Source organism: Schistocerca americana, chromosome 5 (assembly GCF_021461395.2).
Source record: "Schistocerca americana isolate TAMUIC-IGC-003095 chromosome 5, iqSchAmer2.1, whole genome shotgun sequence".
Lineage (NCBI taxonomy): Eukaryota > Metazoa > Arthropoda > Insecta > Orthoptera > Acrididae > Schistocerca > Schistocerca americana.
The window spans coordinates 336,871,892-337,016,070 of NC_060123.1; positions in this window are offsets into that span (position 1 = coordinate 336,871,892).

Below are 144,179 nucleotides of genomic sequence, written 5' to 3' on the forward strand. Positions count from 1 at the left end.
GTGTGTGATGTCCTTAGGTTAGTTAGGTTTAAGTAGTTCTAAGTTCTAGGGGACTTATGACCACAGCAGTTGAGTCCCATAGTGCTCAGAGCCATTTGAACCATTTTTTGATGGACTCAAGACAATTCCCAATATACCGAGACAGCTGCAGCCTACACCGAATTTTGGATGAGTGAAATATGGTATATCTTAAATTCTGATTATGTATTTCTGTATCTGATCCTATGTTTTTATATAAACGTAATTATTTTGAATTATGTACTTGGATTTTTTCAGTTGATATATATATATATATATATATATATATATATATATATATATATATATATATATATATATAATGGTATAGTTCATACACGAATGAATAAACAAAATCCTAAAATTCAGTGAGTTGTAAGCCTTTTCTCCATGGTAGCCGTCGGCTCATCGGAAATCGGTGATAACATTTCCAACGTAATGGTGTCATTCCAAATTTCTGAAGAGGAGAGTTGGCCGAGATATATTTATGACAACTGTGCTGTCGTACAGGTTCTGATACCCGCATTTGAGCTATACACACAGTCAGATCAGCGAAATACTAGGAAACGCTGTTTAACTTGAGTCATAAATTAACTACGAAGTTTCCGCTTAAGTCAATTTGTAATTCGACTTAGATCGTTCAGTCCTTTCGAATCAACAGCTTATCTCCTGTTACGACTGCATAGTTTGCATTTTTATGGTAGAAGTAACCAAGGGAAGTGCTCCTAGTACGAATCCCCAACGCGTCCGTAATAAGAGGCATCGACTGACGTGTTGGCTGTTAAACACGAATTTACCGGCGACGATGCACGGCAAAGAAGCCAGCTTTCTTGAGACCTGGAGGCCTGGCAGGAGGAAAACCAGCCGTCGCCGCCCTCGCAAGGTCACTAACTGGCGCTTCCGGCTCTCCGCTTACCGCCTGCCCTGCTGTACCAGGCCCCCATCACTGACGTAGGCCCGTATTACACTGTGAAACATTGCGAGATATCTTTTATACTTATTTATTCATTTATTTAGCTTATATCACTACACGTGAAATATAATCAAAAATACAACAACAAACAAGACATGAACACAAATGATACGTTAAAAAATGGTTCAAATGGCTCTAAGCACTATGAGACTCATCATCTGAGGTCATCAGTCCCCTAGACTTAGAACTACTTAAACCTGAGGACATCACACGCATCCATGCCCCAGGCAGGATTCGAACTTGCGACCGTAGCAGCAGCGCGGTTCCGGACTGAAGCGCCTAGAACCGCTCGACCACAGCGGCCGGCTCTCAGTTTACACTCCTCGACGAAGTGCCCCCAGCTCTGTTTCGTTGCTCCACAGTCACTGGATTGCTTACCCCATTTGTGCAGGCTGCATGCACACACTACAAAGTCCTGTTCGGATGTGATCTTCATTCTTCCACTCATTCGGTCGGAGTTTAAAGGTCTTCGGTCTCTGTAGAGGGGCAACAAGATCTCGCCCTTGATGGAGCATTCGTGGTCCATGTTTCACCCCATTCGCTGTCAATAGTGAAGTTGCTATCACCAAGCTGCTGCTCTAATTGGGAGGGGGGGGGGGGGGTGGATTTCTTTATTTTCGAACGTTTCTTCAAGAGAGCTTCTTAACAGAGGAGGAGCTCTGTGGCTGAGTGTTGGAAGCCGCTATAATGGAGTAGTTCTTCTGCTCCCAGAGAGTTTTTCAAAATATATACTGACGGCTCCAGCACTACAGCTAATGGCAGAGTGGGCTGCGCGATCCAGTGTCCAACCACAGGGTACAAGGAATTCATTTCGCTTCGCAATGGAACTTAGTTTTTGCTCAGAAGCCACGGCTATACTTGTAGCTTTACATCACTTGCAGAAACCCATAGTACAAAACATTTTGATTCTAACGGATTGTGGAAGGTTACTGCAAAATATCCGGACACCTGCCCTTCTCAACTAACCTACTAGTAATGGATATCATGAAAGCCACCAAAGGAAACGAAAATCACAAGAAGAAGGTAAAATTTATGTGGATCAAGATACACGCTCACATTAAACATAACGATATAGTCGATGATTTAGCGAAGACCTCCTCTCAAATCGGCACATTAAAAAACGTCTTATTTCCGTTGTCACACCTGAAGACTACTTTATGTAGAAGAACAAGCCGTCATGGGAAGATAATTATCAATTACCAATACGTAGTAAAGTGAAGTATTATAGACAAACATTCGCTCGAAGCTGTGGTTTATAATTGATTTATAAGTTCTGTAATTCACAAGAGATTTAATCATTGATCATTCCCCAGCCCTCTTCACCGAATATACGTCGAAGTAATCCGTAGTGTGAATGTGCTGCAGTAACACTAGGAGATATTAGTCACATCTTTTTGCGAACGTAAATTGTTTGCAAACCAGCAAACTGATTTCATACAACAATTAATCACATGTTATTAAGCATTACCAATCAATATAGCAGCTCTCCTTCACCAAAGTAACGTATTAATTTTAAAAATAATTACGAACTTTTAAAACAAATTTAATCTTACCCTGTAACATTCTCGAAAATTCCAGAATACTCAGAAACGGCTGCAAGGTCTTAAGGTGAAAGGTAATAATAATAATAATAATAGCACCGTGTTTGGTTTGTGCGCCCACACATATCTCCTTATCGTCGACACTACGTTAAACTCTAAGGTTCCTTCGCGTTTTTTGGAAGATATCAGTTTCGTTTGCTTGTTCCCAACCTGCGAGACAGTCTAATAAATGACGCAATCAAGATTTCAGGGACACATAATTTAATCAACAAGGACAGACGAATCCGATTTAAGTAAAGCAGCGGACCCTGCGCTCACTTTGCTTGCGTCTAATCGGAAATCAGATCTGCCAGTTACGGGAAACGCCTGGGAGCAGACTAACAACAAAACAGAACTGTCGGCCAGGTAAACAACTGATGCGGCCCAGGGCAACAAGATTTGAACGTCCATAACACGCCTACAGTTACATCACTGACTATGAACGAAGACAGAGGATACAAATTTGACAGTGCACTCCTCTGTTGTGGAAGAGAATCTAGAAGAAGAGAAATCAAATGAAGATTCCACCTAACAAGAAACTAAAGACGCGACGACTGCTAAAAATTCAGGCAGGTTTGCCTCAGTATCCAGGCTAAGACTGGCATCGTAAAAAAATTTCTCACATGAGACCAGGAATAAAATGAAATTAAGAAGCAATCAACTCACTTTTAGGTGGAACGAACAAAATAAGCAAAACAATTTTTTCGTCTAATCATCGCATAAGGCGTGGACACCGGGAGTAGATTCGAAAGTTTGAAGATAAATTCCATGTAAAAATTTTTATTTCACATTCTGATATCCCCACGGTTTCCAAAATTAATTTCTGTGTTCGGTTGTGATTAGAAAATATTCGCTGCGACGGTGGCCCGTCGCCATACTGTTTATTCTTTCTGCCCCTGATTCCAAGAGTTTTCCGGTGTGTGAACGATGCTTATGGGTCGCCCGAGTCTTAAATTTAGAGCAGGCTTCTGCCATGTCCCCCGGTGTCCTGTGGCTCCTAGCTGTATGAAGGCAAACCTTTCGATTGACTTCTTGAGATCAGAGCTCAATTTTTGTGTCCGTGTTTGCTTGGAGCAAACACAATTTTTCTTCTTTTTCACTCGTACAAGTCTCAGTGAAGTTTCACCATAATCAATGGATTAATTTTATTTTTGTTGAATAACAGTTAAATTTTTCATGATAATATATACAGTTTTGGGACTGTGGTGATACATTCAAAATATTTTAACAATATATGAGTTTCAACAACTCATACTGTTTTTCTTGTAGCTATCTATCAACTAGTAATACGTCCTCACAACCAACAAGTAGAAACATTTACGAAAATAATTACAGTAACCTACCAAACAAACGTTAAGAGGTGATAAACAAAGTTGTGTTGATAGCAAACAGTAAATTATAATTAATAGCAATAGGACAACGTTAACATCCGATACGAGCTACGTACTACAAAGAAATACGTATTAGTTGCAGATGTCACATTGTACCGAAATATTAGCTACACTGCAAACGACAGAGAGCTAGATAACCAACGGAATGTATCCTTATGTTACTTATGTTCTTAAAAAGTTTTGAATGTAATGACCACACTCCCAGAACTGTATGCATTAGCAAGCAATTTTAACCTGTTACTCGACAGAAATTGAAATGAACGCATTCATTTTTCTGAAGTTCATCGAAACATGTATGAGTGAAAAATTTAAAAAAAATATGCCTGCTCAAGGCAGAATCCTCTTCTAAGATTTAAGATTTAAAAGCAGCAACCAGCCACAAATATGTTTTTTGGAAGTTTGATTAAATCAAACGATGATTTATAAACTTTTTTAAACTGCTGTCTCGCGAGAGAGGAATGTGAACCAGACCAGGATCGAATCCGCGAAAATACACAAAGAGTTAAAACACGACCGTACACAGAGCAAAGTTTGTACAATTCCACACAGATATCGAGATGTGATTGGTTGGTTGATTTGGTGGAGGGGACCGAACAGTGAGGTCGTCGGTCCCATCGGATTAGGGAAGGACGGAGAAGAAAGTCGGCCGTGCCCTTTCAAAGGAAACATCCTGGCATTTGCCTGAAGCGATTTAGGGAAATCACGGAAAACCTAAATCAGGATGGCCGAACGCGGATTTGAACCATCGTCCTCCCAAATGCGAGCCCATTGTGCTAACCACCTCGCCGCCTCGCTCGGTAAAACGAGAATCCTTTCCCTTTAACATATTGTTTCGATTGACGCTATTAGACGGTTTGCAGTTCAGTATCGCTGGTCATTTACTGACCTCACGAAGACAATGACTTGCAAAATTTTCCACTTGAGAAAAATTAGAGTTGGTCGTCGTGAACTGAACCTGCGATGTATGAGTCAGCAACCAGAAGCGCTAATGACTAGCCCACGAGCTGATAATCAGTCTAGAGATTAAAACGATACTCCGCATTAATTTTGTCTGCCATGGCACATGATAACGTGGCTTGTGCAGATTGGGGAGTCCCGAACTGATTTCTTAAGCCCGTTTTACACGAGCGACTTTCTCGTCAAAATCGACTACTCACAGTGCGTGCATCTTTTATGCTTTAGTGTAAATCAGCGACCAGCCACGTCGCGAATGTGTCCATGACGTCAGTGATCTACAGATTGTACCGAGTGTGAAGTTCTTAATTTCTAGGTATACTGCACACTGCGCATGCGCAGGAACACCGGACTATAGGAGCGCCTGCTAACATCGGAAGTTAACCTATTCTGGTAGAGCTCAATCCGATTATAGAAATGGATTTTGTGCTTTCGTGTCTCCTTAATCTTTACTGTGTTGTTTACTTTGTTTTCGTGGCACATTCAAAAATTACGCAAGGTCCTGACATTTTTTTCTGGTAGTGTTGTCTAATAACATAGACGAAATATTTCAAACCTAAAAGGTATTTACGCAATGCAGAGAAAAGGCCTACACTATGCAGAAATAAGAATGCAAATAGATCAAGTGTTTTCATGAAAATGATTTCAACCGTGAAAAGTCAGAGTTATTTGACGAGAAAAATAATTTTCGCTGTTGCGTGGCACTTGGTAGGAAAACGCGGTATGAAGGATAAAGAACAAGACGCTATTTACTGCATGCTGCATATTGTTTGATGTGTTCACACTTGACAAGTATAAATTTTCTAGATCCAGTAAATGTGTACCGGTATATTCTGAAATGTTTGGATGGCAGTTTTCCTTTTCTTTCAGTTGTCAAGGGTGTAAAGAATTTATCACCACGCGAATTTTGACAAGAATTTCCACTGTGAACTCTGCTCTGGACATTGATAAACTATATTATGATCGCGAGTTCCAGTATTTTGCCACTATATTTCCATTTTTTCGTTAAAAAAGATGCCAATCCGCACAGGAAACAGCTCTCACAACATACAATTTTGGCGTTGATATGTGAACGAAAATGACAACACCAAACAGACTAGACTCAGTACAGGAATAAAACGCAAGAGGCGCTGCGGTAGACTCACTTATCTGGGTAGCCAATTGAGACAAGAAAGTCTATCGTATAAAAGGGGTTTTACGCCAGATCCATAGCGCAAGCAGAGATATCCGGCAGCTGAGGAGGCCGGCGGCTGCACGTAGCCTTGTAGCGAAGGAACGGAGCGGCGTGGGGGCTGGCTGCCGTTCCGGTTGGCAAGGCCGCGCAGCGCTGGAGAGTAGCGGCTGGGGGGAGGGGGGAGGTAGGGACTCGTTCTCACGCGCGGCGTCCCGCGCCGGAAGCGGCGCTGTGCGATGCGCGCGCCGGTGGCCGCGCCGCGCTGGTATGCCGGCCGGCCGCTGTAAACACCGACACGTCACGCCGCCAACAGCACGTGCGGCAGCTACTGCCACCGCATGGCCGCAAAACAAGTGATTTACATCGCGATAGCACTTTTTTGTTCGTGTCAAAAGCGGAACGTCACACTTGCGGCCACGTCCAGAAGCCGCGCGAGCAAATTACGCGACGCACTGCGTGCATTTAATCTGAAACGTTTGCTCGAGGACCCGGATGTTGCGGTATAAAATCACACTAAATATGGGCCAGCAGCCTCTCTATGACCCGCGAGGCAGGATTAGTTAAACTTCAAAATCAATAATTAAATGTTTTGTAGCTAACTACAAGGGTTGGAACTTTAGTAGTGGCAACTATTTATTTACAACTCGTACAGAATAGATACTTCTTTCACAGTTTTACTGACCTTCAAAGTAGTCACCAGCATTGTGTAAAACACGTCGCCGCGATGTGGAAGTCATAGGGTACTTTCAACAGTGCCAGTTGTGTTGACAGTTCGAGCGGCGTGGTCCATTGCTCGACGAATTTGTAGCAGTTCTGAAGCGAATGCCGTGAAGTGTGTCCTTCAGTTCAGAAATCGAGTTGAACTTACGAGGGCTTAAGTCAGGGGATTGCAGTAGGTGGTACAGCACTTAGCAGCCACATGAGTCAAACAAATCAGTAACAACTGGCACTGTACGTGCTTGAGCATTGTCCTGCAAAATGATGGTCAGGTCCTGCAGAAAGTGTCATCACTTCTGTCTCTAAGCTGTTCATTTCTGGAACACAACCTACGACCAGATTAGAGACAGAAGAGCTACACCGACGGGGAGGAGAATTACTCATCTCTGTATGATTACTGTGGCCATAAACTAACTGAGCTGTAAGATAATGCTACTTATTGAAGTTGGACATGTCTTTCAAAATACGATGAAAAATGAAAGAATAACAGAATTTGGTACATACCTTCGGCAATCTTTAGAATCTTTCCGGGTTATTCTTTCCAAAGGTACCTAAGTGAGTATATTTATACTCTAGAATAAACAAGAAAAGAGGATGTATAATCATACTGTTAAACAGAACTACTGAAAGCGGCTCTCATCTGTTGAGAATGTAGAACATTTGTCTTCCTGTGGTATCACCATCATCATCATTTAAGACTGATTATGCCTTTCAGCGTTAAGTCTGGAGCATAGCCCCCCTTATAAAATTCCTCCATGGTCCCCTATTCAGTGCTAACATTGGTGCCTCTTCTGATGTTAAACCTATTACTTCAAAATCATTCTTAACCGAATCCAGGTACCTTCTCCTTGGTCTGCCCCGACTCCTCCTACCCTCTACTGCTGAACCCATGAGTCTCTTGGGTAACCTTGCTTCTCCCATCCGTGTAACATGACCCCACCATCTAAGCCTGTTCGCCCTGACTGCTACATCTATAGAGTTCATTCCCAGATTTTCTTTGATTTCCTCATTGTGGACACCCTCTTGCTATTGTTGCCATCTATTGGTACCTGCAATCATCCTAGCTACTTTTATATCCGTAACCTCAACCTTGTTGATAAGGTTACCTGAATCCACCCAGCTTTCGCTCCCATACAACAAAGTTGGTCTAAAGATTGAACGGTGCACAGATAACTTAGTCTTGGTACTGACTTCCTTCTTGCAGAAGAGAGTAGATCGTAGCTGAGCGCTCACTGCATTAGCTTTGCTACACCTCGCTTCCAGTTCTTTCACTATGTTGCCATCCTGTGAGAATATGCATCCTAAGTACTTGAAACCGTCCACCTGTTCTAACTTTGTTCCTCCTATTTGGCACTCAGTCCGTTTATATCTCTTTCTCACGGACATTACTTTCGTTTTGGAGATGCTAATCTTCATACCATAGTTCTTACATTTCTGATCTAGCTCTGAAATATTACTTTGCAAACTTTCAATCGAATCTGCCATCACAACTAAGTCATCCGCATATACAAGACAGCTTATTTTGTGTTCACATATCTTAAACTCATCCAGCCAGTCTACTGTTTTCAACATATGATCCATAAATAATATGAACAACAGTGGAGACAGGTTGCAGCCTTGTCTTACCCCTGAAACTACTCTGAACCATGAACTCAATTTACCGCCAACTCTAACTGCTGCCTGACTATCCACGTAAAGACCTTTAATTGCTTGCAAAAGTTTGCCTCCTATTCCATAATCTCGTAGAACAGACAATAACTTCCTCCTAGGAACCCGGTCATATGCCTTTTCTAGATCTATAAAGCATAGATACAATTCCCTGTTCCACTCATAACACTTCTCCATTATTTGCCGTAAGCTAAAGATCTGGTCCTGACAACCTCTAAGAGGCCTAAACCCACACTGATTTTCATCCAATTGGTCCTCAACTAATACCCGCACTTTCCTTTCAACAATAGCTAAGAAGATTTTACCCACAACGCTGATTAAAGGGATACCTCTGTAGTTGTTACAATCTTTTCTGTTTCCATGTTTAAAGAGTGGTGTGATTATTGCTTTTGTCCAGTCTGATGGAACCTGTCCCGACTCCCAGGCCATTTCAGTTATCCTGTGTAGCCATTTAAGACCTGACATTCCACTATATTTGATGAGTTCCGACTTAATTTCATCCACCCCAGCTGCTTTATTGCACTGCAATCTATTGACCATTTTCTCCACTTCCTCAAATGTGATCCTATTTCCATCATCATTCCTATCCCATTGTACATCGAAATCTGAAATATTACTGATCGTATTTTCAGCTACATTGAGCAACTCTTCAAAATATTCCCTCCATCTGCCCAAGGAATCCACAGGATTCACCAGCAGTTTTCCTGACCTGTCCGTAATACTTGTCATTTCCTTCTTACCTCCCTTTCGAAGATTGCTAATTACACTCCAGAATGGTTTTCCAGCAACTTGACCCATAGTCTGCAACCTGTTTCCAAAGTCTTCCCAAGATTTCTTCTTGGATGCTGCAATTATCTGTTTGGCTTTGTTTCTTTCTTCAACATAACTTCCTATGGTAGTTAATGAATTTTACTAATTAGTAATGTCTTGGCCAGGTTTTCTTGCTTTTTATCTTGTTGTACAGTCGTTTCATGTAAACGGGGGAAAAATAATAATCGTGTGGCATTGAGGGCCGGGAGGCCCCATCCGGGAAATTTCGGCCGCCGGGTACAAGTCTTATTTCAGGTGACGCCACATTGGGCGACATGCGCGTCGGTCATGATGTGGACAACACAACACCAAGTCAACGCGGGGAGAATATCTCCAACTGGGTCGCAATCGAACCCGGGCCCGCTGCATGGTAGGCAAACACATCACCATTCAGCTAAGCAGGCGGACATGTAAACAGAGTCCAATCAACAAATCAGTAGTTCTGATATCCTATTTGGTGGAGCTAAGGACGCTGCCCCCGAACAGTCGTCTGCCGTGGCTCCCTAGAAGCGCAGACTTTCCGAGTCGGCGCCGTCTGATTTCGAGTGCGAATGGCGCTTTCTCCTAAACAGCGCGAGGTTCCCATCCCACCACATCTGGATAGCTCCAGCGAAAGCTCGCCTCCTTTGACCGAAGATCTTTCACTTCTAGCGCAGCGTTGCTACTGATGGCCAAGTGCAGCAGTGCTCAGAAGAACTCAGCATGACAGCATCAAGCACTTGCTGTTTCTGTCCTCTTCTGGAATGAAATAAAATTTTAAAAAATGTGACAATTTCGGTATAACATTGGTTTTCTTGCTGAACTGGACTAATACATACTGAGGTGACAAAAGTCAGGAGATACCTCCTAATGTCGTGTCGGACCTCCTTTTGCCTGGCGCAGTGCAATAGCTCGACGTGCTTGTACTCAACAAAAGTTGGAAGCGCTGCACAAATACTGACCCATGCTGCCTCTATTGCCGTCCATAATTGCGAAAGTGCTGCCGGTGCAGGAATTTGTGCACGAATTGACCTCTCGATTACGTCCCACAAATCTACGATAAGATTTATCTCGGGCGAAGTGGATAGCCAAATCACTCTCTCGACTTCTCCAGAATCTCATACGGTTGTGGCCTGGTGACGTGTGGTAACGTGAAGCCCATGAATGGCTGCAAATGGTCTCCAAATGGCCGAACATAACCATTTCCAATCAATAATCGGTTCAGTGGGACCAGAAGACCCAGTCCATTCCATGTAAACACAGCTCACACCATTATGGAGCCACCACCACCACCTTGCACGGTGCCTTGTTGGGAACTTGGATCCATGGCTCGTGAGGTCCGTGCCACCCTCGAACCCTACCATCAGCTCTTACCAACTGAAATCGGGACTCATCTGATCACGTCACAGTGTTCTAGTCGTGTAGGCTCCAGCCGATATGGTCACGAGGTCAGGGGGGATGCTACACGCAATGTTGTCTGCTGCCGTAGCCCATTACCACCAAATTTCGTCGCACTGTCCTAACGGGTACGTTCGTCGTACGTCCCACATTGATTTCTGCTGTTATTTCAAGCAATGTTGCTCATCTGTTAGCACTAACAACGCTACGCAAACGCCGCTGCTCTCGGTCGTTAAGTGAAAGCCAGCGGCCGCTGTGCTGTCTATAGTGAAGGGTAACGCCTGAAATTTGGTGTTGTCGGCACACTCTTGACAGTGTGCATCTCAGAATACTGCATTACATATCGATTCCCGAAATGAATGTCCCATGCGTCTAGCTCCAACTATCATTCCGCTTTCAAAACTTTTAATTTTCGTCGTGCGGCCGTAATCACGACGGAAATCTTTTCACATAAATCACTCGAGTGAAAACTGCAGCTCCGCCCATTCACTGCCTCTGTATACCTTGTGTACGCGATACTACTGTCATCTGTATATGTGCACATCGCTATCACTTAACTTTTGTCAGTTAAATGTATTCCTCTGCCACCATTACTGCAGTAAAGTGCATGCGGAACGTTGTATTCCTTGTATTATGTTCACTGATGAGTCAACATATATTCGCAATCAGTATCACGCGAAGTTCTCACATGTGGGCAGATGGAAATCTGCACACTAACCTGGAACAAATTTTCAAGGATGTTTCTCAGTGAACGTGTGGTGCGGTATACTGCTGATCAACTCATCCGTCCAGTTGTTCTACGGAACAGCCTTACTGGAGTACAGTACCTTTATTTCCTTTAAAATGTGTTACGAGATACTTGGCTGGCATTCCTTTGACAACATTTAATATTTCTAAAATTTAAAGAATTTATAAAATTTCTGAAAATATCGTGGAGAGACCGCTGCAAGAGACATTACAAACAACACGCCGTACGTACTTTCAGCAAGACTGGCCACCGTGTTATTCATACAGTTGAACGTCGGATACGGTTAAGAGAAGGACATGTGTTCATTTGAAGCTTTTTGTTCAGAATCGCCAATACTATAAGCCCTCAAAGCATGTACCTTTTCTCCTGATTCACCCTGTATTCGGCCTTGTTCTGTAGCACTACGTTTCAAAAGATTCTATCCTCTTCTTGCATGAACTGTTTGTCCACGATTCATTTTCCTATAATGCTACACTGCAAATAAATTCCTTCAGAGAAGACCTCATACTACACAAATTTATATTCGATCTTAACAAATTTCTCTTTTAGAAACGCATTTCTTGCTGCTGTCAGTCTGAATTTTATATCCATTTTCAGCCCTCCATTGTATTGAAGTTACAATTAAGAATACGCCTATGGCATATACGCTGGCTCACACGGATTCCTACTTGCTGAGCACAGGAACTTCACAGCTTGCACAAATATGAAAGTCCAAACATCCGCTTCTAAATCCATCATAGGGCTTTACCTGACGGTTCTCTCTCGTTTCGCGTCTACTGCGTGTAGAAAACTGATAAGTATCATTATGGTTCCCATTCCAAGTTGAACTGTCGGTGCAGCTATAACCGGCTTGGCAAGCCAGTTTGTAAGTCGGAAGAACGCAAGCGCCGTATCCACTGGAGGACTGTTGTGTTGAAACAAGCCTTCGAGTTGAGGACAGCTTTACTTAAGCCGTCCCCATAATTTTGGGTAGCGTTACATGCAACTGTCGCCTTCGTAACTCTCCAACAGTTGGCAGCATTAGTAGGTGGCAGGTACTGGTTTGTTCCGTAGCCTATACTCTACATCTCCAGTTGGCGGGAAGCCTTAGCATTGAACGATTGTATGGATACAGTGTAAAGTATGGAACCCTGCGCAGACGGTCGGTCAATGCGATTTAAGCAACGTGCAGTCATTGAATTCTTGACAGCAGAAGGTGTCACTCCAAAGGAGATTCATGAGAGAATGAAAGCAGTTTATGGTGGCTGTGTGAGTACTGAAATTAAACGAGATCCACTGAAAATGACGTGTGAGTGTCGACATTTGTTGGAGTAAACAATGAAGAAGGAAATTTTCGTGTTTTGAAGAAGGAGGATTCATAAAAATACAAATTTAATTCGTAGGCACGGAGAAACAGAGACGGTATCAGCTAACCCCAGCAAGATGACAGGGGTAAAGTTCAAGGAGGTAGCCTGCTGCTGAGGATGCTGCTGGAGGCGCAACAATGGCGGCCACGCCCAGCTTTTACGGAAGGAAAGTGCAGAAGAAAGTCGGGCCGAGCCAAGTAGGGCGGGAAAGTGGACGCCGCGGCGACGGCGAGCGGGTCTCCCGGATGCCTGCCCGCTGCCGCCCGCCCGTCTCCGTCTGTCTGCCGGCCGGGCCGCGGATCGCACCCGCTGACAGGCAACTCGGCGTAAGGTCCGCGCACGGCGGCCTGCTGATCCAGTTATGACTCAGCATGCCGCGAGGTCGAGATGATCCACACTGTGTCCGACTGCTGATCTCCTGGTCCACTTCAGATAGTCGCCCATGGTGCCTACGCAACACAAAATCGAAATGCGTCAACAATGATCATACATACATGTAATTCGTCATCTAAACAACGAGAATTAACAAGGCATACAAGAAGATATATGAAATGTTATACACAGTGTCTACCACAGTTAATAATGAAAACTGACAAGGGTGATAGAATAAGATAATACACCGTCCAGTCACATTAATGCCGCCTATGTTTGACATCAACGTGGACTAACCACTCACAGACGGCAGGTAGCAGCACCAGTAGTGGATGGTGTGTAAAGTGCGTCCGCGTCCGGGGGACGGGGGGACGGGGGGGGGGGGGGGGGGGGGGAACAAACACTTGCGGAACAGTGCAGTCGTCGTCGTAATGCGGAAACGGAGCGATGTATTTGATGTCCAAAAGGGCATATTAGAGTTGTGAAACCACTGCTGCCTACTACAGATTACCATTAGTAAGCGTACACCACAGTATTTTTCCTATTGGCCTTGGTCAGTTATGGTCATAACCGCGTTACTCGTATGTTACGTGTGTTGCATACCTATTGGATGGTACCACATTTCAACTGCTTTGCTTGCATTTGTGACAGCGTCTTACTAGATTCCCCTTGAAACCGGAAGCGTCCCCGACAGAACCGCACAGCTCGACTCTGCGGCCGGAGTGAACGAGCGAGTGAGCGACGACTCGGGATGCAGGTAGGCTACGACGTAGTGAGCAGGTAGTTTTCCGATAACCCGGATGCCAATTATACAGATTTCTGCTTGGTACAAATTTCACTGAGAGCACTTTTCGTATATCCAAACAACCATGCCAAATCCATTAATAATCATGACGACCCTGTGTCGATCTGGGGCGAACGCACACGAAAAAGAAATTTAAAGAAAGAGTGTTCCGAAACATGGAAAGACTGTCGGATCATTTTATTACTATTTCCGTAAACATCTAGATCAACAACAATGTCTCGAGTCACCTGTTCAACTTTTGGTACAATAACACCTTCAGAATGGTTTAAATGGCTCTAAGCACTATGGGACTTAACATCTGAGGTCATCAGTCCCATAGACGTAGAACTACTTAAACCTAACTAACCTAAGGACATGACACACATCCGTGCCCGAGAAAGGATTCGACCCTGCGACCGTAGCAGCCGCTTGGTTCCGGACTGAAGCGCCTAGAACCGATCGACCACAGCGGCCGGCCCACCTTCAGAAAATGCTCTTCACAAAATGTCTGCTGAATTTCTGTATGGTCGTACTTTCGTCAGAGACGAATTTAATGAAGGTCGGCCAAATTCAGTCTGTGGTGTTACACCTCTCCTGCCCACTGCTTCCACTAACACATGGCACCCAATGAAGGTGATGCCATACCGTGCGGCCACGGAAGCATGTGACGATTCTACTTGCACGCGTGAATCAAGCTGTCACATAAACGTGGAGATGTAGATCAACAGGAACGGCAGTATCACAATCCTAACTATGGGAAAGAGTCAAAACTCGACCCCGTAACTGAGATAAATTCTGCACTCCAGATTAGCAAGGTAGCATAAAACGAATATTAAACACTGAAAATGGGAGGATAGAGTGTTCAATATCAAGCACGAGAAGTCAGTATCAAACTCACAGGGTACGAGCATCTGTTGGAATCAAAGTTGCAAAATTGCAATGAATGAAACCCCCTATAAGGCTGGGACGAGCGAGAGAGAAGTGCTAGAGATGAGGAGCACCAGTGGAGAATGGTTGTGCGTTACCTAGTTTGTAGACCGTAGCATCTCGCGATGTTTTGCTGGCAGCGGCTTTCAGTATTCCACGAGGTCCTCTGTGCTGTAACAGCTCCGACAGCGATCTACAGCTGTTACATCAGTCGGAGATCGACCCCCTACTCGCAGCACTCACGCCCGTGGTGCAGCGATTTGCAAGTAGTCACCGCAAGCGGCGCTCTTGGAAGAAGCCACATTCTCAGAGTACGCGTCGCGTCAGCAGGTGGCCACCGGCTGTCGATAACTCACTGTGCTGCCGCAGTTCGGAGTGACAGTTCCCTCCTGTGAACGATTGCATGGAACATTCACTTCGCATGCCGATATCTATTAATTGGCTTCGACTTCGGACTTTGTACGTCTTCTTTTTCCGGCCAGCTGCATTCTGTTTGTGTCACGCAAAACTTACATATGTTTATATCTCTACTGTGTCTCTGTATTCTGCCCAATAAATTGTGTTCATAATTGCAGACTTTATCACTCTGTGATGTAACCGGACGCTACGTGTTGACCGCTCCAGAACACTGACTGGTTGAGTGACAATTTTGGGTCCCATTTAAAAACTCGGTCGCAGAGCCGTACCCACAAAAAGATATGTGTCTTACCAGCGAGTGCAGAGGGAACTCTCCCAAATCTTTTAGATTGCCATTACCTAGCTGATCCTAAGAAGGTGGCGAGCTTCTGTCACCGCCATCTCGGTGATCACCAATAATTACGACTTAATAAGTATTGCCTTAAAATTAAAACTGCCCAAAACTACTACTGTATAGAGGGAATAGTGTTAAGTACTGCCTGTCTCTCTCTCGTCTCAGAGACACACAGAAAATCGGGATGCAAAGTTTTACTTTAACACGTTTTTTATTTTGTCTGTTCCGTACAAATTTTACAATTAATTTTCAACTAACTACCCGATGAGCCAGAAACTTGAAACTCTGAATATAGCTCTGAAGTGGATGACAATGCGATGTTAACTCGCTTTCGCATTTGGTGCGTCGTGGAGGGTTCTTTGTTTTCCTGCCTCTCTGTCCGTCCGGTACAAATTTTTGCATTTGATTTCAAACTAACTCCCCAATGAGCCAGAAACTTGAAACTCTGAACATAGCTCTTAACTGGATGACAATGCAATATTAACTCGCTTTCGTGCCTGGTGTGCAGCGAAGAGTACTTTGTGTACTTCTGCTGTTCCCCCCTCGTCCTGAACCAGTCGCGAATATTTCGCTGTTAAAAACGATTGCTGGTAACCCTCCGTATAAGCTCGAAACTGCCTAACTTTTACGTTCATGATCTTTTCACGATATGTCCATAGGGGCAAGCTATACATTAGTTAGCTCAAGTGAAGAAAAACTGAAATAAACATGAAATTTACCAACAAAAACTAAAAGAGCGTAAGCTATCACCAATAAAACTGGGGACTAAGGAAAAAGGTATTGCAATTCACTGTCTAGCATTTGCGAATGATTTTGCCATTCTTTCTGAAAAACTAACAAACGTAGATATACAAATCAATTTCTTATAAGAAATACCTAACAAAGCAGGTTTAAGAATTTCTGTAGAAAACACAAAATTTATGACAAACTTAAAAAATCCTCCAGAAATTTTAGTAACAGATACTGGACATATAAAGAGGGTTAATAAATTTAAATATTTGGGAGAAATGAATCAAGAGAATGATTGCCGTAAGAAAGTGCTCAAAAAATTCAGTCGAGGGTATGCTAAATCGGTATATGACACAGTAACAGGAGACGTGTTCCAAGGTGAACACGTGAACCTACAGAGAAGCGCTACCTTTAAAACCGACACCCACGCCCTGGTGACTGAACCTCAGCGTTCAGAGGCTGTCTAACTAACCTGAATTCGCAGAGGCAGGCCACGCCTCCCAGCAGATGTGTAGCTGTTGTCCCCGTGGACCCAACTGAGCTGCCGGCCAGGGTGGCCGAGCGGTTCTGGGCGCTACAGTCTGGAACCACGCGACCACTACGGTCGCAGGTTCGAATCCCGCCTCGGGCATGAATGTGTGTGATGTTCTTAGGTTAGTTAGGTTTATGTAATTCTAAGTTCTATGGGACTGATGACCTCAGAAATTAAGTCCCATAGTGCTCAGAGCCATTTGAAGCAACTGAGCTGGAATGACTGCTAACCCTCAGCGTAAATTCTGACCTGTTACACAGCGACAGATCTGCGCAATGTTAGAGATTCTGGCAGCTCAGAAAACTTCCATGGACGTCGTAAATATAGTGCGTTCGGAAATCTGCATTACAAAGTTGTAGGACTTGTACAAGGGAGTGAGTACCGTTTCCGTTCTACGACGGTTTCAATTCAGATGTGTTACGCGTCCACATCTTCTGAGGGAAAGAGATAAATCCCGGAGCTACTAACCCTGGTATGCGATAGGGTAGACAAGATGATGTGTACGACGTCAGACGGTCGTCTGTTGTCACTTACCGTCCGGCTTACTGCGAAACCTCTTCGATGCCCTTGCGTCTCCGATACAGTAAGCATGGTTCGGTACACGTTTTCGGAGTAGCAGACATGATTCTTGTGAATGGCGAAGCTCGAGGTAGCGGATGAGCTGCTAGTCGGTTGTATCACGAACGTTTTGCGCAACTTAGCACACCATCGCACCGGCTTTCTTCCCAAGTTACGCACCGGGCCCGAGAAACAGGTGCCTTCACCGTTATGAGGCACGACTGCGGTGCTCCATGGCAACGCCTCATTCCAGAATTTGAAGAAGGTGTTGTCCATCGCATTTAGGAGAACCAATCAACGACTAATCGAACAATTGCGCGTGTAACGGATGTTTGTTGCAGTGTCGTCTGGGACGTTCTGCGTTAGCATCAATTACATATGTACCACTTACAAATGGTAAACCCTATGGGCACAGCCGATTTCTCACAACGCGTTGCCTACAGCACGTGGTTCTGCAACGCTACATCGACGCACCGCTGTTTCCACGTCGAGTTCTGTTCACAGCTGAATGCAAATTCACAAGGGGTTGTGTTCTGAACTCGCAAACAGCCATGTTTGGGCAGACGAAAACCCTAGTGTCACGCATGTTCAAAGACTTCAGCACCGGTTAGGTATTAACGTGTGGGCAGGCATTCTGGACGAACTGCTTCCGCTCAAGCTAACTGGTCCTGCATTCTTGAGTTTCTACAAAACGTATTGGACCCGTTCTTGGAAGCTGTGCCACTGAATGTCCATCAGGAAATGTGGTTTCAGCAAGCTGGTGCATCACCCCACATCTCACGTGCGGTTCGGTGACATTCCAACAGACGATGTGGTGAAAGATGGCAAAGCCGTGGCCGGCCGCTGTGGCCGAGCGGTTCTAGGCGCTTCAGTCTGAAACCGCGTGACCGCTACGGTCGCAGGTTCGAATCCTGCCTCGGGCATGGAGGTGTGTGATGTCCTTAGGTTAGTTAGGTTTAAGTAGTTGTAAGTCTAGGGGACTGATGACCACAGATGTTAAGTCCCATAGTGCTCAGAGCCATTTGATCCATTTGGCTAAGCCGTGGTGGTCCACGCTGGTGGCAAACACGATCGCCGGATTTAAATCCTACTGATTCTTCTAGTCGAGTTCGTATGCAAAGTTTAATTTGCGAGACTCCTGTAAAGACAGAGAAAGATCTGCTGCCACGAGTTCTGGCCGCTGCAATAGAAACTGAAGAGACACCAGGTGGGATGGAGAGTTTGTACCAGAACATGCTTCGTAGGTACGTCTGTAACAACGTTGGTGGTCGCCACATCCAGTCGCTGTTGTAATGCATCAGTATTATTCTGTACGTATAGTATATTGGCATTTCTAGTCTTAGAGAAAGTTTTTGACAAGGTTGACTAGAATACTCTCTTTCAAATTCTGAAGGTGGCAAATGTAAAACATAGGGACCGAAAGGCTATTTACAATTTGTACAGACACCAAATGGCAGTTATACGAGTCGAGGGGCATGAAAGGGAAGCAGCGACTGAGAAGGGAGTCGTTGTCATTCAATTTGTATATTGAGCAAGCAGTAAAGGAAAAAAAAAGAAAAATTTGGACTAGGAATTAAAATCCATGGAGAAGGAATAACAACTTCGAGGTTTGCCGATGACATTATAAGTCTGTCAGAGACTGCAAATGACCTGGAAGAGCAGCTGAACGGAATGACAGTATCTTGAAAGGAGTATGTAAGATGAACATGAACAAAAGCAAAACGAAGATATTAGAATGCAGTCGAATTAAATCGGGTCATGCTGAGGGAATTAGATTAGGAAATGAGACACTTAAACTAGTAAACGAGTTTTGCTATTTGGGGAGCAAAATTACTGATGATGGTCGAAGTAGAGAGGATATAAAATGTAGACTGACAATGGCAAGGAAAGCGTTTCTGAAGAAGAGAAATTTGTTAATATCGAGTATTTGAATGGAGTGTAGCCATGTATGGAAGTGAAACATGGACAATAAAAAGTGTAGACAAGAAGAAAATATAAGCTTTCTAAGTGAGGTGCTACAGAAGAATGCTGAAGATTAGATGGGTAGATCACGTAACTAATGAAGAGGTTCTGAATAGAATTGGGGAGAAGAGGAATTTGTGGCACAACTTGACTAGAAGAAGGGATCGGTTGGTAGGACACGTCCTGAGGCATCAAGGGATCACCAATTTAGTACTGGAGGAAACCGTGGAGGGTAAAAATAATCGTAGATGGAAATCAAGAGATGAATAAACTAAGCATATTCAGAAGGATGTTGCAGTAGTTATGCGCAGATGAAGAAGCTTGCACAGGATAGAGTTGCATGGAGAGTTGCATCAAACCAGTCTCTGGACTGAAGACCACAACAACAGCAGTTGTATACTGGGATCTTTTTTGTTTTAGATGATTTAAACTCGTAATGTTTAAATGTTAATGCAAACGAATGTGCCTAGGTAATAAATGGATGTTTCGTTGTTTCCTCTCGAATTGTTACCTAATGACTATTGCGTCACGCCTAATTCGTCAAGCAGAAGTGAAACATCTGAACTGAAAGCGTCGTAGAACGGAAACGGTAGGTTTCCGGACACGAGTTCAGAATATGATGTAATCACTGGCCTCTACAAGTCCTAGAAATCTGTAAAGGGAATTTTCGAACACGCTGTACTGACAAACTCTTAAGCCTCGCTGACGCCACAGAGAGTGAACTAAGGTGAACGAACATACGCATACGATTTGCCTGCGCTCGCTCCCATTCGTCTGAACCTTTGAAAAAGCGTGTACATGGTAAGTAACGAAAGAGATGAGCATAGCGTGCGAAACCTAGCGACGCTGTCTTTGTTTCCTTTTTCGATAAATGCCGTCGCAACACTAGTTACAACCCCGAGGCAACCCTGTAATATTCACATAGGAGTATTTTACATTGTGAATGCTCTATTTTTGACGAAGCGAACAAAATGCCGTAGTAAAAGCAGAATGCAGGTGCCTGAATCTGTACGTATGCGTGAAACGCATCAAGGTAGTGACTTAACATTCCATTTCAGGTCAAGGTTACGTTAGCGTTATTGCCAAACTTTGCACATATGTCGGATGGCACTTTTTACTGGCTTCTTATTACAGATTGGAAGGAGATGTAAAACCAGCGACATAACTTGAAGAAAAACTAGAGACATTTATCTTAGTAACTGCTTCGCATTTCAGTAGCTGCTTGATCTTAAATATCCACCGATGTATGCAGTGACATATGCAAAGCACTTCAAGGATTTTATTTAAGTGTTTATAAGGAAGATAAAGCCAATAAAGTAGGGTTCATAAAATGTGAACTTGACAGACTATCATTTCATAGGCCTGAGCATCTCATTTCGTGGCCGCACCTGTGTTCTCGATAGGTGGCTATTGCGTCTGTCAGAGCCAGTGTCGCAAGTAAGGAAGTGTTCTCCAGACTGGAGGTGATAAGCTGGTCTTTCCCTAATCTTCCTGAATGGCCTTTTATCAGGAGAAAGAAACGTCCAATCAAAATGTTTACATTCTGCTCCTGCTTTCGATGAGCTGAAAGAGTAAATGTCAAATAATTCCGTGTAATGTTTTGGGATGTCGCGAAATCGAAGAGCTTACCGACTGCCTGTGTGGGGTGTAGTGGTCGTGTGTCATCTGTGCCGGAGGTGAAGTTTTTGTTGTGTATTCCTAAAATAGCTGGGGAAGTGGCAACCAAACGACTATTCGCGTTGGTGTATACAATCTATGAGACTGCAGAGTACTAACAGCTTTTCGGAAAAAACATCACTCGCACAACTGCAAGGGCAGATAATACCGAAACCTATCGCACAATCAACTTAACAGCTCATGCATCGAAGCTGCTGCCAGTAACATATAAAAAATTAATGAATTACTGTGCTGATAAGCTAAGCTCGTCGTCACTATTATTTCTCAGTTTACTTTGGAGCCTAGTGTTACGTTTTTCACACGCCATAATTATCACGTATTTCACACGATAACACAGAAAAGCACAATTTGAAGAGCAAAATAAGAAAACACATTAACATAGCACTGAAAATAATATCTACTTAATTGCAAGGGCAGCTGTGAAATACTTGGTGCAAATCTACATGCATGCCACAACTGTTTTACTGTACAGCAATGAAAGACTGCAACTACAAAGGAAATTCTCTCTATAATTACGTGCTAGCAATAAACAATAGCTACACTAATTACACAAACTACAAGAAAAAATCAGAAGATTCCAGTGAGGTATCCTCGGCTAAGGGTCGACATATGAAACGTCCCCTTAGAAAAATTTATGAAATACTATGCTGGTTAACCCCTTACGTTATTTGAACGTACTCAGACATTTCGCTCTTTACTTATTCTGATCAACACTGAACTGACACACAATATTTTAAGCGCAACGCAATCTCACTTTCAAAAATCCCTACAAAAGAATGGCCCTGACTAACATTAACCTATACCTTTCACAAATCACTTACCTCACAAAAATCTTCGTTACTCGAAGTACTGCAATACAGCGAGCGCCACTACTGCCAGCTAAATAAAAGATTCAAACTACTGAAGGCACTAACTACTGATAGGCATAGTTAGCAAATGAAAGATTTTGCTAGAGAATAAACAATGTATTTACCTTAATAGTGTTCAAAGGTCATAATATATAGCAGTTCATGACATCCAGTCTTACAAATTTACTGTCTCTGATGGACACACGTCCAGACCATCCGCTCTCAAAACTCGGCCATCTCTCTCCCCACATTCACCACTGCTGGCGGCTCACCTCCAACTGCGCAACGCTACGCGCTGTTAACAGCCAACTGCCCAACACTACAATAGCGACTATTCCAACAATGCCACCCAGCCACAGACTGCACACAGCACAGCCAGTGATTTTAATACAGAGCGCTAAGTGGCGTTACCAATAAAAAACCTAAACAGCCTACTTACAAGAAGAATGGAAAAGAAAACTGGAGTAGGCTATAGCAAAGGACGGGTATTATATAATATATGCAAAAAAACAGAAGAAACAATAAAACTGGGAGACCAAGAACGAAGTGCTCAGATTAAAAAGAGTGTAAGGGAGGGATGTAGTCTTACTCCTCTACCGTTTACTGTGTGCATCGCAGAAGCAATGAGAGAAATAAAAGAAAGGTTCAAGAGTGGAACAAGAAGCAAAACACCCCACCACAGACGAACTAAGGAAGACATCAAAGGCAGATTAGCACAGGTAAAAGGGGGCAGTCCTGGCCATGAGAAGTTTACTGGTATTAAACATAGCCTTTAATTTGTCAAAGAAATTTCTGAGAATGTACCTTTGGAACACAGCATTGTATAGTAGTGAATCATGGGCAGTAGATAAACCGGAACAGAAGAGAATCGAAGCATTTAAGATGTAGTGCCACAGTAGAATTTTGAAAATTAGGTGGACTGCTAAATTAAGGAATGACGACGTTCTCCGCAGAATCGTCGAAGAAAGAAAGTAACATATGGAAAACACTGACAAGATGAAGGGACAGGTTGGTAGGATATGTACTAGGTTGGTGTATAAATTCGTAGCGTTTTTTGCGTAAGTTTAATAACAGAGCCTTCACTCATCAGTAATGTGTTCTCCCTCATTACAAGCGATAGTCACCCAACGATGGGGTAACTTTTCGATTCCGCGACTGTAGAAATCACGTGGTTTTGAGGCAAAGGACTCGTCGAGGCATGTTCGGAACGCATTTACATCCGGAAAGGAAGTTCTTTGATGGTTGTTCGATAGAGAACGGAAGAGATGAAAACCTGAGGGCGCAAGGTCAGATGAATAAGGTGGCTACGGAATGACTTCTCAACCCAACTGCAGACAGCATTTTTTGTCAGTATAGCTGAAGGCGGGCGGGCGTTATCGTGAAGCAGCGTCAATTCAGGCAGTCTTCCTGACCGTTGTTCTTGGATTGCGTCCGCAAGACGTCTCAGCTTTTGACAATAAATGTCAGCAGTAATGGTTATACCTCGGGGAAGCAATTCGTAGTACACCACTTTGTCACTGTTCCACAAGAGGCATAACATTATCTTTTGTGAGTGCGCGCAGGTCTTCGTATGGGGAGCTGCTGCTTTATTTGGGCGCAACCGCTTCTTACTTTTCCTTATGTTAGCATAAAGACACCATTTCTCGTCGATACTAACGATACAGGGTAGGGATGGTCAGTGTAATTTGCGAGCCAGTTGATGACGAGCTACGAGAGATGCACACACGGCCACACGCTACTTTTTGTGATTTTGGCTTGGATCATACAGTACCCAAAACCCGATTTTTGAATCTTCCCCATTCCATGCAAATGGCGCTCAGTGGTGAAATGATTACAGTTCATCACATTTGCCAGTTCTCAAGTACAATGATGTGGCTCATTGTGCACTAATGCCTTTAAACGATCTTCATCAAACTCCGAAGGTCGTCTTGAACGTGGAGAGTCACTAATGTCAAAACGTTCCTCCTTAACAAGGGAAAATCATTTTCTTGCCGTGATGTGTCCAATGGCATTATCCCCATACACGGCGCAAATGTTTCTGACTGCCTCCGCTGCTGTCATCCCTCTATTTAACTCAAACAGAAGAATATGTCGCAAATTTTCCGATTTCTCCACTTGGCACTCTATTTTCTAGCGTCCACAGCTCCACTCACTATCTCCAAATGACAACATGTAAATTAAAATAGCTGTAGTGAAGTGCAAATAAAAAAATAAAATGGATAAAAAAACGCATAGCAACCGGAATACCAACATGCAAGCCAAAAACGCTACGAAGTTATGCACCACCCTAATATTAAGGGATGAGGGAATAACATCCGTGGTACTGGAGGGAACTGCAGGGGGTAAAAACTGTGGGGGGAAGAAAGATTGGAACGCATCCAGCAAACAATGATGGGCGTAGAGTGCATTTGCTACGCTGAAGTGAAAAGGTTAGCGCAAGAGAGAAATTCGTTGCAGGCCGCAGCAAACCAATCAGGGGGCTGATTAAAAAAATAAAAAAAAAAAAATAAAAATAAAAAAAACACTGAAGTCAGAGTCGGAGCAGGTGATTCTAAGATATCAAGATATTCATCAAACGATCTTCATCAAACTACGAATGTCGTCTTGAACGTGGAGTCACTAATGTCAAAGCGTTCCTCCTTAACACGGGAAGTTACTCAGTGCAGTACGAAATACGGAAAGAATCCGACGTGCGTTCCCTGGCGGGAGCGCGGAATTCTGTTTGGGCACTTCCTTGTTTTTGAGCGTGGACTTGTTCGGTATGAAGAGGGGCCTCAGAGCAGAGCGTGCAGCCATTATCTGGCTGGAGGTGGTGCGGGATGGAAGTGACAGGTAAATTCATGGCAATATATTTGTTCCCGTGTAAACTGAAGAGTGATGTTTTTGTGTGATTCATTCCCTATTGACCTTGAACTGTATTCCTGTTATGTTGTTGTGGTGATTATCAGCGGGAATTGCTAGGAATCAGTTGGACGCAGTGTAGCGGTGAACACACCCCACTGAGTGGTCGGATATCGTGATCCTTCCCGAAACTGGTTCGTCAGTTACAGGGCTTTTATTATTGACAATGGAGTAGTGAGAAGTTTAAGCCAGTCTGGCGGTCATAGCGAGACTGGTGTGGTTTATCTAGAGTGATTGCTAGTGTGGAAAAGCAGACAATTAATTCGTGTGTGGCAAAAAACGTTTCGAATTAAGTCTGTGGTGCACCACCTCACGTAATTTGTCTCGCGCGCTGCACACATCGAAGACTGCGTAGATGCTGGTCTCGGCTGCGACTGTGACTTGGTGCGAGGCTACGAGAGCTCCGAGGAACGGACGGAACGAACGTTTCAGTGTTTGCTAGAGAGCACTTAAGTCTAATCGTGGGATTTTTTTTTGTTTATTCGGTCATTACATCAAACATCTCTAAAATAAGTGACACATCAGCCATGCAATTAAAGCTTCCGTGAACGTAAACAATGAGAAATGAGAATAAGATCTTCCGCGCGTTTTTAACATTAATCACCTTAACAGATAGGCCAACATATTCTTTTCTGTTTACTTTCAACGAAATTTTATTGTGCTGTTACTTTTTCACCAAAAGAAATTCGAAACTTTTGATTATTCGCTTCCTTCCCGCCCGGTGGGAGCATCCAACGAATTTATCGTATTTCTCAAGTTGGGTCATTGAGTGATTTGACAATTTTCTACTAACGATGTTTGTTTTCCTTCGGCATTTGTGCTGTGAAGCTCTTCTGTCCCACAAGCAGCTGTTATATTTATATTCTTCTATCAGCTTCGTTTATAAGGACACGGTGATCGATATACATGCCAGCAAACTACTTAACAGTAGGCAGTAGCTGGCGATCTTAGCTTCTACAACTCTCTGCAGCGCCAGCCTTTTTCCGCTGGCTGGGCATTGGCGTATTGCGTCTAGAATTCAAGTTAGCAAATTAGTAACGAGCTGACAACGATGGTAGTGGAGTGTTTTAGAGTACATGGATTTTTTAAATTGTCAGTTTCTTGAATGTGAATGAGTGCGATACAATTAGGTATGTTTTCTGTGTTTGGAAATTGAATAAACTAAATTTAAGAACATTATCTTTTATTTCATCAGAGCCTTTCCAGCTTTTATGATAAATTTTGCCGTGTCGTATTTACAAGAAGCACCTTAATTTTTAAACAGTTTAAAAAAATAACATTTTTACCAATTTTATTATTAGAGTGCTAAGACAGACTAAAAAAATGAATAGTTTATAAAGCCAAAATGATCTTTAAATCACTGAAAATCCACATCTGAACTTACTTCTTTCACACCACCTATAGAAGTTGATCCTGTAACAAGATTTACATGTTCTTTCTATTCTTTTTCAGTCTCATGAGACTTAACGATTTTTGCTCCTAACGAAGTGATGGGATTGACTGGCTGCCGCTATTGCCGTCTTTAGTGCTTATCGTACAGTCAATGCAGAATCCCTCTTCACTTAAATTTAAACGAAGTCCAATGCCAGTTTTCAAAAGTAAATATTCACAGTTGTGCATCACTTCGTTAGAGTAGCGACGACGAACACGGTAATGCATTGCAACTGCTTCCAGCTATGTCAGATAACATTGTCTTTCCACGACACACGCATAGCCAATAGAATTGCTCTCCCGCATTAATTTCTCGAGCTTTAAAACATCGAATTACTGAAAATCCAATTACCATATTAATCGGGTGCGCTATTATAACGGTTTAGCCCTACCACTAGCCAACACCTTGTTCACTGGCCATTTCACTTACATACTCATCGGCGGCGCTGTACTTTCAAAATCCTCGCAACGGCCGCTCCACAGCAATTTAACCGCCGCTCGGCCCTGTGTTTACGTCGACGGGAGCCCTTACTTGCTGATCGCTGCCCGCCGCTGCCCCACGAAATACAGCGTGCTCTCGCTCCAGTCTTACCAGTTCCAACTCATGTTGCCAAGGTGCACTGAGATCAAAATGCATATGACGATCACAGAATTCGATGTCACACATATTTCCATTGGCTCCATTATAATATTGTCCCAGATACCAATCGCTGGACAGATAACAGGCGTCTTCTCAAAACCGAATGTGTGATCCTCCGTTAAGCTGCGCTAAGTCAATGCCGATTTACTCTCCGGACCTTACGTTGCGTATGTGTTCAGAGCAACAGACGATTACTGTGTGCCCGTCCGACGTAAGATTTGACCTATTCGTAAGGTATGCGATAGACCACTGATGTACGAGGCCCAAGGCTATCTTTCGCGATGCTCAAAATATTTCTAATTTCTGCAGGAAGTCGGATGACAGCTTTTATTCCTTTCATGTTTACCGCTCGTCCGAATTTTTCGGCGGCTACTCAATTGTATCGAATGAATTCAGTTATCTGGCCTTTCTTCGTAATTGTCTCTATATGCCGACACCCTATGTGCCTTCTTTACATATTCCCTTCTATTGTAGGTGAAAACATAGTTCTCTTCCAGACGTTCCAGCACCATCAATAGGATTTCCTCGTCAGGTATAACGATTTAAATGCCATTCGCCACCGATAATTATTGAGGGTTATTTTACTGAAGGTATGTACACCCATTTAAAGGTGGAGATAAAAGATCTTTGACAGTCACTCCAACGAAACGCTTTGATCTGCTATTGGACGGTGGAGGACGAAATTCGTCTGATTACACCAATATTTTGACTCTCCGAAAAATGACAACCATAATCGAGAAAACCTTAATCAAAAACAGTAACAGAGAGAAATCAGGGATTATTTCCTGGAAGTGAACGGAAAGCAATGTGTAATTTTCCAAATAAGTTAGTTTCCGACGAGGAAAGAATAACTTACGCAGTGAGCTTTCAAATATTGCTGGTAGCACGTCTTGTAAATGTAGTGAGTAGCAGTTTCCCGTAAAAAAAATGTGTATTTTCAGCTATCTGTGCTTTTCGGTTATCTTTGCGCTTTCGGATCTATATTAACCCAGATAAGTGAGAGTTTGCCTCTACGCAGAGGCAAGAAAGAGTGGTATAATTACTTAAAAACTGGGCATCGTCCATTAAGTAGAAACTTCTATCTGTCTAAGATTCTCTTCTGCTATAAATCGTAAATTCTATATTACGAGTAAAAAAATGAAAATTATGTCCAATTTTTGCCAGAAAAAAGCAATAAATATCTTTATTTGCAGACAACGTCTTGCAATGTGTAAAGGAAGGAAAAGAACTGGCGGCAATAACCAAAAAAGATAAACCCTTAGAAATTCCTATTTCATTCATTCGCTCACGGACTGATCATAGATTTTCCAGTTAACGCCATTTGCCGGCTAACCTGACACTCGAAAGCCGGAGGAAGAAAATAGTTTCGTTCTACAAACAGGCACAGAGACACTGTGCTTATCTCCATACGATGGACAGATCGTCACCAAAAGCGGCGCTCGCCCTCGCTCCATGAGACCCTGGTTAGGAATTTGCAACTGAATCCAGAAAAGTGGCGCAAAGTCTAATGATTAGGAACTTCAGGTCACCTCCTCTCACCATCTCGTTGAAAATGACAAATTTTGGTACCACTGGGATTCGAATCAGCGACCCTAGAATCGAACGCTATCGCAGTAGCATACATTTCGAACTTGGCTACGAATGCGAGTAGTGATTACTAACGAAACGAAACAATTAAAAAAAAGTAGTGTCTAGCCATTGGCCATAATATGACTACGCTTTTGCCCCGGGAAGATATTCACTAGTTTCAAGTCGTTAAGAAAAGAGCATCAGAGAACATCGCATAATCGTGGTATGTCGAAACAATACGCCACTCACGGCATTCCATAGGTGTTCAGGTTCTGTAGTAGGTCTTCGTTAGAATTATTCTGAGACCCAGCCATTCGGTAAGCAACACAGTTCTGGGTAAAGTAAAACTACGAAAGATTATTTAACTTACACCATAATATTTAAGCCATGCTTGCTGCTGATTGCTGCTTAAATTATAAACGTTTTAATTTGTGCTACAGCCACGCCTCTCAGCATGCCAATTTTTGACAAGATAGCATTACGAAAGTGATATTTTATAGGTAGACACAGTCATGTTTTTGGCACTACTGTGCAAAAATACGATAAGGCCACAAGCCCTAGAGAGCTGAGGATGATGCCAGCAGTTACGGGAAAGTCAAGTAACGATAATTCAGATCCGAGGGAACAGGAAAAGAGACCTAAAAAAAACCACACAGAACAAAAGAAATTCCAATCCAAAAATGTGTGGAAGAAGAGCTGCAGAACATAACTTCAGCATAACGCGGGGGACAGCAAATCTCCCCTCCCCTCTCTCCTGGTGACATTGCATACAGCCCGAAAGCAAGTAAAGTCGGTGGAAACGCTATAGCATGGGGGCTTCCCATCTGACTGTAAGCGACAGAAGCGTGCTGTTCGACCAACCATTCGTACTGGTAGATATGCAGTAGGAGAATGGCTTACAAGCGTTGTTTTCTATGGTATTTACCGTGTTATTTTAACCTTTTCTAACCAAAGCATAAAGAAAAATAATTTTTTTTTTTCCATTTGGGCATTGTAAACTTTCTAAAGGTGGCCTACATATGCCGTGGATTTTCTTTCCCAAAATCTGTTCATATTCAAAAATAATTTTTCGAAATGGGACTAGTAAGTCCCATCAGGCATGTAGATACGAGCATTGTTAATCATACTTCTACCTTAAATGCGAATGGCTTCGATTACTATGTACCGTCACTCTTGCTGATATTAAATGAAACAAAAGTTTTCTGTTGCCAATCACTATTGATTTATGGGGATTAATATGGCATTTATGTGTTACGTCACTTTGGGCTGATCTTTGGCACTGTCTAGTGGAGAAAAAAATACTTTTTCAGTACATAGCTCATAGTTTCGTGGAGGGCGTTGACTGAAAGGGCGAACAAAAATATAAATGTGAAAGTAAAATTAAAAGTACCTTCAATGGTCACAGGTTTGTTTGGTAACGAAAATTCAGGGAGAAGAAATAAAAATGTTATGGTATGATGATGACAGAGTGTACAAAATAGTCGGAAGAGCATTTGAATAGAATTGCTGTTGTCTTGAAAAAAGGTGTAAGAAGAAAATCAAGAAAAGTAAGACAACGGTAATGGAATGTAACAGAATCAGACGATGCTGAAAGAATCAGATTAGGAAATGAAACACTAAATGTAGCTGAGTTCTGCTGTTTGGCCAACAGAGTAACTTATGATGTCTTGAGTAGAGACGATGTAAAGTGTAGGCTGGCAACAGCAAGAAAAGATTTTCCAGAAAAGAAGAGTTTATTAGCTTCTAATATATATTCAAGTGTTAGAAGGTCTTTTCTGAAGGTATTTGTCCGGAGTGTAGCCTTGTAGAGAAGTGAAGCGTGCAGGATTAACAGAAGAGAATAGAAGGTTTGTAATGTTCTGCTACAGAAGAATGCTCAATATTAAATGGGTAGGTTGAATAAATAATGAGAATATACTGAATTGAGTTGAGGAAAAAGATGATCTTGTGACGTTGATAGCCGGGAGGCCCCGTCCGGGGAAGTTCGGCCGCCGGGTGCGAGTCTTGTTCAGGTGACGCCACGTTGGGCAACTTGCGCCAGGATGAGGGCAACACAACACCCGGGCGCGCTGTATGGCAGGCAAGCACGTTACCTCTCAGCTAAGCAGGCAGACTCGAAGTGAGGAAATAAGAAATTTGTCACAACTAGATTAAAATATGGGATTGGATGATAAGAGACATCATGTGGCATCAAGGAGTAGTTAGATTTGTTATGGAGAAATGGAGAGAAGTGTGTGTGGGGCGGGGGGGGGGGGGGGGTCTAAACTGTAGAGTGAGACCTAGGCATGAATACAGTACGCAGGTCCAAATGGATTTAGATCGCAGTAGTTATTCAGACATGAAGTTGCGGATGATACAATGGAGAGCTGCATCAAATCAGTCTTCGGAATAAGACCCAACAACACAGCCATAGTTTGCACACCATTGTTCACAATCGTCATGCTTAGAGAAATATAATTGTGAGTGGACACATCGATTTTGTTTTGTGTAAACCCATGATGTGAAAGTTTACTGCTAACAGTTCTTAAGTTAATAGCGTGAGGCATGCACTTCTCAAATTTTTGGGTGTGTTCTTTTCAAAGTATATAATTTTCTGGAATTCATCTTCTTCAACGTTATTCTCAAGCAATGTACCAATTGTTGTTGTTGTTGTCGTCAGTCCTGAGACGGGTTTGATGCAGCTCTCCATGCTACTCTATCCTGTGCAAGCTTCTTAATCTCCCAGTACTTACTGCAACCTACATCCTTCTGAATCTGCTTAGTGTGGTCATCTGTTGGTCTCCCTCTACGATTTTTACCCTCCACGCTGCCCTCCAATGCTAAATTTGTGATCCCTTGATGCCTCAGAACATGTCCTACCAACCGGTCACTTCTTCTTGTCAAGTTGTGCCACAAACTTTGTAACGTCCCCTTTGAACAATTATACAGGACTGTGCTTAAACTGACACACAATATTTTGTTAGCGCAACGCAATCTGACTTTCAAAATTCCCTACAAAAGAATGGCCCTGACTAACATTAAACAATACCTTTCACAAGTCACTTACCTCACAAAAATCTTCGCTACTCAAGCTACTGCAATACAGCGAGCGCCACTACTGCCAGCTAAATAAAAGATTCAAACTATGGAAGGCACTAACTACTGATAGGGATAGTTAGCAAATGAAAGATATTAATAGAGAACAAACAATGTATTTACCTTGATATCATCATATATAAATATAGCAGTTCATGACAAATTTCAAAACTCCGCCATCTCTCTCCCCACATCCACCACTGCTGGCGGCTCACCTCCAACTGCCCACCGCTACGCGCTGTTCACAGCCAGCTGCCTAACACTACAATGGCGAGTATTACAACAATGCAAAGCAGCCACGGACTGCACACAGCACAGCCAGTGATTTTCATACAGAGGTGGCGTTACCAATAAAAAAACCTAAACAGCCTACTTACAACTTCTCTTCTCCCCAATTCTATTCAGTACCTCCTCATTAGTTACGTGATCTACCCATCTAATCTTCAGCATTCTTCTGTAGCACCACATTTCGAAAGCTTCTATTCTCTTCTGGTCCAAACTATTTATTCCGTTCAGCTGCTCTTAAAAGTCCTTTGCTGTCTCTGACAGAATTACAATGTCATCGGCGAACCTCAACATTTTTATTTCTTCTCCATGGACTTTAATACCTACTCCGAATTTTCTTTCGTTTCCTTTACTGCTTGCTCAATATACAGATTGAATAACATCGGGGAGAGGCTACAACCCTGTCTCACTCTCTTCCCAACCGCTGCTTCCCTTTCATGCCCCTCGACTCTTAGAACTGCCATCTGGTTTCTGTACAAATTGTAAATAGCCTTTCGCTCCCTGTATTTTACCCCTGCCACCTTTCGAATTTGAAAGTAATAATGTACCAATAAGTGATACAAACAAATTATTAATATTTCATCAAAGTACCTGATATGTACGCTATATGAACAAAAGTATCCGAACACCACTACATGCCACTGGAGGTGTACCAGCCAGTACAAAAGGAGGCGGGGAGTATTGCGTTGTCAATAGAGAAGCACTAATAGCTGAACTGAGCGATCAGGTAAGCTCAGTGGCGTCGAAAGTGGACAGGTCAGTGAATGTCACCTGAGTAACAGATTCATCAGCTACATTTTAACCCGTCTAAGGCTGCACATGTCGACGATTCGTATGCGATAGTGAAGTGGAAACGCAAAGGAATGACCGCAGTAAACAAAGACCTGGCAGACCTCATTGTTGACCGACAAGGACCGCCGAGCACTGAGGATGGTGGTTGTCGCATGGAATCAGCGGAGTGAATCACCCGTGAGTTTGGAGCTACCGGCAGTCTATCTAGAACAATGACTATGTGTAGAGTGTTACAAAGAATGGGGTACGGTGGTCGAGCAGCTTCTCATGAGCCATACGTTCGTGTAGTCGGTGCTAAGCCATGCATAAGATCGGTATAAAGAGCGAAGCCACTGGACACTGGATGGCTGGAAACAATTGTTTGGGAATGGTGAATCACGCTACACACTGTGGCAATCCGAAGTCAGGGTTCAGGTTGGCGAATGCCTGGAGAACGTTAGGCTGCCAAGATGTTAGTATCAGCAGTGAGGAACGGAAGAGTTAGTCTTATGTTTTGGGAGTGTTAAGGATATGAACACGGCTTACAGCATTCTGTACTGCGTACAGTAGAGGAACAGTTCGGAAACGATCAGTAATTGTATCAGCATAACACTGCAGTCTTTCACAAAGCAGCATCTATTGCGGCAATGGTTTGTGGAGGACAACATTCCTGAAACTAGACTTGCCTGCACAGAGACCTGCCCTGTAATCAATCGAATACCCTTAGGGTGAGCTATAACGTCGACTTCATTCGGAAACCTAACGTTCAACATCTCTAAAACAGCCACGAGCACAGAAACCGAATCGGATGCTATATACACACAGGAAGTGAAGACGAGATAAACATACAAACACAGCAAAAGTAAACGAAGGTTCTACAACATTAATCGAATCATTCTGAAAATTTAACTCTCTGTGTAGATGTTTGTTATACCATTTAATAGTATGTAACACTGTCTGAAGATATGACATTTCTTCTCCGTTCGCTGTTTCAGGTGTGACTGACTCGAAGTTTTACCGAGGCATAGCACCTGATGCAGCTGACTATGACGTTTTAAATCAACTCTCGATCTCCACTGTTACTTTAAGCTCGGAAACACATTATAACCTAACTAATGAATACATTCAATTAACTACTACCACGGTCAACACAGCATATGTAACAGATGTAACCATACACAAAGAAGGTATAAAGAGAAGAACTGTCATATCATATCTAAGTCAAACTGCCATTAAGCCAGATTACCATTTCTTGTTTCTTACATTAAATACTCCTTTAATTTCAATTCAAAATACTTCCACAACCTATTATATATCTTATTTATTATCATTATCTAAGTTAGCAACAAGTTTAAACAAAATTGTGTGTATGCATTTGTGTTTCTTAAACAGTGAAGATCCAAAGAAACTATTGTTGTTGTTGTTGTGGTCTTCAGTCCTGAGACTGGTTTGATGCAGCTCTCCATGCTACTCTATCCTGTGCAAGCTTCTTCATCTCCCAGTATCTACTGCAACCAACATCCTTCTGAATCTGCTTAGTGTATTGATCTCTTGGTCTCCCTCTACGATTTTTACCCTCCACGCTGCCCTCCAATGCTAAATTTGTGATCCCTTGATGCCTCAAAACATGTCCGACCAACCGAGCCCTTCTTCTAGTCAAGTTGTGCCACAAACTTCTCTTCTCCCCAATCCTATTCAATACCTCCTCATTAGTTACGTGATCTACCCACCTTATCTTTAGCATTCTTCTGTAACACCACATTTCGAAAGCTGCTATTCTCTTCTTGTCCAAACTGGTTATCGTCCATGTTTCACTTCCATACATGGCTACACTCCATACAAATACTTTCAGAAACGACTTCCTGACACTTAAATCTATACTCGATGTTAACAAATTTCTCTTCTTCACAAACGATTTCCTTGCCATTGCCAGTCTACATTTTATATCCTGTCTACTTCGACCATCATCAGTTATTTTACTCCCTAAATAGCAAAACTCCTTTACTACTTTAAGTGTCTCATTTCCTAATCTAACCCCTCAGCATCACCCGATTTAATTCGACTACATTCCATTATCCTCGTTTTGCTTTTGTTGATGTTCATCTTATATCCTCCTTTCAAGACACTGTACGTTACGTTCAACTGCTCTTCCAAGTCCTTTGCTGTCTCTGACAGAATTACAATGTCATCGGCTAACCTCAAAGTTTTTACTTCTTCTCCATGAATTTTAATACCTACTCCGAATTTTTCTTTTGTTTCCTTTACTGCTTGCTCAATATACAGATTGAATAACATCAGGGAGAGGCTACAACCCTGTCTCACTCCTTTCCCAACCACTCCTTCCCTTTCATGCCCCTCGACTCTTAGAACTGCCATCTGGTTTCTGTACAAATTGTAAATAGCCTTTCGCTCCCTGTATTTTACCCCTGCCACCTTCAGAATTTGAAAGAGAGTATTCCAGTTAACGTTGTCAAAAGCTTTCTCTAAGTCTACAAATGCTAGAAACGTAGGTTTGCCTTTTCTTAATCTTTCTTCTAAGATAAGTCGTAAGGTTAGTATTGCCTCACGTGTTCCAACATTTCTACGGAATCCAAACTGATCTTCCCCAAGGTCCGCTTCTACCAGTTTTTCCATTCGTCTGTAAAGAATTCGCGTTAGTATCTTGCAGCTGTGACTTATTAAACTGATAGTTCGGTAATTTTCACATCTCTCAACACCTGCTTTCTTTGGGATTGGAATTATTATATTCTTCTTGAAGTCTGTGGGTAATATCGTGTAGGGCCCCCGCGAGCACGCAGAAGTGCCGCAACACCGCATGGCATGGAGTCGACTAATGTCTGAAGTAGTGCTGGAGGCAACTGACACCATGAATCCTGCAGGCCTATCCACAAATCCGTAAGAGTACGACGGGGTGCAAATCTCTTGTGAACAGCACGTTGCAAGGCATCCCAGATATGCTAATAATGTTCATATGGGGAGTCTGGTGGCCAGCGGAAGTGTTTAAAATCAGAAGAGTATTCCTGGAGCCACTCTGTAGAAATTCTGGACGTGTGGATTGTCACATTGTCCAGCTGGAATCGCCCAAGTCCGTCGGAATGCACAATGGACATGAATGGATGTAGGTGGTCAAACAGGATGCTTACGTAGGTGTCACCTTTCAAGAATCGTATCTAGACGTACCAGGGGTCCCATATCATTCGAGCTGCACATGCCTTACATCATTACAGAGCATCCACCAGCTTGAACACTCCCCTGCTGACATGCAGGGTCAATGGATTCATGATGCTGTCTCCATATCCTTACACGTCCATCCGCTCGATACAGTTTGAAACGAGATTCGTCCGACGAGGCAACATGTTTCCAGCCATCAACAATCCAATGTCGGCGTTGACGGGCACAGGCGAGGCGTAAAGCTGTCTCTCGTGCAGTCATCAAGGGTATACGAATGGCCTTCGGCTATCGATGATGTTTCGTTGAATGGTTCGCACACTGACACTTGTTGATGGCCCACCATTGAACTCTGCAACAATCCAGGGAGTGTTGCACTTCCGTCACGTTGAACGATTCTCTTCAGTCGTCGTTGGTCCCGTTCTTGCAGGATATTTTTCCGGCCGCAGCGATGACGGAGATTTGATATTTCTCCGGCTTCCTGATATTCACGGCACACTCATGAAATAGTCGAACGCGAAAATTCCCACTTCATCGCTACCTCGGAGATGCTACGTCCCATCGCTCGTGCACCAACTGTAACACGACGTTCAAACTCACTTAGATATTGATAACCTGCCATTGTAGCAGCAGTAACCCATCTAATAACTGCTCCATACACTTGTCTTATATAGGCGTTGCCGACCGCAGCGCCGTATTCTGCCTGTTTACATGACTCTGTATTTGAATACGCATACCTATACCAGTTTCCTTGGCGCTTCGGCGTATATACTTATATTTGTGGTGGACTTTATTCCAGAGACTGGTCTGATACAGCCCTCCATGCTACTCTATGCTATGCAAGCTTCTTCATCTCCAAGCACCTACTGCAACCTACAACTTTCTGAATCTGCTTACTGTATTCATCTCTTGGTTTCCCTCTACGATTTTTACCCACCACGCTGCTCTCCAGTACTAAATTAGTGACCTCTTGATAACTCAGAACATGCCCTACCAACCGATTCCTTCTTCTAGTCACGTTGTGCCAAAAATTCCTCTTCTCCCCAATTCTATTCAGTACCTCCTCAGTAGCTACGTGATCTACCCATCTAATCTTCAGCATTCTTCTGTAGCACCACATTTCTAAATCTTCTGTTCTCGTCTTGTCTAAACTATTTATAGTCCACGTTTCACTTCCAAACATGGGTACACCCCACACAAATTCTTTCAGAAAAGATTTCCTGACGCTTAAATCTATACTCGATGTTAACAAATTTCTCTTCTTCAGAAACGCTTTCCTTGCCATTGCCAGTCTACATTTTATATCCTCTCTACTTCGACCATTATCAGTTATTTTGTTCCCCTAATAGCAAAACTCATCTACTACTTTAAGTGTCTCATTTCCTAATCTAATTCCCTCAGCATCAACCGACTTAATTTGACTACATTCCATTATCCTCGTTTTGCTTTCGTTGATGTTCATATTATAGCTTCCTTTTAAGATAGTGTCCATTCCGTTCAACTGCTCTTCCCGGTCCTTTGCTGTCTCTGACAGACTTACAATGTCATCGGCAAACCTCGAAGTTTTTATTCCTTCTCCATGTATTTTAATTCCTACTCCAAATTTTTCTTTTGTTTCCTTTACTACTTGCTCAATATACAGATTAAATAACATCGGAGGTAGGCTACAACCCTGTCTCACTCCCTTTCCAACCACTGCTTCCCTTTCATGCCCCTCGACTCTTATGACTGCCATCTGATTTCTATACAAATTGTAAATAGCCTTTCGCTCCCTGCATTTTATCCCTACCACCTTCAGAATTTGAAAGAGAGTATTCCAGTCAACATTGTCAAAAGCTTTCTCTAAGTCTACAAATGCTAGAAACGTAGGTTTGTCTTTCCTTAATCTATGTTCTAAGATAAGTCAGTATTGCCTCACGTGTTCCAACGTTTCTACGGAATCGAAGCTGATCTTCCCCAAGGTCGGCTTCTATCAGTTTTTCCATTCGTCTGCAAAGAATTCGTGTTAGTATTTTCCAGCCGTGATTTATTAAAGTGATAGTTCGGTAATTTTCACACCTGTCAGAATCTGCATTCTTTGGGACTGGAATTATTATATTCTTCTTGAAGTCTAAGGGAATTTCGCCTGTTTCATGCATATTGCTCACCAGATGGTTGGGTTTTGTGATGGCTGGCTCTCCCAAGACCATCAGTAGTTCTAATGGAGTGCTGTCTACTCCCGGGGCCTTGTTTCGACTCAGGTATTTCAGTTCTCTGTCAAACTCTTCACGCAGTATCATATCTCCCATTTCATCTTCATCTACATCCTCTTCCATTTCTATAATATTGTCCTAAAGTACATCCCCCTTGTATAGACCCTTTATATTGAAACTTCCCCTTTGAACAATTATACAAGACTGTGCTTAACCTGACACACAATATTTTTTAGCGCAACGCAATCTGACTTTCAAAAAATCCCTACGAAAGAATGGCCCTGACTAACATTAACCTATACGTTTCACAAATCACTTACCTCACAAAAATCTTCGCTACTCAAGCTACTGCAATACAGCGAGCGCCACTACTGCCAGCTAAATAAAAGATTCAAACTACTGAAGGCACTAACTACTGATAGGGATAGTTAGCAAATGAAAGATATTAATAGAGAACAAACAATGTATTTACCTTGATATCATCATATATAAATATAGCAGTTCATGACAAATTTCAAAACTCCGCCATCTCTCTCCCCACATCCACCACTGCTGGCGGCTCATCTCCAACTGCGCAACGCTACGCGCTGTTCACATCCAGCTGCCGCTGCCCAACACTACAATGGCAGACAACAATGCAAACTAGCCACAGACTGCACACAGCACAGCCAGTGATTTTCATACAGAGGTGGCGTTACCAATAAAAAACCTAAACAGCCTACTTACATAGCCCCCATGCTCCCCACAAAAAATTTTACAAATTGGTTTTGGGCAGTGGCCAATAATGATTTGATAAAAAAATTTTATAATTACAATAACATAGATATCAAATGCACACACTTATTGATACATTGTTGGTCAAAAGCTAAAATTTTCTCACAGTCCATAAAGACAGTCCTGATCATTCTTCACAGTAAAACTGCCGTTTCTTTTCTCAATGTCTGAGCAGTAAAAGACAATGCACACGGAAGTAGAGGATTTCCATGCAGTCTTGAAGAAGTAGTGTTGTCCTTCCAACGGAAAGACAGTGCTGACTCTTGACATGCAGACAGGTAATGGGCCACAACAGAGCAAACCCACAGCAAAGTCAATCGAAGTTTGGAAGAGTATTGGTAGGTAGGTCATCACAGAGTAGACCCACTGGTCCTGGTAGAGATTACGGTATTGGTGGGCCACCAGAGGTGCAGACCCACTGCAGTCCTTGTAGAAATAATGGTATTGATGGATCATCAAAGATGTAGACCCACTGTAGTCCTTGTAGAGATAATGGTACTGGTGGGTCATCAAAGATGCAGACCCACTGTAGTCCTTGTAGAGACGCCAGCAGCCATCTGCTGCGACTGTGCAGGTGCACAATCACCATCGAAGAGTCTTGCGGACAATATAGCAAGTCCATAAACCACCACTTGTGCAATCGCAAAATTTTTGAAATTGTCCTTCGAACCAGCAATGCTGTTTTCCAGTCCCTTGCTGAATTATTAACACACGTGCAAACACTAACAGTCCCTACTTCTCACATATTGTCCATATACTATGATCTACCGAAACGTGTGCAGTGAAATGGAACTGACAAGTTACTTAGTTTGATAAACTGGTGTCAATTACAATTTTATAACATGAGAATACAATAACAAAGGTACAGAATACATCATTAAAAACATAACAATACAGATAACATTTGTAGTACAGGCTTTATAAAAGAATCGAACTAACATATACATCAGTGGAATTATGACATGAGTACATACATAAAAGGTCACAATAACTTTTGAAACATCAACTTCACACATGAGCATTAAACAGAACAGAACTAATAATGTCTAACATCTTTACAAAGTAAATAACATATTATTAATGCCAATTATATTTGAGGATAACAGTATTCCTCATCAGAGTGAATGTAGCTTAATACTAGAAAAATTCTACAATTCTTATCAGATAAACATAAAGACAGGAAAAACACAAATACACAAGGGTACACAAACATATAGAGGGATGACACAAAAAGAAAGGACAGGGTTTGTTTTACTGCAGTATTTTGCATGGAGATCTCCCTTTGTTCATCATTATTCCCAATTGTACTATCTAAGCCTGCTGTCTGTATTCTGTTTACATCCTCTTTCAAAATAGTTTTTCTCCACTGCACAATACTCATTTTGGTCCAAATCTTTTTCATATAACTTCTCAATGCATTTTTTTCCTATTGTCCATAGTCAGTTTCTTATATAGTCTACCCCCTCTTAAGCTAACTTAAATCTACTGAGCTCAGATGCTAAACTAAGGGACGAGGCAATGCAGCATCACATAAAACACTTAATATAAACAGCAATAAAAAAAACGCAGATTTGCGAAGCAAGCAGCATTAAGAAATTAGCAAAGCAATTGTAATATTACAACTAATCTAAGGCAATGTGCAGCAAACAATAAAAATAAATCATTAGTAAAACTGGCTTAACAGAATAATGTAAAGTAAAATTGAATAACACTATGCCTGGCAAACAGCAGCAACTTATACTTAAACATGACATAGCTCAAGCAGAAAAAATATTAGAGTAAAAACAACAATGCAGATAAGGGAAATGTATATTCACATCTTAATGTCTATGTAATTAAAGTGGTGCACCACAAGAAGTTATTCTACCAAAAAGTTACCAAGTACTTGAAAAGAAAATTATAGATGCAGTTACTGTTATTAGTCCCTTCTTATTGTTCTCTCCATTCCAAGAGCTCCTTTTTCGAAGAATGTGGATCAGAAAATAATTATTTAATAAATCTGTTGACAGAAAGTGTTCACATTAGCAGATGCATTTAAGTTTATTTTATAAAACCAATGCTGCAACACAGCTGGAAACCAGATATTAAACAAAATGAGCAATCTCTTAACTACAAAGACAATAGATGTAAAATGTTTCTGATCATTTCATTAGGCATTTTAGTAAATATCATAAATTACGAGCTCCACAGTATGCTTTCAACAAGGAAATGTCAATAGCGAGGACAATGGCCTCCCCTTTCTTTTTTTCTACCTGTGCTTCTGATGAGGCACTCACTAATGACTTGTTCTCCCGGCGTCTGACACAGCTGCGTGCCCACGACGCATTACATGCAGGTGGTCACTTAACTTTCTTACGGAAATATTTACGACAGCAGTTTTCGCTACAGTGACAGTCTCATATAAAAATTTCACAGGTCGAAAATTTACGTTACAAATGTGTAGAAACAAAATCCTGTAAATATAACAGCGTTCAAAAATTTTTCGCCAGCATTGTGATACATTCACGCATATACACACATTTCATAACTCTTAAAGTACGATTCTTGGTTTCCAACAACCTGTTTCACAAGTCAAGAGTCCCTAACTTCTATTCATTATTCATATACATATAAACACGTAATCACATTCCTCATATATGGTAGCATAATCTTATTGACATAAACATACCTCAACAGCATAATACACACCGTCGTCGTAAAAATAACATCATAACACCTCAATCAAATCTCAAAAACGTCGTAGCTTTCTGCGATAGTGTCAAAACCTAAAAAAATTCTCTGCTCATTTCAATAGTGTCATCTACCTCAAACGTACTTTAAAATCATGCTCCCTTACCAAATATATCATTCAAAGCTCTCATAGTATCACAATGGTTCCGAAAAAATATGAACAGTTCACAAAGTATAGACAAAATACAATTTCATAAGTGTGAAGTTACCAAACTGTGTAATTACGTAAACATCTGTCACTGATGTAGTAAAAAAAAGTTTATCTCTCAGTTAAATGATCAGATAGCTGTGTAATTTATGTTTCAGAGAAATATGGTACCGATGTGTAAAGTTGTATAAGCAAATACCATATTAGCTAGGGTTCCTTGTGCTTGCCAAACACATGGTACACAAAGTAAGCATGTACCCCCCTGAGGATTAATGTAATTACACCCTCAGGTGTTACAGATTACAGCAATGGAATGAAATGTATCACGGAAAACTTTCTTTGCAATTCAAAAATCTTTAAAAATAAATGTTTTAAGTACAAAATTAATCACTGAAATGCGTGTCCTGTAGCGCTAAATGTGCATCTCTGTGGAAGTGTCGTAGTTATTTTCCTCCGAAAGCTAAGTTCTGCAGAAGCCAATGTACTTACCTCATGATAAACAAAAGTGAAATGCTTTGCGTAGAGATATCTTAGTTATTACGCTTATTGTTGTGATGATGAAAGTACTGTGCTGTAACGTATTGTTGTGCTATGAAAAGGCTGTCTCCTTGTAGCTATACCACAAAAGTTACTAATAAAACATGTTTTGCTTTCCAGAAGAATTCAGAAAAACTGTGCAGATATAAAACAGATACACCACAAAAGCAACATTGTAAATTGTCACTCATTAGTAGCGTCGTGATAAAAATCGTGTAGCTGTCACATAAGCTAACCACTGTGTCATCTGGTATCTCGCAGAAAGTACTTTAAATCCAGAATGTATTTTCAAGTAAACCAAAATGTTGCATTAAAATCTCATTAGCAGTACCAGTATATGTTTTAAGTATGTGAGCCTTATGGTCGTTACGTAAACGTGCAACTAACAAGCAAGAATGTACACACACAATAACACTGTGTCGTCTGTTCACAATAACAATGCATTCGTAATTTCTGTTTAAATATGTTCTCTTGGTTCTTGACTGGATATTTAACTTCAAACATTGTTGCATGGTAACAGATTCTAAGTCTGACAAAGCATATTAGCAATGTAAGTGAAAAGTTTTATGGCAATGACAAAGTTAAAAAGCAGATTATCTTTCAATAAACGGTTTTACATGTGAAATCTGGTGTAAACCTTTACTCTTCATAGTACTCAGAGTTTGAACTTGAATGCAATTATCATGCGGTATACGTCGGTAAAGAATACTGGAATTTTTCTCAAGGTTAGCGTCTGTGTTATTTTTCTCTGAGCCAGCCGGCGAACGTGGCTGCCTGCGGTGCAAGTCATTGTCTGTCCCTTTGTTGGCGCTCGTCGTTATTGGGATTAGGAGACCTAACTTCTACAAATTCGCCTTGCCAAGAGTCCCGCCAGTTCTGATGCAGTTCAGGTCTATCGTTACGATCATATCGTCTGTCGTCATGTCGGTAGATTCCATAGTTTCTTTCTTGTCGGTCACGTGGTGGAGAATTTCTCCCTGAGTCGTAACTGCGCGCTGGACCGTTGCGTCTAAAGTTATTCTGTCTCCCTTGATAATAATTGTTTTGGTTCCCATATTGTCTGTTTCTCTGATTGTCTCTGTGATAGTCATTACTGCTGAGAGGTGATCTTTCCCTGTAATTATTACTACTCTGCCAACGGTTGTCATACGGGTGGTGTCTGTTTTGGTCACGATTTGTGTTGTGAGAATAGCCTTGTCGCGTCCAGTTATTATCGAGGAATTGTGACAGATGTGACCTGTAATTGTTGTGTTCCTGTTTCCGCATTCCGCGATTCTCAGTGTCAATTTCCAATTCTTGTAACAGTCCCTGAAAAGCCTCAATGTCTTCTTTGCAACGTCCTGCTAAAATAATATGTCGTAAATGTTCAGGCAATTTGAGTAAGCAAATGCGGATGAGTTCTGAGGGGCTGTATGGGTTTCAAAGATACTGATTCTTATGCAACATGTCTTCATAATATTTCATAAGACTGGAAAATTCAGATTGTTCGAAACGTTTCATCATTATGATGCTATGTTTTACTCGGTCTTGTGTGGCTTGAGACCAATATGCTGAGAGGAAGGCATGGTAATACTCTCGTTCACTGTGGCAATCGTGAATGACCGATCGCATTCTTACAGCTGGTTCATTCTCCAAGTAGCCACACATAAATTCTAATCTGTGTTCTATTGACCAGTTGGGTGGAAAACAATGAGAGAATTGATGGAGCCACGCTTGTGGATGAATGTCGTTGGCAGAATTCTTAAATGTTTTGAATTTATGTGTAGTAATGAACAGCTTATAGTCAAAGTCATCGTGTCGGCGAGTCGCATATCGGTCATTGTTAGGTCGTGTCGGCCGTTCCATCTCAAAATTCGGTCCACCTTGCCAATTCCTTTCATAATTACCGAAATGCCCTGTGTTATTATTTTGTGGCTTTTCCGTATTTCTAAGTTCCTCTTCCCGTGTTGGAGCGCGAGTGTCCTCTGAAATATGTAATTCTTGTATCACCTGCGTCAACTGATCTTGTACTTCCCGGATTTCTCTTTTGTACTGTGTATTGATTTGATTTTGATTTTGTTTGAATCTACTGTTTCCTTTAAGTTTTCCATAGTTTTTGCAAGTTGCATAACCGAATCGGTAGATGCAACTGAGTCAATTTTAGCCCACAAGGTCTCATGATTTTCATGAACAATGGTTTGCAGTTCTTTTATGGCTGCTTCGTGATTCTGTAATGCATTTTCATGCCACGAAAAAATAGGTTGAAAATGCTCACAAATTTGTGTTTTTACGTCATTACAGACTTTTTGACATTTCGATTCAATGTTATGTAACTCAGTAGTTAAATCTTCACGTGTTTGTTCAAGCGTGGTGTGAAGATTTTGTTCCATTGCGTCTAACTGTTGCTGTGTTTGTCTCTGGTGTTGTTCCATTGTGTCTAACTTTTGAAGATTTTGTTCCACTGTGTCTAACTTTTGCTGTGTTTGTCTCTGATTTTGTTCCATTGTGTCTAACTTTTCAAGCTTTTGTCCCATTTGTTGCATTAATTGTAATAACAATGCACTGGTGTCTGAAACATGTTCCTCAGTGCTTTTCGGCAGTGAATTTGCACCGGCAACATTCACATTTTGACAAGCGGAAAATGTGTCTTGACTCATTTGAGAAAACGGTGAGGACGCAAAACCTGAATCTACAGTATTTGCAAAATTGTGTCCTGTCATTTCGGATTCCTGAGGCGAGCTGTTGCCGACCGATCGATCGATAATGCTTCCCTCTTCACTAATTGTTTCACAGTCCACGTCATTGTTTGCCACCCGCTCCATTTCCCTATGCACAATTACCAAATTACTACTTTGAACATCAGTTAATTCATTACTCGGTGGCGCTAACACACTGCTTTCATTTTCACTGTCATTTCTCAGTTTACTTTGGAGCCTAGTATTACGTTCTTCACACGCCATTATTGTCACAGTATTTCACACGAACACAGAAAAACACAATTTGAAGATCAAAAATAAGAGAACACATTAACATAGCACTGAAAATAATATCTAGTTAATTGCAGCTGCGAAATACTTGGTGCAAATCTACATGCATGCCACAACTGTTTTACTGTGCAACAATGAAAAACCACAACTACCAAGGAGATGCTCTCTACAATTACGCAATAGCAATAAACAAAATCTACACTAATTACACAAACTACAAGAAAAAAATCACAAGATTTTAGTGAGGTATCCTCGGCTAAGGGTCGACATATGAAACGTCCCCTTTTGAACAATTATACAAGACTGTGCTTAACCTGACACACAATATTTTTTAGCGCAACGCAATCTGACTTTCAAAAAATCCCTACGAAAGAATGGCCCTGACTAACATTAACCTATACGTTTCACAAATCACTTACCTCACAAAAATCTTCGCTACTCAAGCTACTGCAATACAGCGAGCGCCACTACTGCCAGCTAAATAAAAGATTCAAACTACTGAAGGCACTAACTACTGATAGGGATAGTTAGCAAATGAAAGATATTAATAGAGAACAAACAATGTATTTACCTTGATATCATCATATATAAATATAGCAGTTCATGACAAATTTCAAAACTCCGCCATCTCTCTCCCCACATCCACCACTGCTGGCGGCTCATCTCCAACTGCGCAACGCTACGCGCTGTTCACATCCAGCTGCCGCTGCCCAACACTACAATGGCAGACAACAATGCAAACTAGCCACAGACTGCACACAGCACAGCCAGTGATTTTCATACAGAGGTGGCGTTACCAATAAAAAACCTAAACAGCCTACTTACAATATACTCCTTCCACCTTTCTGCTTTCCCTTCTTTGCTTAGAACTGGTTTTCCATCTGAGCTCTTGATATTCATACAAGTGGATCTCTTTTCTCCAAAGGTCTCTTTAGTTTTCCTGTAGGCAGTATCTATCTTACCCCAAGTGCTATATGCCTCTACATACTTACATTTGTCCTCTAGCCATACATGCTTAGCCATTTTGCACTTCCTGTCGCTCTCGTTTTTGAGACATTTGTATTCCTTTTAGCTTGCTTCATTTACTGCATTTTTATATTTTCTCCTTCCATCAATTAAATTCAGTATATCTTCTGTTACCAAAGGATTTCTACTAGCCTTGTCATTTTACCTACTTGATCCTCTGCTGCCTTCACTATTTCATCTCTCATAGCTACCCGTTCTTCTTCTACTGTATTTCTTTCCCCCATTCTTGTCAATCGTTCCCTAATGCTCTCTCTGAAACTCTCTACAATCTCTGGTTCTTTCAGTTTATCCAGGTCCCATCTCCTTAAATTCCCACCTTTTTGCAGTTTCTTCATTTTTAATTTGTAAACTTTTTAACAAAAAATGTCTTAGTAAAAAAACTGAATTTGTATGATACAACGTGTACAATCATACAATGTACAACCTGATGTATAATAACAGACAGCGGGTCTTTACTTGAGAAATAAATAAATAAAAAGAAATAAGTCACCAACTTCTTTGGTTTCGGCTCCCGAGGAAGAATGGGCTGCCATTCCTCTACAGACATTCAGACACCTCACTGAACGTGTCCCCAGCAGAGTTCAAGCCATCATAATGACGAAGAGTCGACAGACTCCGTATTAACGCTCAATCATAGGTCTCCAGTACTTTTATCTAATAGCGTATTTTATGGTAATTTAACAATTTATTATTGTAGCAAACGTTTTGCATATTTTATTGTCATTAAATCGTAAACAATGTGTGCCACGTTGAAACAGGAGGTGAGGGCAAGTTATATTTTGGGTGAGATGTGTTAGGAGACGGAAACAATAATAACATTAAAAACATATAAATATTGTATTTATCCACCGACATCGGACAAGTAACTTTCAATTATAATGTCTCCCGTGTACGAGAATATACGTAATGGATGTACGAGTGCAGGCTGTAGGCACATGGTTGACGACATATGGAAGTTTTGGTCGGACCATGAAGTGTTCTCGGAGATCCTAATTGTAAGACAACCGCTCCTGATAAGCGGGAATCCACGTTCGAGTCCCAGTCCGGCACAAATTTCGGAACTAAGTCCTGGATCTGCTGCCCCTGTGTCTGGCGATCGAAGTGGTGGATAGTGAAGTAACACTTCTTCCGTAGTCGAGCATTCCCGACGTTCACATAGCTGCAAAACGTGTTCGAGCAGTCTCGACGTTCAGATGTGCGCAACGATTTTTAAATTCCTTTTTAAAAAAATACTTTTATCTTCTTTTCTTGAACAATTTTCTGTCAGATTTTTCTCTCTCTCCCTCTCTCTCTCTCGCTCTTCTTATTCTGATTCTCACTCAAAATCTTATGGAGTAGAAGTATGATTTCAGTTTGTGTTTACATTTCTGGGTAGGTGGTCAAAGACTTTAATGGCTTAATACCCTACTCCTTTTTGTGTCACTCTGATGCTGAGTGATGCATAGTGTCAACGGTTTCTCCTTCTTGTGTCAAATTTATGAGTGTAAGTGTTGTTTTAGAACTGCATTTGATTGTTGACAGTGAACGTCATAAACTGAGAGTTGACGAAAGTCGGGGGATACCTCCTAATATCATGTCCGATCTCCTTTAGCGCAGCAAGTCGATGTGGTATGTATTCAACAAAACGTTGTAAGTACCCTGCAGAAATATTGTGCCTTGTTACCTCAATAGGCATCCGTAATTGCCAAAATGTTGCTGGTGCAGGATTTTGTGAACGAACCAGCCTCTCGATTACGTCCCATAAATATTCGATGGGATTCATGCTGGGCGATCTTGTTGGCCAAATCATTCGCTCGAACTATCCAGAATGTTCTCCAAACCAATCACGAAAAACTGTGGCCCACTGACATGACACACTGTCATCCATAAAAATTCCATTGTTGTTTGGGAACATGAAGTCGATGAAAGGCTGCAAGTGGTCCGCAAGTAACTGAACATTACCATTTCCAGTCAATTATCGGCTCTGTTGGACCAGAGGGCCCAGTCCATTCCATTTAAACTCAGTCTACAACACATGAAGCCTGTACCAGCTTGCACAGTGCCTTTTTGACTACTTGGGTCCATGGGTTCGTGGGGCTACACCACACCCGAACCCTACCATCAGCTCTTACCAACTGAAATCGGATCTCATCTGACCAGGCCACGGTTTGGCCATCGTCTAGGGTCCAACCGCGCTGCAGGCGACGTCGTGCTGTTCGCAAAGGCACTCGCTGTCATAGCCCATTAATGGCAAATTTCGTCGCAATGTCCTAACGGGTACGTCCCACATTGATTTCTGCAGCTATGTCACGCAGTGTTGCTTGTCTGTTAGCACTGAAAATTCAAACACCACTGCTCACGGTCGGTAAGTGAAGGACGTCGGCCATTGTGTTGTCCGTGGAGAGAAGTAATGCCTGAAATGTGGTATTCTCGGCATATTCTTGACACTGTGGACTCGGAGTATTGAAATTCCTAACGATTTCCGAAATGGAATGCCCCGTATGTCTAGCTCCAGTTACCAATTCGCATTTTTTTTTTTTTTTTTTTTTTTTTTTGGTCATCAGTGTACTGACTGGTTTGATGCGGCCCGCCACGAATTCCTTTCCTGTGCTAACCTCTTCATCTCAGAGTAGCACTTGCAACCTACGTCCTCAATTATTTGCTCGACGTATTCCAATCTCTGTCTTCCTCTACAGTTTTTGCCCTCTACAGCTCCCTTTAGTACCATGGAAGTCATTCCCTCATGTCTTAGCAGATGTCCTATCATCCTGTCCCTTCTCCTTATCAGTGTTTTCCACATATTCCTTTCCTCTCCGTTTCTGCGTAGAACCTCCTCATTCCTTACCTTATCAGTCCACCTAATTTTCAACATTCGTCTATAGCACCACATCTCAAATGCTTCGATTCTCTTCTGTTCCGGTTTTTCCACAGTCCATGTTTCACTACCATACAATGCTGTACTCCAGACGTACACCCTCAGAAATTTCTTCCTCAAATTAAGGCCGGTATTTGATATTAGTAGACTTCTCTTGGCCAGAAATGCCTTTTTTGCCATAGCGAGTCTGCTTTTGATGTCCCCCTTGCTCCATCCGTCATTGGTTATTTTACTGCCTAGGTAGCAGAATTCCTTAACTTCATTGACTTTCGTGACCATCAATCCTGATGTTAAGTTTCTCGCTGTTCTCATTTCTACTACTTCTCATTACCTTCGTCTTTCTCCGATTTACTCTCAAACCATACTGTGTACTCATTAGACTGTTCATTCCGTTCAGCAGATCATTTAATTCTTCTTCACTTTCACTCAGGATAGCAATGTCATCAGCGAATCGTATCATTGATATCCTTTCACCTTGTATTTTAATTCCACTCCTGAACCTTTCTTTTATTTCCATCATTGCTTCCTCGATGTACAGATTGAAGAGTAGGGGCGAAAGGCTACAGCCTTGTCTTACACCCTTCTTTATACGAGCACTTCGTTCTTGATCGTCCACTCTTATTATTCCCTCTTGGTTGTTGTACATATTGTATATGACCCGTCTCTCCCTATAGCTTACCCCTACTTTTTTCAGAATCTCGAACAGCTTGCACCATTTTATATTGTCGAACGCTTTTTCCAAGTTGACAAATCCTATGAAAGTGTCTTGATTTTTCTTTAGCCTTACTTCCATTATGAGCCGTAACGTCAGAATTGCCTCTCTCGTCCCTTTACTTTTCCTAAAGCCAAACTGATCGTCACCTAGCGCATTCTCAATTTTCTTTTCCATTCTTCTGTATATTATTCTTGTAAGCAGCTTCGATGCGTGAGCTGTTAAGCTGATTCTGCGATAATTCTCGCACTTGTCAGCTCTTGCCGTCTTCGGAATTGTGTGGATGATGCTTTTCCGAAAGTCAGATGGTATATCGCCAGACTCATTTATTCTACACACCAACGTGAATAGTCGTTTTGTTGCCACTTCCCCCAATGATTTTAGAAATTCTGATGGAATGTTATCTATCCCTTCTGCCTTATTTGACCGTAAGTCCTCCAAAGCTCTTTTAAATTCCGATTCTAATACTGGATCTCCTATCTCTTCTAAATCGACTCCTGTTTCTTCTTCTATCACATCAGACAAATCTTCACCCTCATAGAGGCTTTCAATGTATTCTTTCCACCTATCTGCTATCTCCTCTGCATTTAACAGTGGAATTCCCGTTGCACTCTTAATGTTACCACCGTTGCTTTTAATGTCACCAAAGGTTGTTTTGATTTTCCTGTACGCTGAGTCTGTCCTTCCGACAATCATATCTTTTTCGATGTCTTCACATTTTTCCTGCAGCCATTTCGTCTTAGCTTCCCTGCACTTCCTATTTATTTCATTCCTCAGCGACTTGTATTTCATATTCCCGATTTTCCCGGAACATTCGCATACAGAGTCTTTAATACTCGTCGTGCGCCCATAATCACATCGGAAACCACTTCAGATGAATCACCAGAGTACAAATGACAGCTCTGTCAATACACTGTCCTGTGATACCTTGTGTACGCTATACTTCCTCCATCTGTGTATGTGCATGTGACTATGGATGACTTTCGTCACCTCATTGTAGTGTCCTGTGTAGTTGTGAGTGCACTTACATAGGACTAAGTGCATTCGAACGCGGTCACATTGCTGTGCTCATGTAGTGGGTGCTTCCGAAACCAAGGCGACCCAAGTATTTCTTGTTTCAAGAGGCACCCTGTCGAAGATCTACACGACACACAGGTAAAGCGAAAAAAAAAAAAATGACCATGACGGACTGTCAGAAATTGAAGAGGATTGTGAAAAAAAAAGCAAGGGGAAGATAGCAGCAAAAGCCACTGCATAACTGAATGTCTCACTCTCGAGCCCTTTCAGCACCAAAACAACTCCACGGGAGTTCCATAAGCAGATAAGTAAACACACCGCAGCGCGAGATAGAATTCCAAAACCAGTCATTAGTGATGCAAATACCCATAACAGGCAAACGTGGTGCCGAAGCTATAAGACGTGGACTATGTAACAATGGAAGAAAGTCGTTTGTTCGAATGAGACTTGTTTCAGACTGTTTCGAACTTCTGGCCAAATTTATTTCCCAAGAGTGGAACATGGCGCGAGTTCGGTGATGACTTGGGTAGTCGTATCATGGTATTCCATGGGCTCCATGGTTACTCCACAAGATCGCATTACTGCCAACGATTATGTGTCCACTTTGGTTGATAAGGTCCAGCCCATGGAACAATGTTTGTTCCCCAATGGTCATGTTGTGATCCATGATGACGGGCCCCTGCTTTCACAACTCTCATCATCCAGGACTGGTTTTGTGAGCAAGAGAATGAGTTGTCGTATCTCCCCTAGTTACAATTACCAGGTCTCAGTATTTTAGCGTCGTTGTCGTGTACTTTGGAAGAGAATGGCGCGTCGTCGTTACCCACCTCCATCACCTTTCCTGAACGTGATAGTATTTTATAGGAAGAATGGTATAAGACCCTCTTGAAAACCACACAGGACCTGTATTTACCCTTTCCGAGGCGACTGGAAGCTGTTTCGAATTACAAAGATTTTTCTATACCGTTTTGGGCGTGGTAATGTGCTGTGTTTTCATATTTCTATCTACCCCCCCCCCCCCCCCCGTACGTCATACCTGAAGAAGTTTTCGGACTCCGTGCCTTGCCAAATTGCAACCGTATCAAGGATAGAGGCAGTGTTCCTCGGCGTTAGCATTGCTTCTCCTTTTTCTCGTGGTTACATAACAAGAAACAGAGCGGACCCTCTATCGATCCCTGCGGTGCACCTGTAGTAGTCATTTCCTGTTGAGTATGCTGTTTCGTTGTGTACGTTTTCTGGGTTTGTTAAAGGGACACCTTACTCGAGCAGGTTATGATCTCGGCTGATGCTGTTAGTAGGTAGCTCTAGCTAGCTGTCAGCTGCCGAAGAGGCCGGTGGCGGTGCGAAGGCGACGCGCACGTGCACCTCAGAAATAGCCGGCCACAGCGGCACGGCGCGCCTGCGGGGCGAGGCTGCGGCGTTGCCATGCGGCGCCGCCAGGCGGGGAAAGTCTGCGGCCTCGCTCCGGAAATCGCGCTGCCCGATGTGGCGCGAGGATCTCCGTCGCGCCTGCACTGCCTATCTCGTCCCGCCCTCCGCGCGCGCATCGTAATAACAGCAACAACACACTACAGCTTAGAAAGAGAGCAGCGAAATACCTTCGCGACGCGTAAAGTTCACGGTGTGGCTCTAATAGGGCGTTGACACCGTATAATTTTGTTTATGCAAAGTTGGTACATGTTGCGCAATGGCGTATGTCAGGTGTCAACTTCATCTGCGGACAGTGATTTCAAATGGTTCAAATGGCTCTGAGCACAATGCGACTTCTGAGGTCATCAGTCGCCTAGAACTTAGAACTAATTAAACCTAACTAACCTAAGGACACCACACACATCCATGCCCGAGGCAGGATTCGAACCTGCGACCGTAGCGGTAACGCCGTTCCAGACTGAAGCGCCTTTAACCGCACGGCCACACCGGCCGGCAGTGATTTCAGTACTGCCTGGATGTAGCCCTCTGATCGCAGAGCACGGAACTGCGACGTGCCTGCAAATTCTTGTCGTCTGCTTAGTCCGCTATGTTTAAAATAAGGCAACAAAATTTTCACAGGTCTGTACATGGTAAAGAATTTTTTATTTATTTCCGGCTGTGAGCTTTATATCAATATGCGAGATACAGACTACGTGCGAGCAGAATCGAAAAGTATTTTGCTTTTGTGTTGTGACATTTGGTGGCAACCATTTTTTAATTAGTGTGTCACGCGCAAACAGGAAGACGGCGTAATATTCTTGATCATAAATAAAGTGTGAAAGTTTTGTTTTTCCGTTTATACACTCCTGGAAATGGAAAAAAGAACACATTGACACCGGTGTGTCAGACCCACCATACTTGCTCTGGACACTGCGAGAGGGCTGTACAAGCAATGATCACACGCACGGCACAGCGGACACACCAGGAACCGCGGTGTTGGCCGTCGAATGGCGCTAGCTGCGCAGCATTTGTGCACCGCCGCCGTCAGTGTCAGCCAGTTTGCCGTGGCATACGGAGCTCCATCGCAGTCTTTAACACTGGTAGCATGCCGCGACAGCGTGGACGTGAACCGTATGTGCAGTTGACGGACTTTGAGCGAGGGCGTATAGTGGGCATGCGGGAGGCCGGGTGGACGTACCACCGAATTGCTCAACACGTGGGGCGTGAGGTCTCCACAGTACATCGATGTTGTCGCCAGTGGTCGGCGGAAGGTGCACGTGCCCGTCGACCTGGGACCGGACCGCAGCGACGCACGGATGCACGCCAAGACCGTAGGATCCTACGCAGTGCCGTAGGGGACTGCACCGCCACTTCCCAGCAAATTAGGGACACTGTTGCTCCTGGGGTATCGGCGAGGACCATTCGCAACCGTCTCCATGAAGCTGGGCTACGGTCCCGCACACCATTAGGCCGTCTTCCGCTCACGCCCCAACATCGTGCAGCCCGCCTCCAGTGGTGTCGCGACAGGCGTGAATGGAGGGACGAATGGAGACGTGTCGTCTTCAGCGATGAGAGTCGCTTCTGCCTTGGTGCCAATGATGGTCGTATGCGTGTTTGGCGCCGTGCAGGTGAGCGCCACAATCAGGACTGCATCCGACCGAGGCACACAGGGCCAACACCCGGCATCATGGTGTGGGGAGCGATCTCCTACACTGGCCGTACACCACTGGTGATCGTCGAGGGGACACTGAATAGTGCACGGTACATCCAAACCGTCATCGAACCCATCGTTCTACCATTCCTAGACCGGCAAGGGAACTTGCTGTTCCAACAGGACAATGCACGTCCGCATGTATCCCGTGCCACCCAACGTGCTCTAGAAGGTGTAAGTCAACTACCCTGGCCAGCAAGATCTCCGGATCTGTCCCCCATTGAGCATGTTTGGGACTGGATGAAGCGTCGTCTCACGCGGTCTGCGCGTCCAGCACGAACGCTGGTCCAACTGAGGCGCCAGGTGGAAATGGCATGGCAAGCCGTTCCACAGGACTACATCCAGCATCTCTACGATCGTCTCCATGGGAGAATAGCAGCCTGCATTGCTGCGGAAGGTGGATATACACTGTACTAGTGGCGACATTGTGCATGCTCTGTTGCCTGTGTCTATGTGCCTGTAGTTCTGTCAGTGTGATCATGTGATGTATCTGACCCCACGAATGTGTCAATAAAGTTTCCCCTTCCTGGGACAATGAATTCACGGTGTTCTTATTTCAATTTCCAGGAGTGTAGTTCAAATGGTTCAAATGGCTCTGAACACTATGGGACTTAACTTCTGAGGTCATCAGTCCCCTAGAACTTAGAACTACTTAAATCTAACTAACCTAAGGACACCATATACATCCATGCCCGAGGCAGGATTCGAACCTGCGACCGTAGCGGTCACGCGGTTCCAAACTGAAGCGCTTAGAACCGCACGGCCACACTGGCCGGCTCTGTTTATAGAATCAGCTGCATACCATCCAACGAACTTGCCGATGACATGATGTTCGCTGAGTAAAAACGGCAACAGAAAAAAAGCGCACAGAAAATATATCGCAAACAGCAACAATAATTCTCAAAACATGCTGTAACATACAATAAATAAGATTTAAAAAACCACTGATGATGGTGATATTTGTCACCGAAACTAGTTTGGGAAAATAAACAAATAAACGAATAACAAGGTGTTTTTGCATCAAGGCGGACTTAATTTATGATATTGTCGTTTTTGGCCAATTAATCATCAGCGGAAATTCATCAAAAGTTGCAAAGAATTTAAAAGAGTCGGGTCCTTCATTTACGACTACAGTAAGTTTTAAAAAATGAACAGCTTGTAACGTGGCCGATGGTTTGCTATCTCAATTATCCTTCTTAATCAAATTGGACTTCCCAACGTAGTGTTATAATAAAAATGCTGCAATCACACACAGTTGTGGAATCTTATTTTTGCCTGCTTGCAGAATTTTGGCACGGGAATTCCAAAAAAGAGAAAAGCTGTTTATTGTTGACATGAGAAACGAAGGCTGTTGTTCTAATATCTTTTCCCACCGCAAAGCCTAATAAAATTGAAAAATATACTCACATCAACGGCGCCCGTACACGGTGGAAAACGGGGAGGAGGGGGGTTGGGGGATCGTGGGGCACGCTCCCCCTAGCTCTTAGGGAAAGGAAAGAAGCTAATGTAGTCAGATGTTTTTCTTTCAAGAAAATGACTGACAACTCAGTATTACGTAGGTCTGTAACAGGGTTAGAATTGGTACTTTTTTTGGCTACCTGTAAGTCACCTGTCATCTACCGAAATATTAAAAATATTCGGTACCCCCTGGTTTTGCCCCCCCCCCCCCTAAAAAAACTATCGTACGGCCGCCCTTGAATCACATAGCAAGTTATTATAAAAATCATATTGCATTCTTGCAACCATGCATTCAGTCCATATTTCTAATCATGCATAAGCAACGCTGCTACTACCCCGATATATAGTAACATATACTGTGCAGCGAACGAAATCTACTGTTTTACTGCAATGGCTGAAAGACTTTCGTGAAGCGAAGTTACACGACTGTAAGTCTTATAATAAGAGGTAGTAGGATAAAGGAAAACGAGTTCGTTTCACTGTATTTTAATGAATTTATGTTGAAAGATGTATGGTAATAATCACTGAGAACCTGCACTTTACAACAAATTTGCTGATGAATCTATCTGGTTCGATGCATTGTTGATGTGGACGTCGCGTTATTTCCGTGACACTTTCTAAACTCCTCTTATAGGACAATAAATTTAATATTCTCTCCATAATACAGCGCGATCGCATTCTTGACTAGCCATGATTTGGTGATTTCCTTTCAGGTATCATTGCATCCCAAGCACCCGCATGCCAACACACTGCCGGCCAGACACAGAAAGACTACAACTCGACTCTTTTACAGTAAATGGAGTCTTTGCCTAACCAGTGCAGTTCTCTTTGAGATGTAATAAAAATGTTTACACACTTCTGTTTTTCTCACTATACACAGTCTACTGTTTCTGTATTGTTTAACTTTATATAAAATGCACCACCAAAAGTATAAAACTTCAAGTTACAATTTTCTTCAGAAATGTAAAGGGAACTTACATACCAACATTTCCCAATGTCACTGTCAAGTGGTACTATCTGTCAGTTTTACAACACGTAGGCGTATATGTTGAAATACTTCATATAACTTACGTAAAATTTGGTAGATGAAAGGAAGAAGAAGATGATATATATTACTGCATGGAACGAACGCGTATTTTAAATGGGTATTAATGTGCCATTACAAGCTGAATTCAAATTCGGCGCTACCTTTTTTTATGATCCACCGCGTGAAGTGTGTTCCACAATTGAAACCACGTGTAGAACGTGTTGTGTTTGACACTGTACAGCCGACGAGAAAAGCTGTATGAACAGTATTTGAGAAGGAAGGGTTCATGATATTTTTCGTGAAGAATGAACTGTGACAAAGCATTTGTTTATAGCTGACCGAAAGCGGATCGAAAACGAATTTCCCCGCAGTGGTTTGGCCGCTAAAGAGATTCAGGTGTTTATTTGCGTCTGTTTGTTACTGCCATGAGTCTGCTTCCAAAAGTTATCACCAGAAATGAAACATCAAACAAAACAGTGAGTCGAAGCCCGTGGCTCTAACCAAACAAAAGGCGAAGTTCTTGTCTTGTGATGGAAAGGAAACCACCATTCAGCTCTGGAGTGCATGAAGCTTTCTTCTTATTGGTTACCTTGCGGAGAGTAAGACAAAAACTGTCAAGTGCTAAGAAAATCAGGATGACAAAAATACACGAGAAGAGACCTCGATTACAAAATAAATAAAAAAAGGAGAATCCAGCTGTTCACTAAAGTGATTCTGGAATGGGAAAACTGCAGTAAGTGAAATGATAAATGTTTAAGCTCAAAAGAAAATGATTCTCATATAAAAACACGTTTTTCGCATGAGAGCGAGGACACGTTTTTACGATATGTTTCCGCATAAGGCAATCAATTCCTGGCGCCTTATACATGGCTCACGTAAATACCTCACTATTTCGAAACAGTATCCAAACTCTCTTTTGTCAATTTATGTATTGCAGATTGCAAAGTGTACAGAGCCCCAATTCAAGCAAAATTCGCAAGGCAGGTTGGATACTGTTAGGAAAATCCAAAGCCATAATGAATGGAAAGAATTAGGTTCATGAGGACGACAGTATAATAAATGCCGGCCTAGGGCCAACGTCTTCTGGCGTTCTACAACTAAGTGAATTACATCGTACCCAAATAATGAATCAGGCTTTGATAGAATGGTGAAGAACTATACCTTCATAGTTCAATAAACAATCTCTCCGCGTAATTCGTATCCTTTACCAACAGCTACAGAGTACTGCTTATAGTAACGAAATTCTGCCATGATTTTCGGTACTTCTATTGACATAGTACCATTCAAAGTATTATCTTCCAGAGAACTGAAAGATTTCTGTGAGTGCACAACAACATTTACAAAAATGGTTCAAATGGCTCTGAGCACTATGGGACTTAACTTCTGAGGTCATCAGTCCCCTAGAACTTAGAACTACTTACACCTAACTAACCTAAGGACATCACACACATCCATGCCCGAGGCAGGATTCGAACCTGCGACCGTAGCGGTCGCTCGGTTCCAGACTGTAGCGCCTAGAATCGCTCGGCCACTTCCGCCGGCCAACATTTACATCCGCAGGTTACCAGTAAAACAGTTTGAAGCTGTTTCCTTACTTTGAAGTGTGAGGGATAAATGAAAGCCATCTCTGGACGAATATGAATGTTAATCACGTTGTTGTGTGTAAGTAGTATCTGTGACTTTTTAGTTTAACTATAACAGGAGGAACACAAGAATCTGCTTCAGCCACAGTCTTTTCTTTTTAATGGACCAACATGCATGCTGCAGCCCGTGATCAATCTTCTAATAATAGCAAAGGTACACAAGCCCTTTCATTCGCTTCACCATAATATGACCTGTAATTGATAGGTTTTTGCTGTCATGGTCTTCACTCCGAAGACTGGTTTTGTGGTACCACGCATCGATGCCACCCCCCCCCCTCTCCACCAGGTGTCGTGAAGGTGATAGTAACGGAACTGCAAGCGCCCGTCTGACGCTGACAGCGATCGCGCGGGATCTGGCAGGTCCAACGGTGGACGCACACATCGCCACGCCTCCAGCGGGTTTGGACTACGATCGCCCTCGTTGGAACCTCTTCGCTACTTCGTGCTTACTTTAGGGAGCTTCATCCTTGTGGACGCTGAGAGATGGACTTTAATTCTTGCTGCATTATTTCTGATGAATCTTTGTACGCTTGGAGAAATACAAGTTAAGTAAACCTATTTACAGTGGTGTCTTGTTCGCTAATTATTTCTGCTCAAGTCCAGTTTCCCTATGAAGACAGTTGCTGCACCAGTCTGTTGCCCACCTCTCATTACCATTGTGTACCAAGTCGTACACAACACATTTGGTGCAGATCTCCACGCTACTCTACTCTGCACATTCTCCTACATGTCTGCACAACTGATACAATCTACACCCCTTTGAACCTGCTTACTGTTACAGTGGTGGAAACCGAAGTATTGGTAGCACTAAAAGACTTGGATGATTTATATACTACGAAACGTGCTGTGGAGCATTAAAAAATTGAAATAAAATAACTGTTTTCGTCTTCTTGTCATCCGTCACTGACTGACGAATCCTGAAAGTGACTGTTTTACTCGTCATGTTGTAATCCACTAGGTGTATGAGCCGTGGCGCGGCTTGCGCCAGTGTTCTCGCACTTATAATGGTTCAAATGGCTCTGAGCCATTTATAGGGTCACCATCTTTGCCTTCCGCGGTTCAGGCCGGTGGCCGGGTGGTTAACGGGGAGACAAAAGGGACAGCGGAGTGGATATTCGGAGGGTCGGAGGTGGCTTGTTGACGTTTACGGTGAGGCCTGTGGTATGACGCTTGTACGCTATGGGCAGGGTCAGAGAGAGATCCCGGCAGTGACTTGATGGGACCTCGGCTTTGGTATCGTGGTGGTGCACTGTTGTGTTTTGGGGCTTTTCCGCTGCGAGGCCACGTATAGGTTCTTGTTACTGGCCATTGAAATTGAGATGTGTCTATGGCGTGACTGAGGAAATGTGTGATGCTCGCCGCTGTTGCATGTGAAAACGCTTCGTCTACCTTGTGTCTGAGCAGGAAATTATGTGAAGTAAATAGCTGATACCACGGCGACGTCTTGCTCTCACGCGTTGTTGAATATATTTCGGAATTACTGAATGGTGAAGATATCCAACGTGTAAAGCAAATGAAGCCATTTGCGCCATACTAAGGTACTGTTTTCTTCTGCTTAAATCTGTGTCAGTTATATGTGCATTTATATGCCCTTCTTTAGTTCCAGACGTTATAGAGGTGTGTAAACAGAGAGCTATGTGGAAAGGGATGTAAAGTTGAAACCCTTCCAATAAGTGAATACCCTCGAACTCTGTCTTATTAAAGGTGCCTTTCGATACTAACACCTACCTTGGGTAATAAGTGTTATTCGGAGGTTGTCATGGTACTGTAAGTAATTATTATACACAAAATTGTTTATTCTGATTATACTAAATTGGAGATGTAAGGTTGGTTGTGTGCCGCTTTAAATTACTATTGTCTCCTCTGTGTGGCAGCTTAGCAATGTCAGTGGCTTCAATCATTATTCCTGTCATACTTCGAGTTTTGTATTCGCGGATTTGCTTAAGCTGACACTGTTGAGTTGTAAGACCTATAAACAGGCAAGTCAAACTGAGCGTTCTATGAGCTCAAGACGATATTCTATTACGTGGTGCCTTAGTTGTTATAGGCTAGAAGTATTTTACGTGTTATTAATATTCTGCTGTTTGCTTTGTCTAAAGAGGAGCTAGTTCTGTGAAGTAGTCGTTTATATTTTATTAGTGCGTTACGCGTTGTGCCGTTTCATGTTAATTGTTTTTAAGAAGCTACAAATGACTCTGTGTATGTTGCTGGTAGCTGAAACTGACGTGTTCACAGGGGTCGCGTCCTGACGGGGTTGATAGTGGCCCTTTTTAGCACATCCGGCTATCCTTCAGTACTTTTGTCTCGCTTATGTCGTTACTACGTTTGTCGAGTGGAATTAGGGCTTATTGTAATCACCTTGTCAGGGCGCGAACCTTCATGGATGTAGTCGTATTCTCATCTGTAAAGATTGGTAGTGTTATTCATTTGTTCTCGTCAAATGAATGATATTTATCTTGTGATATTTAATGCCAGTAATATGTAAGTGTTAGCGAGGTCCGAATTGGGACTTTGTATTCTCCTCTTGTGGAAACAAATTAAAGTGATTTTATTCCTTTTTTAAGTAGCCTTTAGATGTGTACATTTTGTCTACATGTTTGGTGGTTTTATGACTTCCACGTTAATTAAAATTACAATAAAGGTAAATTTGGCAACGGAGGGTTTCGTGTATTTATTAGCTGCTAAGTGGATCCTAAGTTAAGTGCAGGTACCCTACCAGTGTATTTGTGAACACGGATGAAGTGAAATATCGATAGCTGAGAGGAATGCATTCCGCTGACAGTGGAGCTGCTACCCTGGTTGTAAATGTTGCTGCAACAGAAGCGGCGTAAATTTGTACGCTAGCGTTTCCTACTGCTCGTGTCGGCAGTCGTTCGTGGAATCAGTGAGCTATAAAACTTCCGCGCGGGCCCGCCGCTCCCGTGGCACGTGCTTCTCGGAACAGGCCGCTGCGCGCGCGGAGTGTCTAGCGTCAAGGCGCCGTGTTTATTTGACGCCCGCGTTTGGCGACCTTCTCGGAACTGGTAACAAGGCTCTATTCACTTGTTGGTTACAGCTCCCACCATTAAAAGTTTTAAAGGCAGCGAACGAGCTGCTAGTGGAGCATAACAATTCCGCCTTAATAATGTCCTTCTGCCAGCGAGCAGAATATGCCGAGGCGTATCTCCTGTACTGGATGGGGAAAAACCAATTTCGGTCTTCTGCGAACAGCAACCAATGAATCACGCTGCGTGCACACCGCGAGCAAACATCGTGTCTTCCCAATACTGAGGAAGGAAAAGGGTCCACGGGTTCCCGGGTACAAAAGCTGGTCTTGTGGGCAGTCGTGCATTTTTGTTGCATACACGTTTTCTAACAGACATACCTTACACTGAGATTATTATGAAAAGAGAAGTGAGGTGGTCGTTACTCGCCTTAGGTACAGAATAACTCTCATGCATTTTTATCGTTACACAACGTCTCATTTATCTAATGCATGCTTTTATCCATGAATAGCTGTCTCAAATTCATACTCCGTTACTGCTATTCCTCTATGAAAGTATCTATTTGTGACATGATCGCTGTTTTAACAAAATAACCTCAGCTCCACCATACATTTATTTATAATTCCGCACACAAACAATTTACCATGCCGTCTACATCTACATGTCGCACCCCAGCAAGAACAGTGACAGCTAAAAAACGAGCTACGCGAGACAAATGGACTTAAAGAATTCTATAAAACTTACACTAAAATAGTGTAAGTGTCCTTTAAATTTTAAGTACTTAATTTTGCCAGTAAATTCCATTATAGCCTTTGCAACAATGGTATGGACATTTAGTTCTGTTCTCATCGAATGCGGAGTGTTATCAGGTAATTATTAATTAATTCTTTTAGGTGTGTCACTCTTCTTGATTTTCTGAAAACTTTTTTTTGTTATGACTTTCCATGTAATACTTTGGCCACTTTTCCTAGGCAAATTTTGTACTTAAGTTAAAATAAAAAAGAAAAACAAATTGAAATTGTTGTATCTGAAAAATACAAAATGCAGAATTATAATTTATGAAAATTAACACAATTTAGTAAGGAACATCGAATAGGTAAAATTTAAGGAACACTATTTACGAAAACACAGAATCACAAATACTCCTCACCGAGAAAAGGGATTCAGTATGAACTTTCTTTGCAGCAGAAATCTCTTTATCTTCTACGCTGCAACGCACGAAATTTTGAAGTATTTACAACAGCTGTTATCGTCAAAAACAGTGTCTGTCATCATCATGTAACATACAGACACTGTATAAACACAGACATTGCAGTAATCAGTTATGTTAAAAATCACATTCAACCCACCTTATACACGAAAAGCTTCACAACTCAGAATGTGCCGCTCTTCTTGAAGGCCCGGTGCACACCTGCCATTACCAACACTGAAATGACACTGTTCTTGTAGTCGCATATCACGAAGTAGCCTGCAACAAAATTGACACAACTACCCTTAATTGGACGAATTACGAGACAGAGATGTGACGTTTTTCGTGCACCTTGGGGCACTTCACACGTATTTTCCAGTGAAAAAAAAAACTAAAAATTGCCCTTTTTTAACGTGTGTCACTTTGGCTGCCGGGGTGCGATATACACTTCCCAAGCCACTGTACAGTTAGTATGGCAGTATTTTCGTATGGAACTGTCAGCCCTATTACAGTCCTAGCAGCGTGTGTCTCAGTTCGCTCGACGACTGTTTTCATGCCGACTTCGTAAACACTCCAAATGTTGCAATTTCCTTTACAGGTGATCCGCACTTTTCGAGGGCACGACCCACAATACAGGGAAATTTTGGAATGGTGTCTAATGGATGAGCACAGTTACCTTACACATATTTGAGCACAATTACTTTACTCATATTTATTTATGTCACTGTATAGTACAGAGTGCGCCACCTACGATACGTGAGCTCCCCCTCGGTGCACGCATTCCTGTCGCCTGATAGGATCTTAGTGCATGGCTCGACCAAAAAATTTCAATGAGAATCCTGGAGATTTCCTCTCGTATTCTTGCTTGAAGTTCTTTGGTTGGTGTAGCAGGGGTCGAGAAACAGAAACAGCGCTCATAAGGTTTCCTCCGCCCCCCCCCCCCCCCCCCCCGCTCACCACAGAAAAAAACTGAAAAAAAAACGCGTTGTTAGGTCAGGCGAACTTGGAAGGTACTCATTGTCACCGTGCCCTGGAACGACACGGTTACCAAACAATCGTCCCACAGCTCCCATCGATATCCGTGCCGTATGTGTCGTTGCTCCGCCATATTGAAACCAACTGTTGGGAGGTAAATGGGACAGTTCATGGGCAACAAAACTTTCTATTACGGCAACATGCCGTCGGACGTAAAGTTGGTTGCGAATCCGTCGTCATCTTCAAAAAAACAAGGGCCTATAGCGCCACTCGATGACAACGGCGCACCAAACAGCAACCTCGCTGCTGCACATTGGACGCTCGTGTAGCCGACGTGGACTTTGCAGAGACCACTAGCCAAAATTCTGTCTGTTGACAAAACCATTGAGGTGCAAGTGAGCTTCATGCCACAGCCACAGGCTATTAATTAAACTGTCGTTGTTGTGAACTTCTGCTCACATGCGTTCAGCATATTGTCTACGCATTAGCAAATTGTAAGGTTGAAGTTACTAAACGATCTGCAGCTTGTACGGATGGAATTTTAAATCCAGTTTCAGTATTCACTGAATACTTTTATGATGCAGCTGTAGAGACTCTGCGTGATGTCGAACAGAGTACAGTGGGCTTCTTACGAAAGGATTTCGCACTGCCTCGATATTGTCTCCCGCATGAGCTGTGCGAGGCCTCCCTGCAAATTACTTCTTCAGTGCAGAATCCGTTGCTTCAGAATTGTGGATTCAGGTTCTGAGTGCTTGCGCTGAGGGACGACCATGCCGCCCGATGTTGAAATGACGCCGAAATTCTCGACACGTGGCCTCCACAATTCCATTCTTGTAATAGGCTTTTACCGAAAAGGCACTCTGCAAGCCGTTCCATTGCTCCGTGTTTTCTGTTTACTAACAGGCAAGACAGTGCGAGCAGAATTCTTATGTCATTTGGCGCCACCTACCTCGCAGCGTTGGCGCAATATGTTTAAAAAGTTCCCATTCTTTTGGGTCACCCTATATAATTCTTCCATTCGGCTTCCATATTTGTAGAGGGCTGCCATTCTTAACGCTAATCCAAATTTTTGTTCAAGTCTTTCTGCGCTTCCTTAATATCGTCCACCGATGACATTTGCCTGAAAACATCTACGTTTTATTTATGTTATCTGTTTATGGCATAATCAGCGGGAAATCTTATTGCGCTTTCCTGGGGCACACTCAATGGTACTTTCGTTTCTTTTTATCGTTCGCCGTCCAGCATAGCATTCTGGGATCTTTTAGATAGTTATCAAGACAGTTACATATGCCATACGGGCGTACCGTGATTTCAGTCTCTGCAGGTTTCCGCAGATTGCATTTAAGAAAACGTCAAAGCGTTTTCTTCTATAACTCAAGTAATATCTGTCCCAAACAAAAATTAACATTCGACCAAGGCTCTTGTCCATCTGTAAAGCAAATAGTTATTTCTCCTTCCAGTCATTGCAGTCCTTTTCTTTTCCAGCAACGTCCCATGTCATGACTTTTTTGGTTCACTGTAATTTATACTGTAGCATTGTTCTATGCAGCGAAGACACGAGAATTTTTGTTCGACTCGCTATTTCATGCATTAATCAGCGTTAGGGAAGAACGCACAGTAACCTCATCTTTATCATACTTTCCTTTTCGCTCTAGACTGGTTTCAAATTTTTCACCTCCAATTTCGGAAGGTGAAAAATTAGACTGACAGAAAATAAAACAAATGAAAGCTTTGAGGATTGCTCTCGTAACTCAAAGCCTCTTGTAGTCGGCGTGGCTGCAAAATCCATAGCAAAATATATTGCATGCACAGAATGCGCGTTTGTTTACTAAAGTAATGTGTGAGTAACAAAAAGCAAACATTAGGTTATCATTTGCTTTATGTAATGTTTGGATGTATCAAGCAGGATCTATTAGGTACTTAAAACGTATGCTGACAGAAAACGGAAGCGGTCTGAAGAAAATAAGAATATCCATGCGTTATTTATTTACAGTATACCAATCGCATGAAGTAAATCAAAAACACAAGAAAAAAAACAAGTCGTAAATACAGATGAATCATTAAAATAACAAGCAGTTGTTATACGCTAATATCCAGTCTCCTTATCTATTCAAGACTAATGTTGTAGCCAAAAAAGTCGTTTGCATCACAAAGGTAGCCACTGTATTTACACTCTTCTGCAATGTGCCGGATGGACTGGTTCGATGCCCAGCAATCACTATTTGGGCTGGAATATTTAACACATTTGTGCATGTTGTACACACAGACTCTTTCTTCTGTTTAGATGCGAAAATGTCAGCTGAAAATAGAAGGATCCAGCAGATTAAAAGGTGAGATTCTCTCCAACGCCTTGAGGCAAAAGAATGTGGGCATTGCTGTTATTTAAGGATCTCATTTCTAAGGGTAAAAAAGCTTTTGATAAGGAGAAAGCTTCGCTGACAGCAAAACGGATTTTGATGCGATTAACAGAGTCGACAGGTGTTTCATCTGGAGTGTAGTAATGTATGGCTGAGAGTCATGGGTGCTCTAAAGAAAAGTTTTGATATGTGGTTGTGGAGAAAACGCTAATAGTGAAATGGACTGGTCGAATGACGGCTTAAGTATTGAAGGAGAAGAAAGAAATATAGTGGAATTTATAAGAATGGGGAAACCATCTTCACTGGCACATGTAAATCGAAGAAATTGCCTGCATGAAGAGTCACTGAAGGGAATATTGTACAGTAGGATAGGAAAGTGAGGAAGAGGACTGGGAATACTGGGTAATATTAACAAATCTGGATAAGAGCGAGTAGGACTGGTACTCCATGGGTTCCTTACAAACTCAATTATGTATATAGATCGTTCATACTGCCGGGAATCGAGAAACTCGAAAATTTTTGCATGTTATCTATATCGACACCGCCAAGATATTGGTTCTGGAAACTCGAAGACTTCCCATTATACAAAAAATATTTTTGTCGTGGTTTTTTTCTTTTAGTTATGCTGTGAAACCTTGATTCTTACCAAATTTCATAATTCTAGATCAACGGAAAGTATTTGCATTTGCTGCGCCGCCAAGACTAGTGACGTTGGTATGTGAGATAAATTTCATCTTGATACGTCTACCCGTCTCTGAGAAAAAGGGGTCTTAACAGACGGACGGGCAGGCGGACAGATAACAATGACAAAAATTTTTTCGTGTGATATAATTACAGATTAACGATTTTAAGTTTTTTTCTTGTAGTTGTACTATGAAACCTTGCTTCTTGCCGAATGTCATGATTCTAGGTCAACGGGGTTATGGGTTATGGGTTTTGATGAGTTGAGTTTGTGAGTATCAAAATACGTGGCATAAATGGCCGTGTATTTTGATTGCACTGACTTCAGTTTTTTATGCTGCCAAGAGACAGCTGACTTTCTATGCGACATAATTTCAGCTTGATACATCTGTCCGTTCCTGAGAAAAGGGATTGTTAACAGTCAAACAGAGAGGCAGACTACAATGTGATCCTGTAAGAATTCCGCTCTTAACGATGGAACCACGAAACCCTAAAAAGGACAGAGGTAACCCGCAAATTGAAGTACACGACAGATGAAAGTCGACAGCGTAGGGATTGTTAGCAGTCAGACAGAGGGGCAGACTACAATGTGATCCTGTAAGAATTCCGCTCTTAACGATGAAACCACGGAACCCTAAAAAGGACAGAGGTAACCCGCAAATTGAAGTACACGACAGATGGAAGTCGGCAGCGTCATGTGGATACCTGCCGTAAGACGGATATACCATGGAAAATAATACGGAGTCGAATAAGAAAACGTGTGAAAACGGTCAACTGTAATAAATTTCGAAACACAGATAGTGACTGCCTACTGTAAGCCCTTCCTGAGCAGTACGTCCCACTTAGCGCTTTGACATTCCATTATAGAGAAAACTAGTGCTTCATCGCACAGTCAACAGGCTGTTCGAGTGATCCGTGGGGCACCAATGCAGGTGTAACTGTGAAAGCGCATTCGCTTCACCCTAGGCCAAGCGGGAGAGCACGGGTTGACAGCACAGTGGTACACAGTTTGGCGGGGAAGTTTTCCCGCGCGCGCGCGCAGTGCGCACACCTGCGCCGTGACGTCACGTGCGCGCTGACTCAGCCGCGCCTGCAGCTTGCCCAGCTGTGCAGCTGCCTGAGGCGGGCCGCGTGCATCGCCCTGCCCTACCCTGCCGTGCCCAGCCTGCACTTTCTCGCAGTCACGTGAGGCGCCAGTGTTGGCAGCGGCGGTCGCGCTGGAAGTCGCTCAGTGTTTACACGAGCTCCCGGGATCACCCTGCGCCTGTATATGTACGTGTGAATTCACTCTCAGCAGACCATCCTACGTTGTGGACCAGGCTAGTTACGACGGAAAGGAAAAAGAGCTTATGTCACATGCTCCAACAGTAACTTTTAAATATTTTATTTATGCCATGACGAGTTTCTGGTTTTCGCCCATCTTGAATTTGCGTAATACATCGGCATCTTCATCACTCTACCCTGACCAGATTATGATTCAAAAGCCCTTAACTCACTAGGTGTGGCCTCTCAGGCCGCGCGAAAATTTCCAAACTCGTTCTTCAACGTCATTTCTGCCGGAATGCTTCTATATCCCCCTTCCCTCCTTAAATCATCAACCCTACAATGTTTTGTTGTCAGTTGCATTAGCGCCTTCTTTGTTTATTGTTGTCATATGTTATTGACGTATATGGTGATCTATACCGAGTCTGGTAAACTATGTACCTGTTTCCTTCAGTACAGTACAAAATGTGCTCGCAGGAACGAGTGAGTTTTAACGATGAAACTATCTGTCAGCCGGCAGCTGTGGACGAGCGGTTCTAGGCGCTTCAGTCCGGAACCGCGCTGCTGCTGCGGTCGCAGGTTCGAATCCTGCCTCGGACATGGCTGTGTGTGATGTCCTTAGGTTAGTTAGGTTTATGTAATTCTAAGTCTAGGGGACTGATGACCTCAGATGTTAAGTCGCACAGTGCTCAGAGCCATTTGAACCATTTGAAAGTATCTGTCAGTGGATGGAGGAAGATGTCAGAGATATAGAGCAGGAAAAGACGACGATTTTACAACAGCCTGGTGATTACAGTTCTGCTAGTGGAGGGCCATTCACAGGAAGAACTTCAGAGGCACACTGTGGATCACAGCACTGAAAGTCACTTTTGCAGATTTCCTTTTTGTAATCGAGGGCAATTTTTATATGCAAGTTTAAACCCAAGGATTTAGTTTTATATGAAAATTTACTTGCTACGGAGATGCTATAATTTTTCGGAGTGTAAAAGTTTGTTTTCTAACAGTTCGTTTACGTGTACTATTTAAAAAACCACACAAAATGTGTGGTAAAAAGTAAATTCCTGCAGGCTTAATTTATCGAAGTAAGGCCAAGAAGGAGTATTTAAGTAATACTAAAGTAATTCTAAAAGCAAATGTTGTTTTCTTAAATTAAAATTTTCAAATGACTTTCGCCTAAATCTCGGTTCAAACGTAGGGGTACCAGAGACCCCACCTCGTAGCATACGTTACAGAAAAGTCACATCGTGAATTAAGCGTTGAGGTACTACTTTTCCTCAGTACTATATTTACGTAAATTTACAGTTAAACGTGCTTCTTTTATTCTATATCTTGTAATACCTTTTTCCGCGTTACTGTACATAAACAAATGTTTTTAGATTCGGTGGTATGCAGCACAGCATTCGCCATGTGGCCGAATTACTGTAAGTTTTAGTTTACGTCCGAAATACGCCTGAAGTCAAGTTACCGTTTTCGTGGCTATTCGGAAACTAAGTCTGTCGTCAGTTGCGTTTGAATATTCAATATTGCCAGCCTACAATTGATTCGGTCTTATGTATTTTTCTTCTTCTGTTACCTTTTCCCGTTGCTGCTACGGAGTCGATGTTGTTATATGCTTAGCGGCATTTCTAGTGGTAGCTGGTGGCCGGATGTCCTTACAGACGCTACCACTCCACCTAGGATGCGATTAGTGCATCCCACGTGCCTGCCTCATCTCATATTCAAATGTAAGAACGTTTTCTCTAAATATTTGTGTAGCATTTATCGAGGCGGCACGCGGGCACCAGCACGGAAACCGTCTAAAATCCAGAACCGGCCTGGTCGTCTCACTAGCCCATCTCGTTAATCCACGAGGTGGATTTGATCCCCGGCTGGGTGGCCTCACCATATCCCGTAAGCAAAGTGTTAGCGCGCTCGACTGTCTGTCCGCGGTGATTCGGTCTTCTGTATGAATGAAAAAATGAGTAGTGTCATATTTCTTAACATACTCGGAGATGAAAAGGCTTGCGCGTATATAGATACGTGGAGAGGTGCATCAAACGTTTTCTGACTGAAGACCACAACGGCAGCAACAACATCGTATGAACTAGCTGTAATAAATCCTCTTTCCTCCAGCGAGGATAATTATTTTTAATCTATTCATGATAGTAAAATGTTGTCGAGAGAAGGGATACATCACATTGTCTATAAGAAAAGGAAACGTGTAATCGTAATATTGGTGAATATAGGTGTTCGGTCTGTTCTTATGGCATAAAACGACTTTAGCTTCAGGCCAAGCTGTGCTTATTGGAAAAAAAAAACAAAACAGTGTTATTGTTTGTCATGCATGCGAAAAGTTAGTTTTGCTTGATACTAACAATTACAATCTGACTTCGCTAGTAACGTTGGCTGCAGGTTCGACTTGCAGATATTGAAATGAGAACTAGTTTAAAGGGCAATAATGAAACAAAATAAACTGCTTTTGTACGGGAAAGCAATGTTTCGTACTGCGCTTCCAAAATAGAGAGGAGATGATTTAAACTGCATTAGTTTTCAACATGAAGTTCAGGTACGATACAACCTTCTAGTAGGGAAGTGCAAAAATAAAATAAAATGAAAATAAAAGAAATCGAAAATGTCTTTTATACACCGTGAAAATACAAAGATAAAGTTGATTTTCTGAGACATAATCTTATCTCCAATATCGAAATGGCAGTTTTGGTCAGGTTAGCTGCTTGAAATACAATGTTTTGTTTCACAGCCACCTTGAATGGCGCAGAAGACGAGGTAAGATACACCCCAGGGCAGGATGTATGTGACGGTTGTTGGCTGCACAACGCCCCATCGCGACAACAGGGTCCAGACAGTGAGGTAGATGACCGGGACAGCAGGTAGGCTGCCTCGGCATAGTTTGGTTACATCTCAATGAGGCATCAGATAGTCCATCGTAATCAGGTTACACGTAACAGTTGTACAAAGGAATCAGACATATGACATGTACGACTTAAATAAGTTGTGCTGAAAGGAACAACTTTATTAACAGACAAGTAATCTTTCACACAAGTAAGAATGACAGGGAGTAACTTCAACACTTGAAATGTGTCCGTGTTTAGCTTTGGGGGGTGGGGGACCTTTTATATTCCATTGTTGAACTTTCATTGCACTAGGAGTTAAACGGTGATTTATCGCTTTGAAGAAACAAATGAGGTCAGTAACAGTCCCGTAAAGTTGATGTTCATAACATACAAGGAGAAGCGGTCTCTGTCTCTATAGTTACGGTACAGTTCAAGTGATTAATGACAGCGCGCACAGTACTTCACGTCGACAGTCAAGTTTTCTGATCTTGATTCAGGCAAGTGCAAAATTCTTTATGGGCATTTTGTTGGTGTTCCAGTCTTATTGTCCATTTCAACAGACGTTAGCACGATACTGTATTTACCAGTGGCTTTATAGCTTTCACTGCGCACTCACAAATGAAAAAAAAACATTTTTAGAAATGCGTTCACTGTATCATAGTCTTTCAATACTTACACTATGTGATCAAAAGTATCCGGACACCTGGCTGAAAATGATTTACAAATTCGTAGCACCCTTCATTGGTAATGCTGGAATTCAATATGGTGTTGGCCCACCCTTAGTCTTGATGACAGCTTCCACTCTCGCAGGCATACGTTCAGTCAGATGTTGGAAGGTTTCTTGGGGAATAGCAGCCCATTCTTCACGGAGTGCTGCACTGAGGAGAGGTATCGATGTCGGTCGTTGAGGCCTGGCACGAAGTCGGCATTCCAAAACATTCCAGAGGTGTTGTTTAGGATTCAGGTCAGGACTATGTGAAGGCCAGTTCATTACAGGGATGTTATTGTCGTGTAACTACTTCGTCACAGGCCGTGTATTATGAACAGGGTACAAGCCCCCTCCATGAAAAACACGGCCACACCGTTAACACCGCCGCCTCCGAATTTTACTGTTGGCACTACAAACACTGGCAGATGACGTTCACCAGGCATTCGCCATTCCCACACCCTGCCATCGGATCGCCACATTGTGTACCGTGATTCGTCACTCCACACAACGTTTTTCCACTGTTCAATCGTCCAATGTTTACTCTCCTTACACCAAGCGAGGCGTCGTTAGGCATTTACCTGGGTGATGTGTGGATTATCAGCAGCCGCTCGACCATGAAATCCAAATTTTCTCACCTCCCACCTAACTGTCATAGTACTTGCAGTGGATCCTGGTGCAGTTTGGAATTCCTGTGTGATGGTCTGAACAGATGTCTGCCTTTTGCACACTACGGCCCACTTCAACTGTCGGCAGTCTCTGTCAGTCAACAGACAAGGTAGGCCTGTACGCTTTAGTGCTGTACGTGTCCCTTCACGTTTCCACTTCACTGTCACATCGGAAACAGTGGACCTAGGGATATTTATACGTATGACACAAGTGACAACCAGTTATCTGACCACGTTCAAAGTCCGTGAGTTCCGCGGTGCGCCACATTCTGCTGTCTCCCGATGTCTAATGACTACTGCGGGCGCTGATATGGAGTACCTGGCAGTAGGTGGGAGCAAAATGCATCTAATATGAAAAAAGTATGTTTTTGGGGATGTCCGGATACTTTTGATCACGTACTTTATATCTAACAAACACGTGCATTAATGTCGCCCCTCCGGATTGCAATATTTCGTTGACGTACGGTACAAGTAAAGTATTTACAAGATAAATAAACACATATTTCTGTGGGAAAGATACAGTTCATATCAAGAATTAGATTACCATACAATGGCATAGTTTTTTGCGACTGTAGCTTGACTTACCAAAACACCGATATCTCTTAGCATCTTACTGTTCCGGCAGGCCAGAACTACGTTACTGAATTATTTAAAGGAAAATTAGCCTTTAAGTATTTTGTATTAAAATCTGGTCTATGTGCAGAATTCCACAGAACATCCAAAGGACTGAGAGTAAGTTCAAAATAAAGCAAAATATGTACTTAGTTTTCGTGAAGGGTCAAGTCCAAGTGTAATTGTCAAAGCCTACATACATATAATAATACAATTCTTCATAGGAGTTTGAACGCCATTAACATAAATTCGAAATTTCATCCTCACATTACAGTAACAGGTTATTCCACATACGTACAACCGACCAGTAATAATCCCATTTCCCTCATGTAACGAGCTCTGATGTCATTTAGTTCAGTGGCCTTGTAAAGAGAGACAAATAAATACTTCTTACAGCAATATACTTAATACTATGAAAAGAGGTGGAATAAATCATCTACACAGTGAAGGATCTAGTTTTATATACAAACGTATCCCTTTTTTTAAGACTCGAGTATAACAAGTCTAAATCAGATAGCATCAAAATAATTCTACTAAACTACCACATGTAGTTGACATTCCTTGTTCAAGTTATGACTCTGCACATTGACACTGTAGAATACTACAGCATGTACATACAAGATACACCAAGATTGTCTTCTTACTTTGTGTCTTCTCTAGCTGTTGTTTACATACGTATATACATTCCAGTCAGTCATTGGGAAACCTAGACAGGACAGTGCCTAGTATTTACTTTATCAGGTGTGTGTAAATATTGTGGCAAAGACTGCTAAATCTATGCACTAGTGATCTAAGTTATCCAAATGCAAAAAATCACTGGTAGCACTGCTGACAGAAACTTCTCCCAGTCCATGTGGCTTCTACATAACACACGTTAACTGCAAATGTACAATTAACTGCTCGTGTATCTACAAACATTAATGAAAGATAAACAGAATTAGTGTAGATACTTCTTAAGATCATGAAGTGGTATAATCTGATTAATAGCCCATGCACCTTGTAGAAGGTGGACATTTCCACTGGTTTTGGTTACTGCTAACAAAGGGCTGCAATAATGTGACAATGATGGTTCTATATTTTTCCATCCTAACATCTGTCTTATTTCTTCGTAACCGCATCTTGTTTTGCCCATGGGATAGAGTATGAGTTTTGGCGGTTAATTTTCTGTGTAAGTACATCCGTATGATATTGATAAATACGAGGGTTGGAACGTTAATAGTGGCAACTATTTATTTACAGTTCGTATAAAATAGATAAGTGTTTCAAAGTTTTATTGACCTTCAAAGTAGTCACCAGCATTGTGTATAACCCGTTGCCAGCGATGTGGAAGTCGTAGGATACTCTTAGCAGTGCCAGTTGCATTGACAGTTCGAGCGGCGCGGTCTATTGCCCGACACTGTAGAATACTACAGCATGTACATACAAGATACACCAAGATTGTCTTCTTACTTTGTGTCTCCTCTAGCTGTTGTCGAGTTGAACTTATGAGGGCTTAAGTCAGCGGAGTGCAGTAGGTTGTATGGCATTTAGCAGCCTCAACAGTCAAACATATCAGTAACAGCTTGCACTGTACGTGCTTGGGAATTGTCCTGCACAATGATGGTCAGGTCCTGCAGAAAGTGTCATCACTTCTGTCTCTATGCTGTTAATTTTTGGAACACAACCTACGAACAAATTGGAAGTGCTGACACTTTCTGCAGGACCTGACCATCATTTTGCAGCATAATGCTCAAGTACGTACAGGGCAAGCTGTCACTGATTTGTTTTGACTGATGGGGCTGCTAAGTGCTCTACAACCCACTGCACTCCCCTGACTTAAGCCTTCGTGAGTTCAACTAGATTTCTAAACTGAAGGAAACACTTCACGGCATTCGCTTCAGAACTGTTACAAATTCGTCGGGCAATAGACCACGCCTCTCGAACTGTCAACACAACTGGCACTGTAAAGAGTATCCTACGGCTTCCACATCGATGGCAAGGGGTTATACACAATGCTGGTGAATACTTTGAAGGTCAGTAAAACTTTGAAACACGTATCTATTTTGTACATGCTGTAAATAAATAGTTGTCACTATTAAAGTTCCAACCCTCATACACATGATACCTGAGTTTTTTTTTAAATGTACATATTTGAAGAACATTTTTTTTAGTTGGGCTTGTTGTGAGTTAAAGAGTCTACCAATTCGTCATTCATGTGATGATCATTCTTCACAGTACTCTATTGAGGAGGTTGGCCACTAATTTGAGAAGCTTTCATGTCAATAAACTTAACTCTTATGCCTTGGCAGTGTCTACCATGTTCGTCTTTATCAAGTCAAAAACTATATCTTCACCATCGATACTCATGTAGTACCTACCTAAGGAGAAGTCTAGCTCTGTGTCCTTCCCTGCCATAAATTCAATGCCAAGAATGTATTTGACTATTGTATCGTATGTTAACTGGGGACCTAGAAACGACGGAGAGGCTGCGTACCCGGCGCAGCCGCAGTGGTCCACAACCTCACGACGACTACCACAGTCCACTTCACCTCTCCGCCGCCCCACACCGAACCCAGGGTTATTGTGCGGTTCGGCCCCCGGTGGACCCCCAGGGAACGTCTCACAGCAGATGAGTGTAACAACCCCTATGTTTGCGTGGTAGAGTAATGGTGGTGTTCGCGTTCGTGGAGAACTTGTTTGCGCAGCAATCGCCGACATAGTGTAACTGAGGCGGAATAAGGGGAACCAGGCCGCATTCGCCGAAGCAGATGGAAAACCGCCTAAAAACCATCCACAGACTGGCCGGTTCACCGGACCTCGACACAAATCCCCCGGGGGGATTCGTGCCGGGGACCAGGCTCTCCTTCCCGCCCGGAAAGCCGTTTGTTTGACTATTACTTTATTTACAACTGTGGCTCCATTTTCTACAACTACTTCAACATGCGTCTACCCTTTAACATCTCACGACCAGACACCGATTGTTTCGATTTCTTCCAAAACCACACTCCTCGACAGTGGGTATTTTATCAATAATCTCTCAGATGCAGTTTAGTATAAGCATCCCTAATATTTCGCGTCTTGCTAAGTCGATAGATCAATAGTTAGCACCATCGTCCTTTGCCTGGCTTCAAAAATGCGATTGCTTTATATGACTACGAATGAATCGCTAATAAACAAATGTAAAAACAAATACCACAATTATGGACTGGTGCAACACTTTAATACTGCCATTGAATATGTCGTCAAAGATATGGTCTGTGTAGTGTACTACCGAGCACTTCCTAGGGACGCTGGACACAGCAGTGGATACATAGCGACGAGCAGCTGCTCGGTGAAACGCTTTGAGCAGCGTTTAGGCTGATCGGCTGTGGCAGCGGCGGCGGCGGCGGCGGCGGCGGCATCTGCGGCCGGAAGTGCCCATCCGGTGCGGCATACGTCACGGGGAGTGCGTCCGCAGTGCACGCCGGACCTCGCCGCGCCGTTCTGCAGGAACTGCAGTCCCGGTCGCAGCTTCTACCTGCTCATTTCTCGGAGGCCTTCTGTTATCACTACTTCAAGCTTGTGACGAAGACGCAGACACTTCACTGGGCATTTAGCGCAGTTGCCTCCTATCGGGCATTTCTCCTCCACTCAAAGCTATCGCTATCCACGCTTGCGTATCTGCTACGGTGATGCGGTGCATTAGCGTTCCTATGATCTGCAGAGGGAAGAAAGTGGGAGAGGGGAGGGGGGCAGGTTGGGGAGGGGGGAAGTACGACAGCGGCCACGCAAGTCGGCAGTGAATGGCGAAATTTCATTGCTGCTTCTCGAGTACAAGTAACAACATTAAAATGTAGTGAGGTGACGAACGTCATGGGATACCACCTAATATCATGTCGGACCGCCTTTTGTCCGGCGTAGTGCAGCAACTCGATGTGGCATGGACTCAACCAGTCGTTGGAAGCCCCTGCAGAAATAGAGAGCAATGCTGCCTCTATAGCCTTCCATAATTGCGAAAGTGTTGCCGGTGCAGGATGCTGGGCGGTCTGGGTGGCTAAATCATTCTCTCGAATCGTCCAGAATGTTCTTCAAACCAGTCGCGAATATTTTCAGTAACTCAAATAAAAAATCAGTAGTCATATCTCAATGAGGAACTCAAAACTTTGAGCACAGGGCAGGAGCTTGTAAGGGAACTGTGGCACAAGTTTAAAAGAATAGTTGATCATGCACTAGGTAGATACGTAGCCTGTAGAACAGTTCGTAATGGGAAGGAACCTCCATGGTACACAGTCACTGTAAAGAAACAGAGATTACTGCATAATGGGTGTAAAATAAAGCACAGCGCTACTGTCAAGTGAGCAATGCGTGATGCGTTCAATGACTACCGTAGTAGAATATTGTCAAGTGATCTTTCACAGAACACAAACAAATTCTGGTCGTATGTGAAGACTGTTAGTGGCACTAATGTTAGTGTCCAGTCCTAGCGAAGGGGACAGGAACTGAAATTGAGGGAAGCAAAGCAAAAGCTGAAATGCTTAACTCTGTTTTCAAATGTTCCTTTGTAATGGAAAGCCCAGGCGAATTGCCCCACTGTAATCCCCATACCACTGAAAAGATGAACGGAATAAGTATTAGTGTCAGTGGTGTTGAGAAACAACTAAAATCGTTAAAACTGAACAAAGCTCCAGGTCCCAATGGAATCCCTGTCAGATTCTGTACTGAATTTGCCACTGAGTTAGCCCCTCTTCTAACTACAATCTATCAACTGTCGCAGATCCCCCGAACAAAAAATTGTGCCCAGTTCTTGGAAAAAGACGCAGGCCAAACTTCTCTACGAGAATGGTAGCTGAAGTGATCCCCAAAATACCGTCCAATATCCTTGACATCGATTTGTTGTGGAATCTTAGAACATATTTTGAGCCCAAACATAATGAGGTATCTTGAACAGAATGACCTCCTCAATGCCAACCAGCATGGATTTCGGAAACATCGATCATGTGAAACCTAAACCGTACTTTTCTCACCTGACATACTGGAAGCCTTGGATCCAAGCAATCAGGTAGATGCTGTAGCTCTCGATTTCCGAAAAGCGTTTGACTCAGTACCAAACCTACGCTCATTGTCAAAAGTACGATCATTTGAGGTATGAGGTGAAATTTGTGACTGGACTGAGAACCTTTTGGTAGGGAGAACGCAACGTGTTATGTGGAGAGTCATCATCCAATGTAGAAGTAACTTCAGGTGTGCCCCAGCGAAGTGTGTTGGGGTCCTAGCTGTTCATGACCGTGCAGACAATATTAATAGCAAACTCAGGCATTTTGCAAATGATAAAGTTATGTAGAACGAAGTATTATCTGAAAGAAGCTGCGTGAGTATTCAGTCAGACCTTGACAAGCATTCAAAGTGGTGCAGAGATTTGCAACTCGCTTTAAATCTTCAGAAATGTAAAATCTTGCTCTTCACAAAACGATAAAACGTAGTATCCTATGGCTATAACATCAGTGAGTCACCGGCCAACTCATACAAATACCTGTGTATAACATTTTGTAGGGATATGAAATGGATTGATGACATAGGTTCAGTGTTTGGTAACGCAGGTGGTAGACTTGGGTTTATTGGTAGAATACTGTGGAAATGCAGCTAGTGCACAAAGCAGATTACTTACAAATCACTCGTGCAATCGGCTCTAGAATACTGCTCAAGTGTATGGGACCCGTGCCAGATAAGCCTAACAGGGGATACTGAACGTATAAAGAGAAGAGCAGCATCAATCGTCACAGGTTTGTTTAAGCCATGGGAGAGTGTGACAGAAGCACTAAAGGAAATGAAGTGGAAGACTATTGAAGGTAGACGTAAACTATACCGAGAAAGTCTATTAACGAAGTGTCAAGAACCGGCTTTAAATGATTACGTATCTGTCACATAGGGATCGTGAAGATAAGATTAGAATAATTACTGCACGCACAGAAGCATTCAAACAGTTATTCTCTCCGAGTTCCATACGTGAATGGAACAGGAAGAAACCCTAATAACTGGTAGAATGGAACGTACCTTCTGCCATGCCGCCCAAGGTGGTTTGCAGTGTATGGATGTAGATGTAGGGGTGCTTCTCTGTTAGCACTGACAACTACATGCAAACGCTACTGCTCTTGATTGTTAAGTGAAGGCCGTCAGCCACTGCGTTACCCGTGGTGAGAAGTTATTCCTGAAATTTGGTGCGCTCCTGACACTGTGTATCTTGGAATATTAAATTCCTTAACGATTTCCGAAACGGAATGTCCCATGTGTCTAGCTGCAACTACCATTCCGAGTTCAAGGTTTCTTAAATCTCGTCGTGCAGCCATAATCGCGTCGGACACCTTTTCATATGAATCACCTGAGTACAAATGACAGCTCCGCCAATCCACTGATCTTTTATACCTTGTGTACGAAATACTTGTGCCATCTGTGTATGTGCACGTCGCTGTCCATTGATTGTCACCTCAGTGTATTTGTAGCAAGGGATATGACATTTTATTGAGGCTGTTGTAATACAACGCTATGAGTAGATTTTCGTTAACATTATCAAATTAAACTGTCCAGTGACGGTAATGAGAGAAAAAAGACTTAGGTAAACGTTAAGCAAAAACCATTTATTTGACACTAGGTTATTTTCCTTTGTTAATATTGTGGCGTTCGCGTCTGGTAGCTGAGTGGTCAGCGCGACAGAATGTCAATCCTAAGGGCCCGGGTTCGATTCCTTGCTGAGTTGGAGATTTTCCCCGCTCAGGGACTGGGTATTGTGTTGTCCTAATCATCACCATTTCATTCCCATCGACGCGCAAGTCGCCGAAGTGGCGTCAAATCGAAATACTTGCACCTGACGAACGGTCTACCCGACGGGAGGCCCTAGTCACACGACAACAACGGAAAATTGTACTGAAATGCAGGAGGATCTGCAGCGAATTGACGCATGGTGCAGGGAATGGCAATTGAATCTCAATGTAGACAAGTGTAATGTGCTGCGAATACACAGAAAGATAGATCCTTTATCATTTAGCTACAAAATAGCAGGTCAGCAACTGTAAGCAGTTAATACCATAAATTATCTGGGAGTACGCATTAGGAGTGATTTAAAATGGAATGATCATATAATGTTGATCGTCGGTAAAGCAGATGCCAGACTGAGATTCATTGGAAGAATCCTAAGGAAATGCAATCCGAAAACAAAGGAAGTAGGTTACAGTACGCTTGTTCGCCCACTGCTTGAATACTGCTCAGCAGTGTGGGATCTGTGCCAGATAGGGTTGATAGAAGATATAGAGAAGATCCAACGGAGAGCGGCGCGCTTCGTTACAGGATCATTTAGTAATCGCGAAAGCGTTACGGAGATGATAGATAAACTCCAGTGGAAGACTCTGCAGGAGAGACGCTCAGTAGCTCGGTACGGGCTTTTGTCAAAGTTTCGAGAAAATACCTTCACCGAAGAGTCAAGCAGTATATTGCTCCCTCCTACGTATATCTCGCGAAGAGACCACGAGGATAAAATCAGAGAGATTAGAGCCCACACAGAGGCATACCGACAATCCTTCTTTCCACGAGCAATACGAGAATGGAATAGAAGGGAGGACCGATAGAGGTACTCGAGGTGCCCTCCGCCGCACGCCGTCGGGTGGCTTGCGGAGTATGGATGTAGATGTAGATGTAGATGCATTTGCATTTTAATAATGTGGTTCACATTTTTATTATTCTGAATGAGACAATTATTCCATGCAGATGCATGTTTTTGTAGGACCATTAGACGTAGCTCAAACCTAGTACTTACCCATCTAATTACTTTCTGATTCGAAGTAAGTATACTTTTTTCGAGCATATTTTGACCTTTTTGGAGACAAAACCATGCTAGTTCATATATATGGCATTTTCTGTTTAATGATGCGTATTATATGTCTTAGTTTCAGTTTAAATCCGTATTTTCATGGTTTGGAGTAGACACTTTAGTTTTTCAATTTTTACGGTCCTTACTTTTGCTTCAGGAATCAGAATTGAAGAATAATAAGGGGTGTGGAAAGGGGGGAGATGAATCAGGGAAAAGGAAAGTTAAGAATCACACAATAGGTTGACTTTCTGAGAATTTTACAGCCCTGTACTGAGCGCGTGTGATAAACAGATTTATGCATCCATAACAACCAACGGAAATCCTTTGATTTCGCAACAGCGGGGATTTAGTCTCCTATTTGTTCTACGTAAGTGCCACATGTTGTGACTCTTGCGTTCCGTTTTGGAAGTTTTCACTCTTTAAGTCCCCTATCGTAAAGCAGTTCCCACCTGTGTATCTGTTGTTTACTTTTCTGTGAGAGCTCTATACGGAATCTCCCTTCCTCTCACAATTCATCACACTTACTTGCGACGGTAATATCCTTACCACATGATTCATGTTCTGTAACCACATGTATAGTATGACAAATGCCAAGACTACAAAAGGAGAACAGACACGTCAATGACTGGATGGACAGTTCATACTTTGTGAACAAAAAAATGAGGCATCAGGGGGGTCTGAACACCGATCTCCCACTTTGTCGGCTAACACCGTGACCACACAACCACGAAGCAATGATGGTTGCAACTCGTACGATGTTGCACATCTTGAGTTTGGTCCGTTCATTGTTTCTATTTTGCTTCTTTTTTCACAGTTCAGTGTACCTTTTTTCGGTTTGCATGCTTGATCTGAGTTTAGTTTTCAACGGGCTATCGACTAGGCCATTTTACAACTAAATCTGAGGTGGGTGCGATGGGGAGTTTTCATTTTTAAGTCAGGTACCACGGCTGACGCGATAATGACAGCTAAAGAGCGATCTTGTGGACCTTGAACAAACCTAATTGGCAATTTTGAGTCTTCTAAATTTGAAATCATTCGCTAAACTGTCTTCGCTATGTGTATGAACCTCGAAAAAGGTAAATGTCAGTTCCATTTTGTTTGCCTGTGTTAATGAACTTCCAGTATGCCTCCAGTTAAAACGAAAGGATTTTATTAGATCAAGTGAAGATGTTGTATTCTGCGATTGTTGTAAAAGAAAGAGCTAAGCTCTGCTTTTTAAGAAAATTTTCTATCGTACTTTTTCTTTGTACAACATAACAAAATTTATTTTGAATAATTAATGAAACAAGAATGCCAGTTTTATAAATCATATCCATATAACTGGGAGATTTTTTATGATTTCAAATAAAAGGTTTGAAGTGGAGAAGGAATTATAGGAAGAAAAATGAGAGCAAATGAAGAAGTTGATATAATGATTAAAATTATGCGACAAAGAAAAGGAATTTAAAAATTACATTTAAAACAATTAACTGAATAAAAATAAAAAGTCATTCTGATAAAGATTTAAAATAACGTAAGTAATGTACCTGAATAGATTCGAACTCACAAACTCCTGCATGTAAAGCTGTTACCCTATCCATCATACCATGCACCCAGGACTGTAATATGCACCACGTTTAAACGCTATTGAATGTCACGCAAAATGCCGATTTCTCCGTCAGTTACTTGCAAACGAGGGCTCACCCGAGGTCGATCAGGGTATCATCGTATAGGTAGTTTCAAAAAGTCAATCGCACCGCTGGGGACGTCTCCTTGTAATCACGCAAGGGTACTTCGTAGGAATATTAGCGATTCTCCGTAGAGATACTCCGTGTATTGTTCTCACAATCCCCACGCGAGGTACACGATGGCGGGAACGTAATTTTCTCACACATTTCCTCGAATACTGGTTCTCTAAATTTACCTTACCAGTTCTCGCAGAAGCAATGTTGGGCTGTCTTCTCATTCAGATGCTCTGAGCGTCTCTGTTATTTTTTCTCTTTCGACTAGCAGCTCGTCTATAAATTCCTTAAATTCTTCTGTTACGTTTCATCTGTCTACATACAATTCAAAAAAGCAACAGCAAAACTGCATCAAAACAATTTAGCCGTAATTACGCTCTACGTTGAAAACCGAATTTCCTGCAGTCACAACACTAAGAGATAACAAACAACATGAGTTTTTCAATGAACAGAAAACCCATAGTTCCCAGCACAGTAATCCACAGCACATAAAGACATCTGGTAAAATATAAATACGTTAGCTTCACAACCAGACTCCACAGGTTAAGCAGAACGCTAATCACCTGTTAGAATTACAGTCATGATCATTAAAGAAGTTGCAAACGAAAGTGGATACCAAACAGTATCAAATGGGTCAAATGGCTCTGAGGACTATGGGATTTAACTTCTGAGGTCATCAGTCCCCTAGAACGTAGAACTACTTAAACGTAACTAACCTAAGGACATCACAAACATCCATGCCCGAGGCAGGATTCAAACCTGCGACCGTAGCGGTCGCGCGGTTCCAGGCTGTAGCGCCTAGAACCGCTCAGCCACTTCGGCCGGGCCAAACAGTATCAATAAACAAAACAAATAGCTTTTTTTTTTTGCTGATTTCAAAGGCTTCTGTACGGTCCAGTAACAGTAATGTGACCATCTGTCAAAAGACTGAATACCCATCTTTTGCAGTACGAAGGTGCAGGAAGACAGTCATTGAAGGTCTGGAAGTTGCCGACAGGTATGTGGAGCCATGGCGACTCCAGTGCCGTCACCGGCTATGCTAGGGTTTTCGGTCGAGAATCCAAGAAGCGAACAGCCCGATCGAGTTGGTCCCACAGATTCTCGATTGGCTTTAAATTCTGAGAGTTTGGTGGTCAGGAGAGTATTGTTAACTCATCCTGGTGCTCACGAACCACGCACGTAGAATGTCACCATGAGCTGTGTGACATATTTGATGCTCCTGCCAGTAGACTGCATGTAACGGTCGACATGATCCCCAAGGGTAGATGCATACTTCGCATTCCAGAATGGCGAGATCACATAGCAAAAGCCAAGAAAATACTCCCCAGATGATGACGCCTTCTCTTCTGGCCTGGACCCTTCCGACGATTACTGGAGGATGTTTGCTTTCAGACGTTCCATGCCGTAAACGCCAATGGCCATCTGGCTGATGTATCATAAAACGTCATTCATCTGAAAAGGCCTCCTGTCGCCACTTAGTGGACATCCAATTGCTGCATTAGCGTACAAATGCCAGCCTTTGTCACCGATAAACCGCTGTCCTGTCAGCAAGGGTACATGAACCAGGTCATGCTGTGGAGGACCACACGCAAGGACTTCGCTGAACGGTATCTGAGGAGACACTGTTGGTAGCCCCATGGTTCACCTGGGCCGTCAGTTGCTCTACAGTTGCACATCTGTTCGCACAACCACATAACCGCAGCCGTTCACCCTTGTCATCTATGGCCCGTGAGCATCACAGTTGCCTCTGTGCCGGTTTTGGACAGCGTCGTTTTGCATGCACAGTTACTGTACCCATGGCGGCACGCATAACAGTTTGCAAACTTAGCCATTTCCGAAATGCTTCCACTCGAGGCCCGAAGGCTAATGATCGTGTTCTTTTGGACGTCAGATAGATAACTCGCTCAGTTTCCGCTTTATGACAATGACTGCAGTGTTTCCAACGTCCTCCCCCCCCCCCCCCCCCTTTTTCGACGCGCTTTATATGCCCTCCACTTCTAGTGCTGCCATCTGCTGTCTGTGAGTGGTTGTTGCCCTTTGACGGCGAGCATATGCGGTGGCCACATTAATGTGACTGGACCCTGTACTTTATTCTAAGAATTAACCTGAAGTTTAACCCGGCAATGGTGATCAAAACGAGGATGACGACCTTCAGACTTTTTTTATCAGTGTAGCAGTGTAGACAACTATAGTCTGTCCAAAATTACGTAAGGACTGACATTTCTACAGGACCCCGTGGAGGGGCGGAACAGAGTTGCCACGTCCCACACTGAACACACGCAAAATCTTATACAGGGTTATTACAAATGATTGAAGCGATTTCACAGCTCTACAATAACTTTATTATTTGAGATATTTTCACAATGCTTTTCACACACATACAAAAACTCAAAAAGTTTTTTTAGGCATTCACAAATGTTCGATATGTGCCCCTTTAGTGATTCGGCAGACATCAAGCCGATAATCAAGTTCCTCCCACACTCGGCGCAGCATGTCCACATCAATGAGTTCAAAAGCATCGTTGATGCGAGCTCGCAGTTCTGGCACGTTTCTTGGTAGAGGAGGTTTAAACACTGAATCCTTCACATAACCCCATAGAAAGAAATCGCATGGGGTTAAGTCGGGAGAGTGTGGAGGCCATGACATGAATTGTTGATCATGATCTCCACCACGACCGATCCATCGGTTTTCCAATCTCCTGTTTAAGAAATCCTTCTGCTTTAGCCTTTTCCGTAAGATTTTCCAAACCGTCGGCTGTGGTACGTTTAGCTCCCTGCTTGCTTTATTCGTCGATTTCCGCGGGCTACGCGTGAAACTTGCCTGCACGCATTCGTTTCTTCGCTCACTGCAGGCCGACCCGTTATTTTCGCCTTACAGAGGCATCCAGAAGCTTTAAACTGCGCATACCATCGCCGAATGGAGTTAGCAGTGGGTGGATCTTTGTTGAACTTCGTCCTGAAGTGTCGTTGCACTGTTATGACTGACTGATGTGAATGCATTTCAAGCACGACATACGCTTTCTCGGCTCCTGTCGCCATTTTGTCTCATTGCGCTCTCGAGCGCTCTGGCGGCAGAAACCTGAAGTGCGGCTTCAGCCGAACAAAACTTTATGAGTTTCTCTACGTATCTGTAGTGTGTCTTGACCATATGTCAATGAATGGAGCTACAGTGAATTTATGAAATCTCTTCAATCATTTGTAATAACCCTGTATTTCATTCAACTCGCTCAAACATGCAAACTATTCACTTTATAAATATAGAAATTTCATCGCTGTATTCCACAAGAGTTACACTACGCTTTGATTTTACTTTTTTTCTGCGACAGCAAATTATTAAGGCGATATATGACGGTTTCGGAAAAGGCATTTTCTCACAAAGTTGCCGATTTTTCGACGTGCGGTAAACTTTTTTGTTGTTGAAGTTAGATGAATACATTATGCGAGTGAAATCTTAAGAATTCATCATATTTTCATGGGTTCTAAATCAGAAATTTGTCGGAGATCTCTAATGCGGGTTAATTTGAGTTAAATACGACGATAAATGGTCCGCTCGCGCCTCAACTGCTAATCGTGCGCCCGTACGGTTTCGACGCTATAGTTTTGTGATGAAACTGTTATTAATGTTTCTGATCCGTCAACTTAACTGTAATATCGCAAAAAATAATATTCAGCGTGTTTATAGTGGTGGCAAAACGTATCTTTATAGGCGTATGTGTGTTTAGAAAGAACAAAAACATACAAATAAATGCGGTCTATACTACAGCAATTAAATTGTAAACAATAATATTTGTTTTGTGTGATACAGATTGAATTCCTGAGATTAACTTCCTTTGGAATGAGTTGCTATTAAGGCGTTCTTCCTAAAATTTCAAAACCTACGATAGTATAATTTTGTTATAGAGATACTTACAGATTTAAACTGCGCACGCCAAACATGCAACTGAATCCGCCTGTGCTTCAGTTCTACAGGAATAATGGAAAAGCGCCGCTGATATCACTCTGGACGGTATGGTGGATTCTTGAAGTGTCACTGTGACTGTCACTGTCACTGTTATCATTTAATAAAATTAGCATCTCCTCCAATAAATTTTCCAAAAGAGCTTCATTCAGCCATGTTCTCTCCAGGATGCTCTGCATATGTACGAGGGTCACTCCAAAAGAAATGCACACTATTTTTCTTTAAATCCATCTTTTATTCTACATGTTTGAAAGTTTTACAGTGTGTAGATACATCCTTTAGGAACAATATTTTTATTTCTCCACATACTTCCTACCCCTCCCAACGGCCTTACGCCATCTACATCTACATCTATACTCCGCGAGCCACCTTACGGTGTGTGGCGGAGGGTACTTATTGTACCACTATCTGATCCCCCCTTCCCTGTTCCATTCACGAATTGTGCGTGGAAAGAACGACTGCTTGTAAGTCTCCGTATTTGCTCTAATTTCTCGGATCTTTTCGTTGTGATCATTACGCGAGATATATGTGGGCGGTAGTAATATGTTGCCCATCTCTTCCCGGAATGTGCTCTCTCGTAATTTCGATAATAAACCTCTCCGTATTGCGTAACGCCTTTCTTGAAGTGTCCGCCACTGGAGCTTGTTCAGCATCTCCGTAACGCTCTCGCGCTGACTAAATGTCCCCATGACGAATCGCGCTGCTTTTCGCTGGATCATGTCTATCTCTTCTATTAATCCAACCTGGTAAGGGTCCCATACTGATGAGCAATACACAAGAATCGGACGAACAAGCGTTTTGTAAGCTACTTCTTTCGTCGATGAGTCACATTTTCTTAGAACTCTTCCTATGAATCTCAACCTGGCGCCTGCTTTTCCCACTATTTGTTTTATGTGATCATTCCACTTCAGATCGCTCCGGATAGTAACTCCTAAGTATTTTACGGTCGTTATCGCTTCCAATGATTTACCACCTATGGCATAATCGTACTGGAATGGATTTCTGCCCCTATGTATGCGCATTATATTACATTTATCTACGTTTAGGGAAAGCTGCCAGCTGTCGCACCATGCATTAATCCTCTGCAGGTCCTCCTGGAGTACGTACGAGTCTTCTGATGTTGCTACTTTCTTGTAGACAACCGTGTCATCTGCAAATAGCCTCACGGAGCTACCGATGTTGTCAACTAAGTCATTTATGTATATTGTAAACAATAAAGGTCCTATCACGCTTCCCTGCGGTACTCCCGAAATTACCTCTACATCTGCAGATTTTGAACCGTTAAGAATGACATGTTGTGTTCTTTCTTCTAGGAAATCCATCTTGGAACCAGCGCCTGTATACACGCACGGTAAAATTGTGGGCCAACCTGTTGGAGCCACCGTTTGGCAGCGTGCACAAGGGAGTCATCATCTTCAAACCTTGTTCCACAAAGAGAGTCTTTCAGTTTCCCAAAGAGATGATACTCACATGTAGCCAGGTCAGGACTGTAAGGCGGTGTTTCAGTGTTGTCCATCCGAGTTTTGTGATCGCTTCCATGGTTTTTTGACTGACATGTGGTTGTGAATTGTCGTGCAACAGCAAAACATGCTGCTCTTGGCGATGTGGTCGAACACGACTCAGTCGAGCTTGAAGTTTCTTCAGTGTCGTCACATATGCATCAGAATTTATGGTGGTTACACTTGGCATAATGTCCACAAGCAAGAGTCCTTCGGAATCGAAAAACACCGTAGCCATAACTTTTCCAGCAGATGGTGTGGTTTTGAATTTTTTTTCCTTAGATGAATTTGCATGACGCCAGTCCATTGATTGCCTCTTCGTCTCTGGTGAAAAATGATGGAGCCATGTTTCATCACCTGTCACAATTCTTCCAAGAAATTCATCTCCACCATTCTCGTGCAGTTCCAAAAGTTCGCTGCATACCGTTTTTCTTGTTTCTTTGTGAGCCACTGTCAACATCCTTGGAACCCACCTGGCACAAACCTTTTTTAATGCCAACACTTTCAGTATTCTGCAAACACTTCCTTCCCCTATCCCAGCGTAGCGTGACAATTCGTTCACTGTGATGCGTCTGTCAGCAGTCACCAATTCGTCAACTCCCTGCACATTGTCTGGAGTGTGTGCGGTACGAGGCCTGCCGCTGCGAGGACAATCCTCACTATTGCCGTGACCGCTTTCATCACGTAACCTGCTTGCCCACCGACTAACTGTACTGCGATCGACAGCAGCATCTCCATACACCTTTTTCAACGTCTTGTGGATGTTTTCCACTGCCTCGTTTTCACAGCACAGGAATTCTATGACAGCACGTTCCTTCTGACGAACGTCAAGTGTAGCAGCCATCTTGAAGACATGCTATGACGGCGCGACTCACGGGAACAGGTTGAGCTAAGTTTGAAAACAAGCGGGAAGGTTGTATCTACACACTGTAAAACTTTCACACATGCAGAATGAAAACTGCATTTTTACAAAAATAGTGTGCATTTCTTTTGGAGTGACCTTCGTATGATGGTTTTCTTACATCCTTCAGAGGTGGCGTTCCAGGTAACTTCTCTTGTGAATGCTTCTACTGCAGAGAGGGTAAATTTAAGGTTTTTGCTGGCAATGTAGTATTTTATTTGGGCTCATATTAAATCTATTAGGCTGAAATGATAGTCGCAAGATGGTAGCCTAACGACTGCTTGCCCATGTTTTTTTGCCAGTTCGTTGATTTCGTGAAGGCGGAACTATGGCTTAAGGGAGATTTTTTTCGTAAATTCCGCCTTTTTAAGGTCATCACTTACATCGACCCCTTATGACGCTGAAGCCAGTGAATCATTTCCTCCTTTCCGTTTGCTATGGTAGGTGCCTTGTCAACAACAACTGAAGATAAGGAACATTATCTGAAACAACATTTGATGGTTTTTCAAGATTTGATAGTAGTGAATCTTCGAACCAGCTTGTAAATGTAACGTGGTTCATTTCTTGATGATACTTTCCTGTTTCCTTGATTTAAAAAGAGCAAAACCTTCGAGGTGCCCGCATGAAGAAGAATAGGTCTGGCCATCTTGCCAGAAGGCATTACCATTGTTCCTTTTGCTGTGTCATCCCCCCGTCCTGCTTGACAACGTGACAAAAATTGACCCACGTTTCGTGAAGCCACACTACTTCGTCGAAGGCCCTTAAAAATCGGCATCACCATGCAGCCATACCCTCCCCTCTCCAACAGTATACGTTCACAGGAATGTCCATAGTTATAGCCTAGGCTGTGTAAAACTGTGGACAAGGTGTAAGTAGGCTGTTTAGGTTTTCTTATTGGTAACGCCACGTAGCGCTCTGTATGAAAATCACTGGCTGTGTTTGCATTGTTGTCTGCCATTGTAGTGTTGGGCAGCGGCAGCTGGATGTTAACAGCGCGTAGCGTTGCGCAGTTGGAGGTGAGCCGCCAGCAGTGGTGGATGTGGGGAGAGAGATGGCGGAGTTTTGTAATTTGTCATGAACTGCTATATATATTATGACTTTTGATGATATTAAGGTAAATACATTGTTTGTTCTCTATTAATATCTTTTATTTGCTAACTATCCCTATCAGTAGTTAGTGCCTTCCGTAGTTTGAATCTTTTATTTAGCTGACAGTAGTGGCGCTCGCTGTATTGCAGTAGTTCGAGTAATGAAGATTTTTGTGAGGTAAGTGATTTCTGAAAGGTATAGTTTAATGTTAGTCAGGGCCATTCTTTTGTAGGGATTTTTGAAAGTCAGATTGCGTTGCGCTAAAAATATTGTGTGTCAGTTTAAGGACAGTCGTGTATAATTGTTCAAAGGGGACGTTTCAAAGGATGTGCGACTACCTTGAAAACGTCCTGATTCTTTAAGTGTAACCGGTAACTTCATGAGTGTCGAATGTTTCTTCCCGCGATAGTAAACATGACGATGAATCGATATGTTAATCCGTTAAACTATCCTCGAAGTAGGAACGTAACGTGCAAATCATTTCTCTCGGATGTCCTCGTTCGGCAGTTCTCTGGCCGAGAGAACGACGTCAAACTTTTCCGCTTATAACTTTCGATCAACTTCCCGCTGACATCGTTGAGTTCCACACAGTGTATAACGGTAACAATGAATAACAGTAACGACGAATAAAAGAATAACTCAAACAACCGTAGAAACGAACCACAGAAATTCACAGTGTGCAAACGTGATGCAGGACAGCAAGCTGTCTGTAAGCTCACTGCAAGCAGGAAGTGTAGGTGGCGGGGGGGAAGGTTGGGCAATTTCAGGGGTTTGCTGTGCTGCAGCTACAGGTAGTATGGTATTGGCGGAAAAAGGCCCAGGCCAGCGTGGGCTTCCCTCCCTACCACTTCTGTCGTCGCTGTCAATCCTAAAGTGATTTTGTACAGACTTTAATCTGGGCACGCCAACAAACGTTTCCGAGTTTATCTATGGGTCACTAAGTCACGTATTTTGTGACTGTCTACGGATGCTCAGAGTACAAGACAAAATTAACTGTGCGTATTTCACAGCAGTCCCAAGGAAATGTTATTTTATGGCGAGCCTTCTACCTTAGCAAACAGCAAATCTCACGAAAAAGAACAGCACCGGAGTTTAGAAGAAATGCAATGAACTGATTAGTAGACGACGCAGTCAAGATATGGCTGTATGGCTGCCGATAGTGGGTCCCGACAGGCAACAACAGCATGCCCCGCCTTTGTAGCACTGTGTGCGGTTAAGCTGAAGCATCAGCGCGTCGCCGTGCTTGCAGGAGTAAAGCACGCGGCTGGAGGTTATATTTAGGTCGTCGGAAACAGCTACCGTCTGCCTTCCCTGTCGACGATCCTCGACGGCGCCAAGTGCTAGCGAGTCTACTTAGTTTCCCAGAAAATACAAGAAGGGTGCCCGCCCCATGTTCTCTCCCTGAGGGCACCCGATTCACAAATTCGGAGCACAGATCACGGACGCTCTTGAAGGGGTTGTAGGCGTACGATGTCTGATCAACAAGGAGATGATGTTTAGTACTCCATTCCAGTGTTTACAGTACCTTTTTAAATGTATTCCTCACCTACCTAAACGCACGTTTTATAAAGCCATGAACACAGGGTGCAATCCACTTTTTGTCAGGTATTTGAGAATCGCCTCACTTTTCTTGAGCACTGCTTCAAAGCTCACAAATCGAATGCCCAAAGGTTTCCTTTAGTGATGACAATATAAAAAATTACAGGGTGCAAGATAGGGGCTTTAAGGCGGATGCGGTACACAGGTAATGTTGAAGTGAGCCAGAATCTGCACGACTTGATTTGTGACGCGAGGCTGCGCATTGTTATGGTGTAGTCGCCATCCAATCGGAGAAAGTTCTGTTCGTTTCCTCGCAATGTGCTTCCTCATTTTAGCCAATACTGACATGTTGTATGCTGCTGGAACAGTGGCGTGAGAAGGAACTGGAAATGGAAATGAGCGTTTGGCGTCATTGGCCGGGAGGCCCCTTACGGGGCAGGTCCGGCCGCCTTGGTGCAGGTCTTATTACGTTCGACGCCACATTGGGCGCCCTGCGCGCCGGATGGGGATGAAATGATGATGAAGACAACACCCAGTCCCTGAGCGGAGAAAATCGCCGACCCAGCCACGAATCGAACCCGGGCCCCTTAGAACGGCAGTCCGTCACGCTGACCATTCAGCTATCGTGGTAGACTGAGAGGGAACTGCATGCTTGTAAATTATTCCATGACAGTCATAAAATGTAATCACCATCACTTTCCCTCCGTGATGGATGGAACAAATTTCGCCTTTTTTGGTGTTAGAGAACCTGGCAATTTCCACATTGTACTGGCTCTTTCTCCTTCAGGATCATAATGATGCAGCCATGAATCATTACAGGTGATATCCGATTCCTGAAAAGCATCCCCTCCATCAGCAAAAGGGTACAGCACCTCACTGCTTATCTTCATTCGCACAGCCAACAGACGTGGCATCCACCGGGTACAAAACGAGTAGTATGGAGATCATGCATAATCTTAAAGACACAGGCATATGAAATGATCAACACTTCACTTAAGTTATGTAATGTTATCCCCGCGGACAAGCACAGCAGCTATGTTGATGTTGATGTTGACTCAGTGGCTGCGTGGTTTAAACAAACACAGAATTTTCTTGCGGCGTACTGCCCCTCTCGCGTCACCTCCATTGTTTGGTATGTGAAAAGTCAAGAGCGTCTACAAAATTGAGCATTACTACCAACCTGACGATACAAGAGTGCTGCCGCCTATGGGCATTATACATAAAAATCATCTTTTTTGAGATATTCATGGTACAGATAGGAAACTGTCACAGAAACTACAGGAAAAAATCAGTCTCAGTCTTTGTTGATCGATTCTCCTACATTCGTGAAAGGCTGACGCTTTAGATCAAGAACACCCCGCGATAGGGAAGGGTGACTGTTCGAATCCCTGTCGTGCACATAATTCCAGCTTGTCGCATACAGCAAATACTGTGCTTTGTGTAGAATTAAACGTACTGAGACACTTCTTCTCATTCGCACAGATTGCACTCACCTCGGCAGATTCACGTACAATAATAGGCAAAACAAAACTGTTCGTGTGTCTTTATAAGCTCAGGTACCTTTGGTTGCTTGCAGCTCTCACGAGTGGAAACGCAAAACACGCTGGCGACACCGGCAGAACTACATGTAACACACTTTCAGCAGTGTATTAGAACAAATCTGTATCGTTATGTGGTAGCCGCCCTGGGAAGTTTGAGGCTCTGGAATACAACTGAAGTATTGGGTTTGTGCATAAATGCGTAGTGTTTTTCCGTAGGCTTAATAGACACAACAGATAAGCATAACGGAAACTTTAGCCATCAACAATATGTTCTCAAATGGCTCTAAGCACTATGGGACTTAACATCTCAGGTCATCAGTCCCCTAGAATTTAGAACTACTTAAACCTAACTAACCTAAGGACATCATACACATTCATGCCCAAGGCAGGATTCGAACCTGCGACCGTAGCAGCAGCGCGGTTCCGGACTGAAGCGCCTAGAACCGCTCGGTCTCAGCGCCAGCAATATGTTCTCCTTCACTATTTACAACAGCCTGCCAACGCTACGGTATCTTGTCGATTCCGCGACTGGTTTTAGGCAAAGAACTTGCCGAGTCATGTTCGGAGCGCACTGTCATCCGGAAAGGGAGTTCCTTGAAGTTTGTTCGATAGAGAGCGCGCGATCAGGTGAAGAAGGTGGGTGCGGAATTGGTTCTCAACCCAACTCTTGTACGAGGGCAGTTCAATAAGTAATGCAACACATTTTTTTTCTGAAACAGGGGTTGTTTTATTCAGCATTGAAATACACCAGGTTATTCCCCAATCTTTTAGCTACACAACACTATTTTTCAACGTAATCTCCATTCAATGCTACGGCCTTACGCCACCTTGAAATGAGGGCCTGTATGCCTGCACGGTACCATTCCACTGGTCGATGTCGGAGCCAACGTCGTACTGCATCAATAACTTCTTCATCATCCGCGTAGTGCCTCCCACGGATTGCGTCCTTCATTGGGCCAAACATATGGAAATCCGACGGTGCGAGATCGGGGCTGTAGGGTGCATGAGGAAGAACAGTCCACTGAAGTTTTGTGAGCTCCTCTCGGGTGCGAAGACTTGTGTGAGGTCTTGCATTGTCATGAAGAAGGAGAAGTTCGTTCAGATTTTTGTGCCTACGAACACGCTGAAGTCGTTTCTTCAGTTTCTGAAGAGTAGCACAATACACTTCAGAGTTGATCGTTTGACCATGGGGAAGGACATCGAACAGAATAACCCCTTCAGCGTCCCCGAAGACTGTAACCATGACTTTACCGGCTGAGGGTATGGCTTTAAACTTTTTCTTGGTAGGGGAGTGGGTGTGGCGCCACTCCATTGATTGCCGTTTTGTTTCAGGTTCGAAGTGATGAACCCATGTTTCATTGCCTGTAACAATCTTTGACAAGAAATTGTCACCCTCAGCCACATGACGAGCAAGCAATTCCGCACAGATGGTTCTCCTTTGCTCTTTATGGTGTTCGGTTAGACAACGAGGGACCTAGCGGGAACAAACCTTTGAATATCCCAACTGGTGAACAATTGTGACAGCACTACCAACAGAGATGTCAAGTTGAGCACTGAGTTGTTTGATGGTGATCTGTCGATCATCTCGAACGAGTGTGTTCGCACGCTCCGCCATTGCAGGAGTCACAGCTGTGCACGGCCGGCCCGCACGCGGGAGATCAGACAGTCTTGCTTGACCTTGCGGCGATGACGACACACGCTTTGCCCAACGACTCACCGTGCTTTTGTCCACTGCCAGATCACCGTAGACATTCTGCAAGCGCCTATGAATATCTGAGATGCCCTGGTTTTCCGCCAAAAGGAACTCGATCTCTGCCCGTTGTTTGCAACGCACATCCATTACAGACGCCATTTTAACAGCTCCGTACAGCGCTGCCACCTGTCGGAAGTCAATGAAACTATACGAGACGAAGCGGGAATGTTTGAAAATATTCCACAAGAAATTTCCGGTTTTTTCAACCAAAATTGGCCGAGAAAAAAAATGTGTTGCATTACTTATTGAACTGCCACGTATAATGTTTTTTTTTCTGTCTAGCACCATGCGTGTCGCCGTTACAGTGGAGCAGCGCAATTCACTTAGTGTTCTTGGCCATTGTCTTGCACTGTGTCTGCAAATCGTCTCAGTTGTTGACAATAAATGTCAACAGTGATGGTCACACCTCACGGAAGCAATTCGTAGTACACCACACCTTCGCTGTTCCACCAGATGCACAACATTTTGAAAAGTGGATACACGCAGGTCTTTGTACGGAGAACTGCTGGTTTGTTTGGACTCGACCATTCCTTTCTTTTCCTTATGTTAGCATAAAGTAACCATTTCTAGTCACCAGTAACGATACAGGGTAGGACTGGTCGATGTTGTTCACGAGCCAACTGATGAGGAGCAAACAGGCATGTACGTTTGGCGACCCACTGATATTTGTGATTTTGGCGTAGAGCATGCCGTGCTCATACAACCGATTTTTGAACCTCTGCCGTTGCTTGCAAATGCCGCACGATGCTCAAATGATTGCAGTTCATCACATTGGCCAGTTCTCGAGTACAATGACGCGGATTATTGTGCATTAATGCGTTTATACGATCTTCATCAAACCCTGAAGGTCTTCTTGAACGTGTAAAGTCACTAATGTCAAAACGATCCTCCTAAAAACGAGTAAACCATTTTCTTTGTGTGCTCTAACCAATGGCATTATACCCACACACAGTGGAAATGTTTCTGTCTGCTTCCGCTGCTGTCACCCTCTACTGCACTCAAACGGAAGAATACGTTGGAATATTCTGATTTCTCCACTTGGGACTTCATTTTCTAGCATCCACAGCTCCACTCACTATCTCCAAATGACAAAATGACAATATGTAAATTCAAATAGCAACAGCGAACTACAAAAAAAAAAAAAAAAAAAATACCACCGATAAATAGTACCTTAGCAACTGGATACCAACATGAAAAACAAAAACGCTACGAAAGTATGCACCAACCTGATAATTAGGGTTGCCGTTCCCTCGATACCATATTTTGTTACGGTGTAATGTTTGTTTATATGTTGCAGGCATAACACGAATATAGCGGAGCTATGTCGAACATGATAGCACACTACAACGCAGACGGGCATATGACATTTATTTACTACCAGGATGTCTCAACGAACGCTGGCCACGTGAGATAGCGTCCTAGCCACCACAGTAAAAGTTTCAGGTGAAGAGTTCAACCTCACTGCTCCCAGAAGCGAATGAAGCGGCGTTACGAGACATGGATAACTGATCGTCTCCGAGTGTCGGGCTTAGGAAGGGTGTCGACACCTCAGCCGGCCGGGGTGGCCGAGCGGTTCTAGGCGCTACAGTCTGGAACCGCGCGACCGCTACGGTCGCAGGTTCGAATCCTGCGTTGGGCATTGGTGTGTGTGATGTCCTTAGGTTAGTTAGGTTTAAGTAGTTCTAAGTTCTAGGGGACTGATGACCTCAGAAGTTAAGTCCCATAGTGCTCAGAGCCATTTGAACCATTTTTTGACACTTCAGAACGACAACTTTTTAGTTTGCACCTGTATGGGACGTCCACTTTTGAACCCGTCCAACTTAAGAATAAGACCAATTTCCCTGGATACTTGCAGACCGATCGCAATTGCTTACGGGATGCTAGACTTACAGACCAAAGGGCTCTAGCTGAGCCTGTGACCGGCACCACGTAACCTTTTCAGAGGAGTCAGTGTTTAGTTCAGTGAATGAGGGTCCAGTGATGGCCTACAGGTCACGTGAGGATCATGTTACGACCCTCAGTGCGTGGGGCAACATTCGCCTGTTGGCCACAGTCTCGTGTTGGGGGTGTGTGTCATCAGATGGGGGTAGGGATACGACATCAAATTTATGGTCATCTCGTCGCGGATCAGTATGTGCACGTCTTGAAACATACTACAGTGCCGTGTATGGAGATGCGCAATCCCAGTGAAGTCATCCAGTTCCACGAGGAGCACTCACTAGTTTATACGAGTTGAATCGTCCAGCAATGCTTTGCGCAACAGGCTGACGCCTATCTGATCGACCGGCCTATTGAAGCGCCGTACTTGAATTCCAGTGAATATTTGTGGGTGGAAATGAAGCCTCACATGAACTTATAGTGGCTGACGCCAGTCCCACCCATATCTGACCAGCTGTGGGTCCTAGTGTTGGATGCGGACAATGACATATACCTCCGGAAGCTGACCGCTTCCATGCCTCGTCGGATATGGCAGATAATTAATGCCAATAGTGTGTGGACCTCACACCGTCTCATCCCTGACGTGAAACGTCCCTCGACTCACTTTACTCCACTTTATATTACAACATTTGATGTAAAAGTATGTTTTTCAATTGGAAACCTATGTGAAATGGTTGAACTGTAAATTTTATTTACGTAATTCGTTATACTTAACACTTAATACATGTACATTTGAAAGTAGAACGAACAAGTCAATCTGAATCGAAATGGTGTGCTAACAAGAAACACTCAATGAAAACATTTAATATCGAGAAATTCGAGAACAGGTAATCGCTAAAATGATAATATTCCCTTCCTTACTGCTTCTCCAATACTTTCTGAGTACAATGTGCAAACCTAGTGCAGTCAGGGCATACCAAAGCTCTTTTTCAAGTTAACAGTCTTCGGGAGCGCAAGGGTAGCATTCCATGCACTGTGCCCGTTTCTCTATGTTACTCTTCTCAGAAACGACAAGTGCAGAATATGCATTCAGTGTCTTCTTCTTCAGATTGCACATCTGAAGCTTTGTGCTCAAATTTGTATCCGACTCCGAATGGCTGGAAGATTACGTTTCCCGTGTTTTTCTCTTTTTCTTTTTCAAGAACGAAACGTTCGCTTCTGTCTGCTGTGATTCTGCTACAGCTTTCATATCTCTGAACTGTTTCAAACGTTCTCTGTATGAAGTTGCTGTCAGTTACTTAACCTGCCGATTTTACTAGAGCTGGTGGCTCATGACGTCGATTACTGATTTTAGGAGTTGGCCGGGTACCATTCGGACTCACATTTGATCCGCTGTTTGCATCTTGTATGTCAAACTCATGATATATTGGAAAGTAATTGTCTCTACGTATATGCCTGTTACGTTAGAAGAGCGCTGTCTTCCAGAGGTCGTTTATAGCGTACGCCACATAATGGAATAGTTGACAAAAAAAAAGCAGAGAATAAAATAAAGTGGAACGATCGTGGAGAGCAGGCTGATTTGCATTCCATAACTATCGTCTCAGCAACATACGTGTGCTAGGTCGTGGTGTACCCGTGGAGTAAGTATATCTATGTAGTGAGCATAATCTGCTCCACATGTTCTCAACATCAAACCAAGCTAGTCACGTGATTTTGGGACGACGATACAATTTGCGGTGCTAGCGAAACTTGAATAGTACCCGTTTTCGCCTCGTTTTATATACGTTTCTGCACGTTTGAGTTTAGTAACAGGTATGGTTCAGTATTGTCGCTGCTACGGATGTAAAGAAAAGTATACGAAAAGAAGACCAGTTACTTTTCTTTGGTACAGACAACAGAGGTGTAACTGTAAAGTCACTTTGGTATAAGGCACTTTATATGTTGAAGTATTATAAAGTCTTGCATTGTAGAGACAGTTTCTGCGATTTTATGGCCGCGAGAGATAAATTTTCAAGTGTTTTAGAGTAAACTACCAGTCAGTGTATACATATTGGTACTATGTTCATATGCAGACAACATTTGTAAATACAGTCTGATTAGTGTCCTCCAATTCATGCGTGTTCTCAAACCCTTGCGGGTACCTAAGTATTTCTGCTTGAGACAGTTTCCTATAAAATGTCAGTGTAGCGTAAGTAATTAGAACAGATTCGAGAACAGTGCGATAGAAAGCAAAAAACAGTTGGCTGTCACTTCTTTTATTACTCCAAAATTTGAACATTGATACTGTAGTTGTTATTTTTTATTTTTTGTGCGTAGTGTTTGGTTTTACTTTTCTGATGAGATGGCGAAAAAAAAGTGAGATATTTTGCTTGTCTATAAAATGCAGAAGGATAAATCAGAAAATTGAAAATAATGATGCAGAAGCAGGTTGTGCGGATAGCTTACTGTATTCACTGTAGCAGTTTCATAGTTCCGAATGAGATGTTTTTTCGTGATACTTCGGCGCCGTCTACACTGTCATTGTAACGTAGTTAACTAGAGCAGAGATTCGACAATTTGAGGAACTGCAATAGAAAATCTAAAAAAAAATATTGCTGGTTGTCACTTCTAATCCCGCTACAGGAAAGACGTTAATAAAGTGTTACCTGAGCTGTTATATTGCGGCGAATAAGCACACTACCATTGCTCTTCACATCTTTAAGCGAACTTCAGTTCCTGGTATCAAATTGTTATGATGTATATAAAACCCGTCTACAAATTCTCATGGTACTTCTGAAGGTTGTTTATCTGTAGCAGAGAGTACTCAAAATACTCAGGTGCTATGCGGGCTAAAACGCGCCTACACAAAATCACGTGACTTGAGCTGCAGGAGATGTTGCGGACAGAATTCTCGGCCGGCCGGTGTGGCCGAGCGGTTCTAGGCGCTTGTATGGAACCGCGCGACCGCTACGGTCGCAGGTTCGAATCCTGCCTCGGGCATGGACGTGTGTGACGTCCATACGTTAGTTAGGTTCAAGTAGTTCTAAGTTCTAGGGGACTGATGACCTCAGATGTTAAGTCCCATAGTGCTCAGAGTCATTTGATTTGAACCAGAATTCTCGTTCTGCGCATTCGAATGCTCACTCCATAGATATTTATACTCGGCCTGCGAAGCTTCGTCAAGGCGGCGCCGCTTCTTTTCCTGGTGGTCAGCTAGAAGGAAGTCGGCGGTTTATCCGGTACTGTTTCCCGCCAGGCGCCTGACTTTTCCTCGGCTGTCGTCGCGTGCCCGGCTAATCGACCGCGCTATCCGTGTGACGGAAACCACGCACAAGCAGACACGTGGAGACGAGGAATGGGCGATAAAAAGTCGTCTACACCCACTCGCGTGTGTTTAGTTCTGTTCCTTTATTACGAGATTAACATAATACACTCAAAAACTTGAAGGAAATGTAATGGTGCTGTTAACATCGATGTCATTAGCGTCGGCGGATTTGTTCAGCTGGGCAAGTATGGCGGATGATTCGCCTGTGGCCTGTGCGAAGAGAAAGAGTTCGTGGGCGAGGAGCTGGTCGAAGTTTTGTGACGCCACAGCGTAAAATTCGAGGCCCACGTGGTCGTACGTCACAGCACGTGACACTACAGGTCTAATTAGTACCTGCAGCTGTCTCCATCATGGAGCGAGTGACTGTTTCAGACGAGTTTAATAATTCTTGACTGAAAGTTTAAATGTGTGCAAGTTCTCGATAGCACACAACCTTTAGTGAATACCTTTCCAATTAAATATCCGTGGGCTCTGCACAGAGGCGAGTGTTCGCGAAGTGTGGCGCACAAGCCGACTAGCGTGACGTCGTAAGTTCGATGCAGGGCCCCTACATCTCGTTGACCATGGCAGAATTTTACGTACTATAACATTCCGTAGCGTAAAAGACAGAATAAGACATTATTATTTTGCTTTCGGGAGAGGAACGTGGCCAATGAGATGCAAGATTGCGTTTTACGTCACTAGCAGAACTTGCAATTCGTCTTGTTGATTTCTTAGTTTTCAGTTTAAATGTTTTATGCTATAATTTGCGTCCTCTGAAGATATGCTGTTTCGAAATACTTGCACATTCAGGATGTGTCGAAAAAGCTTCATTATTTGTATGAAGTGTTTTAATAAAATGACATGAAAATTCATATTGGGAGACTTTTTTATTAATTTAAGTATATTCCGTAACATTCGATGTTATGTAAACATAAAAGTGCCCTCTCTCTCTCTCTCTCTCTCTCTCTCTCTCTCTCTCTCAGGCGCACACACACACACACACACACACACACACACACACACACACACACACACACACACAATAGTAGTAGGGAGATGGTGGCATGAGGACAAGTTTGATATCGTACTGATATGCAAATTAATTAAATTGATCAGTTAATTACCGACTGGGTGCATTCGAGTGCAGTACTATACTCTGACTAATGTGTTAATTCTGCACTGTACATAAGAATAACACTCGCGAAGGACTGGATGGAGAGTGCCTTGGCGGAACACTAGATATCTGCAAATTGTTGCTGTTGAGCTTGGGATTAAATGTAGAGGTCGTCACCTTCAGACAGTTGTTTGGAAGAATTCCTCAATGCTAAAGACTCTCCTATTCCCATATGCTGCTATGCCCTCCATATTTTTGTTCACCAATAAGATAACAGTACCTCTTTTTATTTCTACTACCTGGTACATGTTGTGAACAACACCCTTCAGTGATAGTGAACACCAGAACAGTAATCATGTACATGACTGCAAAAATGAGGAAACAGTGCTCTTCGAAACAGAACACCAAGGCATCCACTATCCCATCCCTGTGGAAGATGAGATTAACTGTACAGGTCATCACCTTCAGATGGCTGTTGGAAATGCTCTACAGTGCTGCACACCCTTTCAGTTTCCATGTGTTGCAATGTATTCCACATTTTTGTCAATAGGAAACATTGGCTACATGATTTATTCCTACCAACCTGTGTGTTGTGAATGGGATCTGAGCACTATGGGACTTAATTTCTGAGGTCATCAGTCCCCTAGAACTTAGAACTACTTAAACCTAACTAACCTCAGGACATCACACACATCCATGCCCGAGGCAGGATTCGAACCTGCGACTGTAGCAGTCGCGCGGCTCCAGACTGTAGTGCCTAGAACCGCTCGGCCACTCCGGCCAGCATGTGTTGTGGGACCTGCATAGTTTACACCATGTGATGTTCAGCTTTCTGTGAGATCCAATGGATCGATAAGTGTTAATGTTGGTTTAGCACCTGACACAGACCTCTAAGTCAGCCGGCCGGAGTGGCCGTGCGGTTCTAGGCGCTTCAGTCTGGAACCGGGCGACCGCTACGGTCGCAGGTTCGAATCCTGCCTCGGGCATGGTTGTGTGTGATGTCCTTAGGTTAGTTAGGTTCAATTACTTCTAAGTTGTAGGCGACTGATGACCTCAGAAGTTAAGTCGCATAGTGCTCGGAGCCATTTGAACCATTTTGAACCTCTAAGACATGGTAAAAAAACAAAGTGGATGGCAACGTACAAAGCTGTAGTTTTACACTGTTTGGATATGTTACAGCTGAAAAAAACAATGTATTTAAGTGCTTATGAAGGAACAATACAAGAACCCTCTCTTGTGACTGATAATGTCTTGGATATGGTCTTCCCCCAGTATAGTCGATAAAACTTTGCGCAAAGCTGCGCAGGTGACTTCGGCCCCTGGACTCCATCTCCAAAGAAGCGGTATGTATATATGTAATATGCTTGATGTCAAGATGCACACGGTATTTGTTTTTAGAGATATCGGAAGAGAGAGAGAGATGCAGTAAAATCTTATAGGAAGTTCTATTGTATGGAGTGGTATAACTGGTTGAAATCTGCTTGCATATAGTCTCTCAAAATTACACAGATGTTGCTCATAAAACTAATAGAAATAATATGTATGTATACTCGTGGAATCATGATTGTTATTATTATGATCGTCACAATTGTGTGTCTAAAAATAGGTGTCACCATAAGTCCTATGTCATTTCATACTTCTAGCTTGCAGTTATAGAGCAGACATTTGAATTATAGCGATAATCTGCTGTTATTGTGAATGATCTCCTGTTGAATGATAGAAATTTTACACTTAGGCTGGTAGAGGGGAGTTATGGAGTAAAAACGTCAAATGTAAGCATGCAGCCGGTATTTGGTTTCGATGTAGTGGAAGAGAGAAAGAGACATGCTAAAAACTTATAGGAGATTCTATTACAAGACATGCTGACAGTATTTCTTTCATAAACGCTGATGTGATATAGCTTCGCAATGGTAAAATGGGACTTGGCACAGTGTACAAAAAAGCAATGTCCTCTTGAATATAGCTTCTTGTTGTTGAACGTAATCCATTGTGTTTTTTCCAACATGTTAGCAAATGGTGTGAAAGACTGTATTCTCTAATGTTATTTCATGTGTGTGAAATGTTTGTAACACAGTTTATTTACAGATATTGATTTGAATGCGAGAGACGATCTCAGGCCGTGTAATTTGTCCATCAAGCTTAAAGAAATTGCTGAACATAGATGTTTTTTTCTTTGTAGTTTAAATTCTCGCTTTCCTTTACTCTGATTATGGCTTCGATATAGTGAGGATATTCTGCGGTGATCGGTAGTCTTTGCAGGAAAATAGTCGAAGTTTTTTTGCCCAGTTTTATGCAGGATGGACATGTATAGGGGTTCGTAGCCTGACGTCTGAATTTTGGTCGTATGTAATCAGCGGCGGTGCACTTCGTTGGATGCCACAAAATTATGAGATGCGAAGTGTATTCTGCAGCTGAACATAAAAACTATACCAATTTTGTTCATAAAACTAAAAGAAATAGGACTGCGTCTATTTTCGTGGAAAGAGAACATTTATGATCATCACAACTGTGTTTTGCTTTTTAATAGATGCTCGATTATAGAAAGTGTGTTGACGTTAAATGCTGTGTAATGTTTTCACATTAAGAACATAGGGCATTGTAGGGGTGGTGTGTGTATGGTCGCCCTAGGTAGCTATGCCCTGACCAGGGCGTGGTGTGTGGGATGGGACGGCCATAATTTATCTCGTATTGTTTAGTTGGCTTTACATCCTTTTGTGTTGGCGAAGGACCATCGCCTAAAGGCGGGGAGGGCGCTGCTCATATGCCGGCAGAATGGCGGTGGGCCACAGAAAAACCGCGAGTCGCTCGGTAGCAGTTGCCCGTTTACAGACCTGTGTCCTCACCGTAGGTGAAGAGAGTGAGGGTGGGAGGGAGGGAGGGAGGGAGGGGGAGGGATGAGACGATGTAAGAGGGCCTCTAATTCTGGCACTTCATTATCATACATCGAGGAGAGTACACCTTCAACCACTGCCCCCTCTGCATTCCTTTGGAACGACTATTTTCCCCAGTACATGCGTTGCATTATGGCCCATTTATTATGAGTGCTGTTTCTTTTTTCACAATAATTTCGATGTGGAATTGGGGCAATGAAGCATTTTCCATCAGTTATGGTAGCATGTATTGGTTATGATTACCTGCGCTGCGGGGTGATTGTCGACCAGTGATGCTGTATGCTTACAGGTAATACACTTATTAAACACCTCTCTGTCCAATACTAGCATATCGTCAGTTGAATAAATTTCCCATCAAAAAATGAAGGTAGTACCTCCCACTCCAGCTTTTTTTTTCAGCTAGCTTGTAGATGAAGACGATATTGCAGTGCCTGTGTTATTCTGACTACAATGCGAAGTTCCTTGACATGTATGAATGACCAAATGAACAGGCACTGCGGCGACGACAGCTGTTATGAAATGAAATCACAATTGCGAGTAAGAATGGAATGACGACAATGAAAATTTGTGCCGGTCCGGGACTCAAACCCGGATTTCGCGCTTATCGTTGAGTGGTCGCCTCACAATTTGGTTATCCGTGCGCAGCTCACAGCTAGTCAGCTATCGCAGGAATTTTACCCCCGTACATTTACGTAAACAGACTGTCTGATTTGTGGGTTTGATACAGGCGATAACTGCTGGAGAGTGCTGCATTCTCAAATCACGTTGAGGAGCACATTCTGTGTGATGCACCAGCTCGTTTCTAAGCGTGCACCAATCACATTAGAAAGCACGTCTTGCGTGCTTAACGATGAGAAACACGTCTCATGTGTGGACGACTTTAGAATGGACACCCTGTGATTCATATGAAGTGATTTAGGGGAACAATAAGTAAAGTAAATCACGGTGGCTGGATAGGTATTTGAACACCCCCTCCCCCTCTTTTCCCTTTGACCCTCACAGTACCAAGGGAGGGCTGGGGGTGAGGGGGGGGGGGGCAGGGGAAGTACTTTAAGCCCACCAGTTGAAAAAATGGTAACCCAGTCAGTTACTTTATATTTTAAAATTTGGAAAAAAATATTGTTTTTAATGAATTCTTCAAACAGATTACACACACAGGGTGTTCAGAAATTTCCGTTACAAATTCCCAGGGCCTTAAGGGGACACAGTCGCGAGGGAACTCCCATAAGGAATCAATGCTAAAACGAGCAAACGTCAGGTACACTTTCTGAAGTAACTAATGGAGATAAAGACCTGAAACTTTTACAGTGTACAGCTGAAACATCATTCTCAAATCACACAAAAATGGTTAATGTATTTTATATATTTCATGAGTAATCATTTTTTTGTTCTATAAGACAAAAAATTAAAACTTTTCTAAACACCTTGGAACTTGTAAATCTGTTCTTTTTATCACTACTGGTCTATTTTTTTTATCTAATTAATCATCGTTGTATTAACAAGAGATACTGTAAGTCTGATGTCTGTAGCAGTCATAGTTTTTTAGAAAAGTGTACCAGAAGGTCAAAAAATGTAGTTTTGAGAAAAATGGTATTAAAGTTTTACATGCAAGAAAGTAATGTACAATGTCATACAGACACACTTTTAAAACATTCCAGGGCTATACCGTGGCTCAGTTTCTTGATCTTTATCTTCTTTTCTTTGATCTTCTGGCTATCCTGGCCTCCTTGGTAGCATTTCCTGCAGAAATATCGGCATAACGGATACGGTCCACGTCAATCTTTTTCAGTCCCCTTTCAGTATTGATACCATCCTTTGTTCCCAAGAGTCTTAATACATCAGTCTTCTTTGACACACCAACATTGAAGCACATCACTATATCATGAACACCAAATTTTAGTGTTTCTTTTCTAACGAAAACAGTTTTTGGTAGCCTTCTCCAAATGACAGAATTCAAACTTTCATTTGGGTTTTGAGTTTCTCCATGGAGACACTTTTTCAAGAGCTCTTGTTGGCTAAGGTCTCTGAAAATGGGGTTCACAGCTAACAGGATTTTTTCTGGAATTGAATGTTAGTGCTTATAGCTGGAAGATGCAGCTGGGTTGTTGAATTTGCACCAGCTGTCAGGTCCCCGTGGGCAAAGGTTATGTTGTGGTTCCTCATCTGTTGAAATTTTATGAAAGAATATAGCCCAAATGGCTCTCCTCATTGCTTCTACATTGTTGCAGTTATTTCTAATGGCCATACCATGATAATTCTGGATCCTGTCTATTTCAGCTTTTGTCAGGCCCCCTTTACCACCTAACTTTTTTTCCGTACATATCTTTAGAAGTCGTGATCCCATTCTTTTCTGTACATGTCCTATACATTCCAGTTTACTAATTTTGACTCTAGGCCCATAAGGTGTATCTTCTACCACTTACTGATAAGCCTTACTGTCCCCGTCCCCAAGATAGTCTGTATAGAGGATACCTCTTGACTGCACAGACCTTTTGAAAATGTTAGCAACACCAGCCACTTCCATGCCTCCACTAGAACCATCATAGTCCTTTTTGCACACATGTTGTATAGTGGGATTTTTGGTACAGATGTCACAGAACTTAGTAATAATTTCAATATCCAGAACCTTCCCAGTATCAAAAGAAGTTGCTGACACAATGCCACGTTTCTGCCAACTGCCATCAAAACCAGCAGACATTTGCCTTGGGTCAGATTTCGTATCATTCAACTGAACTGCTTCTTTGGCTGCTTTCAACATTGTAGATTCACTTACCTCAGCTACAACTGCACCAATAGTCTTGTTGTAAACATCAAACTTTCTTGGAGGTGGAGGAATGTTCATCACTGCACAAAGAACAGCACCTGTACTTCGCCCTTTTCCAATAGATCTAAGTGCATACACTAATCTCATATTGTTTTCATACAATCTGCTTCTTGTTACGTGGGATGACACTGTATTTGCAGTACAGCTACATTCCAAACATGTCAAAACTAAATTACAAACAATTCCCTTGGTTTTCACCACATCTTCGTGCAAAGTAACGTTTCCACCACAGTTTTTACAATTTGTGTGTTTTTCGATCAGTTCACGTAATAACCTCATGGAGACCAGAATGTTTGTGTCAGTAACAACAGAAACACTGTTCACACCACATATTGCATTGTCACGCATTTGAGAGGCACTTGGAAAGCCGGCATCACCTAGAAGCTTCTTGCTTGAAGCACTGACACTCGCACTGACTTCACTTGCAATATTATTTTCTGCCCTCTGTTCAAAACTAGCATTTTCGCGATTTATTTTTACATATTTATTTCCACGAAACTTAGGATTATATCCAAACTTCCTTATTCTACCCATTGTGTTCTAACGTTTCACAAAATCATTACATTTGTATCACCAAAACGTAAACAACTAGGATGAAGAAACTGACAAACGATAGTCGACAATGCAGACAGGCCGGCAAACATCAGAATAACAATTCTCTCTTGCAACCCAAATAAAGAGTATTTATATCCGTGGAACATAAATGATTGTTGTACTGCTTCACGAACAGATTAATAACTCCGAATCTAATAATCAGATTTGTATGAAACAAACGGCATTTTGTAGCCAAATAATTGCAGCATAGATTAAGACTAAAAAAAATCGATTTTTTTAGCCTGTTCGCGACTGTGTCCCCTTCAGGGGGGGGGGGGGGGGTGAGAACATAATATTTTCAATAGGATTCCATGTCTGGAAACTGGAGAAACTGATTCAGCCGTGACGCGGTTCAATTGCTAGATAACAATTGGAAAGGAAACATAACGAAACATCCATTTATCACTTACGCACATTTGTTTGTATTAATACTTAAACATTAGATGGTTACATGAAGTGGCTCTGAGCACTATGGGACTTAATATCTGAGGTCATCAGCCCCCTAGAACTTAGAACTACGTAAACCTAACCAACCTAAGGACAACACACACATCCATGCCCGAGGCAGGATTCGAACCTGCGACCGTAGCAGCAGCGCGGTTCCGGACTGAAGCGCCTTGAACCGCTCGGCCAAAACAAAAAAGAACCCAGCATACTTTATGTTCGGAACAGCACTTACTCATTAGAACAGCGGTTCGATGTGACGACCACCAACATACGAAGCATGTTCTGGTACATATTCTCCATCGCACCTGTTGTCTCTTCAATTTCTAGTGCAGCGGCCGGATCCCTCGCCGGCAGATCTTCCTCTGTCTCTACAGGAGTCTCGTAAATTAAACTTCACACAAGACGTTAAGTGACATCAGGTGACTGTCTGACATAGTACACGTCATCCTGTCTACTGTATTACATACCAGGACAAGCAGCTCTGAGATTTTTCTCTTTCCCTCAGCAAATGTCGACCTGTTACACATCTGAATTGAAATTGTTGTAGAACGGAAACGGTACGTTTCCGGACATGGATTCCAATTTCAAAGTATCATGTACTCACTCCCCTCTACAAATCCTCGAAGTTTGTAACGGGAATTTTCGCACGCACCTTATGTTCTAAATTATTCAGTTAAACTTAAGCCCAAAATGAAAGTGAGTGGCAGATGTCACATCCCCAATGAAAGTCATATTCAATATTTCGAAATTCAGGGCTTTGGTTACACATCAGTTTTTCCTTAAAAATTACTTTGAGACTAAAAGACAACAACAACGAACGAAATTTGCGTTTTTAAATTTTTTGTGGTGATCATGAATTCGCTATTACACCTTATTGAATGTGCATTGATATTGTTAGGAGTGTGCTAAAACGTAGTTTCGTGTTGTGGATCCTTCCAACATCTCAATACCTCCTTAAAAAACTATGTTGTTAACATAATTCAAGAACATTTAACGAATTTGTTTTTTTAAAGTGAGCGTAACGTACTCTGCACCCCTCCTGATAATGCGCATTATGGAAAATGCCTTCGTATTGCTAGAATTAAGGCGAGAAGCTGGTGTATCACACCGCCTTATTTACGTTGATTCTGAAACTTTAAGAAAATCTGGATATCTGTATTGTCTTAAAACATCAATACTTGTTACGCAAGAATATCCGTAACTGAATTGAGCCCTTTATATAACTGTCTGGTGAGTCATCACGCAACAATCCTCTTTTTAAGAGCCGTAATCAGAAAACGTGGCGATATCCTTCAAATCCTCACAGATAGCCACAAAGCTTTGCATTAGGAGTTAACTATATAACACAGAGTAAGGAGGGTCAATGGTTAAAGCACTGAACCGCATTTTGAGAGAACTGTATTCCAAATCACCATCCGCTCGCCCTAATTTAAGTTCTCAAAACACTATAACATCAGCCAACGCAGAATTATAGCATTCGTTCTCCTCTCTCTACCTCCCTAACTGTGCAGGACCATTGAAAGAGTTAACTTGTAGCGTAATATAATATTTATTTCTGTATTTCATATCCTTAACAAAGAGCAGAAACCACTTGAAATGTAATGAAAACCAATATTATAGTATAAAAAAGGAAAAGGAGTTCAACAATTATTCGCAAATCCATTCTGTATTTTTATTCCAGATCCAGATTTCAGCTATTTAATAGCTATCTTCAGCGCTTGTTGTGACAACTCACTACTTTAAGACGATATGGCTAGATTTAGTTAGAATCGGGCCATGTACGTCTTAAAGTCGTGTAGTAATATGATTTGTCACAAGCTTGACGGTTCAACGTGACTCTGCTAACTGTTCTGAAGATATCTATTTCAATAGCTGAAATCTAGATGTGCAATAAAAATACAGATTGGATTTGCGACCGATTGCTAAGCTCCTTCTTCTTTTTTGAAATGTACCACAGTCGCTGGGCACAACTGTTGCAATGGAATTACTTGGTCAGTACGAGGCGCTTTCAATTAGTAATACAACACATGTCTTTTCCTGAAAGTAGATTGGTTTTATTCAATCCAATACACCATATTACTGCCCATGGTTTTGGCTACTAAAACCTGTTTTTCAGCGTAATCTCCTTTCAAAGTGTCGACCTTGCGCCACCTACCTGGGAGGGTCTGTATTCCCGAGTGTTACCGCTCCACTGGTCGGCTTCGGACTCAACTTCTTGCCGCATCAGCAACCTCCCCATCGTCCACAGTTGTGCAGCGAGGTGTTAGATTCTGGTCTGACGGTCACCTAGGTCCGCGCGTTCCAACACTGCGTAAGTCACACCTGTGTGCGGCCGTTAGCCCACGGGAGATACGGACAGGTTTTCGCCAGCTTGTTGCGACGACAACGAACCCCTCGCCCAACGACTTCCCGTGCTTCTGTTAACTGCCCAGTCAACATAGACATTCTGCAAGCGCCAGTGAATATCTGCGATGGTCTGATTTTCTGCCAAAGGAACTCAATGACAGCTCTATACTTGGAACGCACGTCATTTTGATGGCTATGTATAGCGCCTCCATCTATAGGAACTTCATGAAACTATAGGGGCTGAAGTTGGAATATTCCACGGTCTCTCCACAACAAATTCCGCATTTTTTCTACCGAAACTAGCGGAGGAAAAAAATGCATTTTATTACCTATTGAATGCCACTCGTACACTACTGGCCATTAAAATTGCTACACCACGAAGATGACGTGCTACAGACGCGAAATTTTACCGACAGGAAGACGATGCTGTAATATGCAAATGATTAGCTTTTCAGAGCATTCACACAAGGTTGGCGCCGGTGGCGGCACCTACAACGTGCTGACATGAGGAAAGTTTCCAACCGATTTTTCATACAGAAAGGGCAGCTGACCGGCGTTACAAGGTGAAATGTTGTTGCGATGCCTCGTGTAAGGAGGAGAAATGCGTACAATCATGTTTCCGACTTTGATAAAGATCGGATTGTAGCCTATCGCGATTGTGGTTTATCGTATCGCGACATTGCTGCTCCCGTTGGTCGAGATCCAATGACTGTTAGCAGAACATGGAATCGGTGGGTTCAGGAGGGTAATACGGAACGCCGTGCTGGATCCCAACGGCCTCGTATCACTAGCAATCGAGATGAGAGGCATCTTATCCGCATGGCTGTAACGGATCGTGCAGACACGTCTCGATCCCTGAGCCAACAGATGGGGACGTTTGCAAGACAACAACCATCTGCACGAACAGTTCGACGACCTTTGCAGCAGCATGGACTATCAGCTCGGAGACCATGGCTGCAGTTACCTTTGACCCTGCATCACAGACAGGAGCGCCTGCGATGGTGTACTCGACGACGAACCTGGGTGCACGAACGGCAAAACGTCAGGTTCTGTTTACAGCATCATGATGGTCGCATCCGTGTTTGGCGACATCGCGGTGAACGCACATTGGAAGCGTGTATTCGTCATCGCCATACTGGCGTATCACCCGGCTTTGGTGGTATGGGGTGCCATTGGCTACACATCTCGGTCACCTCTTGTTCGCATTGACGGCATTTTGAACAGTGGACGTTACATTTCAGATGTGTTACGACCCGTGGCTCTACCCTTCATTCGATCCCTGCGAAACCCTACATTTCAGCGGGATACTGCACGACCGCATGTTGCAGGTCCTGTACGGACCTTTCTGGATACAGAAAATATTCTACTGCTGTCCTGGCCAGCACATTCTCCAGATCTCTCACCAATTGAAAATGGCTGGTCAATGGTGGCCGAGCTACTGGCTCGTGACAATACGCCAGTCACTACTCTTGATGAATTGTGGTATCGTGTTGAAGCTGCATGGGCAGCTAACTGTACCTGTACACGCCATCCAAGCTCTGTTTGACTCAATGCCCTGGCGTTTCAAGGCCGTTATTACGGCCAGTGGTAGCTGTTCTGCGTACTGATTTCTCAGGATCCATGCACCCAAATTGCGTGAAAATGTAATCACATGTCAGTTCTAGTATAATATATTTGTCCAATGAATACGCGTTTATCGTCTGCATTTCTTCTTGGTGTAGCAATTTTAATGGCCAGTAGTGTACTATAGTCTCCAACAAAATCACCGAGCGAGGTGGTGCAGTGCCTGGCACACCGAACTCGCATTCGGGAGGACGACAGTTCAATCCCGCGTCCGGCCATCGTGATTTAGGTTTTCCGTGATTTCCCTAAATCGCTCTAGGCAAATGCCGGGACGGTTCCTTTGAAAGGGCACGGCCGACTTCCCTCCCTGCCCTTCCTTAACCCGATGAGACTGATGACGTCGCTGTCTGGTCTCCTTCCCCAAACAACCCAACCCAACTCCTCCAACAAAATCAAGAATTTTCTCAGCGATGTTTTTCTCCTTTACGTACAAATTTCCTGGCCGCCCGTATGTACTAGCCCTGCCCAGTATTGTAGTCGCCTGGGCCAGTACCCGGCTGCCGTGGGAGGGGTCTTTTCTTCAGCCTGGAGCTGATGGGTTGGCGTGTCCCAAATCCTTCGACGGCTTGTGTTTCCAACGTCCGTTGCAGGAAAGATTCTTAATGTCGTGTCAGGAGGCAGCACCTTGCAGAAGTACTGTAAGGAGGAACAGGGAACGGCCAATGGAAATGTCTACGTTCTGCCCCTATTTCTGACCGGCTGGAAGGCCTTTTGGTTAAACAATTTCTTGAAGCGATTTGGGAGCTCTCGTAATTGGAATGGGAGGGTGGATGGGGGGGGGGGGGGAGGGGGAAGTGAGGCGGCCGGGAACCGTAGTGGAGTTGAAGTAGCAAGCCATGAATCGTCTGCGCGGAGTTTGTTTAAATGCTTTTCATTTGGTAAGTCTGGGAGTTGTGATCCTTCGGAATCAACGGAGTTACTTTTCCTGTACTGTTAGCCTTGGAGACATCAGCTGGCCTGAGGTGCTGTTGAATAAAAGTGACAGACTTGGCTAGTGTGGCATGGTTGGCACTGTTCCTGCGTATGACCTAAGTTGGCAATACTTCCATCGTCTGCGATTTACGAGATCGCTGCCAGAAAGAGTGTTTATCTGCGGGCTAGCTGGGAGGAAGTGGACACTGAGAGTATGGAGCGGGAGGAGGAAGCGGAAAGTTGTGACGACTTTCGTCGTAAACAGACGTGCGCAGCTGGTTTGGCATGTGCATGTTAAGTCTTGGCTCTGAAAGACTGCATATGGACGTCTGTATCCTACTGGGTCTGTATGATGGAAGAGCGTGCAATTTTGGTGTGTTATGAGCCTAGGCGGCGGTTACTCTTCACGCTAAGAAGTCAGACTTGCTGTGTTCCGTCTTGGGTGGCAGCGAGCTGTATTGAGTCTACCGGCAGACTTTACTCCTGTAATAAATCACACAGAGTGTTTCTTTGGATGCTGGCATTTCTGCTTGCTACTTTCTGAATCCGAGTTGCGCTCACGTGATTATCTATCAGTTACTGGGATGTGTACTGATATTTAAGCTGGCCAGCAGTTGTAGTGAAAGGAAGAAGTGTTGAACCGCCTTGATGTTAAGAACAGTGATTATTGACTATTAATTATAGTCTGTTGCAGGTTAGATTGCCTTTACATTTATTACTTGAAAGAATCGATGCGCTAAATGCCTACAACATGGGGAAAACAGAGTGACGCCGTTGAAGCACACAGTCAACAGGGAAACTAACGTTGTTTATGCCTTATATTGTCATGAATGAACGTATTGTCATGAATGAACGTATAATAAGATTTTATATTGTTGGTTGGACGCGTTGCAAGATAGTTCTTCCTTATGATTGCTGCAACAGTCATCAAGCAGCTTCATTCACCATGTTTGAAAAATAACGTACTGAAGAGAACTACATGTTGAGATTTCGTTAGTAGTTCTGGTTATGTATGTGTATTTCCTAGTTTAATTTGTTATAGTTAAGCCACACTTGCCGGCCTGTCTTAACTAAAGTATATTTTCCTCAAGGACATTGTGGTTTGTATGGCACAGCTAGGATGATAACTAAGCATTAATTTTTTCTTCAGATAAGGATTTTTTTGACTGTCGCCTTAAGTGAAGCCTTTCTTTTTTCTAATATTGTGTTTTCTAAGTCACTGTCACTATCGAACCTGTTTAAGGAATTGAAGGATATTTTGGTTAAAGGGTTGATGAGAGGTTATTGTGTTTTCTGAAGTGATTCATATATGTGAAGGTTTAATCTTTTAGTTAATTTTGTCTTGTTCTTAAATTCATATTTCTTGAGCGGTGAATCCATCTAATTTGACTTTGTCATTATGAAATGGTTTAATGTTAAATTTAATAAAAGTTTCAATAAACGTTAAATGTAAAATGTGTGATCCAACCTCAATGAATCGCTCCACCATTTTAATGCTGATGGCCCAGTGCAATGCATCACTAGGATTGATGGATACAAATAAATTTGTTTCCGTGCAAATTTGAGCGTGGTATTTTTGTGCGACCTGTTTCCCATTTACTTTGAACTGTGATCTTGTTTCGTTGTTAAGGTATTATCAACGGCACTTACTAATAGCCAAGTGAAGGTGGTGTATTAGACTGCTAGCGGTGAATCTTTCCAGTCCAGCGGTCGGATATCGGAATTTTTCCTGGAACTAGTTAGATAGCTACTGGGCTTCTGAGTAGCGAAGTTTAATCCTGTCTCGTGGTTTCAAGGGACGCTAGCGACCCTCATTTATATTGGACTAGCTGACAAGCTCGGCATTGCCCAAGTACCTATTCATTTTACCAATTTCGTATTAGAAACGAAAACAAAAAGGAGAGGAACTATGTTTTCGGAGTAAAACGGAAAATTTTCATTTGCGTATATTGGTGGAAACACCTATGAATTTATGAAGCAGTTTTCGTACGCTGGGTGCAGCTGCTTCGCTTGTCTATAACGTGATTTTGTAAACGTCTCTATAGCAACGCCTCTTCGTAGATCTATAGACGTTGTTTTCGCCTACAGCCGTTTGCGCTTCGTTTGAAAGCTGTCAAAAGCATTGCTAGATGTCAGGGATTTCCGTAAGTTGTTAGTAGACGTGTCTTACTAGCAGAGATTAAATGTATTAATACTTTATGCATATGAGACATTTTTCATGCATCGTAGTGTTTGACGTCGTACCTCCGGAACTATATGTGACGCCATTACATAATTTTGTAGGTGCGTTTAGCGGCATACGTAACTGATTGCGAATAGAGTTAGTAGCACAAAAGTCGTGCATGATGCGGCAATTTTCACGCATCTCATTGTTTATGACGTCATATCTCCTGAACTGTGATAGGTACAGGGTTCTGATCCCCACAGCGATTGTTACCTGCCGGCCGCGGTGGTCTCGCGGTTAAGGCGCTCAGTCCGGAACCGCGCGACTGCTACAGTCGCAGGTTCGAATCCTGCCTCGGGCATAGATGTGTGTGATGTCCTTAGGTTAATTAGGTTTAAGTAGTTCTAAGTTCTAGGGGACTGATGACCACAGATGTTAAGTCCCATAGTGCTCAGAGCCATTTTTGATTGTTACCTGAAAGTAGGGGATATGTATACAAAATTTGGTTGCAATCGGTCCAGTAGTTTAGGAGGAGATGTGGAACATACATAAAGACATCCATTTTTATAATACTCCTGCACATGGGTGTATTGGTAATGTCGCAGTACAGACAAATAGTCCTGCACCGCTAATAAACGTCTCGGTACTATATTTTTAGAGTAACAGTAATAAAAATAACAGGAAACGTCTACGTATATCTCACTTACAAAAATGGAATGTTGAAACATTTCCTTAGAAAAATTATAAATGACTGTGCTGATGAACCTCTTACGTTATTTGATTTTCAAACAGCTGAGCAGAACTGATCGTACTCAGACATCTCTCTCTTTACTTATTCTGATCAACACTAAACTGACACAATATTTTTAGCGCAACGCAAGTTAACTTTCAATAATCCCTACAAAAGAATGGCCCTGACTATCAATAAGCTATACCTTTCATGAATCACTTACCTCACAAAAATCTTCTTTACTCGAACTATTGCAATACAGCGAGCGCCAATACTGCCATCTACATAAAGGATTCTAACTACTGAAGGCACTAACTACTGATGGGCATAGTTAGCAAATGAAAGATTTTGGTAGAGAACAAACAATATATTTACCTTAATAGTGTTCAAAAGTCGTAATATGTATATCAGTTCATGACATCCAGTCTTACAAATTTACTCTTTCTGTCCAGACCATCCGCTCTCAAAACTCCGCCATCTCACTCCCCACATCCACCACTGCTAGCAGCTCACCTCTAACTGGGCAACGCTACGCGCTGTTCACATCCAACAGCCCAACACTGCAATAGCGAATATTCCAACAATGCCAACCAGCCCCAGACTGCACACAGCACAGCCAGTGATTTTCATACAGAGCGCTACGTGACGTTACCAACATAAAAACCTAAACAGCCTGCTTACAATGTATCAAAGATATATCAACATTTATTGGGACCGATGGCCCTAGCAGTCTGGTCCCTTCAATGCCTCAAACCAACCAACCAACATTTATTTGGAAGGCTTCCAGGAGCTAAAAATAATCCCAGAATCTGATCTTCCTGTGGTTTCTTGGATACAAGTAAAGCAAAAAATAACAAGTTATAAATCGTTCATTACTTGCGCATTCCGTTGAATAGAGACAGGAGATGGTAACTGGAGTGATGGGGGGAGGGGGGGGGGCTTGTGTTCGAAACTTACTGAGTAAAATTATGTTCTGCTGAGCTCTGTAAGTCATACAGAGTCACGCCGGATGGTGCATTCAGCTGTAATGAAAATCCACACTGCGCAGAAGCAAAAGCAAAGCCAAACAATTGAGCAGAATTTTATTGCAGTGGACTGCTACGTGGGACTCCAAGCTTGACTGTGCTCGAGGAAAACTCCCTCGGCGTGTGACGTTTCGAAGTACGGATGTGACGTAGACTTCCTCCGGGAAACTTGCGTGTGGCCGCGTGATGCAAGGGGCGTCTGCCGAAGGACAGCTCACACGCTTTCTGGCAACTGCCACGTCTGCCTTCGAATGTTTTCAACGGAATTTACATTTACACCTCTTTCTCTAGTAACTGTCATTAGGAATCAGAACATTCTGTTCATCTCTCTCCTTCCTCTCATTCGGTTTGTAATTTATTCAGTAGCGGTGTGCAACAGCCATAAAAGATCTATGAAGTAGTGAGCATCAGAATACTGATACACACGCAGAAATGTTACCGACACGTACGAGATACTCACCAGGGTGTAGGTCTTTCAACAGCCATTTAATGCTAATAATGCTAAACAAAATCGCACTTTGAGCAGTGTGACGAGGAAACACAAGATACTGGGTACGTAGCCGAAACATCTTGCGAGAAAGGTCCTTCACCACATAACATAATGCAAAAAAACCTCCACAGAATATAAGACATAATATTAGTTTGTCATCTCATCAGATATTTCATTATAGGGTATAAAAATTGGAACAGATGGGAGGACTAATACATAAGCTTAGAAAAGTGAGAGAAATATCCTTGAGAAATGTGTGACGTTATAATGATAGTGTTAACAAGGGGCGTTTTGTCACGGGTTCGTTTAGTAAAGACGCAAGCGTCACAGAGATAGTTACCCAGCTCCAATTACATGTTGTGTCTTAGGTGTACAGGTGTATAAGTAGAGCCTGGATGCTGCCAAATATTCATAACGATTGACAGTTATTAATTCAGAGAACAACTTCCGTTATCCTTCATTTTGTGTGCATAACAATTCCTCGATGGCTAGGACTGTCTACTAAAAACTATGACTCTGCTTTGTTTCTGACCGTATTCTGTCGGCTGAACTATTTGAACACATATTGCTAGACATACACCTTCCGCTACTTCACTCCAGCTCTACCGCATTCTTCTGAAGCTTGCATGCTAAACAAGAGCAACAATTTAGTGCTGATGCTACTGCAATGTCTGTAGCATATTCTAAGGATTTGTTGCAGTCTAACACATTACCCTGTTACACAGTGTGCAGAGAAACGATCCTGCAAGATATTCATGTACAGACTGTGAACGTAATCGTAAGCTCATCTTCAGTTCATGGGTCGGCTTGTGTCATCAACATCTGATTATAAATCTTTCCACATATTCTTTGTCAATTTAAAATTTTGGAATCTCGTGGTTTCTGAAATTCCTCACACAGTACAAGCTCTAGAAGTCTTTCTCTCTCGCTCTCTGCCCCAGTGTAATCCTTTTGCGACTGATTTAACCATAACAATAATTTCACAGTTAATATTACGTCCCATCTATTCAGCTTTTAGTTTGTCTTAGAAACTTTGTTTCTGCTCTTCGTAACAGTTTTCCATACTTTTGCAGTTACATTCGATTGTCATACTATTGGTTCCGTCCTTGATTATTGGCCTACAGTTCTGCAAACGGTTCCATAAATTGTAATTATTTCAACAGTTTTTAAAAATAAATCTTCGTTTTTCCTCAAGCATCCATCGCACTAGTAGTAACTTGGCATGTGGAACATATTGTAGATTATCCATAAGCTTCCTCTCAGATTTGCACAGGACAATAATTTTCCTCCGCAAAGGCCGCCTTGTTAACTTTCCTATCTTTACCGATATATTCTTTGCAGGTGTAATTTAATTGAGTGATATCGACGGAAGCTAGTCAGAAGCTCAATTCGCGTTTGTAAGAGGTCAGTGTTGTATGGGTAAATAAGAATATTAACGTTTGAATTTGCTTCCTGAAGTATGTTTATCACGTAGTTTTTTGGCTTTGTTTTATAAACTGCTAAAGATGCTCATGAATATTACTGCTTATCAACAATTCTTTTATTTCCATCGAAAAACGTCTTATCATATTTTGTCACGAAGGTTCCTTTGAGAGTGATAGGTCGATTTGCTTCTCCATCTTGTCACATACGAGCTTGTATTCGTCTCTAATGACCTTGTCATCGAAAGGACGCTCTCTCCTTATGGGTGCGTGGTCAGCGTGATTGAATGCCGTGAGGTGGACCAGGGTTTGATTCCTGGTGGCTGTGAGGCATCGCACCGCATCTGCAGCAGTAATTTGAGCACCAGTTGGCACCACAGTGACACAACGAATCGGTTACTTCGAGGAACAGCTCCGAGCCAGACGTATTGTAGCTTGCATTCCACTGACCCCAAACCACGGCCATTTGCGACTTGGTAGTGGTGTCAAGGGAGAGCTCCATGGAGGGCAGGGTGGAGGTCTATTCTGTTTTCTGATGAAAGCTGGTTCTGCCTCGGTGCCAGTGATGGTCGTGTGTCGGTTAGAAGGAGGCCAATTGGGGGCCTGCAACCAACCTGTCTGCATGCTAGACACACTGGTCCAAACCTGCAGTTATGGACTGGGAAGCGATTTCGTATGACAGCAGGAGCATTCTCGTGGTTATCCGACGCATCCTGACTGCAAATTTGTACGCCAGTCTGGTGACTCATCACTTTGCTGACATTCTTGAACAGCATTTCAGGGGGTTGTTTTGCAACAGGATAACGCTCGCCCACATACCGCTCTACAGTATGTCGACATGTTGCCTTGGCCTGCTCGGTCACCAGATCTATCTCCAATCGAGCACATATGGGATGTCATCGGACGACAGTTCCAGCGTCATCCAGAAACAACGTTAACCTTCCCTGTATTATGCACCCAAGTGCAACAGGCACGGAACTCCGTGGCACAAACTGACATCCTACACCTGTGCAACACAATTCATACACGTTTTCATGCTTGCATTCAACATTCTGACCGTTACACTATTTATTAACGCACTAGCATTTGGCATTTGCAATGGCGTATCTCCCCCTTACTTTAATCTATGATCCTGCAATGTTAATCACTCACATATGTTACATGGAAATATGTATTTCTGAAATTTCATTCCTCTGCATTAATTATTTTCTGGTGTTGCGATTTTCTCTCCGTCAGAGTAGTTGTCGGTAAATGTTACTATTGAATGGAAATAAAATCGAAAAATGAAATTTTTGGTCACATCGCACACGCCCCCCCCCCCTCCTCCCTCAATAAAGTGAAATAAGTTCAGTCCTCTCAGTCCAGCGAAGGTATACGGCAGATTAGCGTTGATTGTTAGAGCCATATTTAAAGTACAGGGTGTCCACAATGAGACTCCAACATTTGAACTCATAAAATCTGGGAGGAAGCACAATTTATTGACGAACAAATACAGGGAAATCATAAAGCAGCTCATCAAGTTTTCATACACAGGTGGACGGTTCAGTACACTTGAACATGGGCGCCACGGGTAGCGCGAAGAATATCAAGTCTATAATCGATTTCGTGCCATGTGTTGCGGAGCATCTGTTCTGTGACAGAGTTGATGACAATTCTTATGCGCTGTTTCAAGTCTTGCAGGTCCTTTACTGGTGTAGCGTACACCCGGTCTTTCACATAACCCCACAAGAAAAAAATCGAGGGGGGTTATGTCGGGCGAACGTAGCGGCCAAGGAATTGGACCTCCACGGCCAATCCATCGTTGCGGGAATATGTCATTGAAAAATTTTCGGACATCAAAGCGCCAATGGGTTGGTGCACCGTTCTGTTGAAACATCACATTTGGCTGCACGTCTGTTATCTGTGGCACGGCAAATTGTTCCAACATGTCCAGGTAGATGGCTCCATCCATAGTCGGCTCCTGAAAGAAAAACGGCCCAACAATGCGATTTATCATCAAACCACACCACACATTAACTTTCGGACTGTCTGCGCATGTGTTCCCTAGGTGCATGTGGATTTTCTGACCCCCAGATGCGGACATTGTGACGATTGACAGCCCCTGACACGTGAAAGGTTACCTCGTCAGTAAACATCACGCGTGATAAAAATGTCTCTTCCGCGGCAGTGCGATCTAACATGATACATGCAAATTCTTCTCGCTTTGGTCGATCATCAGGCTTGATTTCTTGCACAACCTGCACTTTATATGCGTACAAACGTAATCGCCGATGAAGAACTTTGTGCACTGTTGAACGTTTCATACGATGTTCTCGTGCTGCCTGTCGCACTGACTTCTGTGGACTTTGTTCGAATGACTGCGCACTTGTTCCACATGATGTTCGCTGATCCCAGGCTTACCACCACCATGCCCTTGCGCAACACTCCCAGTAGCCAAAAACTGATGACACCACTTCTTTATAGTCTTGAACGACGGGGGCACTTTGTTGTAAACTCGACGAAAGTTTCTTTGCACTTGGGTCGCCGATTTTGTCTCTGCATACCACCAGACCACTTGTGCACTCTCCTTCATATCCTCCATTTTGCTAAAACAATTGATTGCAGCTCCACTACGGCCACTTGGTGTATCAAATTTGCACACCACAAACGTGTTGAGTTGCTCTGTCTGCCCCTTCAGGATTGACAGGTCCACCATCTGAAATGAGAAAGATATAGGATATTAGAATATTGGAGTCTCATTGTGGACACCCTGTAGTATTGCCAATTGGAACTCCCCGCGTGGGCTAAGGTGCCTTGTCATGGTTCGCACGGCTCCCCCCCCCTCCCCCCCCCCCCTGCCCCGTCGGTGATTCCAGTCCTACATCTACATCTACAACTACATGATTACTCTGCAATTCACCTTTATGTGCTTGGCAGAGGGTTCATCGAACCACAATCACACTGTCTCTCTACCATTCCACTCCCGAACAGCGCGCGGGAAAAACGAACACCTAAACGTTTCTGTTCGAGCTCTGATTTCTCTTATTTTATTTTGATGATCATTCCTAACTATGTTGGTTGGGCTCAACAAAATATTTTTGCATTCGGAAGAGAAAGTTGTGTCCGCAGCTCGTGGTCGTGCGGTAGCGTTCTCGCTTCCCGCGCCCGGCTTCCCGGGTTCAATTCCCGGCGGGGTCAGGGATTTTCTCTGCCTCGTGATGACTGGGTGTTGTGTGATGTCCTTAGGTTAGTTAGGTTTAAGTAGTTCTAAGTTCTAGGGGACTGATGACCATAGATGTTAAGTCCCATAGTGCTCAGAGCCATTTTTTTTAGAAAAAGTTGGTGACTGAAATTTCGTAAATAGATCTCGCCGCGACGAGAAACGTCTTTGCTTTGACTTCCATCCCAACTCGCGTATCATATCTGCCACACTCTCTCCCCTATTACGTGATAATACAAAACGAGCTGCCCTTTTTTGCACCCTTTCGATGTCCTCCGTCAATCCCACCTGGTAAGGATCCCACACGGCGCAGCAATATTCTAACAGAGGACGAACGAGTGTAGTGTAAGCTGTCTCTTTAGTGGACTTGTTGCATCTTCTAAGTGTCCTGACAATGAAACGCAACCTTTGGCTCGCCTTCCCCACAGTATTATCTATGTGGTCTTTCCAACTGAAGTTGTTCGTAATTTTAACACCGAGGTACTTAGTTGAATTGACAGCCTTGAGAATTGTACTATTTATCGAGTAATCAAATTCCAACGGATTTCTTTTGGAACTCATGTGGATCACCTCGCACTTTTCGTTATTTAGCGTCAACTGCCACCTGCCATACCTTACAGCAATCTTTTCTAAATCGCTTTGCAACTGATACTGGTCTTCGGATGACCTTACTAGACGGTAGATTACAGCATCATCTGCGAACAACGTAAGAGAACTGCTCAGATTGTCACCCAGGTCATTTATATAAATCAGGAACAGCAGAGGTCCCAGGACGCTTCCCTGGGGAACACATGATATCACTTCAATTTTACTCGATGATTTGCCGTCTATTACTACGAACTGCGACCTTCCTGACAGGAAATCACGAATCCAGTCGCACAACTGAGACGATACCCCATAGGCCCGCAGCTTGATTAGAAGTCGCTTGTGAGGAACGGTGTCATAAGTTTTCCGGAAATATAGAAATACGGATTCAACTTGAGATCCCCTGTCAATAGCGGCCATTACTTCGTGCGTTGCACAAGAACGATGTTTTCTGAAACCATGGTGATTACGTATCAATAGATCGTTCCCTTCGAGGTGATTCATAATGTTTGAATACAATATATGCTCCAAAACCCTACTGCAAACCGACGTCAATGATATAGGTCTGTAGTTCGATGGATTACTCCTACTACCCTTCTTAAACACTGGTGCGACCTGCGTAATTTTCCAGTCTGTAGGTACATATCTATCGTTGAGCGAGCGGTTGTATATGATTGCTAAGTAGGGAGCTACTGTATCAGCGTAATCTGAAAGGAACCTAATCGGTATACAATCTGGACCTGAAGACTTGCCCGTATCAAGCGATTTGAGTTGCTTCGCAACCCCTAAGGTATCTACTTCTAAGAAACTCATGCTAGCAGCTGTTCGTGTTTCAAATTCAGGAATATTCCATTCGTCTTCCCTGGTGAAGGTCTTTCGGAAAACTGCGTTCAATAACTCCGCTTTAGCGGCACAGTCGTCGGTAACAGTACCATCGGCACTGCGCAGCGAAGGTATTGATTGCGTCTTGCCCTCCCTCGGGCATGGGTGTGTGTGTGTTGTCCTTAGCGTAAATTAGTTTAAGTTGGATTACGTAGACTGTAAGCCTAGGGACCGATGACCTCAGAAATTTGGTCCCATAGGAACTTCCCACAAATTTCCTAAATTCCCCTCGCCCAACTTTCAGCTCCCTAGGAAGTGACAGTGAACAACAAATACTTGTAAACAGTTCACTTCGCTCAGGTGGCCGTGGAACGTCTTCACTCTGAACAGCCAGGGCACACACAGGATGAGATGCTGACTCGCACGGGCCGGAAGGTGGCTGGCCCGAGGCTGCTGACTCAGGCGGGTCACGCCGAGTCGCGTTCCTCGAGCGCCAGTCAGCACAGACCAGGCGCGCAGGTGCCACCAGAAATAGCTGGCCAGCCACACTGACTAACCGAGGCACACACTCGCCACCGATGCGCCTGCGTCACGCCTGCTGTTCCGTTTCACCGCTCGGCGCTGAAAGGCTCGAGGAAAATTTACTCGGCGCATCGCGGCCTGCTTTTCTTGCATTTCTCTTTCTAATCACCGTGTGCGCTTTCTGGAGCGTAGTCCGTAAGCACGTTGTCTCCTGTTGCTAACAGTTCGCGACAATGGAATACCAGGTATTGTGATTTATAATGGAATAAATATACAATATACAAAGAACATACTTAGCGCTAGATGCATACGACAAGGGTGCGCTTGACTTTTGAAACCTTGAACAACCTGGCAATGAGGTATCACGTAAAGTTCTAACTGCATACCTGAGGGACTTTCACGATTAGAACCAACTACTGAACGTGTCCTAGTACCCTAATCCTGTACCGCCTGTGCGTGGACAGGTCGACTTGTTAGTTGGAATCCGCAACGTGCAAGGCTACGGGGACTGGGGTACACCAACTTCACGATTATGACAGCACCGGATTTGACGTAAGTTAGTTAGTAGTTAGTAGGAGTAGAAGTAGATACTAAAATAGGAACCTGCAGCGACAAGTAGTTTTGGCCTGCCCAGTGTGAGGGGCAGGCTCATCGGGATTAGTTCGATGAGCAAGGCGTTGAATAGGTTTATAGCTATACTGACAAATCTGTAACGCCGCAGGCAGTTAGGATTACTAACAAGTAGGTAGTAGTGTATAGTTTAACAAATCGTAATTTGCCCATTAACCTGCGCTGTTCACACTGTAGTTTACAAATTAACTGTAATAGCGGTCCAAGGCGCTGCAGTCATGGACTGTGCGGCTGGTCCCGGCGGAGGTTCGAGTCCTCCCTCGGGCATGGATGTGTGTGTTTGTCCTTAGGATAATTTAGGTTAAGTAGTGTATAAGCTTAGGGACTGATGACCTTAGCAGTTAAGTCCCATAGGATTTCGCACACATTTGAACTCTAATAACTGTAAGAGCTGCAAAAACATATAACATTGTATTAACATTAGGACCCACTAATCACTAAGGTGGTGGGTTAATTTGTATAATTATTATTATGTATTGCAATAAAGATTTGTAAACAAGGTGCACTTGTCTTCAACTATATTTAAGTGAGCAAGGAGAAAATTTCGTGGTCGGTCAGTGAACGGCTGCGCTTAGGGAAAGAAATACACTTATCTTTCGACACACACACACACACACACACACACACACATGTTGTTGCTGAGGGTCCGGAACCGCGCTGTTGCTACGGTTCGAATCCTGCCTCGGGCTTGGATGTGTGTGATGTCCTTAGGTTAGTTAGGTTTAAGTAATTCAAAGTCTAGGGGACTGATGACCTCAGATGTTAAGTCCCATAGTGCTCAGAGCCATTTGAACCATTTTGTTGCTGTGGCCTTCATCCGGAAACTGATTTGATTCATTTCTCCATGCTAGTCTGTCCTGTGACAGCCTCTCTATCTGTGACTGGAACCTACATCCATTTGAACCTGCGTACTCTATTCAAGCCTTGGTCTCGCTCTACAGCAATTCAACACCCCCCCCCCCCCCCCCCTCACTCTGCTCCACACACAAGCACACTCCTATTATTAAACTAACCATTTCTTAATGCCTCAAGATGCGCTATTTCAATAGATCTCTTCTTTTAGTCGCTTTCGGGAGGACGACGGTTCAAATTTGCGTCCGCTGATCCAGACTGAGATTTTCGGCGATTCCCCAGTATCGCTTAAGGCAAATGCCGGGATAGTTCCTTTCAAATGATTTCCATCTATTTCCTTCCCCATCCTTCCTTCCGAGCTTGCCTCCGTTTCTTATGGCCTCATTGTCGAGGGGGCGTTAAATTCTAAGTTTATTCTTTCTTTCTGTTTGTACTCAAGTTATACAATAAATGTCTTTTCTCCCTGATACGATATCTTCATTAGTTATCCTATCTACCAGTGTTCACTTCCGTGCAAGGCATGGCTCCAGACAGACACCTTCAGGAAAGACCTCCTAACCCATTTCTACCCGATCGTAACAAATATCCCTTTTTCAGAAACGATTTCCTTGCGATTGCTAGTATTCATTTTCCATCCTCTCTATTCGACTGAATTTTTTCATCTCTTTGAATTTTAATCAAATTTGTCATTCATTTCCTGTAACGCTCGCTGTATATAGAGATTGAAAACATGGGAGATAAGCTATAGCCCTATCTCCTTCCCTTCTCAACTATTGTTTGCCGGCCGCGGTGGTCTCGCGGTTCTAGGCGCGCAGTCCGGAACCGTGCGACTGCTACGGTCGCAGTTCTAGGCGCGCAGTCCGGAACCGCGCGACTGCTACGGTCGCAGGTTCGAATCCTGCCTCGGGCATGAATGTGTGTGATGTCCTTAGGTTAGTTAGGTTTAAGTAGTTCTAAGTTCTAGGGGACTGATGACCACAGTAGTTAAGTCCCATAGTGCTCAGAGCCTTTTGAACCATTTGCTACGGTCGCAGGTTCGAATCCTGCCTCGGGCATGGATGTGTGTGATGTCCTTAGGTTAGTTAGGTTTAAGTAGTTCTTAGTTCTAGGGGACTGATGACCACCGCAGTTGAGTCCCATAGTGCTCAGAGCCAACTATTGTTTCTCTCCCATGTTTTGTCTGGTTTCTATACAGCTTGTAGCTACATAACTTCTCGCTCCCTTTATTTCCTGCTTCCTATCTTCAGAGTTGCAAGGAGTGTATTCCAGTCAACATTGTCAATAGATTTTTCCAACTAAACAAATGCTATAAATACAATTTTGCCTTTCTTTAGCCAATATTCTAAGATGACTCTTAGGGTCAGCATTGCCTCACGTGTTCCTACAGAACCCAAAATGATCTTCTCCGTCGTTGGATTTTATCAGTCTATCCATTCTGTAAATAATTCGTGTCTGTTTTGGAACCATGACTTATTAAGCAATGGTTCGGTAATATTCACATACGTCAGCACCGCCTTCTTTGGAGTAGCAATTATTACAATCTTCTTGAAGTCTGGGGGTACTTCCCTCGTCTTATATACGGGTATGCTACATACCAGGATACGAATATTTCTGAGGGGATGTCTTCTGCTCAATATGCCTGTTTCGGCTTATGTCTTTCATTCTTCTCTGAGATTCCCCTCCCAGTATCACATCTTCTATCTCATTTTCATCTATTATCCCTTACCTTTCCATAATGTCTTCTACTTTATGTCCTTTGCGTAACACTTACGTATATTTCTTCCACCTTTCAGCCTTTTCTTCTTTTCTTGGCACTGGTGTGCTACCTGAGCTCTTGATATTTATACACCTGTTTCTCTTTTCTCCAAAGGTTTATTTTTCGTATTTGCAGCATCTGTCTTTCCCACAATGACGCCTGATTCTGCAGCTTTGTATTTCTCCTGTAGATTTTCCTGTTTAGCCATTTTTTACTTTGTTTCAATCTCAATTTTAGACGTGTTTATTTTCTTTTGCCTCCTTCACTTGTTATGTTTTTATATTTTCTACTTCCGCCAATTAAATGCAATATTTCGGGTGTTACCTGAGGATTTTCACTGAGCATTGTCTTTTTGACTATTTGATCCTCTTGCTGCCTTCACTATTTTATCTTTCAAAGCTAACCGTTAATCCTCTGTTGTTTTCCTTTCTCTTGTTTCACTCGTTACAAACGACTGTTTCTTTGAATTTATTCAAGTTCCCTTTCCATAGTTTCCTCCCTGTCTACAATTTCTTCGCTACGTGTGTGCAACGTTTTTCCATTGAGTGGCCCCGCCCTCTCCAGTGATTCTACTACTAAACAAAAGTATGTTACTGTTGTAACATTAAAACTATTTTGCTCTTCCTTGTTGTTTTACAGCAATGCGATTGCGGAATGCACCACATTACAGGTCGTAATTCTTTGAAAATAAAATAACAGGAAGGCAGCAGGTCATCGCATGCGTGCTGAATCATCGGCATGAGTAACGTGCACGTGGCCCCATACTCTTCATTGCTTTGTGGCGCATCACTACTGAGCAGGAGAATGGTCACCGGGTATGAGTGTACCGTTATTCTGGTTTCCTTGTTACCTTACGCAGTGTCGTCAATCATGAGTCCACGCAGCAGTAATATTCAGAGTGGATGCGGGAAGGAGTCGCAAGTAAGATCTAGTCCGGATTTTTGAGGCTGTTATTTGAAATAACCAAAGCCTTAATCGCAATATAAGGAGCTTGAAAGACGCCGAATTGCCTTTGATTAAGTGCGGATCTCTGCACCGCGTTACTAATGAATTGATGGTGAAGTGCAAACGTATCCCTGTTTAAGATGAGAGCACAAGCCAAAAGGGAAGTCTTCAAGATGGACGAAAGAGAGGCTATTGGTGGTAAATTTGCCATTCATATTTTTAAAAAAGAGGGATACTTCAGTACAGAAGAAGGAAGGAAGATTAGAATTTAACGTCACGTCCACTAAGAGGTCACCCGTGTCTTCTTCAAGGGTATCATTCCGGCATTTGCCTTAAGCGGTTTAGGGAAAGCGCGGAAAACCTAGACAGGGATGGGCAGACGGGATTTTCAACAGCCCTATTCCCGTATGCGTGCCAAGTAGCTAGATTTAAATAAAGGCATAAGTTGTGTATGAGACGTAGGCAGCAGATTATTCCTCCTCTGAAGTGTCTTAAGTCGGAATTTCCTCCAGCGAAATCTTGTAGGTTAGCACGTTATACGCATAATTATTTGTGTTTACTATTTTTCGGTATCTGAACTTTCCTTGGAGTTTATTGTGTAGCAGTCGAGAGGTACCTTATCAGAGCAAAAGGGCAATAACATTCATGTATTACACTTACTAAATCAACACAGCGAGAAGAAACAAAAGAGGCCTTAGTAGCCTATTAAAGATTTCTCCTATCAGTGAGCACTGCCTGTCCTGTTGTTTACTGTAGCCATTGGTACATAAATTTCGCTGCCTGTAAAGACAGTACATTGTTTGTGCGTATTTCAATCGGATGATAGCGATCACCTTACCCACAAGGGATTATTTACTAAAAACTGATATACACAGTACTGACGTTCCAACGTAATATTTATTTTATGATTCGGCTGTCTACGCCACCCCCCCAGAAAACTTAAGACCACACACAATGCCACTGAGTGTCTGTAGCAGTTCAAAGATGTCTTTCGAGAGTGATATAGCCAATTTCAACTACACATGTGTACGGAAAACACAAGGATAGTGACAAACGCAAAGAAATTATGGACAAATAAACCTTTTATTACATTATATTCAGTGATTGAAAGTATAAGAGTGTGCGGGCCAAAACAGTACGTGAGTGAGTACTGGCACGACTACTATTACATGGACAAAATAACTGGCGAATGTGATGAACAGGCAAAAAATGAGGGGGGGAGGAGCGAAAGGCAGAGGGGTGGATGGAGCCAATGGAATGTCTATGGGGAACAATTAGACTACTGTGTTTACAATATAACAAGCACAATAACTAATGATGAGAATATTTTAACTGGCGCCGGCCTTCGTGACCGAGCGGTTCTAGGCGCTACAGTCCGGAACCGCGGGACCGCTACGGTCGCAGGTTCGAATCCTGCCTCGGGCATGGATGTGTGTGTTGTCCTTAGGTTAGTTAGGTTTAAGTAGTTCTAAGTTCTAGGGGACTGATGACCTCAGAAGTTTAGTCCCACAGTGCTCAGAGCCATTTCAACCATTTTTTATTAACTAGCTACGGCTAATTCAGCGAGTGTGAATATTGGAATTAAAGATTAAGTCAGGAATATATGACTGGTGTTTACTGATAGCGAGAATTTCAAGTGATGTTAGTTTTCTGCTTTTATCTGCTTTATGGAGAACATCACACTTAGTATTATAAGAATGACTTTCACACAGGGCATGTTACGCCAAAGTGTAATCTTTTTTTTCAGTCTCCTTCTCCTTTCATACTCAGTTACTCTAGTACCTATTTGTTTAATGTTTCATATAACGTGACTAGAATGGGCCCTTCAGGTCGTCTCCTTCGTCAGGCCAGTAACTCTACATATTAACAACAATAAGTTTCAATTCCTACATGTACTTGTGAGATATTTTTAGGAGGATATTTGTAATTTTTAACACAAATGATGAACAAATAATAGTAGCAGACATTATGAATAACAATAATATTAATTAATGACTTTATGCGGCACAAGCGAGAAGAATAAAATGGCACTGACAGCAGTTGTTAAGAAATAGCATACTATAGACTATTTCAATAGACGATTCTGCTGACAAATGGAAGGGAAAGATGGATTAAGTTTCAAACATATAATTGTGCTTACTGTGGTAAGGTAGTTAAGACAGCGTTTACATACTGGACGAATGTACACAAGTTTGTTGCACTTGTGCTTAAGTTTAACTGAGATCATCAGCGTGTAGGTGATACTTAACAGTGCAAGAGGTTAACACATCAATCAGATGTAGTGAGAAAAGTAATAGACCAAGTAGTGAACTGTCTGGGGTCCAACGTATTGGTAAGAGAGAAAATAAACAGATGCACTCCTAAGGCTACACAGTTCTGCACTTAAAACATGTTATACTGTTAGATCGCTTCAGCTTCCGACCTATTAGTCGTATGTAATGCAGTGCTGTTACTATTCCAATGTAAAAAGTATATTTACAGCGCATGACACATATTCTTCTTGCAGTTTTCTCTGCGGGAAACTATGGTAACAAACTGTAAAATAAAAAAGCTACTTCCTTAAAACGTCGGGTCTGTGTGTTAAGGTACGTTTACACTGGGATACATGTATCGCGACATGTATGAGCGACATGTCAATTTGACATGTCGCGATACATCACCTCATACAAAAATTCACGGAACTTGTATGCGGACCCTCGAGCTCATACATGTCGCGTATACATTTTGTATATCGCTTTTTGGCCATATACGCGACATGTATGAGCGACATTTGAAGAACTCGCGCATGCGCAGTACTATCATTTCCTGTCGTCTTGTCGACTGCCGCTTATTTCGACGATTAGCGTATGCGTAGTACCAGGCTCTTTGGCGGCTGTTTGAGTTTTGAAGGTGCCGACTGTCGTTTCGACGTTAATGTATCTGCATAAAATATCAAAAAGTGTCATATGCAACATTATTCTTCGTGTTTGCGAGGCCATTGTGCAAGTTTTATCCCAAGAAGTGAAGGTAAAAGTTTTATATATATCAGAGTATGTCATACATTAAATAATTTTTTCATGCATCTGGCACGTATATCAATGTTTTGCTGTTATACCGGCGGCCTCGCGTGATAATGTTGACAACGGATGCCGACAGTCGTGTGTGAGACGTCGGCATTAGCAATCGCGCGACAATGCAAATGTTTTGTCATGAAATCTTCGTTTTACGAGGAATCCCCAGTGGCTAAAAAACGGAGTGTTACTGCCAACTGATCCTCTGGTGGAATCGCTTCCCGAAAGTTTGTGTTGGTTTTGGACACAAGAAGAGCCACAAGTGATAACAAACCGCGGAAATCCTCCATACTCATCCTAACATAATTTCTAAAATATGGCGTTAATTCGCGAGAAACTCTCTGTGCCACCATCTACGCTTCCTCCGCCTTTTCTTCCTATCATCTTCCAAAAGAGCAAGTGTATCAGCACATAAAAATGTGAAAACTTCCAAATCGTCGTCGGAAGCTATCGCACAGTGATACATATCAACCAGTGTAAATGCACGCTCATACATGTATGGGGTTGATACTTGTCAACTCATACAAGTCGCGATACATGTCGCAAAGTCGTATATACATGTATCTCATACATGTGCCGATACAAATCGCAGTGTAAACGCACCTTTACATGAACAATATAGCTTTCCAGAGATGTACAGCATTCACTGTTCACATCAGATTGCGTCTCAGAAATTATACTGTGCCCACATCAGTCCTATATACAATGATAGTTAGTAACAGAGAATACCTCTTTCAAGGAAATAGATAAAAGTATAGCAGCAGCGTCCAACACGTGAAATTATACGGGGATTGCAGTGTCTCACAGACACTTATCGCTAACGTAGAATCATCTTAGTTATGAAACTGAAATCTTGATTTTGTATCCAAGATGCGACAGGGGAATGGAGTACATCGCATAAATCTTCGTTTGTTTAAAGGAATGTGCCGAAACAGGATGGTCACGTTTCCTCACACATGAGATGGAAGTCCTCTGATGACCGAGAGGTTTGCTGTTAACGATCGCAAGTAGACAGTGCTCTAAGTAATATACAGAACACGTGATTGTATACGAGTCGAATGCAGGCTATGTCATGCGACTGATGCATCCTGACATCTACATCTACATCCATACTCCGCAAGCCACTTGACGGTGTGTGGCGGAGGGTACCTTGAGTACCTCTATCGGTTCTCCCTTCTATTCCAGTCTCGTATTGTTCGTGGAAAGAAGGATTGTCGGTATGCCTCTGTGTGGGTTCTAATCTCTCTAATTTTATCCTCATGGTATCTTCGCGAGGTATACGTAGGAGGGAGCAATATACTGCTTGACTCCTCGTTGGAGGTATGTTCTCGAAACTTTGACAAAAGCCCGTACCGAGCTACTGAGCGTCTCTCCTGCAGAGTCTTCCAGTGGAGTTTATCTGTCATCTCCGTAACGCTTTCGCGATTACTAATGATCCTGTAACGAAGCGCGCTGCTCTCCGTTGGATCTTTTCTATCTCTTCTATCAACCCTATCTGGTACGGATCCCACACTGCTGAGCAGTATTCAAACAGTGGGCGAACAAACATACTGTGACCTACTTCCTTTGTTTTCGGACTGCATTTCCTTAGGATTCTTCCAATGAATCTCAGTCGGGCATCTGCTTTACCGACGATCAACTTTATATGATCATTCCATTTTAAATCACTCCTAATGCGTACTCCCAGATAATTTATGGAATTAACCGCTTCCAGTTGCTGACCTGCTATATTGTAGCTAAATGATAAGGGATCTTTCTTTCTATGTATTCGCAGCACATTACACTTGTCTACATTGAGATTCAGCGGGAAAAATGGTCAAATCACGTGCAGCAACATCTCCCTGTCCAGAATGCATCATCAGTCTGCCATTAAATCTAGCCTCATTGCAGCTCCATCTCAACTGATCACTCCGTCCACTCTCTGTTATCCTTTAGCGCAAATGCATGTAAGTTTAGAGGCAGATGGTTCTCTGTTTTCCTGAAAATCGTCAAACACCCGACTCATACAATTATAGTTGGAGGTGACTTCAATTTAGGCTCGATATGTTGGCGAAAATATATGTTTAAGTCCGGAGGTATGCATAAACATCATCCGAAATTCTGCTAAACGCATTCTCTGAAAATTATTTCAAGCATTTAGTTCATGAATCCGCTTGAATAGTAAACGGTTGTGAAAACACGCTTGACCTCTTAGCAACAAATAATACTGAGCTGATAACGAGCATCAAAAGGGATAGAAGGATCAGTGAAACTGATTGTCGTAGCGAAACTGAATGCCGTAACTCCCAAATCCCCCAAAAATAAACGATAAATATATCCATTGAAAAAGGGAATAAAAATTCGCTTGAGGCCTTTGAGAGAGAAAATCTCCACTCCTTCCAAATTAACAATGTAAGTATAGACTAGATGTGACTCAAATTCAAAGAAATACTATCGACAGCAAGTGACAGATTTATACCTAATAAATTAACAACCAACGGAGCTGCTCCGCCTTGGTACACAGAGTAGGTCAGAACATTGTTGCTGAAACAATAAAAAAGCTCGCCAAATTTAAACGAACGCAAAATCCGCAATATTGACGATCTTTTACAGAAGCTTGAAAAATAGCACGGACTTCAATTGCGAAATGTTTATAACAGTTTTCACAGCAAAATTTTGTCTCAAAACCTGTCAGAAAATCCAAAGAGGTTCTGGTCGTATGTAAAGTATGCTAGCGGCAAGCTACACTCAATGTCTTCTCTGCGCCATACCAAAGGAGGTACTATCAATGACAGTGCTGTTAAAACAGAGTTACTAAACACAGCATTCCAAAATTCGTTCACCAAAGAAGATGAATTAAATATTACAGAATTCGAATCAAGTACAGCTGCCAACATGAGTAAATTAGAACTGATATCCTCGGAGTAGTGAAGAAACTTAAATTACTTAATAAAAGCAAGTCTTCCGGTCCAGACTGGATACCAGTTAGATTTCTTTCAGAGTATGCTGATGCAATAGCTCCATACTTAAGCATATACAACCGCTCGCTCGAACTGCACAGCTCACGCATATCTTCAAGAAAAGCAATCCACTAAATTACGGGCCCTTATCATTAACGTTGATATGCAGCGGGTTTTGGAACATATCGGGTGATCAAAAAGTCAGTATAAATTTGAAAACTTAATAAACCACGGAATAATGTAGATAGAGAGGTAAAAATTGACACACATGCTTGGAATGACATGGGGTTTTATTAGAACAAAAAAAAAACAAAAAAAAAGAACGAAGTTCACAAAATGCCCGACAGATGGCGCTGGACAGCAAAACGTCAGTGACCGCGCATGGCAATCGGGTATGAAAAGGAACTGTAATGAGAGAGAGAATCAGATGCGCCAGCAGTCGCAGCATGTTGGTGTTACCTGAAAAGGCGCTTTTAGTGAAGCTGTATTATCAGAATGGGGAATGTGCTAGTTCAGCGTTACGATCCTATCGCCATAGGAAGGGGATTCGAACGGGCAAAGGTCCGTTGACAAATGCAGCTGTGGCGAGAATGATTTCGAAGTTCGAAGCCACGGGTTGTTTAGACGATAGACCCCGTAGTGGCCGACCGAGCACAAGGCGTAATGCTGCTGAGACAGTTCAGGAAGAAATGGAGACTGTAGCGGGTTCGTCTTTGCACGGGGAAGTCAGCGCTCGTGCAGTCGCACGTCACACCGGCATTCCATACACTGCTATTTGGTTGGCACTTAGGCTTACCCTCCGATGCTATCCGTACAAAATCCATCGGCATCGTGAACTGTTACCTGGCGATTTAGTGAAGCGGAGGGCATTTGCGGTTTGGGCGTTTCAAAAGATGACGAAAGATGAGTATTGGTTGAGTAACGTGTTGAGGACCGACGAAGCTCATTTCACGCTCTGAGGTTCTGTCAACGCGCACAACTGCAGAATTTAGGCTGCCGAAAATCCTAGAACTGTAGTGGAAACTCCATTGCACGACGAGAAAGTCACGGTATGGGTTGGATTTACCACATCTACCGTTATTGGGTCTTTTTTCTTCGAGGAAATGCGTGATTCTGGTTTTGTAACTGCTACGGTGATGGGTGAGAGGTACGCCGATATGTTACATAATCGCATCATCCCCAGCCTGGCTCATAAACACTTGCTGGATCGTACGATGTTTATGCAGGATGGCGCTCCACCCTATATTGCTAGACGCGTGAAAGATCTCTTGCGCGCGTCGTTTGGTGATGATCGTGTGCTCAGCCGCCACTTTCGTCATGCTTGACCTCCCAGGTCCCCAGACCTCAGTCCATGCGATTATTGGCTTTGGGGTTACCTAAAGTCGCACGTGTATCGTGATCGACCGACATCTCTAGGGATGCTGAAAGACAACATCCGGCGCCAATGCCTCACCATAACTCCGGACGTGCTTTACAGTGCTGTTCACAACATTATTCCTCGACTACAGCTATTGTTGAGTAATGATGGTGGACATATTGAGCATTTCCTGTAAAGAACATCATCTTTGCTTTGTCTTACTTTGTAATGCTAATTATTGCTATTATGATCAGATGAAGCGCCATCTGTCGGATATTAGTTGAACTTTTGTATTTTTTTGGTTCTAATAAAACCCCATGTCATTCGAAGCATGTGTGTCAATTTTTACCTCTATATCTACATTTTTCCGTGATTTATTCAGTTTTCAAATTTATACTGACTTATTGATCACCCGGTATATTGCTTTCAAACATTATGAATTACCTCGAAGACAACGGTCTATTGACACACAGTCAACACGTATTTAGAAAATATCGTTCTTCTTAAACACAACTAGCTCTTCACTCCCACGAGGTGTTAAGGGCTATTGACACGGGATTTCAAATTAATTCCGTATTTCTAGATTTTCAGAAGGCTTTTGACACTGTACTTCACAAGCGGCTTTTAATTGAGTTGCGTGCTTATGGAATATCGTCTCAGTTATGCGACTGGATTCGTGATTTCCTGTCAAACAGGTCACTGTTCGTAGTAATTGAGGGTAAGACATCGAGTAAAACAGAAATGATTTCTGGTGTTCCCAAGGTAGTGTTATAGGCCCTCTGCTGTTCCTTATCTACATAAACGATTTAGGACACAATCTGAGCAGCCATCCTAGGTTGTTTTTAGATGATTCTGCCTTTCATCGTCTAGTAAAATCATCAGAGGATCGAAACAAATTGAAAAACGATTTAGAAGAGATACCTTTATGGTGTGAGAATTGGCAATTGACCGTAAATAATGAAAAGTGTGAGGTCATCCACATGAATGCTGAAAGGAATCTGTTAAACTTCGGTTACACGAGAAATTAATCAATTCTGAAGGCCGTAAATTGAACTAATTACCCAGGAATTACTATTACAAACAGTTTAAATGGCAAAAACACAGAAAATGTTGTGAGGAAGGCGAACCAAAGACTTTATTTTATTGGCAGAACATTTACAAGATGCAACAGAACTAATGAAGAGACTTCCTGCACTACGCTTGTCCATCCTCTTTTGGAATACTGCTGCGCGGTGTGGGATCCTTATCAGATAGGATTAACGAACTACATCGAGAAAGTTCAAAGTAGAGCAGCTGGTTTTGTATCATCGAGGAATAGGGGAGAGAGTGTCACGGACACGATACGGGGTTTGGGATGGACATCATTAAAAAAAAGGCGTTTCTCGTTGCGGGGGTATCTCCTCATGAAATTTCATTCTTCAACTTTCTCCTCCGAACGCGAAAACATTTTGTTGACGCCGATCAATATAGGGAGAAACAATCATCATAATAAAATAAAGGAAATCAGAGCTCGCACGGAAAGATACAAGTGTTCGTTTTCTCTGCGCGCTGTTCGAGATTGGAATGATAGACAATTATTGTGAAGGCGGTTCGATGTGCCCTCTACGAGGCTCTTAAGTGTGATTTTGAGAATATCTGTGTAGATGTAAGCGTAGATCCATCCACCGTGAAATTGTTCCTCCGGCCATTATACTACGTTATAAAAAGCAAGGAAGAAAGACTAAAGTTGAGCGTACCGTCGACATCGAGGTCTGTAGAGACGGAGCACAAGATTGAATTGCATGGGGAAGACAATTAGCCGTGCCCATCCAGAGAAACCATACCAGCTGTTGTAAGATATGAACAGAATTACTGTACAGAAGTTCAAGAAAAATTTGTTTCCCATGTAGAATCTCAAAACCGATGATGTGGAAATCTTTGTTGTAGTCCAAAAATCACATAATTGTCATCTTTGGTTTATTCGTAATGTTTTCCTTTGTTGAGAGGCAGTAGTTTTGCTATGGCGTTCAGACAGTTGTCTTGGAGTTGAACTTAAATAAGAGCGATTGCAATGGCTGAGGAGATGGTAGCTGAAAGAGTGGGTACGCCGCTCATCTACACAAACCCATGACAATTGTTCGTAGGCATGAGTGAAAGAAACGCAACATATCTATTGCCCACAACCGTTCATCGCCAGTTGCATCGGGCGTGAGATCTCGTGTGAATGTCCTTGAAGAATAGCAGTCCTTGAAGAGAGGCAGCCGTCGTGCTGCGATTTTTGTGGAACCCTGACTGGTTTTCGTCCAGAAGGATATTTGAGGTTAAGTAATTAGTAAACTGACCGCTATCAGTCCAATATAAAGCCTTAAATAATGCTAGGAAAATGGAAATACGTCAGTAATCTGATGATTGTTTGCCAGATTTCTACTTTCGTAATGGCTCTATATGTCCCTCCTTCCAGGCTTTTGGTAAGATGCTTAAGGTTAGAGACTAATAAAAGATGTCCGTTTTGGGCAGTGGAGTGACAGTAAATTTGATCATATTCTCTATACTTTATGTAAAAAGTCATATGGCTGTCGTACGAATTTGCCAAGTTGATTTCGTGACAGTATTAACGGTTACATACTTAAGAAAAAAAAAAGAAACAGCTTGTGTCAACCATTTCTTTCAGGGAATCAATGGTCAGTGCCTTTGTACGTTGATCACGTAAAGACATAGGCGTGGCGAAATATTTATTTAGAGCCTCAATAGAAACTAGAGGTTGTAAGCTACTTGTACTGCTGTTACATTCGCATTATATGCAAATACGTATCCTAAAACACTCCCTGAATAGAAGGCCCTCTTCAACGTAAAGTTTAGATCCAAGACATGATATTATAACGGTATCTAATTACAGTTTGGTACAGGAATAGAACAAGAGAAGGACAGGTACAGCTTACTTTGCGCAAGGTAATAATAGTGGGCTTAAAGGAACAACTGAATGGAGTCTGTGATCGCACTAATTGTGATAAACTCTTACCATGGTTTCTAGTCCGCCTCCGTAGCGTAGCGGTAGCGTTACCGCCTTCGACGCAGGGGGCCAGGGTTCGATTCCCGGCAGGGGACTGGGTGTTGTGTGTCTTTCATCATCATTGACCCGCAAGTCGCCGAAGTGGCGTCAACCAAAAAGGACTTGCAATACGGCTGCCGAACATCCCCGAATGGTGACTCCCGGCCGACAATGCCATACGATCATTTCCATTACCTTGGTTTCAAAACCTGTAACTAACGCAGCTTTTATCCAAGCTATGTGTAGTGAGCGAGCTTGGCTTAATCTGTTATCCTAACCTTTTCCGTTTAGAAATCTGAAATTTAAGGACGCAAAATAATCACGTCGTATAGAAAGTGATGAATCCCCAGTTGGCTCCACATCTCTGGCTGATTATTTACTTTCCATCCTGAAAACCATGCAAAGCCGAAGTATACTGATGACTAAAGTCTGGAAGACGTGGCTACTGATCGTTATAGCGGCTCAGTAGGATTAATATCTCTGCTGAAGCCAGAAACTCTGTAATATACCGTGACATAGGTCCTTGCAGATTGCAAAGTGCACACTCTGTCGTAAATACATTGGAATTTCTAAACTGCGATAAGGGATCACGAATAATCCACGTAAACTTTTATTCAAGATATTATATTTTGAACTAAAGCGTGATCTTGCTCGCCATGTAGCACACATTCGTTCAAGAATGAAACACGTGTTACAGTAGATCACCACAATAGAAAGATTTATGCAAAAAAATTTCATAAGCATTTGACAATGTTGAAAATATTTCGCTAGACAAGGGTGTGATGAATTCTACGGCCTTAGTATTCCCAGTTCTTACCATGCCTCGAGAACTTATCATCTCACTGAACAACGATATTTTAAGTTTGAACGTAGATAAAGGCACGATGAAGAAATGCTGCAAATACTAACACGTCAAGCCGCGCAATGAAAGCCAGAATCTCGGCAAACTTTTTTAACACGAGACTGAGAATGGTCAACAAAAAGTGTTTGCAATTCCATTTAATACATTACTCAGCCGTTGCAGTATCTTTCCACTCCGAAACGTGCAGACCTGTGTACTTCGGAGTTATCACGAAGATCCGATTACATCATGGCCACGGTCAAGACTAGATTCCGCTTTTTCTGTATAAACGGCAGGTTCTGTGCTGTACCTTTTGTATTTCTTGCTTTTATGTTTTTGTTTCTTTTAAAGGCAAAGCGAAAAGTTGAAGCGGTAGTCGAGCGTAGAGCCTGCGCCTACCGTCATGTATTTTTGATTTCCAAGTGTTAAAAAACATGAGATGTTTTTCCTGTTCCTCGGCAAGAGGAAGGACTCGCTTTTTGTTAATGAAGTAAGGGAGACGCACGTCATTTTAGAGCGAAATCAGATGTAGCCATTGTGGTTGTGAGAATAAGTAAAAAGTCTATTTTTTATGTGCATCGAATGAGAGAATATAGTATTATTTTACTAACTGAAAGATTGTATGAGTCACTATTCCAAGTAGTAATGCAATATATAAAAACCCAATAAGCCCACCTGCGTACTTCGGAGTTATCACGAAGATCCGATTACATCATGGCCACGGTCAAGATTTTGAAGGTGGATACAGCGATCGGACGTAGTATTATTAATTGATAAGCATAAATCTACAGCAAGAGAAAGACTATTTCGTTTATGTGGAACTAATATGAAAAGTTTCTTTATCCATTTACAGGCATAGCTCGGCTTATTGTTCTTGGCCAACACGTCGAAAAATTATTCTCATTATTTCCATGTATCTGAAAACTTCAATTATTTATTATTTTTTATATTATATCATAGTTCCCAGCTGAACTTACGGTGCACTCGCCCTTGAACGGCTGGCTTACAGCTTGCTGAAGTAATTCACCTCTTATATCCCTACTCAGTTCTTCAAAGGCAGTGATATTTGAGATGGATTGTCCATTTCAGAAACACCTTTACAGAGAGTCTGCAGTTCGGCATGCGCGAAAGAAAAGTTAGTGCTGAAAGTTGTGACTGTGACGTGCAACTGTCAAGATTCACCCGTGGATTTGAGGGTGGAATCGGATAAAGTTAATGAATACTTCTGAAGAATATATTTAGATGACTTTCCATCATGGTGGATGGTGGGAACGCAGCCTTGTGATCTTTTACAATTATAAATAAATTAGCATGTGGCTGCGAAGACTGTTTTTAATTTCGTTAAAGCATAATCGATTTCGGGACTATCGGTTCCATCATCAGGTGCATCTGTTCACACAGCAAAATTTCCGTAAACTTACATCATTGCGTATACAACGTAACAGCTTTACTTGTATTCTATATAATAAAAGTTGTCAGACGTATCAGTCATAAAATCACATTACACTTCTTGTGCTTAAGTCAGATTATACGTGTTATTCGTAGTCAAGACAGAATATTAATCCAATAATCTTTTCTATCGTAAGTGTATTAATGTCGTTGTATATTGCTGACACCCAATTTAGAGTGTGTGTGAGTTCCTAAGGGACCAAACTGCTTAGGTCATCGGTCCCTAGACTTACACACTACTTAAACTAACTTAAACTGACTTATACTAAGAACAACACACACACCGATGTCCGAGGGAGGACTCAAACCTCTGGCGGGAGGGGCAGTTATACTGTTAACAAACGCCAATAGAATGCTGTCCATGAATGGCAGCACAACAGGTCGAATCACCATATTATATGGCTAAAGAAGATAATTATACCATGTATTAAAAAAATTGTTCCCGGAGACTCCAGTAACAATTGTTCTATCCCATTACGTTCTTACAATCACCTAACTATTAACACATGACTACTCAACCCAAAGGGCACAGAAAATTTTTATTATGTTCCAGTGCCCTCCAGGAGAATTTTCACTCGTCCTGATCGCAAAGACTTTAACTCCGTAAATAATTTACATTTATAGGGAGTACACGCACCCACACCAAATAGCCCTAAATTTTAAACGATAATTTGTTGCGAACATTACATGATGACATTTAATGCACGTCACGTAGATAATACTATTGTATTAAAATTTAACTATAATTTTGGGTAATCGCACTGTGGATTAAACAAAACAATTTAAACTGATATTAGCAACTATTTTTTTTATTGTATTACGATCATACAGGTGATGTAGCACATGAAGCATAAAATAGTATTTTATTATATCACAGCGCCCTTTTAGCATAATATACACTCGTTTTTATCATAGAGGTTCGTTTTTAACGCCATAAACGATTGACGCTTGTAGAGGGTGGTATAGGCCTATAGACTACCATTGTAACTGATCATAATTCAATTTTAAATTGGGTGCCAAGATATAACATGACATTACCTCATCAAAGACATAAAATACTATTTGCTTAATATTTGGTCTTGACTATTAGTAATTGTCATTTCGTGAATAATCTGACTTAACAACAAGAACTTTAATTTGACCTTAAGACTCATAGGTTTGACAACTCTTAACAGATAGTACACCACAGGAATTTAAAAAACCTTAGCAGTAATCCTCGCACATTCAAGTCTAATCTGAATAATTTCCTCACGGTTCACTCCTTCTGCCTGAAAAAATAAAGCTAATTCCTGTGTTATATAGGTGATTATTGTAAAATATAAACTTAGGTTGTCATCAGCATAGGAGTCGTCTAGATTTTATTTTGTTTATGTTGATTTCATGTATTGACCCCTTCCATGACCATGGAGAGTTCCTCCTCAATTTGATCCTGCGGAACTAGACATGAAAAATAAAGAGAATAATCAGTAAAGGTGGAATATTGTACTTCTATAATCACTAATGCAATGTAAATTTCGGAGAATTCTGCTTTGTGAAGAGATGGTGCAACCAGTCCAGAAATCGATTATCCAGCCAGAAACAAATTTATTTATAATAAAAAATAATCTGACGGAAAAGAAAATCGCAAGATGAAGAAGGAGTTGTGCGAGAAAACGAAAGTTTATAGCTATGTTTCTACATTCGTAAAATGACGTCTACTGAAATATGTCGCCAGTTGGATAAAAGTGGCACTATGAGGATACAAATCAGATTGGCTTTAAATACGCGCTGTAACCGTGAAGAGCGTTTGTTGCCTTTGAGATTGGACGCAGTGGACTGGTGTTAGCGAAGAATGTCTTTAAGACTACGGCAACGTCGTTATTAACAGCTCACTGAGTTTGAACGACGTCGTGTAATAGGGTTAGAAGAAGCGATACTACAGAAAGACTTGGCAGGAATGTATGCCCTGTTCATGACAGCTGGCAGCGATGGTCACAGGATGGTACGGTAGCAGGAAGACCCGGTTCCGGACGGCCATGTGGCACTACCGAGAGGGAAGACCATCGTGTTCGGCGTATGGCTCTGTCCTATCGTACAGCATCTGCAGCAGCAATGTGAGCAGCAGGTGACACAACAGCGACACCACGAGCTGTTACAGATAGGTTACTTCAAGGACAGATCTGAGCCAGACTCCCTGTGGTGTGCATTCTACTGACCCCAAACCAGCGCCATTTGCGAATGCAGTGGTGTCGAGGAAGAGCTCATTGAAGGGCATGGAGGAGGTGTGTTGTGTTTTCTGAAAGGTGATCCCACCTCGGTGCCAGTGATGGCCGTGTGTTCATTAGAAGGAGGCGAGTTGAGGGCCTGCAACCAACCTGTCTGCATGCAAGACACACTGGACTTACACCTAGAGCTATGGTCTCGGGTGCGATTTCAATTTGTACGTCAGTCTGGTGATTCGGCCTGTTGTGCTGCCATTCATGGACAGCATTCTGTCGGCGTTTGTTAACACGCCCACATACCCCTGTTTTAATCCAACATCCCCAACGGAGTGTGCCATGTTGCCTTGACATGCTCGATTATCAGATGTCTCTGTAATCGAGCACGTATTCAACATTATCGGACGACAGCTCCAGCGTCATCGAGAACCAGCATTAACCGTCCCTGTGCTGATGGATCAAATGGAACAGGCATGGAACTCCATTCTACAAACTGACATTCGGCACCTGTGCAACACAATGCATGCATGTTTGTATGCTTGCGTCCAACATTCTGGCGATTATACCCGTTATTAATGTAACAACATTTCATATTTGCCATGGCTATCTCACGCTCACATTAACCCGTGATCTTGCAATTAAGTTACCTAGATAAATGTGTAAGGTGGCTATAATTTCGCACCTTACAAGCACCCATCCACATACTTTACCGTGATCTACAAACACAATTAGGTATCATGTGATAGGTTGTACATCTTATATATGAATATATAAAGGAAACTGACATTGTCACGTACGTCTTGTAAATAACTGTTAACGCTTATTGCATGAAAGGTGACGGAGTGTCTTTATTATAAAAACTGCGTAAAGAATGATTGGTTATACTAGTAGAGGTTGGAACGCCAGTGGAAATGAAATGGCAGGCGGAACTCAAGCCCTGGGTGGAAGGCCCACACAGGTGTGTTGGTCCTGCTTAAACACAGAAAGTAGCAAGACGGACGTCGTGGCACCTGAGCTCTGGAGCACAATATGGTGACGGCCGGCCGCTATTGTAGTAGGACCGGAAGGATAACTGGATAATACTTCCGAACTTTGCAAATCTTGGACGCAGATGAGAGGAACGAAGAAGCGACACCTCGGAAACCACGCAGGCTGGGTTATTTCCAAGAATTTTTACTCAGAGGCGTACCATTGTACGAGTATAGGTTTTTCCTCGCAAACTTTCCGCGCTGGGCGACAAAAGACTATAATATGTTTGGTCGGCGTCCGGAAGAATCTGTAGAGAGGGAGAATATTCCGTGGTTTCGGGAATATGATTCGTTTTCGGAATTACGCGGGTGGGGAGCCGAGTCTTGCTGGGAGGCCAGCGGTGGAGAGACGAGGTCTTCCACTGTGAGCGCCCATGTGTGACGGTCGCTCGATATCAGCTATGTTGGTAGGTACGGACTTCCTGTCTTTGCTCTCAAGAGAGTTTATAGTTAGAGCAGTTAGGCACTGTGCTGTTACGAACCTGTACGATTCTGGACTTCCCCTCCGGCTTGGAAGTCGTCTTTGAGTATGCAGCGTTCAGTAATTGAGAGCACTTGCTCTGCCTATACTTCCGTTGAGACGTTATCGGAACTCCGTCCTTCTGGCTGGGAGTTCGCATTTCTCATCTGTAGAACACAGATAGGAGAAGACAGTATTAGAGTATGTTAGTCAGAGGACCGCCTTCTGCCGTCGTAGTGTTTGAAAGAGTTTATCTGTGGCTGGAGTTCTCCCATCGTCGCAGATGAGTACGAGTGCCATCACTTCGACCCATCGGACGCAGTACATACGGTGATATCGCAAATTCCTTCGGTTTATTAGGGCTATAAAAGATAAACAGCTATGATCACGTTTGTTTATTTCCACTGAGGTTCCACACCACTGTAGATCATCTTTGAAAGTAGTGTCTTCTAGTGTTTGGTACGTAGATGATGTCAGACATTTCGCGTTATTGATATTAGATCGCGCAGTCATAACAAGGGGCAGAGTTCGGCAATTGAGGGGCTTGAAAGGAAAGCAGTGGTTGGGATGGGAGTGAGACAGGGTTGTAGCCTCTCCCCAATGTTATTCAATCTGTATATCGAGCAAGCAGTAAAGGAAACAAAACAAAAATTTGGAGTAGGAACTGAAATCCATGGAGAAGAAATAAAAACTTTGAGGATCGTCGATGACATTGTAATTCTCTTAGAGACAGCGAAGGACCTGGAAGAG